At 39.1% G+C, this 144,179-nt stretch overlaps 2 protein-coding genes across 6 annotated transcripts; both read left to right on the top strand.

Annotated features, from left to right (window-relative positions):
- Nucleotides 1-16,874: 16,874 nt before the first annotated feature.
- On the top strand, nt 16,875-71,265 carry RFX7 (regulatory factor X7). 2 transcript variants are annotated; one of them, XM_042804085.1, is made up of 9 exons: nt 16,875-17,250; nt 39,941-39,974; nt 48,168-48,250; nt 49,072-49,194; nt 56,301-56,417; nt 59,085-59,169; nt 59,849-60,056; nt 62,658-62,953; nt 63,921-71,265. In XM_042804085.1, exons 1-9 carry the CDS (start codon nt 17,105-17,107, stop codon nt 67,233-67,235), a joined length of 4,407 nt encoding a protein of 1,468 aa, XP_042660019.1. In that variant the 5' UTR covers nt 16,875-17,104; the 3' UTR covers nt 67,236-71,265. The 2 variants fall into 2 exon arrangements, with proteins under 2 accessions (XP_042660019.1, XP_032855115.2); XM_032999224.2 differs by lacking the exons at nt 16,875-17,250; nt 39,941-39,974 and adding an exon at nt 46,860-46,914.
- Nucleotides 71,266-81,442: 10,177 nt separating this feature from the next.
- On the top strand, nt 81,443-143,655 carry NEDD4 (NEDD4 E3 ubiquitin protein ligase). 4 transcript variants are annotated; one of them, XM_042804094.1, is made up of 29 exons: nt 81,443-81,543; nt 95,209-95,282; nt 96,904-96,982; nt 98,155-98,193; nt 98,637-98,690; nt 118,370-118,420; nt 121,190-121,251; nt 123,222-123,324; nt 124,228-124,397; nt 125,005-125,122; nt 125,252-125,419; nt 126,022-126,087; nt 126,734-126,853; nt 127,293-127,499; nt 128,654-128,731; nt 128,969-129,023; nt 129,106-129,164; nt 130,105-130,170; nt 132,395-132,624; nt 133,230-133,351; nt 133,450-133,520; nt 135,683-135,778; nt 136,762-136,835; nt 136,979-137,039; nt 137,613-137,672; nt 137,776-137,883; nt 138,483-138,579; nt 141,818-141,890; nt 141,968-143,655. In XM_042804094.1, the coding sequence occupies exons 1-29, from the start codon at nt 81,499-81,501 to the stop codon at nt 142,068-142,070; spliced, it is 2,709 nt and encodes a 902-aa protein (XP_042660028.1). In that variant the 5' UTR covers nt 81,443-81,498; the 3' UTR covers nt 142,071-143,655. The 4 variants fall into 4 exon arrangements, with proteins under 4 accessions (XP_042660028.1, XP_032855158.1, XP_042660029.1 ...); XM_032999267.2 differs by lacking the exons at nt 81,443-81,543; nt 95,209-95,282; nt 96,904-96,982; nt 98,155-98,193; nt 98,637-98,690 and adding an exon at nt 103,353-104,999; XM_042804095.1 differs by lacking the exons at nt 81,443-81,543; nt 95,209-95,282; nt 96,904-96,982; ... (1 more) ...; nt 98,637-98,690; nt 118,370-118,420 and adding an exon at nt 119,206-119,265.
- Nucleotides 143,656-144,179: the final 524 nt, after the last annotated feature.

Here is a 144,179-nt window from a genome sequence, read left to right as displayed (position 1 = left end):
TAGCACATCGGTTGTGAAGTTGTGAAGGAGCAATGAGCAGAGTTAGTGTAGGTTTGTCTGATGACTGTCTTTCAAATCAAGCACGTGGAAAGATGAAGAGAAGAAACCACTTAATCAGCACACAGTGTGAAATTAAGGACTAGAAAAATCCTTGTAACATATTGCCTGTGACAGAGGAAAAAAAGGTAATGGCAGTGAAAAATAAATTTCTTTTTATCTTCAAAGTCAGTACAGCATGAACAGCAATCATGCATCCTTTCCTTGTGCCACTCTGGCACCATGACTAAGTGCTGGCCTGTAGGTAGTAGAGAAACCACCTCCACTAAGGCTATGGTTTAATTTCCATGCAGCTTTTCTGACTGTGTTGCCATTAACCGTAAAACTGCACAAATGTTATGCCATGCCGTGTATAATTGTGTTTTTCCTTATGTGGTCAGCTGTCCAATGGGAAATTAAAATAAACTACCTCTTTTCTGGGCCACATTGAACAACCGCTGGATAAGCACCAACCACTGGTGTGTCTGAGCGTTCAGTGTTTTATAGAGCAGCGTCGAGGTTTGCGTCAGTGGAGTTTTACAAAGCTACCTATGTGACAGTGGCAGTTGTTGATCTGAGGGGCTATGCTGAAGAAAGCACTAGTTGTGTAAAACTGAAAACATATTTTTCCCAACTTGCATAATATTTTTGTAGATCTCATCTGAAAAATAATTGAGTTTTGTTGGAGATTTGTTCTAATGTTGGAACTCTGTTTCAGGAAAGTGGTTAAGCTCATATAGTGCTAAGCATGTGAGCTGTTATCTAACTACGTTGCTGAATCAGATTTCTAAATCTGTTTCATCTTCTTTTGAATGGAAATTGATACATCTTCTGAAATACTGCTCATGCTAATCAAAACGTATTTATTTTTCCAGAAAGACATGCTAGTTGAGTTAATATTTGCCTTTAAAGTTTGGTTTCTCCTGTCAGAGGGAATAGTTTAAATTGTGTCTAGGCTACAGTAGAACGAATTTCATAATGAGTACATAAGAGATGGGAGAAACATACCTAGCATTCCTGCTAGTAACATGAAGTGCCCCATTTTATTGTTTGATTTATGGGTATTCTGTACTGTTTGAGATTAATAAAATAAAAAAGATTTCTCCTTTTACTTTAAATCTTTTCCTAATGTTTCAATCCCTCAAAGTATTTATCCCTTAAATTAGTAACATAGTATGGAACCATACTGTCTCTTTCCAAGTTCTTTTAAAATTTACTTTTATACATGAGTTCAGCTCAAATTTTGAAAAAAGGGTTCATGTTTGCCCTTTCCAACCTGTACTCCTTCAGTTGCCTTACCTATTTTTCAAGTTTTTCTATTCTGCATATTATTTTTATGGCAGACCATGACTCAGAGACCACCTTTGGGTCTGATGCTGTGTAGTCTGGAGTCTTTGCAATGTGTATCGCAGTCATTGACAGACGGTAGACCTGAGTTCATTAACCCAGCTCTACACTTATGCTGTGATATTTGTGTCTAGGTGGCTTTAACCTTTTACTCTTAACATATCTCATTGTTGCAACCTCTGGTGCAGCTCTGTGAGAGTGCTAGTCTACAAACAGTTCATGCAACAACCAAGCTTTTGTGTTCTAGGTCAACTAGTATTCAGACATTAATCATAAAAGCAGACAAAATAGTGGCAGAAATGGTGAGAAATTATGCCCTTGGTTGAGGGAAAAAAACTGTAGAATGGAACCCATGTTTCATCTTCTCAAACCAGAGAGTGCTGACACTGCGAATCTGTTAGCACATGTGCACAGTTTGAAAATAACAGCTATCATGCCCAAATTTCTATGGCATCTATTCATAATAGTCTCTCTTTCTCAATAAAATGACAAGCTTTTGGTGCCCTTTCTGAATTTGTTTTCTGCTGAAAACTGTGTATCTTAAAACCTGGATGCAGCTGAACTCTCTGGCTATGGCTAATTCTTTTGTTTATTTGTTTGTAATTTGACCAAAGGATTACACTGACAGTTTCCCAGGATCCAAAACTGTATTTAATCTGTTTACAGAGCTGCATATGTTATATGAATGAGAAAGAAGGAAATGAAAGTGGCCATATCTACATCAGCTGGTAACTGTTCACAGAAAGCAGCAATTACTGTCTGTCCTTCTTCCCCAGGAAAGCTCTCCTGATTGCTTGACGTACCACATAACTACATGGTGCATGGACATGCAGCGTCGCCACCCAAAATATCAAAAAAGCATCAGAGAACAATAAAAACTAGTGCAGATGAGTAGAATAACAGGAATTATAATAATTCCTTCCTGAACATAACTGAAGGTAATTTCACTTGGAATTGTCAAACTGAGCTAAACTGGCAACTGAAGGAATGTGCACTTGTAATCAGTATCTGTACACTTGCAGTGAAGAAAAGACTCGTGCACGGCACACTCGGACAGTATCACCTCTTTCAGTGCACTCAGCCTGTATGGTACCCTGCATTTTTCATCTTTGCTTTTTTTGGTCACAGCTCACGCATCTGTGAATCATTCAGGGGGAAAGTTTGAGAGATGCTATGTGTCAGGTCAGTCCAGGTTCATTCACTGTATGTCCTTAGAAAGTCAGAAACACTGGTGTGTAAACAACGGGGGAGGGGAAGGGAAGGTTTAACAGGACAACCAGGGTTAATCTTTGCTTTCAGTACTGCATATAATTCGGTTTTCTGATTACACGCTAAACTACAGTTGTATTTAATTCAGTTATACAGACATAGCAGCCAACTAATATTCCTGCACTCTGTGTGTTGTGAAGGATGCACAGAGAAAACCTTTGTTATTTTTCTGTTGTTAAAGGAGCTGTTCAAGTTAAACCCTGTTCCTCTACACAGCAACAGCAAAGTGACTGACAGCATTAATTCAATCCAGAATGCTTGATAAATTGAGAGGGGTTGTTTACCTAGTGTATGAAAAAGTCTCTTGGGGATGGGTTTTATTGTGATCTGCATGGTCATCCATCTTCCTATACTGTCTGTGATCATGTTTGTAAGTAAAACATATACAGTAATTTAGCATTCAGATAATCCCACAGCTATAATCCAGACAGATTTAGCTCTAATTTCTCTAGGATTTCTATTATCTAGATTTAGCAGTGTGGTGTTGACTGGGTATTTGAAATGGCTGCAAATGATTTTGTCTGCAATAAACATATTTTGTTGTTTTCATAACTGAAGGTATGGATTCTTCCTGGCATTAGCCACATGTAAAAATATATCTTTGTGAGGACGGTGACTGCACAGCTGGAGGATGGTTTTAATGGATTCCAGCTATTTGACTACATACCACATAAGATCATACAATGGTTATATGAAAATCAGTGTAACATATCTGAAAGTACTAATAAGGGTAATATGAAGAATGCTCATCTCCACGCATCTATTTGAAAATGAACTGCTTCAATTTTAATAATGTTTTACGACAGTGTATTAGACATTATAATAATATAGAGCCTGGCTTTCTTACAGCACTTTTCATAAGTAGATCAGAGCTTTTATTGTTTTCAGTTTCCTCACACAGAACTTCTAGTCTTCCTTGCTCAGCAGTTTTGAGGAAAAGAGAGAGTCCAGGGGGAGAGAGAGCATCATTATCTGCATGAAATGAGGGGATATTAAATCCAAGTGCACTGGGTACCTTTCACAGCAGACTACCCTTTGTCATATGTTCCTCTGATTAATTGCAAATGTATTCAAGGGAGCAGAGCAGACACTGTAGAGAGGGTTCAAATATTCTTGTATCAAAAATGCCAGCCCTCCCACACTTGCTAGCATTGGTGGAGCTGCAGGAGTAAGAATGAATACTTATGTGGGAGATTTTTAGGAGGGAAGTGTAGTGTGGGGAAAATTGTAAAGCTGCTTCTTTTACTGGAATAGCTTGAGTGAGAGTGTCTGAATTGAGGCAAACTGCAGAGCAGGGCAGTGCATGCACTGTGCTCTGCCTAGTAATTGTGTTGCAAATTCACAAAGTACATTATTCATCCCCAGGCCAGATCTTCTGGGAAGAGGCTTGTGCACACTTGACAATAATTTGATGCTAAGATTATATCATCCATAAGTGTCTGAGAAATTCAAAATAAGCAAATTACTTGGAAATGTTTGGAGAATAAACTATTTGGAACCATTTATGGGATTTGGGATGCCTTGTGTCATGTTTTTGCTCCCTGAACTGGAGGATTAAGACACTGCTTCACTAGGTGAATTCACGTATGCTGACCCTGAAAGCACCTCCATCACGCTGTGTTCCAGATACCTTCTCTGACTGTGCAACATTGCCAGCCTCAATAACTGTAAAAATCTTGTGAGGGATTTTCAATGTGAAGAAAGAGAGAGGATGCTCATTTAATCAGTTGTGATAAAGCTGTTCCAGGTATAAAGTTTATTTGCTTAGTCCCCAGACTGCAGGTTTGCCAGAACAATGGGGGAAAAAAAAAAAGGCATGAATGAGAGACTTTTTTCCGTAACAGTCATGCTTCTGGGTAGAAACCTTCTGAAAGAAATATGCTGTGTCTTTGTGGCAGTACTTTTGGTTTCACACTTGCTCTGAATTATTCTTTGCAATAGTATAGCAATTGGGTTTCAGAAGCAGCAGCACTTACGCACTTGCAACGAAAAAGAAACAGTCAGAGCATTCACTCGCCTCGCTCCGATGCCCCTGCTAAATCAGTGGGCCTGCTCCTATTGCACTAAAAGCCTCCACTTCCAGTGTGAGAAATTGTATTTATGCTGAAATATCTATCAATATCCAAGTTTGATCCCCAGTAAGTCAGAACTATGAAGCTGTAATGTCAGTGAGATGGAAAAGCAATCTGATAGCTCTTAAACTGCTCTTTCTTCCAGACAGTGCCTGGGGCACCAGCTGTTGTAGCTGGGAGTTTTCAAGCCCCAATTCTCTTCTTTCTCAGAGGGATTTCCTTAGACCCCTAAAAAGTGGTATCAAAACACCACAGGTATGCAGAAGAGTTTAAAATGGACCTGACATAACTATGTCTTAGCTGCATCTTTATTTGAACAGAAGGATAAATCAATGTAATATTTTACAGTCAGTGTCTGAGGAAGTTGCAAATGTACCCACAGGCCTTGTCACTGCTGCACATAGCTGCGCAACTCATTAGTTGGAGTCTGGTTGCATGCTTTTTTTTTTTTTTTTTTTGTCTTTGTTGTTTGGTTTGTTGTTGTGTTTTGTTTTGTTTTTTTTTTTTCTCCTATTATATCCTGACCTCTCATTCAGCAATTATTTTGAATCATGCTGAGGACACTTATCCTCACTCCCTTTGAATTTTCACTTGCTAATGCAAATGCATCTCAAAATATCTTTCCAAGTTGTTAGATGAAGGACTTGATGATGCATACTGGGCTTAGTTGAAGTATCAAACCAGCAAAGAAAGACTAAGAAATGAAAGAGCACCATGTAAATATTGACAGATTGTTTTTATGACTGAGCTGATTATTTTTCATTAATTTGTCTATGCTTCAGAAAGGAAGGGAGGACATTTGAAAAGCAGTGTAGTATTTTTTACAACAGGCAACTGTGTGCTGTGATTGTAGAATTTTTTATTCAAGAAAACCCTCAAAATTAAAAAAATTCAGAACAAAATCCCCCAAAATATCTTACAAGTGAGGCAAGTCTGGTATGTTTAAAAGTAACATCAGTGTGTTCTATGTCTGCATCTATAATTTGAGATTAAATACACTGTGCATAAGGTTAAAAACATAATCTGTTCTAACCTAGGCATTTATGCAGTATATTGTTTCCTTTTTGACGGTTAAATTACTAGTAATAAAGCTCTGTATCTCTGCCATGACAGTGTTTGTCCTCTAACATGGTTGTGCAACTGCATCATCTGCTATAAGGTGCAGTAGTACAATGAGGGCAAAATCTGGGCCTGTAGCAATTAGTTAATCATTCTGTGTGCCATTAACAGAGCTGATATGTTTCTGCCTGCTCCCCTACTTCAGTGCTGGAGGAATAAAGGAACTCAAACTAGTCAATTGCTGCAATTCTGAAAACAGATTTTCTGTGCAAGAAGTTGCCATCTGCACAATCATCCTTTTCTTCTCTGAGTAGCAAACAGCCAGAAGGTACCGAGCCCTTTCTCTTAGTTGCAAAGGGAAGAATCTCAGACATGGTTTTAGCTGCTGGGTCCTGCTGTTTTTTTTTAACCCATTGAGGTATTTTCTGAAGATGCTCTTATTTCCATGCGCTTGGCTGGTGTTATGGTGACCATGAGTGAGTATATCAAGTTACTGGTATGGGAGTAGCACTGCCAGGAAGCCAGAGGGCATGTTCAGTGCAAACTGTTTTTAGAAGCCTAAATAGGCACAGCTCTAAGTTGGGTGCCTGCTATGTTAATAAAAGGACTAAACTTTACTTCTCCTATCTCCTGAATGTGGACAGAACACAGCCTGTATCTGAGAAAAAGCTTACTTCCGTGTCGGTGTCACACTTGGCTAATTGGCCCTTAGAGCGTTGTGTAAATAGGAATATTCTTAAATTGGTGTTAGACAGATTTTTGAGCTTGGGATTTGCTAGAATTTGTGGGGAGGACTTTTTAAATACTGAAAGGGGAGAAATTAGGAAAAGAAGCAGACAAATGCCCCATCCCCTGCAACATGGGAAATTTTAATGAAGAAAATGTGACCAACTCATTATAGGGGTTAAAGAGAAAATTAAGAGTAGAGGGAAAGCTGCCCCTACTTCTTTTCTGCCTGATGTTGAAAGAGATCTGTTCCTTGCTTCATGAAGGAAAGAATATTATCTGCCTTCAGGAAAATCAAGTCAGTAAGGTGACCTACTGATTTATTTATTTTATTCTTCTCATGGTGGTATAAAACATCCAGCTGCAAAGTGTGCTCGTTTGTAAACTGAGCTGCTCCACTAGAGGTTATTCAGATTAAAACTGCTGAAAAACTCTGAGCACCATCCCAAACAGTAAAGTCCAGGATTTTATTGATTATAATCCTCCCACTTTCCTCCTATACCTAGATGATATCAGTTGTAAAATGGCATCTTTTATATAAATTTCCATAATTTCCCACATAATATTTATTTTAAAACTTTTTAAATGCATTGCTCATCTCTTAGGTTCACTTAAAATAACAGAGGACATGAAGGGCTCTCTCAAACTGAAGTTTATGGCCTAGTCTGCTTTTCATTTGAATTGTTATAGAAATATTAGAAGGCTGATAGTATGGGAACAGCTGTTTCTTGGCTGTGTGTGGTATTGATTTGTATGAGTAGTGATATTGTAACTGTTCAACTAATTAGGACATTGATAAAGCATCTTGGTAAAGGATGCCATTCTTCTCCTGAACTGATTTGCTATTGTTTTTTTTTTGCTAGGTTGAGCATGCTAACCAAACATGTTGGTTAAAACCACAAAGATACCTGTGGGAACTGAGAAGACTATAGCCACCACTGCTGATTCATTCACTGCCACACTCATCTGACACGGGAACCACTACCCAGCCTTCCCCTCCCACCCCCGTCCACATGTTGTTATCTGCCCATGGACCGGGTTCCCTCAACAGCTCTCTGGCTTCATCCCCATCTCAGTGGTACTTTTCCTGATAGCCTAATTTTGTCTCTGAGCTAGATCCAGTGCCTAGATAGGATAAGTATAAGATTTCAGGCAGATGGATTATGAACAACATTTTCTTTTTGATGTTCTTGGCTCCAACCCCACAAAAGATTTCTCCAGCCCAATGGAATAAAATTGCGTCCTTCAGGCAGCTAAGCCAGTTGCCTTACTTTAGTATACAATGTAATTATCCTGTATATTCCATATAACAGGTATTCCACTCAGAGATTCTGGTTTGCACCTAAAATTTGGATGTGCTGCTGATTTCAGGACCACACATTGTGAACTCCCTTAAAGGCAGATGAAGGCATTAAGAATCTGGACCTATGTATAGTATCATAAATAAACAGTCTTTCATTTCTTACATTTCACCCTGACAAGAAAAAATAATGTCCATGCTCCACAGAGCTATATGGTGGTGAGGAAAACTCCCTGTGAAGTTATAAACCTATTCAGTGCAAATAGATAATATGTTTTTTTTTTCCTCCCAACTTGATTCAGATTATAAATGAATGAGATTTAGTCCACCAGTCCTTACTTTGTAATTCTGCAATCACATATTCATGCTGAGGAAGACCTTTCAGTGGGATTCTTTGCAGGATAGGTCTTTGCCAGCTATTGGAAATGGGATCATTGCAGAGATACTAACATTTTCCTGCTACTTATCAAATGTACCACAAATCTGCCTGGCATCTTTGTTAATTATTTAGAGTGTAGTAGACAAAGATAATATTCCTAGAATTATTATTGGAAGAATTTATGATGTATTATGAAGTGAAAGCGATTTTGTTATATGAGCAGTACTGGGAGGAACTGCCAGTGTGAAAACTCAAACTGGATTTGTGTGCATAATATTCTTGTCTCACAGGAAGTAGTGGGAGTAATATGTGAAAAAGAGTTGTTCACAAATCAGTATCCTTGGAAGCTCTCTAGATGACTTTTCCTGCACTTTGTGCTATTCTGCAAAACGAAAGATCCTTTTTCCTCTTCTAGAGCCTTTTTATGTCACAAACTGCACAAAAAGCCATGTGTGTAACAGCTCACACTGGTTCTTCAGCAAATCTGCAGAGTAGGATGAGTTACAAAACAAAGGTTCCAGTCTGTGATGGTGGTTACAACTACAGTTCTCAGTGCAAAATAATGTTAATCGTTAAAACAAAGGTATTCTTAAAATGGTCTCCATTATTAAAGACTGATTTATTTTTCTGCATTATAGTGGGATGAATACCAGACAAGCCTTTGCATTGCATTCATTCACAGCTTAACTGGAATCACGAACAGTTTTCATAATGAAGTCCAGAGCCTCCAAAAGATTTGTATTCCAAGTGTATGCATAGACTTTGTTGTTCCAGATTGTACTTCTTTCCCAAAGCATGCACTGACAAGCTCTTCAGTATGTTTATTACTGTATAACACTGTGAGCCAACTAGTATTTGTTACTTGATGCACATTAGGTCAATCCAGAGTTTCACAACAAGGTACGTTTTAAATGGGTTGTGCCTGAAGGGTACTATCCCTTATGGATCAGCTTAGTGGGGAGAAGAACCTGCATCTTGGTAAGGAAGTGCTGAGCTCCCACCTCTAGCCTCAGCGGAGAGCAAGTAGAGTGACAAGTCCTGTCCTTGTATTCTCCAAGCTCAACTGCTCTTGATTTGTACCTGGCCTTTTTCCAGGGCTCTGGGAGGGAGGAAATCCTCCTCATGTCCTGCCTCACTCCATATAGCTCCACTAAGGCCAACTGCAATTACTGGCATGTGTATTATGTTGAATAATTAAGTCTATGTAACATCATAAATACATGTGTATTATACCTAACTTATGTTCATAGAGCAAAGATGCATCCATAAATATATGTACCAGACTGCTCCATAGATAGAAGACAGATGGCATTTATTCTATATTAATTGATATCACATGTAGAATTTCCTCTCTTTTTAAATATCTTGAACACCCTTTTTTAGAATCTAAATGTAAGTATACAGATTCTTTTGGCTTTGACAGCTGACTGTTATATCTCCACTCAACATAGGTGGCCTTGGTTTTTTCTTATAAGTACTAACTTACCTTGTGTACCTTCAATCTAAATGTCATTGTTGTATTTCTCCTTTCTACTTAAATCAAGTTAATAAATTGATTTAATTGATTTAAAGATGGAGAGCAAACAATGGTGCTAACTCTCCTGAAATATGGAGAGTTAATAGGTCAAGTTTGACAGGATTTGGGTCTGCAGGTGTTGGCTTTGCTGGCCATTACCTTTTTTTATAGTTTGTTTTTCTTAGTCACTTTTAGAACAACATTACACAGAAGGCTGAAATGTGGCCATTGCTGAGATTTTACTGTTCAGTGTAACTTGTTCAGAAATACTGCTTGAGACATGTGGTCTTTGTCATTGTAGTCTTATGCTGGAACATTTCTGCCTTACAACCAGAGTCACACATAGATGTGGCTAAAACCAAAAAAGCAATGGCACTATCATGGATATTCAAACCCCATTGCTTTAAGGGACACTCTAAAGGAAACTAGGCCAAAAACTTGACCTATTTTAAAAGACATGGCAATCTGTTCATTTAAAAAATCATTCACACTTCATTGAGTCCTTCTCTCTCTCCTATACCATGAAAATATCATACAGTATTAAGGTTCAGAATTCTTCTATCTCTGTACAGTTTCCAGTACAAATATTGCAAGCTGAAGTCTCCAGTTTGACAATTTAATTTTTCTCCATCACTGATCTTGAGGAAGAAATCATCTTAAAAAATTAGCAAATGCATAAATTGAACTAATTAGGTGTAGCTAACTAAAATTGCTACATCACTGCACTTTTTCCCTAGCATTAGCCGCAGCGGACCCATTTGGCAACCAAAAGGTCTCAGGATCCATAAAGGATTTTTGCTTCTAGGGACTTCCATGTTTTGAATTTGAAAACCAGGAGCAGTGAGCCATATTTCTCAGTTATTTTGTTGTTTGAAATCTGGCTGTGAAACTCTATTTACTTTGTGTTGGACTGCTGCCAGAGGAGGCCTGGTTTTAGCAGATGGTCGCTGAGCGGAGGCCAGACGTTTCCTGCTGCGTCCTGACGAGGCACTGATAGCACCACTCCCAGGCACAGGCAGCGCGGCCTTCAGCAGCCACCAACGCTGGAGGTGCAGTGACTGCTGGCAGAAAGGTTGGGAAGAGTCCGTGAAGCAGCACTTGGGGCAAAAGCCTTCACGGACATCTTGATGTGGTTCTCAGAGGTGGTGGAGCTGCCGGCCAGAAGATGAGCAGTGGGAGGGCTGAAGTTTTGACCAAGAAGAATTTAAGTGTTAAAATCAGATGGACGTAAACCAGTAGTGATGAGATGTGATTGCTTTGATCTTTGACAGGACACCTTACTGTCTTGTCAAGGTTAGAGAGCTCATAGAAGAAAGACAAAATGGGAGGCTATGGCATCATACTGTGGTGTGGGTTTACCTGTCTGCTCTACAGGCATAATGTGCAGGTAGCATTTTCCTTTCCCCCCATTTCTGGGGGGCAACTTCTCTGAGAACACAAATCTTTAATGTGTCCTCAGGCTGGTGTCTGATCTTTCAAGACACTGCCTGCTCACAAGATGGGGAATCAAAGGGCAATGCCATAATCACAAGTACTTGTGTATCGCTGGATCACTGCCTTGCCAATTTGCATACAGGAGAACATGCAAACAAATTTCTCAGGAGGCTGCAGGACTTGGAAATCCTCCAGGATTCCTTCAGGCAGCATTAAGATTAAGGACATCCATAGTTTATCTGGCAATCCAGAGCCTGGACTAACATTGCTGAAATTCATGGTTCCTGTGCCATGTGGCTCTGCATTTGGGGATTTGGTGCTCTCCCATCCTCTGCTATCAGATACCTGGAGCTGCTGCATTACTGTATGAGGCTTTATTCGGGTCATGTTTTTGTGCAGGTGGCAAAGCCCCTGCAAACTGCATCTGGACCCCTCCTTGCACTCAAGCCATTCTGCAGCTAGGCAATGCTTTAAATGCTTGTGCCTTTCCAGTTTACTACTGGATCTCAAAAGGAAAAAAATCAAGGAAAGACTGAAATGTTGATTACTTTGTTACATGAAACTTGCATATATTTCTCTCTCCTTAACTTTGATTCTGTCAGAATCTCCCTAAAACTGAGCCTCTGGGTCAGCACAAGAGACAATTGACAAGATCAGTCAGATGCGTAGGGGTCTGACTGACAATATTTTTCCTCTAACTTCTACCTGCAGGAGCATCAAATATTCAACAACACTGAAAATGGAAGGATGTCTTTGCTTAAAACCTCATTCAGTCAAGTATCAAACTGTGATATTTCTTTCAGTGACAGCCCTTCCTTCCTACTCATCCGCCTTGTACATGACAGCCCAAATCACCACTTTCAAGACCCACTGTCCCCTTCTAAGTAGTTTTCTTAGGCTGTGGTAGTTTGTGCCTTTTTCTTCCTTACTGACTTTTTCCAGCCTGAAGACAAGCATGCAGTATATAGGAACACCATACTCATAACTTTTTCAAGCTCAGCAGCTGAGCCCATTTGACATTACATTGAGAGGAAGATTTATTGTTCTGTAAAGAGGAGGCAGTCTACAGAAATGTTTCAAACTATCCATATCATCAAAAAACCTGGATGGACCTTGGGAATTTAATCTGGTTATCATGACTTAGAGAATGCAAATGATCTGTGTATTACCCCAGCAAAACACCATATTCCTTGACTGACTGACCGTGGCAAGCTACAGCAGGGCTTCTGTGAGCCTGGGCCATAGCTGTCTTGCACCTGATGATCATCCACATCTGCACAGATGCATGCCCATTTCATTAGCACCTTAAAACTGCCTTGCAGAGATATAAATGACTAAATGTATGGCAAAGCAGAAAATTGGAGCTGTGGTTGCCTAAGAAAACTGTTTCCATTACTAGTCACAGTGATAGCTAATACTTTTTCTTTGCTGGAGAAGGACTTATGATCATGGGGCCTACCTCAGACTTCCCTAGCATTTTTTTTGATGTTCCCCATTATTTGCCAGGTTGCAACACTGCCCACCACACAACACTTGCACCCGCTCCAAACAGATGCTGCAAGACCCAGCAAAGCTTGGCAAACTTCTGGTCAAGCAGGCTCTCATTATAATTAAAATAGCCCCCCTTTCACTGCCAGGTTTGAACACAGCCCGGTTTCTCCTGTCAGTTGGTATGACATGAGTTTCAAGGTTTCCTAGGTAAACTGGCTACTTATTTTTTTAAATAATCAAAAACATAAAAGCTGAAGTATTCATTAAAATTGGTTAGGTGAATTACTAGTTATTGCGCTTTCATTTTACAGGTGCTACACATGAATGGAGATAACAAAACAAAGAGAACCAGAGGAAGATGTCTTGGGCATAGCTCAGGATACATGGAGACAGTCATCCCGAGGGAAGGAGAGTTGCAAAAAGGCATCAAAATGGAGTTCACTGAACCAGCATTTAAAGCTTTTGGAAAGTGTGTTTTTTTAGCAAGCCTTTAAAGTCAGACTCACAGAATATGTTTTAAGTTTGTCTTGAGGATAAAGATAGCAAGTTTTCATTATTTATCTGTCTCATACCTCAGGTTAGTCTCTGAGTGTGCAGGTCTCTGGCCCACAAGAGGTGGCAGATCCCTCTCTATTGACAGGAGAGCAGGAAAAGCGCCTTCCCCTCAGTGCTGGCTGCTAGCTGGAGAAAGCGCAGTGAGGCATTCCTCCTTGAAAGCATGAGACGCTGTATTCCCTGACTGTCAGAGACAATTCATAACAGGGAAGAAAAAGCAAAACAAAGCCACGCTAAAGTGGCTGAAGTAGAGAAAAACCTGGAAAATAGGTTAGACAGTATTTAAGTACAACCCTTCCCCGCAGAGAGGGCTCGTGTTAGATCCTAAGCGCCAGAAATGGAGGAAAAATAAACACAGCTTTTGGAATTAACCTGGCAAAATGGAGTTAGCTCCTGCCTGTCACAGGACTGCATGGTGGAGATTGTCTTCATACAGACAGCCGGCTCTTTCTTTCCCCAGAACAGCTCTTTCATTCTCTTCTGAAGATCATCCTCTAATGAATATATCGGTCTGGCGCAGCAGGCTTCCAGGGTTTTGAGTTAGAAAAGACAGGAATTTTAGCACTAATACAGCAACATCAGTTTCTGGACAAGAAAAATCTGTCTGCAAAAAGGGAGGGGAGGACAGAAAGCCCCCAGCCTATCTGCTCTGAGCTCAGCTGCTGCGCTCTTGAATAAAAACAGACATTTGGAAAATGGGAAAGAACAAGATCCCAGTTCAGCAGATACTGGTCAGGTTTCTGACATGCTTAAACTTCAACACATGCCTTCGTTTACAGTAACGGGACTTAAAATTAACTTGTTTGTATTACTTTTTGTGTGTTTTTTATATAGTGCTAACCAGAAGCTCAATCTCTGCATCACAGGAAGGTGTTCTGAGATATTAGATGCAAGAACTCCAGCAGATGGTTGTAGTGGCCCTCAGTGGATATTCCCTGGAGGTCTCCAGTCAGTCCAGGTTCATCTCTCAGCTGTTAAATAATTCCTTTCAGGGTCTTCAAGTTAATTTTGTCAGCACAAGGTCTTTGTTTACACAATTATTTTGGATCTGTTTGTTCTTTGCTTTGGTCGTATATAATCATGTAAACTGCATATAAGATGCCACCATTTTTTTCTTTCACCCATTTTGCACAGGTGCAGTGACGGTACGAAATGCAAGGCAAGTTCAGCTGGTTGTGTAGGAATCAGCTATAAAATGGTGTCTGTTTATGGCCCACCTACCACATAAAGGAAAAAACGTCTCACTTGGTGTTAAAACAGGTAACAAATCTGCACCAAACCCTGCACCCAGTCACACTGAGGGAACATGAGGAAAGCACTGAGGGGGAATTACTCCTAATATAAAAAAGGCTCTCGGAGAGCAGAGTGTGGGCCTCTCTGATGCAGCTATACACAACACAGCCCCATTTCTTTTAGGTATCATTCTGGGAAAGAATGTTAAATTCTTCTTTATGGTTAGGCCTGAGGAGGAAATCTCTTCTTTACACAAAATAGGAACCCAATCTCATTTTGGGCCTCTGTGCAATCTTATTTTGGGCCTACAACACAAACCCAGCGATAGAGACTGGCTTACAGTTGGAAGCTTCACATCAAAAAAGCACAGAAAAAAAAATAATTTTTTTTTTTTTTAGAAAAAGAGAATTGATGGTGAGATATAGAAGTACAGACATAGCTTTTGAGGCCCACTGATGGCTTCTACCACAAAAATACAACCTAGGAGTCTGGCCCACTTATTTAATCTCTTTGCCACTTTAATCACATTGTGCCCTAAAACACCTGGTGTGATTACAGCATGGTGGTGGCAGCCCTGGGGTGCCAGGCTGTGAGTGGGGCGGCAGATCGTGCAGAAGAGGTGTGACTAATATATTTTTCTTGGTCATACGATACCCATACATCTGTAGGTAAGTGTGATTACATTTTCACATGGCTGGGAATTAAATTCATGAGGAACTAAACAATAAATTTGTCTTCCAACTGCTGGTTTAGACTGAAAGCAACACTGAAATGATGTATATTGTTCCACTTTATTGTAATTGTCTATGATCCTGCAAAGATGAAGCACATCTGTTGAACTTTATTCTGATGTGTAGGCCCATCGATTTCAATCTGGGACTGATAAATACGCATTGGCCAGAACATTTTTACAGCTGGGATCCCCATGGGTTAAGCTCTGGCCAGGCATATGCCACAGGGTCCAACAAAAGATCTCAACAGAGGCAATTCTGGCTGTCTTGATACAATTGGTGTTAAGTGGAAATTGCCACAAAACTAGAAAATATCACCAAGGACATTCACCTTTGTCTTCCTGTGCTAGTTTACACGGATATTGATGTAGTTTTCTTGCAAAAAAAGCAGAGCAGTTAGAGATTTTAAATTCATTACTTTTCTGTTTACTTCTGATTACAATTTTTACTTATACTTTTCTCATTTTTGGATGCCCTTCAGAAATTTCCAATTCAAGTTAAAAAAAAAAATGCTTTTATTAAGAGGCAGGAACAAGAGAGCTTAGTTTCTGTGGTTCTGATAAGAGGTTTTATAAGGAGAAGAATATCACCATCATCATAGCCATTAACGTTCTGATTTTGGAGCAGTGGAAGCGTAAGTGAAGATTTATTTTTGAAAAGTCTCGCTTTGGTTGGTGACATAGTAATTTACAAATATTCATCTCCTAAATTTAGCAATGCCATGTTTCCATGTGTGTATTTACATTATTAGTTGTCTTTAGGCCCACATTTGCTGTGATCAGCATAGGCTAGGAAGTCACTTTGCCCTCCTGTACCACTATCAGAAAGGGTACCAGTGTGTCCATCTCCCTGCCAAGTGCTGTCCCAGTGGGCTGAGTATGAAAACTGTGAATTCCTGTTGGAACACTACCAGAATTGGAGTGATTGGGAAAACAGGGGCAGCACAGTGGCAGCTTGAGCCTTCTTTGCCCTTCACAGAAAACTGGGGGTAAAGGCCTGTGGTACTAATGGCACCACGGCCCCATTGATGTTCAGGGGACAGAGGAGAAGGCTGAGGGCAAGGGATGGCCTGGCCTGCCACAGCCCCATGTCGATGGCTGGCTTCTTCAGAGAGGTGTGAGGAAAATTTCTTATTTTTTATTTTTTCCTTCCCAAGCAATGGGCATTTCAGGAGCGCTGTCCTCATGGGAGGCAGGGGAAGGTGCAGGGAGCACCCCAAGAGGAGCAGGGCGGCGGTGGTGCAGCCAGCTGATGTAATGCTGCTGCCGCAGGAGCGGGCTTCACGTGTCTCCGGTGTGCAGCTATGCGCTCAGTGCATCCTATATAAATCATGCACATCTACGTGTATTATATACAGCTCTCCATCTATCAAAAACGGACACCGCACATATGTGTTGTTTTCGCCGCCGGCGCGCAGCGGGGGCCGCCCCCCGCAGAGCCGGGCCGCTCCGGCAGGAGCCCACCACCTCCCGCGGGGGCCCGTAGGCCCCGGCCCGGAGGTATCGAAGCGGCCGCCCGCCCCACCCAGCCCCGGCTCCGGCTCCGGCTCGCCGCCGCCGGCCGCGCCCCCGGCCCCGGCCCCCTCCCCGGCGGCGGCGGCGGCGCGGGGCGGCCCGTCTGCTCGGGCAGCGCCGAGCCTGCGCACTCGGCGCCCGGGCGGGCACGGCGGCCGCGGGGCGAGGAGCGGCGGCGGCGGCGGCGCGGGGCGGGCCGGGCCAGGTGCTGCGAGGCGGGGGAGCGCGGAGCGACCCTGCGCGGGGGTGGCGGCGGCGGCTGCCAGGCCGCCATGCGCCGTGCCGCGGGCCAGGCTCGCCATCCTGCGGCGTAGCGGCGGGACGCGGCTCGGCTTTCCGCCCGTGATGTCCCCCGGGCAACAGGGGAAGGCAACTCACTCGAGGGCTGCGGCAGAGGCCTAGTGCGGCCAGCGCCGCTCCGCGTCCCCGCCGCCGCGCCCCCATGGCCGAGGAGCAGCAGCCGGAGGGGCAGCCGCCGCGGCGGCTCGCCGGCACCCCTGCGCCCGCCGGGGCCCTGCCGGCCCTGGTGCCGGGGCTGCAGGGCGGCGAGGCCAGCGCGCTGCAGCACAAGATCCGCAGCTCCATCTGGTAAGGGCCAGGCCGCGCCGCCCGCGGCTGCTGCGCCCCGGGCCGGCGCTCGGGGACGCGAGTGGGGTGGGGTGGGGGGGTGTGGGGCGCTGCTCGGGTGCGGGGAGGGGGGGGGGGGGCGCGGCCCCTTTGTGCCGGGAAGCGCGGAGCTGCCTGCGCGACCCCCGCCCCTCCCTCCCCAGTCCCATGGGGCTGCGCCCCCAGACGCGCTCCGCGGGCGGCCGTGCGAAAAACACGCGTGGTCGTGGTCAGGTGTGCCGGTTAGGCGGACGGGAGGCTCGTGGCTGTTGCCGCGCCTGGTGCTTGTTATTTTCCAGTAACGAGGCGGCAGCCGCCCGTGTGCCGGGGGCGGGTGAGCGGTGCTGCCTGCTCGCGTTCAGCGATAATGGGGATTGCGGAGCGGCTCTGCTCGGGTGGATGGGTACAATCTCACCTGCCGAAGGCATTTTAATTAGTCGGCATTTTATACGGGCCTCTGCTTTTACGTCCGTTTTTTTTTAACGTTTACATGAGACCCCCAGCACAGAGTGTTGATGCAGCAGGGAATGCAGAGCGTTGCAGTAAGGGTGCATTTTCCCAGCCTCCCTGTGAACCTCTCTTCTGAGTTTCCAGTCTGGCAATTGAAATGCAATTTTGGCTGAAAGTTACAATGATGGTTTGCAAGCTCCTGTACAGGAATCCAGTTTCTTTTGTGTTTGTGGTTTTTTTTTTTTTTTTTTTTTTTTCCCCTAAAAATTAAAACAATGTTCATAGGTAACCAACATTTTACTTAAGAACGTTTATTTTGTGTGTATTTGGTGGGGGAAAAAGATAAATTGAGTTTATCTTGCCCTGCAAATAAAATATCCTGTTTTTTAAAAAAATAATCTGCAGGAGGCTGTCACCAGCAGCATTTATATTTTGTATATGTTTTATAAAGCTGCTTTTGACTGAGGGGGCTGATAAAGTATTGTGAAAGTTGGGAGTTGTAAATATAGTTTACTCATCATCTATATTGTTTTCTTTTATATATACACACACCATATATATCTTTCTATATATGTACTCATACTAATAAAACCATACTGAGCTAGCTTACATGTTACATCATACTATAGTTAGATTTTATGGTGTGAATTGATATAGTTGGAAAAGAATCAAAATATAATTTTATCTCCAGATTCTTTTATTGTATGGCATACTGAAATTGTTTATTATTTGGTTGTTGGTTGTTTATTTTTAAAATTTAAACAGTAAATAATAATTCATTGTCCTCAATCTACACTTGCTACCTTTTGTTTTTCTCTGCAATATGATCTAGAGAAGGAATACGAACTGCAAAATTTGCTGTCTGTTTAGATCATGAAATCTTCACAGTCCTAATTTATTACGTTATTTAGTGATGGCCTTTTTATATTCTCTTTCAGTGAAAGTGCTGTTTGGAAATGAGCCTCAGAGAGCATGTTTACTTTGCATTCAGATTAGGTATCATGTCCAAGTTAAAGACAAAATGGCTACTAAGTAAAACCTCTGTTTTTATTATGAGTTTTCAAGGAAAAAGAGTGCATATGTTAGCCTTTTAAATGAAGGCTGCTTATTTGATTCAGGTAAACTTGATGAATAGCCTGAGCCCACATTTGGTACAAAGGAATGCAGCGTTTTGCCCAGCGTAGGTGGCTCCTGGTGCCAAGTGCCTGTGACCAGCAGAGGCTTTGCCTTTTGCTGCACCTTGCAGCCCTGTCTCCTGGTACTTCCACAGGCGTTCCCTACTTCTGCGTGAGTGTTCCTCCTGGCTACCTGCTCCTGTGCTGGGTTGGGACTTCCCTGCTGCTCTGTGGCAGTATCCATTCCCTGCGGGTTATACTGTTGAAATGCAGTATTTGAAGATAAGGTTATTTTTTATAAGAAAACCTTCTTTTTGATATCTTCAGATCTTTTGTCTGGGACTACTATAGACTCCGTGTTTCTGTACTGAGATCAAGCAGCCTCCTTTGAGGCTGGAGTTTAATGTTAATTTGCACCTTCATCTAGATGTGGTGGTTGTTTTTGAGCAGTGAGGATGAGAAGCATTGCCAGGGACGTCGTGCACGCTGCACTTGGAGTAAACAGTGGAAAGTCTCCTGTAGTTGCAGTCTCAGATCGGCTGTTCTGTTCAGTGGTTGCTGTGTGCTGGTGATGGATAAACAGTGGGAGAGGTTGTGGAAAGCTGCTTGTGAAAATGGCAGTGCTCTGTTGTTAACAACTAGGTGTAACGTGCAGAAGAGAGCTTCCTCTTTTCTGCCTTCCCTCCTTTTCCTCCTCTCTTCCCCTGCCGTGCCAGATGTGTGTGCTGGCAGGTTGGTGTGTTCAATTCCTCCTTTGCTTCCTAGAGGTTTAGCACATCTAGATTAGTACTCTTCTGTATTGTTCTCCCACTGCCTCTGTTCTCCTATATGTTTGTGCATAGTGGATAGATGGTTTTAGTTGGTTGTGTTTTTTTTTTGTTTTGTTTTGTTTTTTTTTTTTAAAAGGATTTCAGTCTTTAAATTGTATTGGCAATGAAAATAGTAGTATAGTAAAATATAGCAGCTACTGAAATACTGGACTTGAGGATCACAAACAAGTCTGTGCTTGTCCTTCCACTGTACAAATATAAATATAGTGTGTGATGTAGGCCTCGAGTGCGACAATGAGTTATTCATTATCTCAACTCATACTTAATGTATTCTGTTTATTAAATTAAAATGTAGTTTAACAAAAGTAGCTCAAGTAATTGTGAACATGTGGAGTCTCTTGAAATGAAACAATAGGTTAGGTCCTGCGGGTTAAAATTGCAGGCATGGTCAACGTATGTACTGAAAACATAAAAATGTTCTTGCTAGGAGTCCAGTCTGGGTGGGTTGGTTTGTTTGTGGTGTTTTTTTTTTGTTTGTTTGTTTTTTTTTGTTTTGTTTTGTTTGTTTTGTTTTGTTTCATTTAAAGTGACCATAAATTTGGATGGAGGAGAGGAAGAGAAGTTACTTAGCTGTGTTTAAAAACAAATCAGGAAGTATTTATTTGCATTACATCACATACAGGTATTTAACTGCTGTTTGGTTACAATAAGTAAAGTTCATCACTGTCTAACTGTACTTTTTTCCTGTCTGTCCCACTTGAACACATCCAGCAAAGTGGTGTCTGGTTTTGTTTTTGTTGTGTATGTGAGTTGCTGAGGCATTGAATATGTCTTATGGTGTCGATGAAATGGGTAGAAATATTAGATGTCTTTCCCATTGATGGATTATAAGTCTAGACGGGGAGAACTTGTCTTTGGGAGCCCCGCCTGGCTGATTAGTGTCAGGTTGGACGGGTTTGTAAATTGCCCTGGTCTTCACTGGACACTGGGCCTTAATTTGCCTGTTTTTATTTCCCTTTAGATTCATTAAAGCTTTCATATTTATTAATAGCTCTTTGCCCAGACATTAGAGCCCAATGTGGGAAAACCAAGGTGGGAAAACCTCCCTAGTCAGCTGTCTGAGCATATAGACTAATGGGGTTTCATTTATTTTCTTTGGGTGAGGGTACTGTATTACCAAATGTGTGTTATTTGTGTATGTTTCTGTAGCCAAACATATGGTGGTGAAGATAGAGTCTGATCAATATTACATTAAGTTGCCAAAGAATATCCTATAGCTGAAGACAGCCAGCGATGTATGGATGTAAGAGCAGTGTGGCAGAAGGATTGAGATGCGGAGGTGGCTGAGGGAGTAAGGCGGTGGTTGAGGGTCTGCTCTCACTGATGTGAAAGAAAAAGACCAACTCTTTTAGACTATTTAATCCTTCTGCTCACTGTATTAATCTAAAATCCAGTCTGTAGCTGTGATCATTGAAGGAACGGATGGGTTTGTTTTCTTGTTCACTGTTGCGAATAACTGGTGATGATTCTTCAATTCGTACTTGTTTACTGTTGTAAATAGTAATTTGGTGCTTGCATCTGTGCACGAGTTGGCCCCAGCTTCTTTCACCTTGCCTGCATCTCAGCTCTTTTTGTCCTAAAGGCATCTGTTAGGATTTGAATGTAATAATTCTGCTTGAGATATTAATTTCTCTCCTCCCCCTCCCCAATATCTCACATGTAAACGAAGCTGAGGACCAGGCAGTGTGCAGTGGCAAACACAAAGCATTGCTTTTGCAGCAATTTCAGTTGGATGTGTGTGTGGGTTTCAGATCCATAATTTTTGTCCTCAAATTGCTCTTCTAGCTAGAAGTTGTATTGGAAAACCACATGACCTAGGACAGGCAGGGCCAAAATTATACGTCCTAAGGCCCAGTTAGTCTCATGTTGAAGGGGGAGTAGGAGGTGAATTGTGCCCTTGTTAGTTTTAGGCTCTTGATATTGTGCTAGAAAACCAGATTAGCTGATTGCGATATTTTCTACCTTTGATTTTATTTGATTTCAATATTTTCTAATCCTTGGAAGGCTCCGTTCTGTCTTACGACTGCTGTCATTCCTGTTCCCTCCTGTAGTTGCATCCATCACTCCTCATTAGGCATTGTCAGTAAGTGTGGATCATCACTTTGCTGTTGGCAGAGCAAATGTTCTGCAATTTGGGAAATGCCATTGAGATTTTTCGTAATAGGAATTGCTACTTATTTGTATGATTAGGTCAGCAGGAAAAAATGATTGACAGTCTTGATATTTTTAATAAAATACCTGGCAATGAAGAGGGAAGCTCAAGCGGTATGTGTTTCAGGCTCTTGGCAAATACAGGTACAAACACCTTTTTGGTAGTTATCTTCTGCAGTTGAAATTCCTGTAACACCCTTTATATATTTTTTTTTTTTAAATACAGATTTCTTAAGTCAAGTTGGATTAATCTTTAGACCAATGAATCTGTATTTATGCTTTTTCAATTTTCTGTAGCTCAGGAGAGGGAGACAGAGAATAAGAGCAGAAAACCCCCTGAAACCAAAACACCTCTATATTTTGTTAAATGGTCTGTCAGAATTGAGTGGAGAACTTAAAATTTCTTGTAACTGATTACAGACCCTGGTGATTCAGTGCCCCTAGCCCAAAGTGCACCAGCCTTCATTTCCGCCTTTGTCCTGGTTAATTCATTGTTGGAGGTAGGAAATAAAACTTACGGTTCTTCAATAAAAGATTACTGACTATTGTGAGGAGGAGCTAATAGTTATCACTGACAGGTGTACAGGCTGCACTCAAATCACTGAATATATATAACATCAGAAGTGTGTTTACCTTCTTTGAAAAAGTACTTTGAGCTCCTCATCTAAGAGATGCTGTGTAAAACTGCAAAAATTTCTTGTCACTAACCCAGTTTTCCCTGGCTGTATGGTTCCATTGTTTACAGGTGATGGTGAGACTTGCCTGTCTGGAATGCATTTCCTGATATGGTCAGATACATAGGAAAAAATTGAGATGTGGACCATATTTTAGTATAGTTCTTGATTATTTCAGGGAAGATCAGCCTTCCTTGGACAAAGCATTTAGCAGAATGTCATTCTCCATCACACTCTGCTTCCCCAAACAGATAGGAACAGAAAGTGGAATTTATTTCATTTGACTCTATCTATTTCTGTACACGTTGGTCAAGAAAGCTCCCTTATAGCTGTTGTGGAGAAAAATGCACTTCTGAGTTGAGGGCCATCTCCTAGGGAAGATGTTTTCATAAAACAATCCATCTGATCACTCAATGTGCCTATTTCTCTTTGACTGTAAACAAATTTTAAACTGTGTGCCAGGGTGTAACCATCTGTGGTGCAGATCTCTTCAAGTGGGCAAAATAAATCCTACACCATTTGTCACTTTTTTCAACTCAACTTCTTTTCCTGGAGGATGGCCATTCCATCCCCTCTGTGGGTTGTTTTGGAGATCTTCTATTCCCTTGAACGAGGTCCAGGTATACCCTTTATTGCTACACATTCCTGTATGGAGGAAACCCTTCTTTTGAGAGGAACCCCCCTGGAAGCATTCCTTCTCACCAAAGTGGCTTAAAAAAAAGCATTTACTATACTCTGCTGAAACGCATCCGCTTGCTATTGGGAAAGCCTTCCTTCATGCTGCAGACTGCCGGGAGTAGGCAGGTCAGTGGCACGCAGCAGTCAGTGCCAGATCGGCGTGGGAGGAGAAACAACTTTCCAAAACGGGGCATGGCCACCATGGTGGTGGAGTTTCTAGGTCAGCAGGTGTGGAAGCCAATTTGGTCTGCAGGCATTTTTACAAGGTTAGAAAATAAACCTGAATAAAATGAATGCTGACCTTTATGTAACCTTTTGAGAACGGCGTTGAGGTTTTATTGAATATCCTGGCTCCAAGTTGGATGGAATAGCTTTGCAGAAAAAAGATCTTTGTAAATCTGCTTTTAGGAAGAGTGGATTTTTCAGTCTTGCTCGTGGGTTTTGTTTGTCTTTGTTTCTTGAAACAATAGGATCTAATAAAGTATATGGAGGAAAACAATGTTCAAGTGATATAAAAGATTTGGCTAAGTTTTACTGCTGTTCATTTAAAATGCATAGGAGTACATTAAATTGTTGACTTCACAGCATCAAACATATGCAATTCCTTGTTTCATAAACATTTTACTCTCCACTGCCGGAGTTCCCCTTGTTGAAGCAAGTCAGATGGTGTGACATTGTGATTCAGAGCAGCATTTCTAATGAGTTCTTCATAAGCACAGATTTGCAGGACTGTCATATCAGGCCTCCATAGCTGGGTTGCTTGCCATTTGGGGCAGTTCTGTTTGATTTGCATGTGTCTGTATACCACTGGTGAGTAGGAATCCAAATATCTATCTGAAATTTGGATTTCAGATTTTCATCCTCAGGTTTTCTGGATGCCATCTAAATTCATCGGAAATAACACTGTAACTGGGTGAGATCACAGTACTGCTCAGGTTTAGGTGATCAGGTTTATACCGAAGCACTGATTAATCTTTTAATTAATTGAGGCTTGGGGTGGTTTTGTTAGTCTTTGTATGTGTACGTGCGCCTGTGTGTGTAGTTTTGAAAGCAGGGGTTGAACTTAATGTTTTTATACAGAACCCATAACTTATGTATGTTGCCTTCTCTTGTTACACCACTCTGCTGCTTGCCAAACAGAAGTATTTGGAGACGGTCCAGAGCTGCAAAATTCAGATCAGGATCCAAATTTGGATTTTTGGTTCAAGCCTTTCTAATATAACAAAGCCTCATATATAAATGAGGAACTCCTTATCTTTAAACTGCAAAGAGGAAATAGAGGTAGCTTTCTGGCTTGCCTCTGGAGCAGTCTAGGTAGAACGCTGGACTCTTATGTTTGAAAAGTTATCAGGAGATTCAAAAGGTAAATTGAATAGATGAAAATGCAGTGCTCTGTCACCCAGAAAGAGCCCAACCAGAAGGCCAGCACAAATTGGTACTTTCAAGCCAGTGAGAAGAACCCCCTAAATACATCTAAAAATTCTGAAAGCACTGAGCTGTTTTGTTGTGTTCCTGCAGATCTTTGGGAGTTTTGAGGATTTGGTTTTGTTTGTTCTAATGGAGTTAGGCAGTATCTCAAATTTAATGCTTTCTTGATTTAATGGAAAAAGGATTATCTGTCATCAAGTAGGATGCTTGTTATCGGCTGATGTGCCATCAACAGGCTTTCAGTAAACTGCCAAGTGTTTTCTGTTGTTGAATGTTTAATCATTAAGACAGTGGAAAAAAACATTAAAAACTTCCTGAATATTTTCCCTGTTGCTTGTTTTGAATGGCTTGTGGTTACTGCATGACATTGTACCAGTCAAAGGGTGGGGAGGCTGCGTTTTGCTGCAGGCAGAGCCAGGGATGGGGATGGTCTCTGTGTGTGGGACCTGCACCCTGGGGGTCCTGGTGGGTGGCAGACCTGCCAGGCTCTCCTTTTGGACCTGCACCCAATGAGTGGTCTAGTCTGTATCTGTTTGTTCCTCAGGCTATGTGAGCTGTTACATTTTTCTAACTGTAACCTCTGAACACACCACATGGTGTAGTGCGTGGTGGTTGCAGAGGTAGGGGATATGTCTGCAGACGTGGGTTTCTTGGGGTGTACCTAATCTCCTCCAGTGTGACAGGTCCTGCTTAGCTTTCCCCTGGAGGTGCCTTGGGATGGCATCATTTACCGATTGTCAGGTACTTCAAGTTTGGGAAGAAAATCTTGTTCCTGGGAAGAATTAATTTATTAAATGAGGCATATTTGTATCTCCCCCCGAGAGGAGATTTGTGGTTAAATGTCAAGATCTGTGATTTGTGCCTGTCTTTTTTGATGGATGGTCTCATAGGCATGGAGGCAATCTGTATTTCTTAGTCAGAGATTTCCTAAGTGCCATTATAAGGTTGTTGGGATTCCTGCCAGTGAAAAAGTTGGATTGCGCTGGACAGCAGGAATTACAGTTCATTATGTTGCCTATAAAGCAGTGAATTAAATTGTTTTTAAAGCTGTCAGCAATACAAACAGGCTGTTGGAATTTTCTCTTGGTACAAGGTTGCCTGGAAGTGTCTGCCTCTAGCATCCCTCGGACAAACAAGAATTAGCTTGTGAGCAAGTTGTGTTGGATAGTGTTGTGGGCAGTTTGTTCCGCTGCATTTTCCTCACCACCTTCTTGCCCTTGTTTAGAAAATACTTGGAGTAGTCTTTGTCACTTCAATGAAAAGTTTCTCTGGAAGAACATGCAGGTGGCAGATGCCATCCATGTCCCTGCTTGTGCCCTTGAGGGAGGCTCCCTTGCAGGACTGGTACCTTGCTGAAGTGAGCTGTGCTTGTTGGTACTTAAGCAGCATCATCTGCCTACAGCTACCATCTCCCACGTTAAGCTCAGATTCAGATGCTTTGTGCTTCTCAGCGTTTCTCAGTGAGGTAAACGACTGCTGCATGAGGATAGGAAAGTTGGTAGCTGCGGGTGAGGTGCCTGTGAGGCCTGCTGGCTGGTGTTCAGCCTTTGCCTGAAAGCTGTAGCGCCTTTTGCTGTGATGGGACTGTCTGAAGCAAAGGCTAAAAATCATTTTGAAATAGTCTTGCAGTAGTCAGAAACTGTGCCACAGGAACCTTTTATCCAAGCTCTGACAAAGTATGGTATTTCTTTCATTAAGGGTATAGAAAAACTTTGCCTATTTTCTTTATGGTTTGATTTTTTTTTTTTAAATATATTAAGCCTGTTAGCATTGTAAATGCTGAGCTGTTGGGGCCTACAGTTGCTATTAGTGGTCGTGTAAACTAAATAAATTAGTTGATATTTAAAAGGCAGTTGAATTACTGGCGGTAATCACAAGCTGCACACCTGGAACCACAGTTTGCTGAAGAGCTAAGCCAGCTTTTGGCTCCAGGAGCCTGCTCTGCAGAATTACCTTCATTATGTTTGATTCCAGTGGTATAGTTCAACGATTAACTCATTAAAAAGTTGAGAAATGAATTGGCAGCTGAGAGAAAAGTTATTTCCCTCTTCCATTCAACAAGTGAATGAAGTAGGATTGACAGATCTAGTTTTTAAAATAGGGAAAGGGATATTTTGAACAGAAACTATAAGTTGTATTTAACAACTAGAAATAGCTTAGAGTCAAATAAAAAAATCCCAAGTAATCAACAAATGTGCTGAAGATATAAGAAAAAGCAGTTTGTTTTTGTTGTTGTTTTTTGTTTGTTTGTTTTCTTTTTACAGCTGTTTGGAAATGCTGGTTTGTGTTTGTTTATTTACATTAGGCAAAAGTTTGTCTAAATGCAATTATAGTGAAATTTCAGTTAAAAATTAATCTTGTAAATTATCATTTTATCATGCAAAAAATGCTAAAATGCTGACCCTGAAGATTTGGTAACCTATATAATTAAGTCACTAATTGATGAAGATATTCAAGCAACTATCTCTTATTGATTACTTCTGAGTAGAAGCTAGGTGTCTGATTACCCTGTAGATATATACTTGAAAGTACACTATGATTAATCAATTTTCCTGGTTAATAATGGCTTAAAAAATAGTAATACTCTTGATCTTTCAGGCTGATAATAAAAATAAGGCACAAGATATTTTTTTTGTTCTGTTTAGTACCAATAAGTTTAAGCAGTCCCCATTTAGCTTTCTTTGCACGTATTCCCATGGGCTGCATCTTTTTCTTACTAAAAGCTTACTTCTCTTGGAGGGATTAAGAACATGAGTTTAATGTGCTGTAATGGTTTGTATGTTCAAGTTGGTGAAACCTGTAGCTTAATTGAAAAACAGAATTTAGATTGCCTGTACAGTGGCTCCTGTGTGGAAGCTCTCTCTGTGAACACTTAGACACATATGTATGTACTGGGATGTTGTCTGTCAATAGCTCCAGGTGTTCAGGGTGAAAATATTTATAATGGGTGTTTGCAGTGGAGAACCTAGTAATTCTTGTTTGTCACTTCACAGTGATTCTTATCACTTCAGAAAGGTTCTTAGTTACCACTGAATACTTTAAATATCAGTAGCTTTGTGGCAAATTAGGCCCAGTGTAGGATCAGGAGATATCTCAAGTGTGTTGCATTCTTCTGGAAGAGATGGTCCTTCCTAAATTCCTCAAACTCAGAAAGGTGAGCTGCAGTTTTGGCTTGATGAGTTCAGCAGCTTAGTAAGGGAGTGGCAAAGCAGCATATAGTTCACCTTGAAAATTGAAATCAGACTGTGTTAATAATCAGGAAAAGACGTTTTCATTCCCTTAATGCAGACATCTATTCTCCCACTGGCATGTTTACGCATGATGTGGTTCACAGGAATGAAAATCCAGACTGATCAATTCTGTAGTGCTCTTAGACAATGTCTCCTTCTGGAAGGACGCATCAGACAAGTAATTGTAGGTAACATTAGTGTGAGTCTTTTACAGAAGCAAAGTTCAGTAAATTGTTAGATGATGAAAGATGTTAGCCAGTTACGTGCTGCAGCCTACAGGTGAATTTCAACAGTGCGGTTATCTTAGTGAATATTGCTTTACTAGCTTTCTATCTACATCTGTCCTAAATCTAATTCTCTGGTGCTATGATTTTTGGAAAGTCAGAAATATAATGCAGCTTTTCTGCAATCTGTTCCAGATTTAATCAAGGACAGCCTTTTCTGTTTCAGACTATTTTACTAAGTTGTGGTGTAACTTTGCAGTTCCCTGGCGTGTATGAAATGGGCATATTATGAATAACTAATTCATGCAGGTGCTTGGCATATCGTCTTGATAGGGTGCTAAATTCAGTGACCTGTGTGGCTGTGGCTTCAGTGTTTTGTACTAGGACAGATCACATGCCCTCTGCTTTGTTTTTAAAATAAAACCATGACAATATGAAAACCTTAAAAATAGATATCAGAATGCTTATGGACAGTGCCATGCCTGCAAAGCAGGTAAGTTACTCGAGAAGAAAATGGCCAAGTTCTCAGTTTTTTGGGTCCAATCCCCCACTTGCCTACAGAAGTAGGATGAGGTGACAGAGCCAGGCATAGCACAGTCTGCCTTCAGTGAACTGGCTGCGTACATTGTCTTCTGCTCTGAGAAGACAGAGTACTGAACCCTAAAGTTGTGGGGTGTTAAGTACTGGTCAGATGCCTGCTGTTTGTAATTTCCATTCATAAATTAGAATTTAGAGGAAATAAATAATCTGATAGACTTGCTTGTTCATTCATCACAGCTGCAGAGGCAGCCTGGTAGTGGGTGGAGTGAAGGTGACTGAGTGAATGATGCTCATCTGCCCTACGCTTGTAGTTTATGCGATGCTGACAGCAGAGTTGTCTGTTCTGGCTGCTGTGGAGGCAGGCCTGTGTGTGTACAAGCCTGATGGATGCCTGAGCCCAAGAGCTAGTAAATGTAATCTTGGGTTAGAGCAAGCGGTCCTGCAGTGCAGGATCATCAAAGATGCTCATTTGACACAGTTAAGCTACCACCTAGGAGTGAGTGCAGTTTTGTTCAAACCCAGCTTTGTAGGGGCACACTGAAATAGATGCATGCAGGTACGAACTTCCGCGACTAACTTAATTAAATTTTGTACAGCTTTAATTTTAAGCAAGTGCACCTTACAGGTTTAGACAAGCTCTTGATTCTGCAAGTAAACTAAAGTTCACTTGAGTTGCAGGCTAGGGGAACTCAAACTTTCCAAACTAAATCCTTTGGAAGTGGAGTAGCATGCGCTTGTAACTTTTCTGAAGATTCTAGTTTAGGGATTAAAACCAATTTAAAATATGCCATTAAGATTTTTTTTTTTTTTCCCCAGAAACAGAGAGCAGAAAACTGATGGGTTATACTGCTTTAGTATTCAGTGAACTGACCTTTGAGGTAGGCAAGAGGCTACTGGATACTTGCAGCTTTTTAACTGTAGAGATCAGACAGTGTCTGTGCCTGGCATGGGTCAAAGCCAGTAAGCAGAGGTGACTGAGAAGAGCCTCAGGGTGCAGGTGCAAGTCTGAAGGATGGAGGCCTGAAAGAACCTGTGGCAGCTGAGCAAGGAGGAGGAATTTTGTGAGATGGGAGGTTGTATGGCTGTCACCATCAGGCAGCAGTGCCATGTTCATCCTGCATACATTCAGCTTATGAATTTTCACCTCTATAAAAAGTCACTAATGGGTGTAGGGTTACAGGATATGCCGATGAACAGTGTGGCACAGGTCAGGGAGAGAAGTTAGCTTTCCTGTGGTGGTGAAGCCATGCCCATTTAGAATGAAAGAAATGACCATTTTAGTTAGGCAAATGCTTGGAGAGTGCTTAAAGATACTCAGGGCATTACTCAGCACAGGGAAACCTAAGAGGTTGCGTGGATTGCATTCCCTGGGAGTTACCAAGGTCAGAACTCGGGTACAGGTTCCTCAAGTGGAAAAAAGGGTGCAGAGGAGCTGTGTGGGGGACAGCCATGAGAGGAAAGGGAGCAAGGATGGGGAATTCAGACATCCAGAGACTGGGACAGAAGCAGAGGTAATAGGATTTTGCAAGCAGTATTGGGAGGAGAGGGTTAGATAGAAGCTGGATTTGTTTGCAGGAAGACAGGCTGCTGCCTATGGGTGAGCTGTTCAATGTGGAGGGGAGAGATGGATGTCTGCGGCATAGAGAAGGGACAAAGCATGTGTTGGGGAAGCCTTGTGGGTTAAGCAGAAGCTCCCAGTGCAGCATCTGTGAAGGGCTCACCATCCCCACTGCAGCCCTTGAAATGCTTTTGTGTTTCCTAGTGTGTGCCAGGCCCCAGGTAGCACTGAGATGGTAGTATGGTGTGAATGCTGGGGCTCCTTTCCAGGCTGACAGCAGGACGCCTACAGCTGTTGGCCCTGCAGGTTTTGGAGAGGGGATGGCTCCATGGGATGTCTGAGTACTGGTTTGTTTTGGTGGGACTTGAGCAGCATGTGGGGCTCAGTGCTGGGCTTGACCGTGCTGGAGGGTTTGGTCCACTCTGCATGCTGGAGCTTGCTCATGGTAAAGCCTCAAAAGCGCTTGGATAGGACAGGGTTATGGCACTGCTAACCAGATGATACCTCCCTGGGTACCAAATGAATAGGGTAAGGAAGAAGTACAACCAGTAGCAAACCTGTTTGTTAAGAGAAAGTAACAGGGATAGCTGTGGGTCATGGAAGTGTCAAAGGAAATAATGAGAAATAATGAAGAAACAACACGCTTTTTATCAGCAGGCTTGTCTGCCATCCAGACACCTGCACCAGTGCTGGGAAATGCATATGGTAGGAAAGCATTGCTGTAGAGCTGCTAAGACTGGAAGCTTTTATATTGGATTCAGATGAGCTTTGTGTAACTATGTACTATAAATATAGCTCTATACAGATTTGTACATATGGGGATGTGTATTAAATGTAAGCAGAATGTAGAACCATTCCTATTTTCTTGTGCATATGAGTACTGTTTCATGTTGCTGTCAGCCATTTGTAGCCACTGTTTTTCAAGGGAAAGACAGCACAAGACCAGGTCTGTGCCCCGTGGCATGCTGTGATGTGCAGCGAGGCACTGTTATCGTCCTCCTCCTTGTCTTGGCTCTGCAGACATGGAAGTGAAACCATTTTGTGCATGTATGTTTTGCTGGTGTGCTTTTTTTTTGCCCCTATTTTTTTTTTTTTTCTAAGTGCTTCTAAGGAGTGTCATCCCTTGGGTTTCACTAGGCATCATTTCTTAGAACTGCGTGGGACAAAGGCTTGAGGAAAATCTCATCATACTTTATAGCATCTCCATTTCAGACCCCTTAGAAATATTAGCCTTAAGCAATAATGTTGTGATTAGGCTTCTGCTGACTATGGCTGAAAATACCACAGCAAATCTTTTAGCTATCTATGGACAGAATTCAGAAGCAGTCAAAGACTGGTTTGTTTTTTCATAATTAGTTTTAAAACCAGGAGCCTTTGTTGTGAAATATGTGAACTGCTGTGATAGAACATTTGCCCTTTAGCCGCAAACCTGCCTATTTGGCGACTGTATCCATTCTTTCCGCTTTTAGTGTGACATACTTTAAGTTAAGTTTCTACTTTTGAGCAGTCTTTTTTCATGTTGCTTTCTCGAGATCACCCTGTGCTTTTTCCGTTTAGCCTTTCTAGGCAGTTGATCCTTGCAGACTGATCTTAGAACAATGCCCTGCAGTGCCTCATGTAAATTGTTAGTAATAAATATAGGATGTATCTCCTCTGAAATCATACTACATTTCCACATAATGTACAGAGGGCATCGCATCCTTGGAATAGAGAGTCCTGGCTGAATATAACAATACACACTGATTTTAATTCAGAGCAGTGCTGAAAGAACTAGGGTGAGAGCTGTGTAAAAGCATTTTCTTTGTCTCTTCTAAGAGTTCATTAAAGTAACTTGTGGCAAAATACTGTATTCATATAAATGTAAAAAAACCCCTAGGAACTTCAATGACTGCCTTGTTGCTGGAATAGAGCACCTGGCAATGTATGGTTGTTGCAAGTTCTTCCCAGTTATTTTAAGGATTGTGAAACAAGCCTTTAATGTTGAATGCAGCTAAATTTCTTCAGAAAGCTAAAAGATGTTTATAGACCTAAATTTTAGACGTAGGTATTAGTGTGCTGGCTAATTATTTCTTGGCAGTTCGTTACAATGCGCTACATTTGAGACTTGGGTGTTTCATTAGCAGCCTTATCTGCTGCCTTTGTTCAGCTGTTTGTATAGTTGACATTATTTAATACTCATAAAATCATCATAGTGTCAGAAATGGTGAAGGGATTAAATTTTTATCATATATGAAATATTTTAATTGCATTTATTTTAGTAACAAGTGTTGAAGTCATGTGTTTGACCAATTTTAACCTGCACTATCTTAAAATCTTGTGGCATGCTGAACTACTTTTTTCATCACTGTGATGCAGCATTGCTCCTTGAGTCTGATGGAAAACCGGTCTGGCTTATTCTCTTCAGCGAGTGGAAGGAGGTAGATTAAGTTACAGGGAAGATGAAATGGTTACAGCTCGCCCTTGTTGCACTCTCTTACTGGCTTGCTGTGCTTGTTTCTTCCTTATTTTGCTGAGAATAGTGGTTTGACTTAGATTGAGGAGGAGTCTGCCTTCAAGCTGAAAGAGCCAATATTTAGAAATTGGTGGATACTTGCTTTATTTACTTTTTGAGGCCTGAGAGTTGGATGCTTTTCCATATTTCCAGTGGACACAACTCCAGTAATTTTTATCCTTTAGGGAAATATACTTCATGTGCTTCCAAGGTACAATGATGGTCCCTCTGGTTTTTATCTGGAGTAAGAATATATCTACATTAGAATATTGGAAGATTTAATTTGTCTCATATTAAATGTTTTGCTTCTCTTTGCTTGTGTTTGTGCTAGGTTCAAGTGCCTTGTCTCTGAGGCATGATATTGGATTATCCCCAGGGGGGAGAGAGGTGCAGGCAGGGAGAGAGCCCCTAGGTGGCATCAGAAGCCACCTGATTTTTGGCTCCTGCATGCCAGGGGTGAGAGGTGCTGATGGGAGGGGAGTCCTGCGCTCTGGGCTGCCAGGGTTGTCTTGGGGATGTGCCTGGCTTGGGTGTGCTTTCCTTTCTTTGTGCTAGCAAAAGCTCTTACTCCATTAGCTGAGCAGTATATATAGTTGTCATTTAGCTAATTCAAACATGTTTCAACCTTTTGCGGCTCTGCTTTCTAAATATTTAATTGAAATGCTTTTACAGCCATTTTACTTCTTTATCAATGTGAGCCAAGCCAGACAATGTAACATGGCATATGTTAAGATGTTAATTGAGTAGCAGCACACATAGGCGGCTGTTTCATAATTTTCTCCTTAGATGATCCTTGGCTCCAGTTTAACATTTCTTTGTGCTTCTGAATGGAAGGTTATATACAGATATATTTAGAGCTGTTAGACTAAGAAAGAGAAGCATTAATTCAGCAAGATTAAGGATTAAAGGCTGAATCCTGCAGGCACCGCTGGGACACAGTGCTTGTCATGGTAAGGGTGTGATAATAGTACCTTTCTGATTGTACCACTTACTGTAATAGGGTTGGTAATCCTTTTATTGAGTGGTTCCTCACAGCATGCAGAGTAAATAGATTTTTTTTTTTTTTTTTTTTTTTAAAGTCACCTGATGTTGACAGTGTCATGGAAGATAGATTGAAATTTTACAAAAAGATGTCTGGTCAGTTTAAAAATGGCCCTCTCTATTTTAGCATGGCTTTCAGAAAGCTGACTGTGCCAAAATAGTCACTCTTGTTATTTACTAGTGGAGTCTAACTTGGGTTTCTTGGGAGTTAACTGGGTTTTTGCAAGAAGCAGAGAGGCAGCAGGACACTGCACAGGAAAAAGAGCTCCTCGGTGCTATCAGCACCCAAATACCTCCCGTGCCTGGGAGTTAATAGGCCTGGCAAATGCTGCTTGTGTGGTATTGCTTCCTATAGAAGCAGCCTTTCAAGACTACCTGTAGACCCTGTTGTTAAATAGTTTGACAAACAACCTTCAGAGATTGTATGGAGGAATGACTGATGCAGTGGGAGATGAAGGTTTGTCAGACCTGAGGAATTTTTAAAACGCCAAAACAATTTTTCCTTGGCTGACAGCTCTAACCGCTGTCTTGGGTACCCTTTTCATACAGAAGACTTGTTTTCAGATATCTGATTAAAAATATTGGGGCAGAAGTGTGTTGCCAAACAGCATTAGGATTGTATGTGTGGGCTATGAGTGGAGCCGTTGGGAGGGTTTCCAGTGGCCCTGAATAGCCCCTGCTCCTGGTCCTCTGCCGGAGCTGGGCTGAGTTGTTGCTGGTTTTGTGCTGAACTCTCAAGAGAAAAAACTTAGAGGCTTTTTGGTTTGGTTTTATTTTTCTCCTTCTGCAAAGGAAGCTTATTTTAGAACTTTATAAGCCTCCTCTTTGTTAGTTGTCTGAGAGGGTAGATGCTTTACTGTCTGTGATAGTAACTAGTTAACAGTGCTGATGATAAGTAACTATACACTGGGTTTTTCCTTTCCAGTTGCAACTTTTCTTACTGAGTTCTGTATATGCTGTAATAATGTAACATAATGCATGAGTACTGGAAACTGGGAGCCCTGCAATGGGGAACCCTTGCTATCCAGTCAGGAGTTGTATCCTGTCTTCGTGATGTATGGCATAGCTATTAGCAGCGATGGAAAGTGGTTCATTTTCATAAATTACATTAGGGTTTGGCAGAAATACTGTTTTCCTTAGGCTGTCCAAAATGTACCAAACATACCAAACCCGGCTACAGAGGCTGTTTTCAGGAGGGCGTTCCATTTTTCTGCAAATATTTGCAGTCTTGGGTTGAAGGGAATACAGAGTATCTGTGGCAACTTCGCTGGTGGCTTGATACTTAAAATGAAGAAATCACTCTGGGCTTTCTGGGTTTCACCACCTAATCAAACCATTATGATATTGTGCACAATAAATTGTGGCTCCACTTGTCCCCTGAATTTTGCTGAACTGGACTTGTTGCTCTTATTGACATCTTCACCCATTTGAGGGTTGAGTCCACTGCTAGTGCCTGAAGGATGAGAACTGTGTCCCGTGTGATTTTGTGGCTGGGAGGTGCCCTGCCTGAGCAGAACTGCAGTGTCCCAGAGGTGCTGCTGTCCCACTCCTGCCGGGGACACACCTGCAAGCCCCTTCACCAGCATCCTTCTCCTCTGCACAGTGTGTCCCAGGACAGGAGTTGTGCTGCAGCGGGTGGGTGTCCTGCATGTGCACGTGCTCCCCCAACATTTGTTGCGCTGCCAGCTTTCATAGGGAGTGAGGGATCTGCAGGTGGAAAGCTGGTTAGTTTCAGTGGCTATGCAGGCTTTGCGAAGGCTTAGAGTTAACTAGGCAGTAGCTAATAAGTTCAAGGGGTTTGGTTTTGGTTTTGTTTTGTTTTTTTCACCCCTCCCAACCACCTTCTTTCTGGTCTCACAGGCACAAGGCTTCTCATATCCCTTGTGGTTATATGGCTTCTACTATTTGCAGCATTAAGGAAATACTCTGTGTGCTCAGAGGAACTGAATTCTGCCACCTCTTGTAATATGATAGTCCTATATTGTTCAGCTACCTATTCCTGAAAGTAAAGTATTGCTTAATTAGAGGAAGTTTGGCAGTATCTGGTTTATGCAACTTTGAAAAAAATAACATCTCCTTGCCTTCTCCGCTTGCTTTTTTCTCTCCACCTCTCCCTTAGTGCAAAGTAAACCCAGCTGCACACCTGGGGAGAGAACACACTCCTCATTCTGTCCATGCCAAGTCAGGGCTGTTAAACGCGGCTGTTTTGAGTAGAAATACATAAATAGGTCAGGGAAAGTAGACATGCATACTTTGGCATAAGATAGAAGAGCAGTTTGAGGAAATGCTTCAGTCTGATTTCCCCACTCCCCATCCTCCCCAAGATACTTTCAGGAGTTTGTCAACGTGGCTTCAGCATTTAGGAGCTTAAATTACTGCAGCCTTTGAAAGTTACCTTCAAGATTCTCTCAAAGGTCTTGGGCCTAAAGGTTAAGTCAAAAGCTGTGGCTGTTAAGATGGGCTGGAGACTTTCTAGTAAGGCTTTCCACTGCAGACTCAGAGCAGCCAACATGCATTCCCTGGGAGGAGGACGTAGGACTGGAGGTCTCCATGATACACTGCAGCTTTTGCAGGGAGCCACCCTGCTATGCTTTGCTAAACCATAGGCTAATAACCCCCTTTTCTTGGATGTTTTACTAGATAGTAGAGGCCAGGCTCTTGTTTTTGTGTGGCTGATGGTAGTTCTTCAGAGGTGAGCATGTTGATCCAGACTGGTGGTGTTTGGGGCAGAGCTGACATTTTTGAGGAGCATTGCTGTAGACAGTAGAACAGGACTTTCAATCTGCATGGTGGTATCCACTGAGTAAAAGTTTCATCATTGGTGATAGTGTCAGTGATTTTTTTTAAAATATTTTTTTGTTAATTTTTGATACATAGTTTTATATTCCCAGGTTCTTGTGGTGGGTCAGTATCTTGTGCAAGCTGGTAAATCCAAGGCAGCTGTAAAAGCAGCCACCTTTGTTATCACTTGTAAGAGACAGCTATGACCAGAATCAGAAAAGGTACCTTCTTGTTCTGGATGAAAACGCTTGAAGTAGCCTGAATTAAGTTTTAGATCAAGTAAGTGTATTATTTTAACTTCAGGGAAACCATCAGCATGAAGAGCTACGGAAGAGAGTAATGTTAGCTGGGCTTCTAGGTGGGGGGTGAGTCATAGTGAGCCCCCAGGAGCAGCTCTCCAGGAGGAGCAATGCTGGCTGTTGGCTTACTGTATGGTTTCTAAGTTTAGTTTTCTAATGAGCTCAGGTCCCTAATAGATTCAAACGGTTATTTTCATTAGTGAGAACATCTATCACTCCCGCTGGTCTCCTGCAGCTGTTCCTAGACATGTAGAAAAGCATGTGGGTAGCAGCCTCCAAACATTAGAAATGGCTCTTTGTAGGGCCTGATTCAGCCTTGCTCTTGGTGTTTCTGGTTGCAGTTACTGTAATTGCAGTAATTAGGTAAAGGCTGTATCTGACAGACAGAAGCAGACTTATTTATTTGCAAATGACATTTCAGCTTTCAAAATATGTCTCCTTAGTGAGGGGAAGAAGGGTGAAATAAACAGAAGTGGCAAATATATTGTAACTGGGATGGCTGTTCCTTTGCCACCTTTGTCACTTGTCCTTTTATCTCCTGATGCAATGGAGATGTGTCCTGCAGCATCACCAGACGGGGCCTTTCTGTGCAGTGTTCAGGACCATGAGAAGGTCACTGTCCTAGCACCTTCCCAGGCAAAAGGATGGTTCCTCAGGGTTGAAGTTGCTTGACCTCAACATGGATCAACTCCACTGGAGGGTAAATAAGAAGCATTTATGTCATTAGGTACAGGCTTTATAGAATCAGGCTATGTTAACCTGTGCCCTGGTTAGGATGAAAGAAGCCTCAGCTTACTACTAACGATTTTAGTGATGCCCTCCCAGTATACTATGGAGCAGGAGATGGGAAAAAATTACTGTTGACATAGACATCATGCTTATCCCTGTTGAAGCCGTAGGACCTCTGACCTTTAAAATGTCACAACATCTGCTTGCAGATTGGAGGACATGAACTTGGCTATCCTTTTTGTGCCACCGGTTGATGAAAAGGAAACATAGAGAAACTGTATTTGCTGGCCTTATTATTGCTCTTCTGCTGCAGCTTCTCAGCACTGTTGATTGGTGCTGTAGGAGCAGAGGTCACAACTGGAAGAGCCTGAACTAAATTTGAGAGTTTACATTTACTGACTCAGACTGATATTTGGGGATGAAAGGACAGCTTTAGGGATCTCCTGCCCAGCTGCCTCCTGGCAACTTGCCTCTTTCTCTTTGCAAGAAGAAAATATTAATGCAAATGGTCATGCTTATGTACAGTTTGGCAGAACCTAGCAGGATGGTAAACAGTGCTAGCTGAAGCATGTTCTCCTGGAAAGCAAGTCTGTAGAGTAGAGGCTGTATTTGGACTGAATTTGATCTGCCTCTACCCTGCATCCCCTAATCTTTCATGCTTCTTTTCTGCATTAAGCTGTCAAGTGAAGCCGTAGAAAAGGTTTAGGTATAAAAAGGGGCACATATGCCTGAGCCCTGTTGTCTGCTGCCGCAAGTGCTGTTTTATAGGAGAGGCTGTGGATCTGTAGCAACACAGGAATTGTGAGACCCTGGTAGGAGCAGGAGGTGGTGTCCAGGGTACAGGAGGTGCTGCTGGAGCAGCCGTCTGTCAGCATGCCTCGGTCAGCTTTGGGTCAGATGCAGTGATAACTTTTAGCAGCAGCATCAGGTTTCCATGCTTGCTGTCCTTTGACTTTTCTAGTAAGGTGGTGGTTTTTGAAGAGTGAGATGACCCTTCTTCAGTTACCACAGTAGATGTGAGCATCTTTCCTAAGGCAAGGAAAAGCTCCCATTTTACTGTCCTTAGCATTCCCTGTTCTCACAAATCTGCAGCAGCTCTGCTTTACATTCTTCTTGATGTTCCTTAGTGTCCACTGTCCTCATTGTCTTCTCCATCACAAAGTCAGCTGAAGTGGATGTCTGTGGACTTCTGTGTCTGTGTCCACTTCTGTGGACTTGTCATATATTCTTCCCTGTTTAATTTTTTTATTGTATTCTGTTGCTGTAGCATATGCAGTTCTTGTATGGGAAGGGGCATCAGTAGTAGCAGCTCCTATGGAACAGATTTTTAGACCATCTGATTTCAAAATGAGGTGTTCTAACAATCAGGACAACCAAGCTCCTGCCTTTTGAAGCATCTGATGCAACAGTAGATGTTGGTTCAGTAGCTTTGGTTCCTGTCACCACCAGACACTAGAGCTGTTTGTTTTGCCTGTTTATTACTTACAATTTTAGTATACCTTGCTTGGTATACAGATACCTTACTTGGTCTTTCTTTGTATGTACAGGTGGCACCTGTACAAAAGTGAAGTAACTGGAAATGAGATGTTTTATTGTGCCAACAGTAGATTGAATTGTGTTTTTTTTTCTACTAGGAAAATAATTACTCCCTGAACTCCAAAAGACATTGTTTAGTGCTTGTTCAGTAGGTGTCCAGCAGTAAAGACTATTGTTTTTTGCATGTTAAAGCTCCTGCTCCTATTCAGTGCAATGATAAAATGCCTTTAACTAATGCAGTCAGACTGAGCATGTGAAATACAGCACCCTTAAACACAAAAGCTGCTTATGGGTGTGTTTATATGAAGTATAATAAGTTCCATACTGTTTGCACTCCTTGGCACATGTACTGAGGTCATTTATGGCATACTTTAATTCAGTCCCCACCCAATGTCATCTTAGTAAGCCAGCAGGGAAGTAGTGAGACTAACATGGAAAACTCTTGAGTCGCTACTGGGATACCAGTTGTCTGCTTTGTAGAAGCTCTTTGGAAAGCTAGAAATAAATGCCTTGAAGTGATGGGATTTAATGAAGCGTGGGGAGGGAGGAAGTGTTAATTGTGTTTACAGATGAACAAGTAAAATGCATCTGAATTGCAGAAGAGCTTACAATAGAAGTAGTGACATCCATTCTGGCTGCTTTGCTACTTGGGATACTAGTTCCCAGTTGCAATGATATTTCATTAAAAAAAAATACAGTTCCTACACAAAAGAGCAAAACAGCAAGAATTCTAACAAATGTTGTTTGAGGTGAGTTTCTACAAAAAAATAGCCGGGCTCCCATAGACTAGCAAGGTATTTCAGAGCAGGAGGTTAAGCTTGTAGTACAGTGTTAGAAATTCTAATATGTAATATTTTTGTTGTTGCTCTTTAGATTAATTCAAGATTTCTGTTCTCTCTTTCTTTCCTCGTGTCTAGCAAAACTGTACAATCTAAAGTGGACTGCATTTTGGTAAGTACAACTCCCAGAATGCTTCTTAATATTTAATAAACTGCAAGACCGAAATAGATGGCGCTGGAGACTGACAGCTATTACGAAGTCTTTCCTTAGCAGTTCTTCAAGGCACTAACACTAAATGTGATCAAAATTAGTTCCCATTGCCAAAAAAATGTATGCTGTGGGTTTGGTGTTTATTTTCTGTGGAAGTATTGACCTCACATTGCCAGCAGCAAGTGGCCATGATTGCCACTTGTGGAACTGTCGGTATAGATACACACAGAAAGATGACTTACTGCTTTTGTAAGCATGATTTTATTAAATGCAAGATTATATATTGCACAGATCAAAGTATGCAAGAAGCTAATTGTGCCTTTGCTCTTTAGACCTTTAATAACAGTGATGATTGCTTTTGTTGTTGTTTTCTTGCAATAGTTAATTCATGGCCGGTACTACATTTTAAGGAAGGAACTAGATTGAACTGCATGCTTGCACAAAACCTGGCAAACTAATGTCCTGGTCTGTGAAAATCTTGTAGGTGTCATAATTATCAGATTTTTGTTTAGTTTTTTTTTTTTTTTAAAATCTTGCTAACCTCAAAAGTTATACACCATCTCAGATACCTTCCCAGAAATGTGCAACATTACAGGTCCTGTTAGCTCTGCTGTACTACTTAGGACACAGATATATATATAATTTTCTGAAGAAGAAAAACCCTTGAAATGCATAAACATTATCTTCCTGTGTACATTAAAATAACAGGATCTAGACAGTGATAAGAGATTATTTCTGGGAAGCAAACATCTAGCACTAACTCAGAAAGACGTTTTATTTGTTTGTTTTTGATAGTGAGCAAGTTGTGAGTTTCTTTAAATCAGAGTCTGAATTCATAAATCTTAAGACTGGAAGGGACTGTTTATTCTGACTTTCTACCTTTGTCATTTCATCCAGAAGTACCAGTGGGTAAGATAAAAAGATGACATAGACAACCATCTGGATACAAGCAAATATAATCAGTTCAGCTGTATGGCTGATCTAAATAAGAATACTCCTTAAAGTCTCATTATCAAAGGCTAATTCAGATGGCACCGAACTCTTTCCTTAAAATGTTGTCTTAATTCATGTGATAAGACATTTAAAGTAAGCTGTGTTGTTATATTGCAAACAAACTTTGGACCCAGTTTTGCCTATGCCTAAACTTTTTTGGATGTGTCCAACTAATAGCAATGTAAAATATAATTTTTGTCCACTTCATTCCTCATTGACATTTGTGGACACAAAGCAGGTGTCTTTAAGATTTTAATTTTTTTTGTATGTGAGTCTTCTTCAGTGGCAAAAGGGCAAATTGCAAAATTACACTTGTAAAACTCCTTCAACACCAGGTTTTTCTGTGGCAAAAAATGGGAAGTGGGGTAGGTGTTCCTAGGTAGCGTCAGAGAGGAAGTAAATAAGTAGGAGGTAACCAGTTGTCACCTTGGAAATCCATTTTAAGAAAATGGAATTACACTAGAACTGTTCTTGCATTAAATTCTACAGATTTGCAGACCTGAAATACTGAGATAGGGATTATTAGTTTGTATGAGCTCATTCATTTGTGTAGGTCTCATCCATTGGCTGGACAAGTTATTTTGTTCTTGGATGCAAAGCAGTCTTCATAGCTTGACTTGGAACAGAGCAGCAGTGTCCTGATGGTCTAATTTTCTGTTCCTGATTCCTCCTTGTCTGTCCTGCTCATCAGTTCAGAGGAGTACTGTCAACAGTGGGAAGGCCACTCTAGCTTAGGAAAGGTAGATCTAATGCTCTTCAGGTAGTTTAAAAAAGAAAAATCCAAGATCAGAATAGTTTCAGGAAATAGAAATTAAGCTGAACTGTGGCAAAATGGTTTCTGCATTTTTATATGTTTTTGGAAAGCCGTGAGCTGCAAGACAGAATCTAAAAGTATGTTAAACTAAAAGACCATGACTATATAGCTCTAACTAACTTGCTTGGAGCTTCCTTGCAGCCCCGTCCAGCTCTGTTCTGCAGAAGGTAGATGAGGGAGTTGCCTTTTTGGTGGAATGTGTATGGGTTTGTCAGAGTAGTCCTGTGATTGGGGTACCAGCAGCCTGCAGAGAGTCCAACTGCAAGCTTATGGGCAGGTCAGAACGTTTCCTTTAAGTGCACGTTTCTGCATGTTTAATTCAGATAGAAAACTTTTCAGGGCCTTTGAATCAGTCTCATGAAGCATAAAGGGACAATGTCTGTCCCTTGTCTCCCTTCTTACTGTAGGGAGGAGATTTGGGACTAGCTTTCAGTTATATTGGCAGTGATGACTTAAAGCATTTAAACTTGATCAGTTTGCTAGCAATCTTAAAAGAAAAATTACCAGTAGAGAAAAACCAGACTACATTTGTTGCCATTTGTGTTAGTGCACTGTGGCTGTGACTGGTGCTACCAGAGCGGCACACAAATGCTCTAGCACATAGACTGCCTAGTTCAACACAGGATAGCAAGCAAGAGAGAAATAGGAGGAAGAAACAGAGGTGGTGGCAATAGGCTTTGTTGTGGGAGTAGCTAACAGCAGAGGGCTGTGGGAAACTGCTAGTATAGGGGTTCTGGGACTGGAATTACTCATACAAGAGACCAGTTATCTGCCTTTTACTTGTTACACTGCACCACTTAAATTCTGACATGCTGACAGTTTCTGGAGGATAGTAAGAAAATCATTGTATGCTGTGCAATCCAAAAAAGATAATTAGCAAGAATTGTGCTGCAAATAGACATTAAAAATTCATTATAACATCTTTTTATCTGTAGTAAACATGTCTAGCAGTACATTCTCTTATGACTTTGCTTGTTACATTTGTTGCCACATACTAAGTGAACTCTTGAACCTGATTTTTAAAATGGTGTGCTCCATATAGTCTCTCAACAAGAAGGTTAAGGTTTCTTTCCTTAGCTGCTTGAAAAGAGGTCAGTGCTGGTAAAAGGGTGCTGGATCAGTGGCCAAGAAAACCAAAGGTGCTGATGGCCGAAGCCGTTACAGTGTGGGCAGCAGCAGGTATAGGGTATGTTGAAGCACTTGGTCGTGCTTTGGAGAAGGTAGTAGCTTGTCACTTGTCTTTTTGGCCCTATAGGAGAGAGGCAGAAGCTCTGTGAAGCACTGGCAGCTGTGCTTGGACACTGTCAGTGCAAAGCTGCCGTGTGTTTTTAGGGCTTGTTTGGAATATTTAGCACCTGAAATATGCTTCAGCCTCTGTTCAGATAAAGCATATCAAATATATTTATTGGCAGCTTTTTAGAATAGTGGGGTTTGTTTCAAGTATTAACTATTTTTTCTTGATCATATTTCCAACAAACCATCTGACCTTGAGCAAATTATTTAACCTTTGCTTCTTGTTTCTCTGTTCACAAAGTGGGGAGATGATTGCTTGACTACTTTGCTATTCTTAGTCTGGTTGTTAAATAATAGATGTTTGTTCTGCTGAAGTATGACAAGTTTTAGAACCAGTCTGCCAGTAGGTGCAAGTTACATTGCCATTCACATAGCCTTTTTTACTTTGATTAAAGTATAGTTATCTATAAATACTCAGAATGTGGAAAGGAATATTAAGATCAGTCCATGCTCTCTAAAATAGTAGTCTTGCAAAAAGCTTGCAGCAGTGCCCCTGGCCTTCAGCTCCTCTTCACCAGAACTTGAGGACAGAAATAACCTGTTATTCTGTCTTCAGTGTGGAAATATGAAATTAGTTCAAATTTGAATGCGTTTTTTCACTGTGTTCGTTACAGAAGTTGTAACTCTGCTAATTGTTCCTTAGTATATTCTTCCTCTATTTTATTAAAAATTTGGCATGACAAAATATTTTCTTCTTTAAAATAATTGAGAGAAAGCACATTCCCTGGAGTTTTCCATGGTGTAATCCCTTTTGACAACTTTAGGATGAAACTTCACTAATGTTTGTGACCTGACAGTAGATCAGCAGTCAGAGAAAGCCATGTAGAGAGAACCAATCCACCAAGGTCATGAAATCTAAAACAGTATTCTGTGATTCTGGAGACCTGCGTTCAAATCTCTAGGTTCTCTGGTTCAAGCAGGAACATGAATAAACTATTTCCTGTAGCACAGATTAATTCCTAACCACATTCTGTGTTGAACTGATCTTTGTCTTTTTGTACTGCAGAAAGTTTCATTGTCTCTCAGAATGGAACCAGATGTCAAAACCTGTTATTTTAATTAAAAAAAAAAAAAAAAAAGCCCACAACATTTTGACCACCTTGATTTATTTCACAGCTATTATTTGCTCAAATACCTGTTAGAATGGAAAAGAAAGTTGCATCTGTTCCTAAGAGATCCTTGTTCTGTGTCTGCCTTAGGCAGCAAAAGGACAGATTCATTTGGAGCAGGTCTATGTGGCCACTGATAACACAGATATAAATGGATCTCCGGTTTAATTTGTTTGGTACATACGTTGTGCATATCTCTGTTAACTGTCAAAAATACCAGAGATCTCTGCTTCTTTATGTGTTACTGAAAGTCTGCTTAGCTGTGACTTGAGGTTACTAATTCTTTGTCCTCGGTTTTTCTGTTTCCAAATATAAGATCACTCAGATATTTTGTGTATTTGATATATTTTTGGCTAAATTGAAGCCAAGTTGTGAAAATAAATATGAATACTGCTTGCTTCCCGTCTTCACTGCATCCTCCTTTATTTAATGTGATTCCAATTACAGGAGATAAATATAACATGTGAAGACCAAGAGTAACAGAGATGGTACTTTGTGATGGCTTTACACCTCAGTCCTGCAAGCACTTTAGTATGCTTATGCATTTTTCTAATGAAGCTTCAATACAGTCTATAAATAGCCTTTGGAGAATTAGACAGTCTTTATCTGATTTGATAGAACCAGTCAATCAAGGTCAGGAAACTTCAAGAAAAATTTTTACTTAGATCCTTTTAACTAGTGGAAAAGGATTCCCCAGACATTTTACATTCTATATGGGTTTTCAAACTACTGTAGTGTAAGCATTAATGGGCTACACAAAGGGGAATTTGTCCAAGTTGATGCCAGCACTGCAGTCTTCCTCTCAATGCTGTGACTCTTTTCCTCTCTACTGATGTATTTTTCCACACTATCGACCTGTTTGGGGGTGGTGGTGGTGGAAGGAAAAATTTATAGTGTATTTTGTGTTCTTGTTTCTTTTAATTAGTTTTCATATACATCAAACTTAGCACAAAGAAGAACTCAGAATGAATGAATCTTTCTTCTTGGTCAGTAGGCCAGCTGAAATGTTCCTCTACTTCCCAAATTTTTCTCTAATTGTATAAAGAAATTTGAAAGTTCTGATACTGTGAACAGCTGCAGTAACAGTTATTACTGAATTTACCAGATGTTTAGCACTGAGAATTTGTGGATGTCGGCTGAGGTTGAAGAAGAGACTGTATTTATTAAGGTTGTAAACCAAGTTTTGAGAGTTTTAGAAATGTTTAGAGAAAACAGCCTAAACATAATGTTTAACAAATTTTTCAACTCAGTAAAACATGATGTTTCCTGAATCTGCTTGCCCTGACTGTCACACTCCGTCTCTCCACGGCCACTTCTTCAGTTTTAAGATTATTTTCTCTAAATAGATTCAGTCTCATCTAACAAGCTTAGGTTTATCTAATTATCATCCAGGTAAGATTACCTCTGTGGACAGCCTGTGACTCCTGGCTGTGTTAACTCTCCTGTTTCAAGGAGGTCCTGCCTCCATGGAGCTTCCCCGAAGCCATCTCTTAAAGCTGGAGGAGTTGTGCAGGAAGTGCTGTCTGGGGTCAAGTGTGGAGAGGAGTGGGTTTTGAGTGAAAACTATGAGATAACATCACTGTCCAGCTGCTTCTGCTGAGGATGTGAGAAAGCCATAATCTTCAGATGCCTCAGCTCTAGGGATGCAATTTTGCTGATGAGTGTCACTGGCTCGCTTGCATCCTTTGGAAAAGGCTTTGCTTACATAATCCCAGTCAATTTTTTTTCTCTACACATATATCATTGCATTTTTTGAATTCTTTTTAATATTTTTATTTGTTTAATTAGGGCATTTGATGGACGGGGCCTGTGTAGCAGAGCCTCCATGGCTCAGTTAGGGCCGTTCCATTCAGCCCCTTCCTTCTGCCAGGATACAGCAGAAGTTGCTTTGACTTCAGTGGGCGCTGAGACTACTCCAGTATTTTTTGGTGAAAAGTTTAATGTTCCTTTTAAAACCTCACCATTTATGTTACACTCTGGCATGTTACATGTGGCAGTGAGAGGTTGTCTTCCACCTCAGTGTCAGAGTCAGCGGGGCTGTTTTTGTTTTGCCACATTGATTAGTGTTTACCATCCAGGGTAATCTCACCTGAATTGCATCCTTTGGTGTGCTGCTTTGGCATTTGCCATTTAAAACAAAAAGCAGATAAGTTCCTTGAAGAAAAGGAGATCTAACAAAGAAGTGCAAATTTTCCTGCAGTTGTTAAATTTCTATCTTTTTGTAAATAAATGATAATTCTCTGTAAATTCTTTCTTTGAAAAGCATTGAACTTTTCAGTAATGGATTTGTTAAAGGAAAACCTAGCAGTCCAAATGCTGTGATTTATGCAGGAAGGGAAGAACAGAGAATTTTACAAAATGCACTCATTAAGAAATACCTCTCCGAATATTTAGTGATCTGAGCACGACTGCTGTGTAAGCTGCTGTAGAGCCATGCAGAAATTGGTGTCAGCAAATTTTAGGTGTTTGTCAATGGAAAAAAAAAAAACAACCTAAATGTTGTGGTTTGCTGCATCTTATAGAAGCAACAAATCCAGTGTCTGTTACCTGGCTGCTGCTGGAAGTGTTTCTCTTGGCTCTGAGAACGTCTGTCACATGGCTGGTAGCCCGGTTCTGTGGAGCAGTTTTGGAGGGGGTTCAGATGGTGGGGATTAACAAGCGCCCGCGCTCTCCCAGCGCCCTTCCCCGGACGGTATGTCCTGCCGGCCCTTGCCCAGAGTCTGGGGTCAGGGGGATCGGTGCGTTGGGTGCAAAGCCAGTGGAGGGGAGATGGGAGCCTGCCTCTCTCTAGTACTGCTGTTAATTTTTGCCAGCTGAAGCAAGGTGGATCTGCAGATGACTGGGGCAGGTAGGGAGCCCCAGTTTGAAGTGAAGATTAGGTGTTTAGTTTCTCCGGTCTCTATTTTTCTCATTGCTGAAGTGAACAGCCAGGTCTCACTACCTGTTAGCCCTGCTCTCTTCCTTTCTCTTCCTTTTGGAAAATGCTACATTGGCAGTAAGATGCCAGTACAGGAAGAGAAAATGAACTGTAATCCAAAAGCTGTTTTCTGACTTAACAAGGGATAATGTGAGTCTTTTGACTCTACTGATTGGTGCACCACCTTATGCATTGCTTCTGCAGTGTCTTCCTGAAGAAGAGCCTGTTTGCTCCTTGCTGCATGGCTTTGTCCTGTTGCTGAGCAGGGCTGAGCAAGTTACCACAACTGATTTTCCTAGAATTTCTAAGTCCATGTAGCTGGTTTCAGGTGGCCAACAGCTAGTCTGTATGAAGGAATCACTGTTTACATACACCAGGTAAAACTCCTGCCTGTGTCTGATCCTCAGCTGGTATCCTCTGGAGGAGGAGTCCGATATTAGTGAGATTCATGTTAACTGAATGGCTTGTCTTCAGTACCTGCTCAATAACTCTGATTTCCAGAGGAAACAAAAAGAAACCCCATATGTATATAGATAGATTTTAAAATTCCTTAATTGAAGTCTGTGATGCTTAACTATTAATATATAGTGGATCACAGTATTAGATCTGACATCCTGCGTTGTGTTACAGCACTGCTGTTTTTTGATGCTGCATTCTCAGAGATGCTTCATGTGTGCTCACAAAAGATAAAGTTCTCCTGTTACATGTCAGGTTACAGAAGTGATCTGTTACTGACATTTTCCAGATTCTCCTTTTGTTGCATGTGAATTTTGTTATGGTGACAATTGCTTTCTAGTGTGTGAAGGTATGCAAATAATAAAAAAGAAAATAATGTTTCTAGCCCCAGAGTGCTCAGTCACATTCTTTCACATAAGTAAACATTTTCTTGTTGAAATTTATATTATTTAGGAATATACTGTAGGATGACAGTTTTCAGCTGTCAAGCTCAACTCTTACTGTTTGCTTTTTCTCCCCCTGCCTCTCCCCCCCCCCCTTTTTTTTTTAACCAAAACACCTTTGTTATCTAGCAAGAAGTTGAGAAGTTTACAGACCTAGAGAAACTCTACCTCTACCTTCAGCTGCCTTCGGGTCCCAACAATGGAGACAAAAGGTATGTGTATGAGTATATAAACGTGAGCGGCTAGTACTGAAAACTTACTTAACTTCCTGTGGCACTTATCTGCTGAGGAGCCATTCACATGACTGTTTGGTAGCAGAAGCAGTCTATTAAACATTAAGGACTCTTCTTTTCCTGGAGATTTTTTTTTTCCTAAACTTTGGAATCTTTAGTACATGAATAGCTTGTAAATATAAACCTCCTAAAATGCAGGAGTCATCGGAGAAAGTGTTTTGCACCCTAAATGTAATCATTCCTTCGTATCTTATGTAGGAAGTGATAATATAGAAATACAAATGTGATGGTGGAGGAAAGAAGGAACTAGTGGTATTTCTGGTAACATTTGTTTGACTAGAGGAAGGTCTAGAAAACCAACCTGCAGATCACAACATCACAGAATTACTATATGTTCCCAGTAGGATGGTTACAGGCAGGCAGGTGCCTACAGGAAGCACTCTGAGCATCTGCTGGGAGAGTTGGTTGTTTCCAAAGGGCAGCTGGCAAACCAAGTCAGTCAGAAGCTTAGAGGTGGTCAGTAAGGAACAAGTTTAAGATAGGAGGTAGGTGAACTCTCATCCATCACTGTCTACTTGAAGCTGTGTTTCAGTCAAGAACTGGAGTGTGGAGTATCTATTAATCTGTGGATTAAAGAGGAAGATAACTGCTGCCCACTCCTCAAGGAATAGCTAAATGTGTGAGGTACCAGCCCTTGTTGTTTCTAGTGTCTCCACCTGTGTAGGCAGATAATTAAGTCTTGTAACTGAGGAGGAGCTGTGGAGCAAAGTCTTTATTGACACTGCTTCTTCTTTCACTAGCGATCAGATCTCCATGTCATCCAGCCGTGCCCAGCAGATGCACGCCTTCTCGTGGATACGGAACACCTTGGAAGAGCACCCTGAGACATCCCTTCCCAAGCAGGAGGTTTATGATGAATACAAGTGAGTGCTCCCAAACTGGATCCATACATATGGCTTCAGTGAGTGTAGGTAGCTCTGTGACACTGGCTCTACAGGTACTCCACTGATGTACATGTGCAAGCGCATATAGCATAACAAGGTCTTATATACTGACGTACCTGAGAACGTACTAGCTACAGTGAGGCAAGCTGTATTCGTTATTTATGCCATGGAAAATAAGACTGTGATAAGATATATGCTGAAGGAAAGGTACAAGTATTTGTTAACAAGTAAATATCTGTATGAATATTGGTTTTGTTTTGTGGACAGAGCAGCACAGGTAAAAAGCACCAGTTACTATTTTATAGTACCTTTTGGTCTGCCTGTGTATGTGTACATATATGACTGCCTTAATAAGGATGAGGGGTTGAATGGTTCCTCCTGGAAATACAGCTGTTTTGCACATAAGATCTAGCCAATCACACCTTTCTTTCCAGAATAAAGCATAAATATTGGACCTTCCTGCAGCAAACCTGGTTTCTACAGAGGCACAATATATCTGAATATGTATGAAACCAGTAACCAAGGCCACTGAGTCTGTGCTGTCAAGTCTCAAAGCTACCATGTAACGAGAAAGTGATTAGAAGCAAGGGAGAGGGAGCTGGCTGACGGAAGTTGGATTTGAATTCATTTACAGAACATTCCCCACCGAGGGGGTGGAAATAATCATCCTCAGCCCAGTTGCCTGAAGATGAATAACAGATTTATGATCTAGTATGAATATTTCCATAATCTGAACGATTACAGTAATTTGCAATGAGCTGAATCCCTTCACCTCCTAAGTGCCTACAGGATTCAGCCCATAGTAATTGTTATTGCAGGATTGCCTTCCAGGAATACCTCCTTTTAATTAACACTCCGGTCAAGTTTTTTACTCTGACTGAGCTGAAACATGATGGCATTTGCTTGCCTGGGGTTGATAAACATGCACACACCTATTTCTGAAATCTCGCCATCGACTGGAGCGGTGACGCAGGCTGGAAGTATAGCCAATGGCACAGACGTGCTCGAGTGGCCAATCCCCGAGCAGCAGCCGCTCGCGCAGACACAGCAACAGCGGCAGCTGCTGTGCAGGAGAGAGATGGAAGCGTTATTCTTAAATATATTTCTTATTAAATAATTTATGGCCTGCTTCAGCAACAAATCTGCTTGGCTTCCATGCTGTGCCAAGCTGCAGATGCCCGGAAAAATCATCATCTACAGATTGTGGAGTGTGAAATTTGGATGGCTTTTGTATGTAGCTGCATCAAGTATTTGTGTATTGTATTTTTTTTCCTAACAAAATAAGGGTGGTAAGCAAATATTCAGAAAAATATCAAATGTTTGGAATCTGTTCTCCTTTGAAAGCATCTGTTCTGTTTCTAAAACATTCAGTTTCTTTGGATATTTTCATGAGTTATTCTTACACACCAAAGGAAAAGTAGTCTTGGAGTGGGAGGTGGGGAAGAGGCATAAAAATAGAAGAGAGAGTTAGTTTTGATAAGTCATTTTGCTTTACCTAAGGGTGTTAAGACCTCTCAAAACTCAGTTCTGTCATATTAACAAGTTAGCGTTTCTCTCCTCTGTGTGCAAAGATAGATGTTGCATGAGCTCAGTGAGCAACCTTATGCACTCTGCATGTATAAATCAAAGTTACAAGGCTTCAGAAGAGTGCCGCATCATACCAGCATCTCAATTCCTGCTGTAAATTTTGTTCAAAATAAATCTTGCAAGACTACTGGGCTTCTGTATCACCCTTCATGTGTTTTTTTTTTTTCTATGAAGAGGGAAAGACAGAAGCTTGTACTCCACACAGGTCCATCATTGGCAAGTGTTAATAGCGTTTCCAGCTCTTCTACGTTTCAGTAGCCTCTTCTTGCTGAGCTTATTCAACACAGTGACTCTTTCTGTTTTCTTACTCTTCTATTTAATTGCGAGTTCATGTTTCTAACTGGATAGAAGCGAATGGATTCATCTCCCTTCTGAAAGGGATAAAATAAATGAAAAATGCATCATAATATAAGGCAGTAGCACTTGGGAAGGTTGAGAGCTTGCAGCTGAGTTTCAGAAAGGAGGTAGATGAGAGCTAGTTTACCTCTCTTGGTGCTGTGATGCTGCTTGCCCTGACAGAATACATTGGCCTGTAAGAAGCTGTGTTCTGTTGGGTACATGGTTCTTCTGCCAGCTTCCTCTGGGAGTTATGGCTGAATACAGTCTGTAAAATACTATGGTAACCCATGCAGAGCTGCCTCACATGTTACCTAGCCTGCAGAGAATGGATTCTGCTTCCCATCAAATCCTTTCAATGTTTTCTTGCACCAGTTTTACTTGGGTATCTTCTCCCTATTAGTAAACATCCTTCTGGAGGAAGCCAGCTGTAGATTTAGCTCAGTTTAGAGAATTAGGATTTCTAGTCTAAGTGCAGTCTTGCAGTACTTATGCAGACAAAATCCCTATTTGCCCACGAAATAATTTGTTGAGCCTTCAGTAAATACTTGGGCCCTCTTATCCTGCTTCTACTCCGGTGACGCAAGGAAGGAAAGTCATTCATATTTAAGTTTGGTGCCCTGAAGATTCACTTGATATGCTTAATATGGTTTAGGAGGTCTTTGAGTCATCCCGTATCTCTTTCCTTTAGACTGTGTATCATTAATCCTTGCTTTACTGGCTGCTGGATCACTTGATAGACTATGTGCACTAAGTGTTAAGAATGTTAACCAACAAGTTAAAAAAATATTCAGAAGCTAACACAGAAGAGGGCAGTAAGTGTAGGAATAGCATGCCTGTTCAGCAAAGACACAAGATACATACTAATCTTGTTTCATAGCATTTAACCAATGTTTCTATATAAAACGCCCGGATAGGAACAGGATGGGACCTGTTGTGTTGCCAAGTCCAGTTCTCTGCCATAAGCAGCTACCTATGTATTCCCTTTAAAAGCAGATCAGTTGTTTCCCACCTCTGCTGCTGCTCTTGGGAGTGTGACCTGCAATTTAATTTCTCTAATGGCTTTCAGACATCTGGTTTCTATCCTACCTGATTTTTAGGACTCATTTCTGTGCCAGCATCAGCTTAGTGAGAGCCTACGTCTTCCTATGTTTGTTTGCTCTAACCCATTTCCGGAGACCACTTTGTTTGCTGGTTTGGATAAGCCAAGATCTTTGTTTTGTTTCATGCAGTAGGTTTTTTATCATTTGCTATTCATAATGGTTTTTCAGCCCAGGAAGCTGTGTAACCTGGGCTGCATAGACTGACTGTCCTCATTGGCTTTTTGGTTAATCTTTTTTGTGATTTAATTCAGGTGCATTCCCAGCATATTTTGAGTCTTGAGTAGGTTTAATTCTTGCCAATTAAAAAAAAAAAAAAAAAAAAAAAGTCCTTTTCTCCTTATCATGATGGGGAACACTAAACAAAGGAACTTAAGGAACCTCATGGCCACTGTCGTTCCTGTCTCTGTGTAGACCTTCCCTCCCCCATCTGTTTCCCACCCACCCTTCAAATAAGGAAAACATCTCCTAGGTTCAGAGATTGTGCCAAGAGTGCAAGTACTGGAAAGAAGAGCTTCAGGGAAGAGACTCCTGGTATGTGTTGTCAAGTCAATGAGAGACCACAGATGGACATGGAGGGTTCTCTGCCGAGCCAGGAGGAGGAGGGGTCATATGGGATGATCTGTCTGAAATCTGAAATTACATGATAATAGCTCAGAAATCACAAGCTTGCAGGAGCTGCCAGTATGAATATGAGGGGACCATGTAACTGCATGTTTTGCTGCTAGCAAGTAGTTGTCTTGAAACAGATGTGCTAGACTTGAGGAATGAATTTTTTTTTTCCCCTTTTTTATGTATTTATTTTCTCTTAGGGAGGGAATAATTTTGACTTTAGAGTCAATTGATTGGTAGGTTCCTAATCCTGTTTTGCTGGGTTATTTTTTTTATTTTGTTTTGCTGACATTGTTGAGTTTCAGTCAAAGATACTGCTGACTATGGCAGAGAATTTCAGAGAGCCCTCCTTTGCATGCTAGTTGAGACTTAAAAGTCCTGTAATAAGCATCAGTAAGCGACAAAGACCTTTTAGGAATTTCCAGAGTAAAGTTAAAATCCATTGGAGCCTGGCAAGATATAAGAGGGAAAAAAAAAAAACAGATCTATCTATTACGTGGAACGTGGTGTCTGATTCCTAAGAAAGTGCAATGAGGCAGGAGAAGTATTCTGTTGTATTAACTTCAGAGGGACATATCCAGATTCTGTGGCTGACATGCATTGAAATTAAGTATGTTGGTATGTAAATTAGATAAAAACCTTCATGTCCCATGCAGAAACTAGACTAATGCCTGACTATATAGCAGGTTGTAGGCAGCATCTCCTGGTTTGGACAGTGTCCCAGTAACTGGGAGAAGTGGATGTATACAGGCTCTAGAAGGAAATGTCAGAACCAAATAGCGTAAAACTTACTGTTTATCATCATTAAGGTCATTACATTTGTGGTGGCACTTTCCAAGTAAAGCGTACCTACATACAGCCAAGGTAAAAGCAGCAGATACTTCCTGTGTAATAACTAGTATTTTTACAGAGAAAATAAATGGAGTGGAAGTATATCAAGAAATATCTACTGCTTTCTATAGAGCTACAGTTTTCAGAGAAGACATTTTGACTGGCCTACTTGGATGTAAATGCCGTTGCTGGTAGTTACTTTTCTAGGCGATGCTGGGAATTAAACATCTGTTTCAGGAGTGCTGCTCTTCCTTTTATTTGTCTGTTTGTCTTAGCAGAGATTTGTTTGCATGTATGTACCTGATTCGAGTAGAAGGCAATGTGGTTGTTGTGGTTTGAGCCTGGTTGGCAGCCAACCACCACGCAGCCACTCTCTCTCCCTTCTCTTCCAGTAATAAGAAGGGACAGAGAGCCGGGCTTGGGGTTCGAGACAGGACTGGGATGGGGAAAAAATTCCCTCTTTATGGTCACGAGCAAAAGGCAGACTCGTTAGGGGAAGAAAAAAAAGAGCATACATTTATTACAGACACTAACAACATCTAACAGAGTAGGACAGTGAGAAGCATTGCCATATCTTGAGAAAACCTTCCCCCCCACCCCTCCCTTCTTCTCGGGCTCAGCTCTGCTCCCGATATCTCTACCTCTTCCCCCCAGCGTCGCAGGGGGCAGGGAATGGGGGGTGCAGTCAGTGCTGCTGCTGCTTCCATCTTCAGTGGGGGGAACTTACGGAACCTCTTCCCCCCGCTCCATTGTGGTCCCCCTCTCACAGGAGACAGTCCTCCACAAACTTTCTCCAGCGTGAGTCCCTCCCACGGGCTGCAACGTGTCCTTACACTGCTCCGGCGTGGGTCACCAACTTTCTCCAACTGGATTCCCTCCACAGCTGCAGCCCTTCCTGAGCTGCTCCGGCGTGGGACTCCCCCACATGCTGCAATCCTCGCAGCACTGAATTACAGCAGCGGGGCTACCTTTTCCCATGAGACCCCGGCCTTCTTCGGGCACAGCACCTTGATCATCCAGGCGAAAAAACACAGGCCATAAATCAGTGTCTGCTCCACTGTAGATCTTCATGGGTGGCAGGGGGGCCGCCCTGCCGTACCACAGGATACAGGGTGGTCTCTGCTCCGGCACACCTCCCCCATCCTTTCTTCCTCCGTTCCTCCACTGACCTTGGTGTTCATGCAGCTGCAACAACTCCTTCTCACAAGTCCCACTGCTTGTCACAATGTCCCTTCTTAAATATGTTACTGCAGAGGTGGAGCTGACTTGGAGCTGGGGGAGCTTCGAGAAGCTTCTCACAGGGGGCTGCCCTTATAGCCCCCTCCCCTGCTACCAAAAAACCCCATCACTCACTCAAACCCAGGACAGTGGTATATGAAGTGAGTGTTCTGCTTTCCTGCTGGTGCCCATACAGGGTTGTGTACAGTCATGATCATGTTTTCAGAGGCAGATTGGTTTTGTGTGTTTCTGATAGGACTTCTCAAGGAAAGGAGATCATGGCTATCTGTTGCTGACTGAATCTGAATAAGAATGCTCAAACATTTTGGGCACATTAACGTCTGTGAAATACCATGAGGCTCTTGAACACAATGCAATATGTCATTCATATCTTTCTGCAGCCTTATGCACTGGCTGTATAGGTAAACCTTCCAGAGCAGTTCCCGGTTTCCTACTCTGCTTTTACATGTTTGGGATTTTCCAGAACATTCACATTTTGCAGCAAAATCAGTGATTCTTGTTCTCTGCCTCAAGAAGGATTTTTTAAAAATATCTCAGATGTTGAAACTTCTGAATAGATGCTGAAACAAAATGCCTTTTTCTGTTTTTGAGAACTGAAAACAGATAACAGTGCCCATTTTACTGGGATGAGTAAACTTAGCATTATAATTACCTTTTGTTGCTTTCTTCCACTATATCATCGGGTTGTATATGCAGTCACATGAAGATCTACATTTGCAGAGACAGGTGAAATCTCTATTATTTTAGGACTGTTAGTGAATATAAGGATGTCTATAATTAAGCAGCGGTACAGTGGTAAAAGGACTAGGTCCTCAGTACATGTTTATGTTACACCTATAAAAGTGAAGCTGGCTCCCTGGGAAGGTATGTTGTATTAAATTCAGTTCTGTTAAGCTGTATTAAATTGAAGTTGTGCAGGCAGAATCTTTCTGTAGATACTGACAAATCTCTTACCTACTGCTTTTCAGATATTCCTTCAGGACTTCAGGCCTTACCACACTCAAGCTACATTTCTGGGTAGAACAATGTTTCTGCTTTTATTATGTCCTGAAATAAGTGAATTGAAACTTATGCTTCAAACTAAGTTGTGGAGTAAATCTTAACTGTGCTCTGGATAATGCCACTACTTGTTATGTCTCCATATGACTTGTCTTTGAACTCAGTAGAGAACAAGGCATAAACCTATGGTATTAATAGCTCTGTTTATGCATTTTTAATGCATTCAATTCGTTGTGGATAGCTTCATTAATGTTAAATGTGGTTCTAAATATGGATGGATATAAGTGTCTTCTTTTGAAAACCTTTGATGGACTCCAGCATGCAGGCTGGCCTCTTGTATTAACTTTGATTCCATTCACGCTTTCTTTCTTTTTGTTGCAGGAGCTATTGTGACAATCTTGGCTACCACCCATTAAGTGCTGCTGACTTTGGAAAGATCATGAAAAATGTCTTTCCAAATATGAAAGCCCGTCGTCTAGGCACAAGAGGAAAATCAAAATATCCTTTGCTAGAACTTTTCTCAGTAATTTCTTCTGCCCTTGCCTGGAGAACATCTGTCATTATGGCTTAACTACCAGCTAAATGTAGGAGTAATGTTAAATAAAAAATGCAGACACTTTCCCAACATTCTTTAAAAGTTATTAATTGCAATAGTGTTAGGTTGCAAGATATAACTTCAGAAACACATACTTAAATTTAGGTTCTGATGCTTAGTTGTTACAGCAACGAGGAATCAAATAAGCTGTATCATTTAGTGCAAAGGGAGATATTGGAATAAAGTAACTTGCTTTATATATGTGCAGTAAGTAATATTTCTTGATAGTACAGTTCAGAATTACCAGAACATTTCTTGCTTTTATATTATACTTGTGCACACCAGTAATTTAAAAGTTAGTTGTAAAGCCAAAGATCTGTCTTAAGCTATACAATGGATATTTCATAAAACTGCCTATCTTCAACCGTTAGCATTGCTTGAAAGAGAAAAGGGAACTGGGAATTTGTCACAAAAGCTGACTTCGGACTTGGAAGGCATGATCTGAGCCTTGTCCTGCCGTTAGAAGGGGAGACAGCTTCCTTCACTGCATAGTGCAGACCTCCTGAGATAGGAAAGACAGTTCAGAGCAAGAGCTTCTAGGATGGAGAGCACTGTTTCTCTCTCTTGACTGCAGTGCCTTCTTCCCTGTGCCTGAAGTTGGAATCCGCCTCCTTCCCTGTGTTAGAGAAATAGTCCATCCCAGAGGGCATACAAAAACACTACCCCATATAATTGTAACTTAATACAAACCTTCAAGTACTTTAAAAACTGCTGTTATTGTAGTCTAACTGGACATAATTGTTACCGGCAGAACTATACACAGTTAGATCTTGAGACAGATTAGTTTATCAATTAGTAGGCAGCCACTGTGAAGAATTCAGGGTAAATGCTGTGCAAAAGAGTGTGCGCATACCACTGGTGGTTCTGTGGCTTCAGTGTAGGGGCAAGAAGCTCTGATAGGAAGGAAATGCAGTAATCAAATCTAGAGGCTACAAGGATGTGAACTTTCCCCAGGCTTTTCTGAGACTGAGCTACAGTTTGTCTAGTCTTTAACGTGCTAAGGTGTTCCATTAAAAAACAAAAACTGTTAGTGATTTTCAAAGTAGTTTTTTCATCAGCAAGAATTTTGTCTTTTCCAAGTTGAGAATTGCACCTTCCATTGGGAATCTGTAGAAACCATTGTGAAGTAGTGTAATACCTGCTGCATTCCCCAGGATCAACTCTTCCTTCATTCTAATGTGCTGGGTGGGCAAAGCCACTGTAGGAAGCAAGGGAGGGATGGCATTAAAAGGCATCAAGATGCTTGTAGGTTCTAATTAAAAACCACTCAAAAGAACTAGCAGTAATGATACGGACACGCTGTAATACTGGCCTTTGCCAAGGTCTCACTTGAAGCATGCACTTAGAGAGAATTAAATGCTAGCGGGCAGCCCAGAGTTATTTCTCTTCCATACAGGAAAAAAATCTTCAATGTAGTAGTAAATGGAGAAATTACATGTCAATTAAATTGTTTTGTAAAATACAGTGTTGAATTACCTAGCAGTGGAGTCCAAAACTTAGTAGTGATGTTCTGCATAGAGCTAGAGAAGTTTTGAGGAAGGAATCAGATGATGTAATTGTAGCTTGACCCAGGGCATTTCTTCCAGTTCTGTTTCCTAAGTTTCTAATTCAGAATGGTTAAAGTGTGACCTTATCTTACACTTACCTTAATACCTAGCCTCCTTATATTTATTTTACTGTGATTATGCTCCGTCCAGGTTAATGGAAGAAGATGTAAACTCCGTGGTCTAGGAGAGAGAGATACAGACATATTTACAGAATGTGAACAATTAGTGATCTTGAAAAGGATTTGTGTGTTACAGAGAGGTGACACTGTATGTGAACTCCCATAGTAATGCCATGGAGAGGAAAAAAGGCTGGTTTGATTTTTAGACCAATAAACAAGTGAGTAATGGAGGGAGTATATTTTTGTGTACAGATTTGATGAGGTAACGGCAAGAATAAATCTGGGTATTTGTGCCCCTATTTTTACAGAAGAATTATCATGGGTGGGGAGAGAGCCACAAAAATTGTGTGAAATCTTAAGAAGAAATGTCCTCATCAGTCACTTTATCTTGCCATGGGGAATTTCATCACTCTGTGGAAGTCCCTTGGGAGAAGGAAATGTCATGAAATTAGCAGGAAGAGGTAAAAAAAGAACAACTCATAATTAAGTAAAACCTAAATTTGGGAACACATTTTTTAATAGTGATTAACTTTTGGAAAGGCATTTTTCATCTCGCTTTAGGCCTGGTTTAGGAAGGGAACTTAGTCCAAACTTATTTTAATGATCTAAATATTGAGCAGCTAATTGAAACTATTTGGTGTGGTTCTTTGAAGTCATCAAATGAAATTAATCATGCCCATCATCACTTGCTCCTCTGCATAGATGGAGAAGCAAAATGACCTGCCCAAGAACACAACCATTTATGGGCTCTTGATTCTGGCTGGTTAGGAGACTGACAGTAATTCTTAGCTCTGTTGTTGAGTTTGCTTATAAAACTTATGAAAGGTGTCAGAGGAATTAGTGCCTTTCCTTCCAATACCCCAACTAACAAGCAGAGACGATTTAGACCTTAATTCTTGTTCACATATTGCTACAGTGGACTGAGGAAGAAGGCTTTTGTTCATATGCCAACACTGCCCAACCTCGACTTTCATAAAACTGGAGATGGGGTATGATATATACTTGCTTATTTATTATATATATTTCTGAAAATTAACATTTATTATGTTGTTTTTCTCTCTGTAGTTTTCAAAACAAACCGAAGATCTGTGTAGTTTTTAAGATTTTCCTTTATAATACTTATGTTCTGAATCACTGTTTGATGTTTTTCTGTAAAGTTCAGAACGAATTGCAATGCTATTAAAACAAATAATTTAGGAGGTGAAGCAGACTTTCACAGTGTTGCCACTCACAAGCTATATGTTTTTAAGTCTGATTCTGTTTTAGTTTTACTGTATATATTTAAACAAAAAAATAAATGCTAGGGAAGAGGAAAGAAGCAGTGAAAGAAGCAGTTCCAGGGTAACAGTGGCTGCTGAGCTGACAGGACTCTGGACACAGGGAGCATCATTTGTTGGTGGTCCAGATATTAGGATTCTCTCTGTGTTTTTATTCCAGAAATGTCAGCTCCATATAATGCCTTTGGAAACAACCAGTAGATTAACATTAAGACATTTCATTTTGAATTATACTGATGTTGTGATCTCATTCTCCCAATTTAATGAAAAACTGTGAACATACTGCTCAACTTGTGTGTTTCTGATCATCATTTGCTCTCTACTTTTGTTTTCCTGCCTTAATGACCATTAATTATTAAAGTAACTTTCCTCCTTTGTTTGTTTATTTTAGTTGGATGGGGCAGAGCCGTCTGGGCAGCTGCAAAGTGCTGATGAGGAAGTAGTCTCTGCAGCCTGCCGGCTTGTTTGTGAATGGGCCCAGAAAGTGCTGAGCCAGCCTTTTGATACAGTCCTGGAATTGGCTCGTTTCCTTGTAAAAAGTCACTATATCGGTACCAAGTCAATGGCAGCTTTAACAGTAATGGCAGGGGCACCAGCAGGTAATGAAATAACTTAATGCTGAATTGATTAAATAGGGGGTCTCTTTTTTAAAGAGCAATAACATCTTGGTTTGAGGAAGCACTTCAGGGCAAATTTTAAACACTGACTCTCAGCACTGAGCATGCATTTATGTGATTTTAGTCCATATTGCTGCAAACTACTTTTCTTGCTGGTAGTCTAGGTAACGAGATCTGAAAATAAGCAGTGTTCTCAAGTTTAGTTTGTGATTTTCCCATTTCTTCTGATGAGGACCCTGCTCTTTGAAAGCACTTCAGGGCATGTGAGTAATTGTGCTGAATTTATATACTTCGCTGAGGAGTTTGGTGCCGGTACGGTGCTGGCTTGTAGACAGACTGCTGGTGTAGCTATGTTTCTGTCTTATAACTTGTCCTAATTTGGAAACGGTTGTCTGTCTTAATTTTCTCTCCAGAGCAGATTTTCTTACGGGCATTTCTGGTATGTCAGATGCAGATTTTCCTGAGATGTTTGATCAGTGTCAGGTAGTACAAGCACGTCAGCTGCTGCAATTATTGATCACATTAGAAATAAGGGCATGAGGAGCATTGAGGGGGACAGGAGAGGCTTCTTTGGTGGCAGTTGTGTGACTGAGATTACAACACGTGATTTCAAATCTTCATTAAAGATGGAGGTAAAGAGAAGAGTTGTTTTGTATTTTGCTACATCAGGTGAATTCCTGTTCTGTTCAGTCTCTGGGAAAGCTTACATTCAATGTGGATGTTTGTACATCTACTTTTGTGTTCTTTGTTTCCCTCTTCGTGCTTAAAATCAGTCACTTAATACAGTGGTTTTCTGCAGCTTTGGATGAAGTAAATTACAGAATTGAAGGATGTGGAGGGAAGTGCAGGTGCATAACGTGGACCCCCGTGAATTCCCTCTGGGAACTTTTGCCTGGGCCTGTCAAGCAGAATGTGTTTGGATCAAGGCAAATCTCTTGACTTGAGATATGAAATTTCAGATGGAAACTGGTGGTCAGGGCTCTAGGTTGGGGTGATCCCCTTCTGGATCATGTTCTTTCTCCTACCAGCTCACTTTCCTTTATTGCAAGTTGAAAGTGATGGTGACAGTAGCATGTTTTGCTGCCTGTATACTCCTTTTTTACCTGTCGTTGCTTGGCTTCATTGGTTCTGCTTGTTGTGCTGCCAGAAGGAATGCTAGGTGTATGTGTAGCTCTTCAACTCACATAGCTTCTTTCCCTTTCTTCCTTCAAGAGAAGATGATTTCCTTCAAGGAAAAGGGCAGTTATTTCCAGCGCGTGCCTCTGTGGCTTGGATAGTCATTTCAGGAGAGGTTCTTTCTAGAACAGCAAATAAAATATTCCCATTCCTGTTTATCACAAGGAGCTACAGTGTCTCTGTGCGTTCACTGAGGAAGAAGCAAACTTTTACCCTCAAAAAAATTTGTTGAGTTTTTTTTCTCATAAATGTTACTTGCTTTCAGTACTCAGCCCACATAGATGAACTGTTTTCTAGTAATTGCAGTATATTTGGGTATTTCACTGCTCTGTGAAGGAATTGTGGAAGTGGAGACATGTTGTAGTGTTCAAGCTCTCATGGTACTCAGGCTGCTGCTGAGAAGGTGAGCTTCCAGACCACAGTTCCTAAGCATGTACTGGGTATCTAAACCAAATACTTGCCCTAAAATGGTGTCAATTAATTTATAATTAAGAGTTGTTTTAAAAACTGCGGAACCCATGAAGTGTAAATGAAATGGTGTTAAGGCATTTTTAGAAGAGCAGTCCAGCAGGGTTATTTGGTTGCTGAGAGTGCATGCTAATCCTCTTGACTGTTAATAAACAAAAAATCATAAATGTGATGTGTTTTTGTAAGGGAAATCGGTGCCAGCTGCACAGATGAGACTAACTCCCTGTTGTTCTCCCTGGAAGCACCACCTGCGATGAGCAAAGACATTATCTCTAGAAAAAATGTTCTCTCTTTCTAATTTCCATAGTTCTTTCACCTTTTCTTTCTTTTTTTGTTTTTTCCCTAGCCGCTTCTCTTCTTTGCCTTCTTTCACCATTATCTCTGATTCCACACAGGTTGTGATCCATTCTGATATTAGATGCATTGTGTTTAATGCTTGGCCATTAGATAATATTATCTGCTTAGAGCGCTCCTCTGTGACACAAACACACAGCTTTCTAGAAAGATTCTTCATTTTTAAAGCTGCCTTAGACAATTATAACAAAACAAAACCACAGTAGATGATGAATTTTAAAGGTTCATCTAAAACATACCCACTGCCCTCTACTGTCAGTTAAATGAAATGCATTGTTCTTTCAGATTTTGCTGACACAGAAGTTGCAATTTGGGATTATTAGAAACAAGGTACCAGTACACTGTATTTTAGCAGTTAATGCCCAGCTTGTCTAACACATAGAGGCTTTGCCACAAATGTGGAAATAAACTGCAACACTGAATAGATTTGAGCATGAAGTGGATGGGAGCACCTCATGGACGAGGGGGTTCCCAGAGTGGTTACAGAGATGTCTGCCGTATGTTCTGTATGGTTAGATACAGAAGTGGCACTACAGCAGACAGGGTATGTGTGGTTACAATTCATTCTTCTTCTCATGTATTCAGGAATAAAAGGGATCCCCCAGCCCTCAGCTTTTATACCTACTGCTGAAAGTAATTCCTTTCAACCGCAAGTGAAAACTTTGCCATCTCCTGTTGATGCCAAGCAGCAGCTGCAGCGCAAGATCCAGAAGAAGCAGCAAGAACAGAAACTGCAGTCTCCTTTGCCAGGAGAGTCTCCAGCAAAGAAAACAGAAGGCACCACAACCAACGGCGTGACCAGTATATCTAATGGAAGTCCTGCAATTCTGTCTCCTCCACCTATTGGCATTGTTGTGGCAGCTGTCCCCAGCCCGATACCGGTAATGTTCTCCAGCAATTCTCCAGAAAAAAACACCTTATGAAAGGGTTGTAAATTGGTAGTAACTAAGCAGCGGTGTGGTGTCAGTGGGATAGAAAAATGGTTTCTGTTCAAAGACTTGGGTCCCTTTCTGCTTTTCTGTCCCAATGACTGTGTTATACCACGTGAATTACAGGATCGATACAGAGGCAGCAGAATTCTGATCACATAGCAAAAGCCAAGTTCATCTTTGAAGCTGTTGACAGCGGGATTTCAGCTAGCAATAATTAAGGTTATATGTGGGAATAATTGCCCTTGAGATGAAGCTTAACTGGATGAAAATGTTGATGCCAGTCATGTGGGTCGCTGAGCTCCTAATATGGAATCTAAATTGCCTTTCGTTGGCCTGGCACATTTAGTGACAACAATAATTTTATTTTTGCATGAATGTCTGTAGTATGGAATACCTTTGTCTGTCAGCCATACAAAACTGGACTGGGGCAGGGGTGAAAAGTTACTTGTTTTTAAGATGCTTGCTATGTTGTTGATTTCAATAGGTAAGCCAATTTTTCTGCTTGATAGTGGATTTGTATTTAAGTAGCTTTTGAAACCTTAACCATGAGCAGTGTTTTGAGCACATCCTCTCCTCTTTAACCTTTGTATGTCTGTCTTATTGTTCCATGTGGTGAAGGATTGTGGGAGAATGACCCTTTCACTAGCAGACGAGCAGACTAGTATGTAGACCAGTGCTTCATGCCTTAAAAATTGAGGCCACATACCTGTCTAGCAATCCTTGGGCAGACAAATAGAAGTGAAGTTGTCTTGTTTATAGTCAGAGAGTTTGTTTTGTTTAAAACTAACATTCACTAGCTTTAGTGTATTGAGCTGTGTTGTCCTTCACCTTTGAAATGCCTAGGGATGAGGTGGTCTGTGGGCTTCGGGGACTTCAGTGCTTCATCGCCACACCTTTTCTTTTTCTCTCTCTACAGGTGCCAAGGACCAGGCAGTTGGTGACATCTCCAAGCCCTATGGGATCATCTGATAGCAAGGTCCTGCCGCTCAATGTTCAGGTGGTCACTCAGCACATGCAATCAGTCAAGCAGTCACCAAAGACTCCCCAGAACGTTCCCGCCAGCCCAGTTGGTGACCGCTCTGCCCGGCATCGCTACCCGCAGATCTTACCGAAGCCAGCAAATACCAGTGCTCTCACCATCCGCTCTCCCACGACAGTGCTCTTTACTAGTAGCCCAATCAAGACTGTTGTGCCTGCTCCACATGTGAATTCCTTAAACGTGGTTAAAATGACAGCAATATCTCTTGCCCCGAGCAGCAGTAGTGTGCCCGTCAGGCAGACGCCTTCAGTTAGCAGTAGTGCAGGAGCAGTGGAAGAAGGGAGGACTGGTCCACAGATCAAAAATGGATCTGTTGTTTCACTTCAGTCTCCAGGATCCAAGCCTAGCACTGTTGTAGCTGCACCTGCAGTCAAGATCAAAATGGAACCAGAAGCATTGCTGGATGAGAACTCAGTACAGGGCCAAGAGAGCTCTGATGTGTCTAAATCCATGAAGGCTACCCCTGATCTGCCTCCTGCTCAACTAATTAATTTTGAGGTTGCAACCTTGAAGGTTTCAGCTGATGATGTTGTGGAGGCAAAACCAGTTAAGGGCTGTGATCGGGGAGCTGAAGAAGCAGGGACCAAATATAAAACACGGTCTAACGAGATCACACCAGTTTCTTCAGCAGGCAATAATGAAAGCACTCTAAAGCTCTCAGTTGCCAGTCAAAACTTGTCCAGCACCAGCATCGGTTCACCTCCTACTGGTGAGTCTACAAGTAAAGACAAAACATGCACTAAAAGTCCAAGAAAGCGACAACCTTCTACACTTCAGGATTCCCAGGTACCGCCTGTAAAGAAACCACTGGTGGAGCAGCTTTCAGCTGGTAATGCTGCAGAGGGTCAAAAAGCAAACAGTGTTAAGAAGTCTCCGAAGGCTGGAGCGTTAGTTAACAGTGACAGTACAGCAACGCTTGCTCAAGTTCCCAGCAAGGTGCATGTGAAGGTACCTGTACCTTCTGCAGCTGCAACAAGCTTGGCAACAGACCTTACCTTGAGCACCAGTTTAAATACCAGTGATTCTACTTTAGGACAGCAGCTTGCATCAGCATCATCTCCAGATATACAAGTAAAATTGGAAGGAAACATGTTTATCATAGAAAATGATTCAAAATCTGATGGCAGCTTTAACCCAAATACGTGGCACCATATCACCAAAACCTCTGACTTTGCATCTGTGAATTGTGAACAGCAGCAAGATATCAGTGTTATGACTATTGCAGGGCACTCTGGCTCTAGTGACTTACAGGAATCGGCATGGGAGCCAGTGCACTGCGAGGGTATACAGCAGGATGCATACAGCCAGCAGTTACAGAGCCAGATCCAGGACTCCTCCTTGGGTCAAATGCAAGCACAGTCTTCAAATCAGTTACCTCTGCAGTCTGAGCTGAAAGAGTTTGAACATACAGTCCCTCAGTCAAACGAAAACTTCTTTTCATTCGATGATGACCTTACTCAGGACAGCATTGTGGAGGAGCTGGTGCTCATGGAGGAGCAAATGTCAATGAATAATTCCCATCCTTATGGTGGTTGTCTAGGAATGGCACTTCAGAGTCAGACCGCAGCTCAAGGAGCTCCCGTGTCATCTCATCCGAGCAGCGCACACTTTTACCATTCGATCCATAACAACAGCACTCCGATTCACACTCCCACCCCCACCCCCACCCCGACTCCCACCCCCACTCCAACTCCAACACCCACCTCCGAAATGATCGCTGCATCTCAGAACATGTCCCGAGAGAGCCCTTGTTCGAGGCTGGCTCAGACAACTCCCGTAGACAGTGCTCTAGGAAGCAGCCGGCATACTCCCATCGGCACGCCGCATTCAAACTGCAGCAGCAGTGTCCCTCCAAGTCCTGTGGAATGCCGAAACCCGTTTGCATTCACTCCCATCAGCTCCAGTATGGCTTACCACGATGCCAGCATTATATCAAGCAGCCCCGTAAAGCCAATGCAGCGGCCTATGGCTACCCATCCCGACAAAACCAAGCTTGAGTGGATGAATAATGGCTACAGTGGTGTTAGCAACTCATCGGTTGCAAACCATGGCATCCTTACAAGCTATCAGGAGCTGGTGGAAGACCGCTTCAGGAAACCTCATGCTTTTGCCGTTCCTGGCCAGTCGTACCAGTCTCAGCCGCGCCACCATGATACTCACTTTGGTCGCGTGACTCCTGTTTCACCTGTGCAGCACCAGGCAGCCCCTGTCAGCAGCACCACCAAGCAAGAGGGCTTTGCTGTTCCTGCTCCTTTGGACAACAAAGGAACCGGTTCCTCCCTCAACAACAGTCTGAGATGCCGCAGCGTGAGCCCTGCTGTCCATCGCCAGCGAAATCTCAGTGGAAGCACTGTTTACCCTGTTTCAAATATACCGCGCTCTAACTTGACACCTTTTGGAAGTCCAGTGACTCCTGAAGTTCACAATGTATTTGCTAATATCCATGCAGACACCAGTGCCAATAATATAGCGCAAAGAAGCCAGTCAGTCCCGTTGACTGTGATGATGCAGACGGCCTTCCCGTCTCTTCAGAAACAAACAAACACTAAAAAAATAACCAATGTGTTGTTAAACAAACTGGATTCTGATAGTGATGATGCAGTGAGAGGTTTGGGAATGAACAACATGCCCTCAAATTACACAGCCAGGATGAATCTTACTCAGATTTTAGAGACATCCACCACTTTTCCTAGTGCCAACCCGCAAAATATGATCAATTCCAGCACTTCAGTTTATGAATTCCAAACACCAAATTACCTCACAAAAAACAGCAGCACCGATCAGATCAGTTTTTCTTCTGGAGATAACCAAGCACAATCAGACATCGGAGAGCAGCAATTAGATTTTAGCAGCACTGTAAAAGACCTTTTAGAGGAGGACAGTCTGCCAACAAACCAGCAGCTGGTGAATCAGGTGGCATCAGATCTCAATAACGTTGCATCTGTCTTTTCCAGCGACATCAGGTTGTCTTCCGAGCTCTCAGGCAGCATTAATGATCTGAACACTTTAGACACAAATCTACTGTTTGATCCAGGTCGTCAGCAGGGACAAGATGATGATGCTACACTGGAGGAATTAAAAAATGACCCCTTGTTTCAACAAATCTGCAATGAATCCATTAACTCAATGACTACATCAGGTTTTGAGTGGATGGAGAGTAAGGATCATCCTGCTGTTGAAATGTTGGGTTAATCTTGTTTTATAATATGTATGTAGCACACTGTATCTAAAAGACAGACGTATTGTATTTGTCTTAATGGAAGTGCCTCCCGCAGCAGAAACACTTGCTATGTATTGTGGCATTTTTTAAAAAGTTTGCTGTACCTGTTGCTCATTCTTCAGCAGGGAAAAGGCAGTCTTACCAATTTTAAACAAATCTCTGAAGGTGATGGGCTAGCAAAGAGCCAGTATTAAAATTTGAATTTTATAGTGTTTCCCATTCAACTTTTCTTACTGTAGCAAATAAAGAAGTGTTTAATAGCCAGCCAGCAATGACAGCTATGGTTGAGGCTTTGGGAGGGTTTTAAGTTGAGCTCATTAGTAGGCTTTCCATGCTTTTTATTATTGTTACTTCTTAGTAAATGATCCTTACTGACCTTTGTCGTTCAGGTCTGAAATGCAGGGTGCCTGCAGGTAAGTGGGTGGTGGGGAGCGGGTACGGGTGGACTGGGTGACGTGCAGGTGCCTGATCAGTGTGTAGCTGCCCTGAGCACTGCTCAGTGGTGAACTGTGGGAGACCTCTGGAGCACTGGTGCCATTGACATCTCTAGTAAAATGCAGAGATAGGAAAAACTAACAGGAATGATCAAGGAGAAAAAAAGATGCACTAAATTTTTTATTTAAGAGAAATAAATCTATGTAGTTATTTTATCCATTAATATTCATGACATACTTGATATTTTAGTTCTCACTTCGATGTTTTTATATTAGATAAAATTCATGTGAAAAGATTTTGAGCACTGAGATTTAATCTAGGCATAACACCCTATTTTAAAGTGATAGGTACTGTTTAATTATTTATCAATGCTAGAGAGGGAATGTGATAGTTCGTTCCCTCCCCCCCCTCTTATTTTTTTTTAAATAAAGGAGCTGCTGGAGCTCATTAAAATACTATTTTTAAAGATTCGGGTTTTTTAGTTTGCTCTTTCCTAACCTAGTGGAGGGTGTAGGAAGATGATCTTTTCTCTGTATTTCAGTAGGTTGAGCCTTTCTGTCTTTCTTGCTCGCTCTCTTTCTCTCAAACAAAAGATGATTAAAATATTAGAAAATGTGGTTGGTCTAAAAATATTTCATATAGAGCCATAATACTGCCAGGCACTTTACAGATACACAATAAGACGTGATCTTTCTTTTGGTAAAACTTCTTTTAAAGTACTTACTGTTTTAGAAGCCTGAATTCCGTTTTCATAAGTGATTTGGCAGGACTGGTGAATCTAATTTGTTTTAGAAGTCCTCAGCTGCCTCTCTGGAAAATGAGATTTAGACTTCTGCCTCACTAGTTCACTTAAACCAAAAAAGACCTGTTGTTTTATCAGCGTGGCATGGATCTCTCTGATGGTCAAAAGAGAGAGGTACTTAACTGGCCATGGCACTGATGCTACAAAGAGGACTTGCAGAGGCAAGCTTTTACAAAAGAAGTGGTGCACTGAAGATGCTAGGATACCATCCCTTAAGCTTAGTGTAAAATTGATTATTTCTTCTGTGAACTGACACAAAAGAGAAAACAGAGCAGAAAACATTTTCCTGTCTTGCATTACTTCTTTGAATGAGTGGTCATGAATTTATGACAGTAAGTCCCCCTAGATTTACTTAAGGGGAAGATGCTCAGATTTTTTGAGTGATTAGTGGTTTTTTTGTTTAAGTGTCTTGGTGCTCTTCTGTTTCTTCAGTTTTTGCTAGTGACTTGAGATCTCAGTACTGGTCATTTTTTTTGGCAGTGCTGATTCAACTTGTGCTGCTGCATTGGCACTTGAGGTGCTGGTGTGCCACGGCTTCTCCTGCTCTTGCCCCAACTCATCACCGGTCTGTGGCCTCTTCTGCAGGGACAAACAGTTGTGCCAAGCTGTAGCACCTTACGGGGGCCTGATTTCACTGTGCTTGCATCAGAAGTTTTGCTGCTTTGTCAGGAACAAACTTGGAGAGTTCAGATCCCTCCTTGAAGCACATGGATGTGCGATAGTTTGGTTTGCTTTGTTTAAGACCAAGTGATCCTTTTGGGATTTGTAAAGGAAGTGGAGAGAAGACTGAAAACTGCATCGTAGCCTTGTTACCTTGCCAGGTGTCTGTCAGTAAGGCTTGAACCATTTTTCTTGTAGACTCAAGTTGCTGAAGGCAGGTTTTGAGTTCTGTACCTGCCTGCGGCCTTTTTGCCAGAGATGTGCTGAACGTCCTCTTACCCTGTTTGACTTCACTGGGTCTGAGAGATACTCAGCACCTCTCTCTTTTTTTTTTTTTTTTTTTTTCCCCCTGACCCTGTGTGAAGTGCCAGCACTACTGTGACTCAGTGAAAGCTACCCTCCAATGGAGAGTGATTGGGGAGGACGCGAGCGCTGGCACTGTGGGGAGAAGCCGCACGTGTGCTGCAGCAGCCTGTGCCTTTGCATGACGTGCTGGCCTCACCTCCAGGTCGCAAACACCGAGACTGAGGTGAGCTTGAGGGAAATAAGATTTTGCCTAACTCCACTAGTTTTTTAAGAACGTTTCTCAGAAAAAAAGTAGATTTAAAGCTGATGCATTCTAAATTATGCAGCCGTCACCAAAGGTTTTTAAAAGTGCGTTTAAAATTATTTTTAAATACAAACATTACATTGGACCTAACGTGACTTAATTAGCAGAAATATTCTATAATCAGTGGATTTAAAGCAAATATATGTTTAATTTAAGAAGTGTTTAAATTCATTGAGAATTGTTTCAAGTAAAATCCAAGGCACAGGCACAGCTTTGTACATTGGTATGTATTATTTTAGAAGTGTTTGTGTGTTGGTGTTATATTTGATAATGTTAGGTCCCTGTACTTAGTGCTAGTTAGTTCTTTACTATACATTGAGACAGAGCACTACTGCACACCAAAGTATGCAATACCCAAAGGAAAATTCTGTGATTCTAACAAATGGAAGCCTGTCTGTGTCAGATACTCCAAAACTAAGAATTTGAGACAGTTCTGACCCCTTGTTTACATTATTGGCTTCCTACTAACATAAGAAATAAATTATTTTGATAGCAGCTTTTGCGAAAGTACACAAACTAGTGAATTTGTACCCTGTGTACAGTATTGCAGCAAACACTTTAAATTTCGTTGGTTGGTTAGTCCAGCAAACTTTCTGGATTCATATATTGCACTAAAATTCTGTTGAACCTGTGGCAGGCACATTCCTTAGGATAAATGCAACAAATACGGCCCACAGATTAAAAAAAAGGCAAAACAAAAAAAAAAAACTTTTTAATGTGTTTCATTATTAAAAGGCAAAATGTCATTAAAAGTGACAGGTGAAATTGTCTTATGTAGCAATGTGCATTGATCTCAATGAGATATTTCTATTTCTTATTCTCTTACATGAGAATATTACAGCAGGAAAAATTAAGTTTAGTTTGCTTCACCATGTTAATACATGATCACAGAACGTGCATGAGTGTTAATGACTTAATCTTGTACAGTACTAGATATATTCCTGTAACCACTTTTATTTTTTTTATTCTTTTGCTGTATTGAAACTGGTTCAGTGTTAACCAGGTGAGCATAGTTATTCACAAGTTATTTACTTTTTTATGTTAACTAATTCAGCTTAGTTATTGTTGAATATGTTCCTTTCTTGGATTATTTTTTATTGTTCTGGTGTTAAAAATAATTTTTGCATCGTTTTATCATGATAAGAATTCATGAAGTAAATAATTTGCAAATAATTGCAATAAGCACTGACTTATGAACTGAAAAGAAGGAAAGTTTCTTGTGCAGTGCATCTGAGGTTCATATAATAGTCTTGTACTATACTGTGCTTTATTTACTGCACCATAAGGAAAGAAAAATCCCTGTTCCACGTTTTCATTTAGTGCAGGAAATCCAATTTCTCCCCTCTTCCCCAGTGTTTTTGTTGTCTGTTGTACTGCTGAAACTACAGTAGTTGAATATTGCAGTAGCATTTCAGTTATTTTTTTTATTGAAAGTGCTCAAAAATTGTTTTTTAAATGTTTTCAAAAACAATAAAAACATTTTATATTAAAATGACTTCTGAAGTTTTTTCTTCACATGGAAAATGTGTATTAAGGCTGACCTAAAATACAGAGCTTTCCAGTTTGTTCGAAGACAGATCATAGCTGCCCAGCTGCACCTACTTGCTGCAGTTGCTGAGTCCAGTTACACACTTAAAGCTGAGCGTGCAGGTGAATCTTCCGAGCTGGGATGCCTTGGCCAGTCGGTGCTCTTCGAGTGATCCCTTGAGAGAAGTTAGTGGTAATGGGCTTCTGACCATTTACTTTATATTCCATTTCTGCAGGTATCCCTGTTAGGTGGAAAGTACTCGTGTAGTGATGCTATTTCATCTGGGGGATAAAAACAGCTGCAGGTTACATTTGAACCTGACAGTTCAAATTTGCCATCAAACATTAATATTTTGGCCAAGGCTGTGTACTTCAGAATGTGGTGGTGATAGTTGTGCTGGTTAGAGCCGTTGTCACCTGCGGCTCCTGCGCTGCACTCATCCTGGTGTGGGTGCTGGTCAGAGTGTTTGTTTTGTGTCTGGGTGGCAGCTCTTGCTGCTGGGGCATACAGCATCCCATTGCTGGTATAGCCAGCCATGGTGGCAGTGCTTCGCTGCTTTTGCTGTTTGATACTAGTAAAACACTCTTAAAAGATAATGTTATGGTGCAGCTTGGCTTGCTGCCATAAAGGGGAAAATACTCTGTTTTGATCTATGGAGTCCTTTATTTGGATTTTGAAGTTGCATGTAAACCCAGCAGTGTTCTTAGCACAGTACATGAACACGAGGGAAAAGTATTGCCACAGAGTAGAAAGTAGCTGTGAGAAATTACTCAGGTTTCCATGCCAAAAAGACAGTGCTGGTTAACAGACTCCTTCCTGGGCTATGTAGATGCTGAGATGAGCTGGCAGGTGGCAAGATTTGATGGTGGCACAAAATCACTTAGGTTTGTCAACAAAGAAGAAGAATCACCAGGGAGACACAAATGAGACAACATGAATGAAGGAGCATCAGCAAGATTAATTTTAACATGATATTGGAGAGAATGCTATTAATATATCTTACTGGATTCTAAATTAACATGCTCTAAAAAGAGTTCTCAATGAACAATTCAGACACACTTTCTATATACTCCACAGTCATAAAGAATGCAAATTAAAAATTCCTAAGGAACAAGGAACAAGATGGAATATAATGTAGGAAATAGAGGGCTATTTTAGAAATTGATAGTTTATCTGTAGTAATAATGGGTTTTAATTGGAACCTCTCAGCTGTAGACGGGAAAGAATTGGTCTTTATGGTAATAAAAAGGGTCCTAAGAGCAAACAAATCTGTGACTGAATGGAAGTGGCCTAACAGGAAAGACTTCAGAAGGTGGTGATGTCAGAACCGAATGCATGATCAAAGTAACTACCTCGAAATGTTGAAGCCATGAGTTTTGTAGGTTTCAAAAAGACTAAATGTTTGTGTGTTTAATAAAGATGTCCTAAGTAAATTCCAAACACATGCTTAGAAATGTTTTTACATCTCCAGAAATACAAATCTGCATGTTTGAATGCAGCCAGTGTTCTGGTAAACAAAATTCACCCCCTAGGGTCATAAGGATTGCTGTGTCAGATTAGCCAGTGGTTCATGTAGTCTATACAGTCTCTCTGGCAACTGGTAACTGCAATCTTCTCCAGAGAAAGAAGCCTTGCATTATTAGGTGGTTGCAGAATAAGTTGCCTCTGCAAAAGCTGCTCTCCTGGACACAAGAGCTAGAAGCTCAATCTGAACCAAACGCATTAGAGCCAAGGGGAATGGACTAGGTGACCTGTGGAGCTCCCTTCCAACCTCACTTTGTCAGCATGTGCATCAAGGCTGGAGGGTTGAGGAAACCTAACTGGATCTGGCTGTAGCATGGCTGCTCTCACTCAGGTAAAGTTTAAGCATAGTATTTGATGATCATCAAATTCGTTTGACAGCAAACTTTCAATTACCTAGGCCTCCTCTGATGCACAAATCAGAGATAAACAATGCTTGCATTTTGTGGCCCTTCTCTTCCTCTTACAAATGGTGCAAGTTAAGCTTGGGTAAGGAGAGGAAATACAATAAAAATGTATAGTGAGGCTTACAAATTGTGGAGTAGCTCTGGAAAGTTATTGCAAACTTAAAAAATGAGCCGTGACATGATGGTACATTTGTTTCTGAGTGATGCTTATAAGGGAATGCTATAAAGCTTGCGAATTTAGTGGTTTGTGTAAAACTTTTAATCTGGATAGTGTTTCTAATAGTTACCTGTAATCTCCCAGACCAGAAGACCATTATGCATCAAGGAGTTAGTGTTTCACATAACAGTTAAAAATTAACCTGGAAATGCCCAGGCCTGTGCTGTGCTGTGCTGTCCCTGTGCTGTGCTTATCCCCTGGCTGCGGGGTCAACTCGGCCAGGAGCCTGCAGGCAGCTCCCACTCAGTGCTGGAAATTACTCCACCTCTGTGTCCTTGTTTTTATCTGAAAGTGCAGCAAGAAATTCTCATGTGAACATCCTTACTTCTTGACAGTAGAAATGATGAACAGAGTTGTTTTCTTGTAAGAAAATCCTGTAATAGCTCCAGTAACCAAAATGGGGTGATCCTTCCATGGGCAGGATCCGCATGTGGATCTGAGGCCCCTTCAATGCTGCATAGCTCAGAGATCAGAAGGAATGTAAGACCATCTATACTGTCCTCTCTTTCTTTTTAGTGCTAGCTCCAGCAAATGGCATTTTAAGCAATACTTTGCAGAATCTGAGTGCCTTTGTTACTGCTATCATAACAAACCAGCACCGCCGAGGGCATAATTAACATTACCTAATAAAATTGCAAATCTTTTAGTCTCTTTTGCTTTTTCTGCTCAACCTCTTAAAAAAAGAAAAAATGATAGAAACTAAGCAAGGCAAGATCAATTAAGTCAAAAGTGAATTGAGGACGTGGAGAAATTTGCTTAGAAAACATACAGTGCTAAAATGATGGCAGTTTGATTCTGCAGATTGCACTGTTCAAATACCCAAAACAGAAGACCACCTTGATATAATGCAAAATATATATAACCAAGTGATTTTCATTCTTGATAGATCATAAAATTACTGGTAAGTGCTTTGAATATGTAGGAGATACCCTACTAGTGATGTAAATATTTGAGATGTGTTGGTTTGGAACATTTGCATATCTATTCTCCAGCGGCTTTGTCGTGGCTCCTCCTGACTCTGTTCTTCCTGGGCCTGCCTACTAGTTTTCTATATCTGGTAATGCCCCAGCTCTGCAATCATTGAAAATGTCCATTTTTGTCCCTGTGGCTCATCTTCCCTCTGTTGTCAGCTTCCTTTTAATAAGCTGCTTTTATACGGATGATGATAAGTTATGTATCTTTGGAACTTTGCCTACCCACACTACCTAATTAGATGATGCCTAAAAGAATCAAATCTGGATCTCAAACTGGTGTTTCAAATAATGTTAGCCGTATGGTACTGATCTGGAGCATAGTCTATTACATATGGGGGGGGAGTTTGACAGAAATGTTAAAATTGTACTTGAAAAATTGGTCCAAGGATGGAAATGAGTCTCAGGAGCTTGTGAGAAGGTTCCATTTTAACCTACCTACACATACAAGTTGCCATTTTTGGTAGAAATATTCTTGTACCTTAAGGATAGGAAAAAGGAGAGGCATAGGCAATTGAAAATATATCTCCATTTATTCAGGAGTTGGTAGCCTCATGTCCAGTTATTAACTTGGTGCTAGTGGATTTTTGTGAAGATTAAATTGAACAGGGTGTTACCTGGCTGCTGCTGGGGCTGAGTCCATCTGTAGCCTCAGGTTTTCTGAGCACCATATGGAAGAGGGTGGCTAGTAGGAATCATGAGAAGTGGTTCCTGCTGCCTTCCTCAGATAGCTGACCTACCCACTGCTAAAAATCTGTGCTTCTCCACATGCTTAGTTTAGAGAGCTATTGGGGTCCCTCTTCTCAAATATTCTTCTATGGTTTTTAGTATGGACAGGAAAACACAGCTGTATAACTATATTACATCATAAACTAACTGATTAGGACTCACTCATCTCCTTTCTCTATCAAAAATACCCTTGAGTGTTCAATCTGCCCGCTCGGTATCAGTATTTCAACAGGACACTTGTTCCAAGGGCTGTGATAATCAGTTCCCAGAGTGATCAAGTCCAATTCCTCCTTGCTCTGAGACAAGAAGAGGCATTTTGAAACGTGCTGTTTAAAAAGCTGTGTATAAGCAATGATTATTTCTGATGGGAACAAAATGCTATTTGATTCTATTTCAAACTGCTTTGAAAATCAGAACGATCTCTCCTGCTACATACGTATAGATGAGAGGGGAGATGAAGTGCCTGTGTCCAACAGGCCCCGCTCAGAGGTTCTTGTGCCAACGGCATAACTCAGATCTATTCTGACAAGGATTACTTGTGGAAGGCAAAATTAATGCTGGGGCTTAATATGGCACTCTCTGCAAGAGCAAAATAGGAGATCTCAGTGCTTACTAATAAGGAATTGCTGAAGACCTGTTATGCTGCCTATAAGTTTAGAATTATTTTGCTGCTTGAGGAATTATCTGAAGTTTCATTTTTTTATAAATAGCATTTACAAAAGGAAGCTATGTAATACAGGAGATTTGCATTTCCACTTGTTTGGCAGAGTTAATCTCATTAATAGGTATTCTTTTACAGCATGCACAAAGCCCTACATCCTTGTCAGTTATCCTGTTTCTTAGGAGTACTTTCTTGTGGGATTTACTTTCTATGCCAGCCAGACCTGAAAATGTGTGGATGCTTCTTGGATGGTGTGCTATTATGTCTAGTTTGGTCTTATCAGTAATTAATTCCCAGTGACAACACTTTCAAATTCATTGGAAGCCAGTCACTGGACCAAGGACAACACATTGAAAATCTGTGTACTCAAAATTAATTGAACACTAAAAAAACCTCAGAAGTAATTAAAACCGACTTAAGACGGCAGTTGCATCCTATTCCCATTTTCCTATTAGAATAAGGGAAAAGCGCTCTGAGAAGGAGGATCTTGTATAAAAATGAGAGGTGTGAAGGCAGAAGTGCACAAGTGTTGTTAAGTCACAAGCCAACTCAGAGCAGTACCTTCCTCTGGTTTAGCAAAGTTCTAGGCACTGTCAAAGAGTGCACAGCACATATTCATACACATATGGATAATGATAATCTCAAGGCATTTAAAGAATAAAAGCCAAAAACCACCATCCCTGGAAAGATTTTACTTCTGTAACATTGTGATGGGTTGAGTTGTTAGCAGAAATATCCACAATGACTGTGTTAACCATGGGATCGTTGGTGGTGAGTTGAGCTGGGAACAGCGTGACAGCAGTTGACTGGAGCTCAGCATCTCTGGGTTTCTGTTCTGGCAGCTCTCCTCCCCCTCAAGATGAAAATAAGCAGAGAAAGATAACATCTGAGTGGTGGTGATTCAGTTGAGTGTTTACCACTTCATTCAAATGCATATGCAAAAATGAGTGTGACTTTCCACCTCCACCACAGTTGCTCTTCTTACTATGCAGGTTTGCTCATCAAACCAAAGAGATTTCCGAAAGAAATTGCTTGTAAACTGTTATACTAGTCACAGAAATTAGGAAAAACGTTTCTTAAATTTTTCCCCCTTTGAGAGCTGGAGATCTCGGCCGCTTTCCTGGGGGACAGGGATCTCTGAGAGAGGGATAGAGGTAGCTGGCCCAGGGTCAGGTGTTAGTGCCTTGGGAACACTGACCCACACTTCGAGAGCAGTGTTAAATTTTATCTACAGGCTATCCTGAAAACAGCTACTTGAGTGGAGAATTTCTGGTTCGCATCTGGTCTGTCCCTGGGTGGTGGTCACGCCTTGCTGTCAGCCCGCAGGGGCAAGGAAAGCTGCAAGGTTTGTGAGAGCTGGAGGCAGTAGTGGCTTGGCAGCAGGCAATGCAGAAAGCAACACGTGTCCAGAGGATATGATGCTTTTAAGGGATATAATAAAAGTTGAAGAAAACATAATGAGTGACTTCGGAGATCTGAGAAAGAAAAGGAACAGTAAAGGGGCTGTGAAAAACCTGAGCATGAACTAACGGTAGTCTAGTTGCCATACGATGCAGAGACGAGTCAGTCTGGGGTGACTTTTACCAGCAGAATGTAAACTTTCATCTTCATATCAATTTTGCAGCTTCTTGTCGTGGTGTTTGAAATCTAGTATTAAGTGTCAGGATCTAGCACGTATTTGCACATAACTGCAGAGCCAAGAAGAGTGTTCAATCTTGGGCTCTTAGCTATGTCTTTGGCATTAGCCTCATTAGTGAGTCATTACCGTGGTAGTAGAGATATTGAGATTACTAGGCTATCAATAAGCATTTACTTCTCTTAGTCATAGCAATGACTCACTAGCAATATATATTTTTTTTCTATTAATTCCCTTTTGTAAGTAGTTTTCCACTTGCCTGCCACTGTGACATTGTGGGTGGTTCATCATAACATTTTCTATTGTATGACTCAGTAGAACAAAAGACAATAAGACAGAAATCTTTTTGTGTCATTTGCATTCATATTTTTTGTTTGATTACAGTTAAAAGGACTTCTGATTCCTTTGGTTTAACGGAAGAGCAGTGAAGATAATTTATCCAATTTGATTTAAAATCCTCTGTAGCAAAAGTGTATCCTATATTTAATAAGATAAAGTATACTTTGATGTCACTTGATGTGCTAGCTTTTTTAACTTAACCATTACTGTAGTTTATATTCTTAAGATAAAGATTATTTTTTTATGATAACCCTTCAGATTTCTGAAACAAATCTCCTTTTTCCACATTATTTCCTTCCTTAAGAACAAACACAGCTTTGTTTTTTTTAAAGCAGTTCAGTATTATAGTGTATGAATTCTCTTCAGCTTATAAAACATTTATGATAAAGAAAGATGCAAACTGAATATTGTAAATGTGTATAAAATTCAGACCACAAATTTGGTCTATGACGCTGAATGCCATCATCTAAGAGATGGAAAATATTTTTAACGTTTGTAATTTTTCCATCTTTTGTGGTACTGAAGGTTAATTTACATGGCAAGAGAAGTCTAACTTCTTTGTTAACAGATGAGAACTCACAACTGGGATGGAGTAATGAGATAAAATATTAATATGTTTTTAATGGTCTTGATATACATTAAAGTGTTCCATTACACTCAGATGATCCAAATGCAGGTTATTCTCTGCAACTGAAAATCAATTGTTTGCAGAAAGAGGAAGAGCTCTCTTCCACAATTAGTCTGTAATTGCATAAGACCATAAAATATTAAATGCTGGAGATATATATTTTATATAAGAACCGATTGCTTGTTAACAAACAGATTGTGGTTTATTTCCCCTTGGTTTTAAGTAAAATAATACTTTAATTTAAAATTCTTCTATTTTGAGTGAACTGCTAGGTGTTTTGCTGGAATATTGAAGATAACTCTTGATCCCACTAAAATTACACATAGACCTTATTTTAGCATATGGATGCCTCTGGGTAACAAAGCCAGAAACACGAAGCTTGTTCACAGCAGGCTATATACTGATGGATTTGGGATTTGACTGTAACTCCTTTTCTGGACAATCAGTGGTCTTTCCGCACAAAAATCTTATTTGGGGCTATTGAGATCTTATTTGGGGCTACATTACATTCTGCTACTTAAAAAATGTAATACAACATATTGAGTATGCTAATGCCCTGTTATAAATTTCTAAATGGCATTATTTCAAATTTCAGAGTTATTGAAACAACATGTTACTCAGTATTTAATGAGTTTTGATGTCTTTCAAAAAAGCCCAATAAGTAATGTGCTAATAAAATATTCACAAACCTTTGTTAAACAGGACTTCAGGATGCTTGAGAGTGCTGCTTCTCATAGTCTTCTAGTGTACAGAAAAGCTGAAACAGAGGAAAAACAGATGAGCTGAGTTCAGGCAAAGGACAGTAATGTTGTAGTAGAAGAATTATAGGGAGAAATAAACCAGTATCTTTTATTAGACTAACCAATAGAATTTTGAAAAACAAAAACAAAGCAAAACAAAAACCACACCAAAAAACAACATAAGCTTTTGGGGGTCTGATGCTTTCTGTCTGACCTGTTTTGTACACTCTAGCAGAGTCTAAGAGGCAGCACTGCACAACCATGTATTCACACTCAACAGCCACAAACCCACATGCTTTTCTAGCAAGTTGTAAGAACAATTTACTAATCAACATTAAGCTCAATCACAGAAACAAGTGCTTCACAAAGTAACTGGACCTGGAAATTGTGCCTGCTCTAACTTAGGTTTTCCTTGCTTGGCTGTCACCCAGGAACCTCCCACTTAAATTTTGATAAACTTGTGCTGGGAGAGTGCCGTAGGGAAGCCTGCGTGATGGGAACTGGAGAGAAACATTAGATGTCCAGAGGCTCAACCCAGAAACAGAAGGGGGCTGTTTCTTTTGAGTTATCCAAAGGCTTATCCAGGTCTTTTTTCTAAACTTAGCTGATCTAATAAAAGACATTATTTCCCAATGTAAATCTACCTGGTCATATTCATAGATAATGACTATGAAGACACTTGCCTGACTGGTACTTTGTCTGTTTCTCAAACTCTCACCTGATTTTTCAGAGGTAATACCCTGCATTTATTTGGGCACATGCACAAACTGATGTTGCTGTTGAGATTGCCTTTCCTTGGAGCCTCCTGCTAGCTCTGGGAGGAGATCACAAGTGTGTGTGATTAATGGGCACAGGTTCACCTGAGCCCTGCTGTGGAAGCATTAGTTATCTGGGTGTTTTATGGTCTGCTTAGGGCACAGTCCAAAGAGCTGAGCCTGGGTCTGTGTGTGTTTTAGAAAGAGTTTCTCATCGGATGATGAGAGAAGTAGGTCACCCAGGTTGTGAGGGGCCAGACTGGACAAGCTGAAAGATGACAAAAGACCTTGGTTCCCTGCCAGTCCAGGTGCTGCTACATTTGTTCATTGTTAGTAACACTATTTGCCACGTATTCATCCTAAAATGAAGGTACTGTCTCTGCGCTTGCAGGCTGTGCAGTGCCTGGAGGGGTTTGGCTCAGGCTTGTAGGACGGCTTATGGCTGCAAAGCTCAGACTAAAACACCGTGCTTTATTTATAGTTATTTCAGCACAGCTCTTCCTGTTGTCCTCTGCCAGCTGGGAAGGCCAGCGGACAGGGTGAGACTCCTGAGTGATTTACAGGCAGCTGTTGAAGGCAGCATGAGTTCAAGCCATTTACAAAACCAGCATGGAACCAGGTCCTTCCAACCCCAGTGTAGGTGACGGTTGGGAAGCACCACTGAATGGCGATTAGAGAATGACCTCAAGTGTTCAGCCGAAATGTTGTCGAGATCCCTTATTCACCTGTTGCTATACTGCTTGTAAGGTTGAATGGGAGGTGATGGCGGGGGGGAGGAAGGGAGGCTGATTTTTCTTTTGAGAAACTGGAAAGCCTTTACAACATTGTTGCTTTGATTTCAGACAACGCTTTTGCAGTTTATCCTTTTCTCTCCTCTGGCATTCTCCCTGCTTGAGTGTTATGTCAGGTCAGCTCCTTCCACTGTGGGAACTTCCTTCCTCCTCCGAACACCCTGGAAGGCAGCACTACCTTGTCCTGTCAGGCAAGGTCCTTTCTGCGCATTGATGTCTTCCTTTCAGTTTTCCCCAAATTTTTGCAATTCCAGAAAATTCCCTGGATGTGAGGGGTTTAGGTGAGAGCTCCTACAGCTTGTGCCTGGCCCTCAGAGAAGCGGAAAAGACCGTGACGATGTAAACCACAGTGGCAATTTTTAAAAAAACAGTTTTATTCGCCCCCTGAGGTAGCTAAGGGGTGCCCCCGGAGCAAGTCCCTCTGCCCCCCCCTGGGGCGGACGGCGCTCCCTAAGCGCTGTGGGGCTGAGGGAGGCGTGCGCGCCGCGCGCCCTCTCGGGCTGCCCGCGCCGCGCGTGTCTCCAGGCGGGGCGCCGGAGAGGCAGCCAATGGGAAGGCGCTCCCGCCTCCCGGGTGGGCGGTGGCGCGTGCTATTGCACCAATCAGATGAGGCGGGGGGTGGGGAAAGAAAGGGGGCGGGGGGCGCGCACCCGCGCTCGCCGTGCTTGGGGGGGCGGGCAGGTGGTGCGCGCGGCGGGCTGTGGGCGGGGATGTGGGCGGGCCCGTGGGCGGGGCGGTGGCGGGCCGCGCGGCGGGGCGGCGGCGGCGGGTAAACACGGCGGCGGGGAGCGCGCGCTGCGCGGCCATGGCGGCTTCTCCGGTGGAAGTGTTCGGGCTGCCGGGAGAGGAGGTGAGGCCTGGGACCGCCCCCCCCGCCCTCTTCCCGCGCTTCCCGCTTCCTTTATTCGTGGAGCGCGGGCGTTGGCTTCTCCGCGGGGTCGGGTCGGGCGGGTCTCCCCTCAGGGCCGGGGTTTCCTGCGGGCCCACCGCGGTCTGGCGTGGGGGAGCGGGACTGAGGGGCAGGGCGGGGCGGGGTGAGGTGAGATGGGGGCCCCGGCGGGCCCGCCTGGGTGCGGGGCAGCGCCGAGCCGGCACCCTGGTGTCAGGGCCCCTCCACAGCGGCTGCTGAGTCGCCCCGGCGGAAAGCTGGCGGCTGCCGTGTCTCCTAGCACCGGCATCCTTGTCTCTAGGCTGCTTTTTGAAAGCTGTGCGAGCCTCCCTCTATAGATGGAGAAATTTGCGTGCGTTGGGCAACTTCCTCGTGCCGGAGCTAGATGGCTGAAGCGGGATTTCTTCTCCCCTCCCGCTCCCTCCCCCAGCACTGAAGAATAAAGTCTTTGTTTCAGGCATTGTTACGGACAGTATTTGAATCACTGAAGCGGTGCGTGGATTTAAATTGTACAAAAGGAAGTTTGGGGCCTGAGCGATGGTGCTTTTCTCTGCATTACTGTCAGAGTACGAAATCTTGCGTGCGTTTCCGTGTTTTTTTTTTTTTTTTTTTCAATAAACTCGAGGTTAACTGAAAGTGACTTTTACAGCGATTTTTTTCACGAGGCGTTGGTTCCTGAGCACGTGGAACTTTGGGAGGTGGCTGGTACTGATGTACCTGGTACTGCACTTCAGCAGTAGACAGATGGGGTGGGCTTTTGCATCGTAACTGTGGTTTGTGCATAGGGCATAATATTGATGGAATAGTTAACTTTATCAAGAAAAAACAGAAGGTCGCTGTTTTTTTAATTGCAGGTGCAGGAAGACTAAAAGCTATATCCATCTGGAGGCTGTTTGGTGACCTGTGTGAAATGTCAGTAATGTTGTCTTTAGGCCAACAGGATATTTTACCAAGACTGTCTTTGATCAGTGCTTTTTGTGTCCAGGCAGTGAGGATTTCTGTGTCAGTGCACACTTGTTACATCGTTATCAGGAATTCACTTGATTCAAATTATGAAATATTCCTAGTCTGTTAGCATAGCTCTCTTTGTCAAGTTCTGCTTTATTTCCGGAGAAATAACTATAAATCTCTCAAATGATTTTTTTTTTCCCCCTTTATTTTAATATTTGAATTGCATAGGAGTTTTAAGAAAGTTAGCACAGCATGCTGCATCTAGTTGGACTAAAACATTCCATGCCTCAGGCTCTCTATTTTAACTTTATTAAACCTATTTTAACTTTATTAAACTTTAGATGTTTCTTAGCCTCCCTTGCTATGGGGAAAATATTTTGAAATCTGGTCAAAATTGAACAATTCTGATCTTCTCTCCATCCTTTCGAACATGAACATGCTCCCTTTGGAACAACTGGGAGAAAGGGGAGAAAGTGTGATTATGTAACAAATCTATTGGATCCAATTTTTTCCATAATTCAAAAGCTTAGTGAAACTTTTTCATGTTACAAATGTGAAAAATGCAGTTTGTTTATGATCAGAGGCTTTGATATTCAGTTGGTGCTTATTGATTCACATGTAAAGAACTCGGTCAGTTCATAGTTTTCATGTGTGATTCTGCATGCACAAATGACAAAACAAATGATCTTAGGGTTATAGGAAAACTGCTGCCAGCTGCTTTTGTTAGGGTACTAGAATGGAAACTAGAATTCTGCATCTAGACTGCCTTTTTTTGTCTTACCAGAGTTTAAATCTGGAAGTTTGCATACGCAGAATCACAGCAAAAACACAAACTCAGAAACCCAAATCATATTGAAAGTAGCATCAAGGAGTTTTCTGTAAAAGCCTCCCGTGCCCTCGTTTTACAGGCTGTCGTAGTTTATATCTGCATACTGCTGCTTCCCCAGGGCTGCTCTGTGACCCATTCTACAAGATGGATTTGTCTGGTAAAAGAAAGCGCAACGTCTTTTTACTTGTTGCAGCTATTCCCTATGATGATGTGGTAAATATAATAACTGTAAAAAAATGGTAAGTAAAATAATGAAGGAAGGTGAGGAGAAGTTGGTCTCATTGTTGAGGCAGTTGAATGCAGTATTAGAGAGTGGATTTTTTTTCTCCCTTTCTTCTCCCTTCCCCTCGTTATGCATTTATTCCAGATTTCTTGGTTGATGGTGTATTACTCACTTGGATTTAATAAAGGATTGCTGATACGGTGTTGCTGACACAAATAAAATGATGAAGAAGCTGGGATGAAGAGGAAGTTGTAGCTGAGGTTATTGTATATGCTGTATTTAGGTGTCTGGATTTCAGTGCCTGACCCTAGCAGATGTAGTTGTCCTTAATTTTTCTGGTTCACTTTTTCTTCTGTAACATGGAGATGGTATCTTTTGGTCACCTATAGGACTTATGACTCAGTTGGATATTGAGATAATGAGCACTAGAAAAGTCAGTGGGGAAAACTAATAATTTCGTATTCAGAGCAGGGTCTTAGCAGTGTGTGGAAAAGGAAGTCTGGGGTCACATGCTGAAAAAATGAAGACAGGAGAAAATACAAAGTAGTAGTTTGTGAGCAATACCAATTTTGTTTACTTGGGTGTCTGTCTCAAAGCAGTTTATGATTCTATCATCAGAAGTTCTAATGGGATGAATATGCAGTAACAGGCTAAATTGAATATAATATAGGAACAGTATTAGACTAAGCTGAATGCTAATCACGTTTCTAAATTCTTTTTTTAATGTGAATTATTTTACTTTGCAGGATAGTATATAGCAAAAAGTCAGATGAACAGATTATACATCTTGCTACAGTTGATCTCAGTGTAGAAAAATGAAGAGATCTAATAATACTTTTAAAGATTACTTTTTGTCCTCTAATTAACTTATTGTAAAGGGGAAAGAAATGCTTTAAAGTATACTTCCGGCCTTCAGGTCAGGCTTTCTCTCACAGTGTTCTTTGCCTCAGGTTGCTTAAAAAAATAATTTGGAAGCATTAAATGCTGTAGATGTTGTTTTGACCTGTGAGGTGGGTAACGGTGCCTGTTGTTGCATACTTGGGATACATCTACCTTTGAATATAGTTGCAAGTGTTGGTTCAGATCTGCAGGAGTGGACTGACACAGCTGCTGCTACTTTTCTTTGTCATAGGAGTGGTGACTTTGCTGGTGCTCCTAAATGTGCTTGTTGAGGTGGAGTGTCCATAGCTACAGGGTTTTTGGCTTGAGGGACTTTCTAATGCAAAACTTTAAGGTTGCTAAAACTTGGATTTCTTAAATTAAGCACTTTGATCAAGCATTTTCTGACACTGAGCAATTCACTTCCAGTTGCGGTATTTTTGTGACAGTTGACTGCACTACTAAATACAACATTTTCTAATGGTAATTGTGAAATGATCTTTTGAAGACTGAAGGAAGAATCGCTGGTATCCCACCTAATGCTCTGTTATTTCTTTGGTTACAGAAGGAATTATGTTTTTCAGGGGGTTTCTGGGTTAAAAAATATTGTTGGTAAAGAACTGTCCAGAACAACAATGTATTTATTTCTGTTTTCTATTAAAATACCTGCTTGCAATGTAGGGCTTTGGAATGGCGTTTAATAAAATGATACCACTTCTCTATATACATTTATTTTAATGGTCAGTTTAACTTAAAAATTTCTATATATCAGAGTTCTTACATTCCCAGCCTGAATTAAGGACGTTTTTATTTTGCTTGGCTCTTCTTATATTGCCTAAATAACATGACACGTTAGCTAGCATTTTTGATCCGTTGTGTCTATTATGTTTGATCCGTTTCAGGGATCTAGCTAGTAGTGGGAACTTCTCACAGGCAAAAATACACTTCCCACTTGTGTGCATTTGCCATTTCAGGTTTCTCAGTCTCTTGAGAGCTGTCCTATGTAGAACAACTGTTCCTGTTTTCTGCAGGTCACATAAGATTTATCAGAAGCATATGGTATTTCATTCTGGAAAGCTTTAGGTATACTTTTATATTTCTTTAGGATATACTACTGGAATAGGTCGTTTATGGTTATTTAGCTTGCTGCTGGTGAACTGTGTGTCTTGAATACATAGTTTGTCTTCTCTACTTCTGCACACCTTACTCTACAACCCTTCTCATATTGCTGCATTTTGGAGATGATGCTGAAGACCAGAAATCTTTCAGACATTACTTTGGAGGCCAGCTTGGACTAATCTCCCTCTGGATTCCTTCCCATGAAAATATTAATTTTCTTTGGCTCATTTGTGCCTGAGCTTGGGGCAGCCCAGTGCTTCTGTTCCTGTTAAAACCCTATGGCCTCCCCAGCACTTCTGTACCAGGTATCTGCTCCATCTGACTCTGTTATATGGGGCACTCAAATAAGAAAAAAAAATAGACATACACGCCTATGTTTCAGAAATGCTTTGAATTTATTATAGGCTGTGAAGGACTTACTCATTGCAAGGCATGATCTGGAATTCAGTGTATCTGGAATAGTTTAGACACTTGTAGCAATGGTGATGCTTGCTGGTTTGGGGTTTTGGGAGGTTTTTTGTTTTTGTTTCGAGATGGTTTGGTTTTGGTTTGTTTTTTAGTTTGTTTTGTTCTTCGTTTAAACAGCAGTATAATTTGTGTAGATCTGATGATTTCAAGAAGCTATCTTATTTACCTGGATTTGTTTTGTTTTGTTTTTTAAAGCCTTTCTTTCACACTGAACTAACAAACACTGTGACTGTTGCAGATACTGGGTTGCACATATTGAAAAGTGGTTTGGTAGTGGTTGTTTTTTTGGTTTGGGGTTTTTGTTTTGGGTTTTTTTGGTAAGTAAAATTCTGTTGACAAAGGGATAACTATTAGCAGATGCTTGTCTTCTTGAATCTTTTCCTTAATTTGCAGTTGAATGGAGGTGTTAAATATAATTTGTAGTAGTAGCCAGCATTTCTTGAAGGATGAGACTTGCTCATATATGAACACAAAATACTTCTGTGGTACAATTAATGTTTAAGTTCTTAAGTTAGTAAGACTGGACTGTAACTGACAGGTGGAAGTTAATGGCTTTCATTACGTTTTCAAGATTGATTAATGTAGTTCTAGAATAGGAATCTTTCTGAATCTAAAACTTGCTTCACTTACTTTGAATTTCTTAAAAGAAAAATGGTTCAGTTCTGCTGTTTGCCACAGAAGGGGAAGAGAGTGCTCTCTGGGTTGTGAATGAATGGTCTCCTCACTTTCTGTCTCCTGGTGAAACAAACTGGTGATGCTAACAGAACTTACTATTGCTTAGAGGTCACCTAACATACATGTACGTCTCATGTGCACGATCTGAATATTGCAGGAACTACTTTCGTTCAGCTAAGGCTCACTATTCTGTGGGAAATTTTTTCTTTCAGGTATGTTCTAACAATAACTTCACTGGCCTGCTCTTTATGCTGTCAACTTTGTATCTATTTCCTGCTGGAATTGCTCAAGCTGATTATAGCATATATAAGTGCTCTTAGCTAGCCTGATCTTAGAATTATGAGTTTTTTGTTTGAGATCTAAAAAACTTTATTTAAAATTATTAATACCCCCTTCTCTATAATATATGAGGAAGGTATATTGTTAAATGTTATTTTTAATGTTAGACAGGTGGAGAATGTCAGTATGTTTTGGACTGCTTAAGAGAAAACATTCTTTGCTAACCTCAGTGTAGGTAATGGAAGATCCAAATCCTTAATTATTCAGACTTTGAAAGGTTTCTTTGAGATGAAAAGACTGATTATTGCTCCAGTAGATGCCATTAAGGAATATGTTTTTTGTTGTGAAGCACTCAAACATAACTTTTATGGTCACTAATGATCTCAAGGTAAAAAAACAAACTTAATGCAATTTGAAATAAGTAGAGTGCTCTTGAATGGGAGATACAGACTAAGAAACTTGCTAAGATATAGGGGTTTTAATTTACAGAAACACAGCAGTGTCATCTACTAAAATTGGCAGATGCAAGAAGCTATCTATTAAACTGGAATATATAGTCACTTTAGCTGTAAGTAATCTTTCAGCATCATTTCCGAGCTGCTCCTAGGCTTCAGAGCCTTTTATGTGATCATGTCTTTCTTTAATCAGTGATTTGTGCTTGAAATACAAGCTACTAGTAGGGTAAAGCTGGGTACCTTGGGTAAAGTGTCTCAGATTTGAGGAGCGTGCTATAAAAGAAACTATACATTCATGGTGTGTGTCTTATGCTAGTACTTATTCTTGACTGGGGTCTTGGCTTTAGTGCACTTCTATCCATGCAAGTGTCTTAACTTTTCTTGCTGTTTATAGCTATTCCTTAACGAAGTCAGCAGTCTGTGTAGATGTCCACTGCAGAACACTCTATAATAGTTGATATTTTTTTTTTTTCTTCTCATCTACTGATTTTCTGGACCTCAGTACATAGGATGGAAGGGATCCCTCTCCATGGGAAGTAGAACATGTTCAGCCCATTGAACATACCTTTCTTTTTATGATCTTTCACTGGCCCAGACTGTTTACTGGTTTCAGTTTTGAACTTCCAAACTATTGGTATGTTTATTTCAGCTTCCCTTATCTGCAGATATGCAAATCTGAATTTTCTGTTCTCTTTTTATCTGTGCACTATATGTAGACATGATACAAGCTGAAGAAAGCCTTAATATAAAATTCCAGGTATTACCAGAATCTTAAAAGGTGATGTTGCTGTACTGTTTTATTGTAATATCCTTTGATGTTCTTTTTTTGGCTTGCTTTAGTGGTAGTTGATTCTTGACCCATCTAGCTGGAACAAAAGAATAACAGGATGCTATTGCCTAGAGCAGTTGTTTACTACAAAGTGTCCTCTCTGTTAGACTACTCAGACATTTTTATATTGGCTTCTTCAAATCAAGCTGTCTCTTCCAGCAGATACTATCATTTTATGTTTCACAGTAGATTAGCCACCTGGTTTTGGTGTTTCCTTACATGCTGTCTCAATCATTTCTGTATAAGTATATTGAAAAAGCAAAACCAAAACTTGCTTCAAAGATAAAAATATGAAAGCCAATAAAATTAATTTTCCAATGTTAATCAAATATGTGCTCTGAAGGACCCTTCTAATTAAAAAACTTTCTCTTCTCTTGCTATACAATTATTTTAATTTATCTGAATTTTTTATGTATCTTACACATGCCAGATTGCTTTTTCTGTATGATAGTTGTTTATCTGAGTCTGACTCCAGTAAGTCACCTGCTGAAGGCTTGGGATATGTCAGGAATCATTGTTCAACCTGAGAAACGGATTGCAACTTGCTGAGAACCCTGTAAAATTGTTTGAAGTGTTTACATTAACAACAGAGAGGCGCCTTTATAGCGACTGAATTAGATAATAATGTGGTAAATGTTTTGTCTTACTACTTCAAGCGAAGGAGAACTGTTTAGTTCAATACTTTCATAGTTCAGTTATTGGATGTTGCCGACACTAATGACTGGCAAAGATAAATGCTTCTTGCTGATGTAATGTTATAGTGTTTCAATGCACAAAATGAAAATTTTTTAGCTTTTTTTCTCCTCCCTCTCCTGACTCGGGTATAGGCAGCAGCTAAAACTTGCAAGGTGTTGAGTTACAGCTCTTAGTTGTTGTGAATCTTATCACATTTAGATTGCGTATGAAATATTTTATCATTTACAGTCTGTGGAACTGGCAATGCACATTGACAGCGTACACATACATCCATATGTACACATGTATGTGCACACGCTCACAGACTGGAGTGTACCTTCAGGAACTCGGATGAGGATCGCATTTGATTGTTCTATGGTTTGTTTAGGGTGTTGTACTATAATCATCACCACGTCACCTTTTCTTAATTTGTCCCTTCTTTCTCACCCTTTCTTTCTGCATATGCCTTCTGTCTTCTGCTCTGTCTTGGACTTCCACAGCTAAAGTAGGAGATACTCTCCCAGTATTATTTTCCTACCATGTGAATTTGGGAAGGATGGGGGTGAGAGTGGACAGTGATAATACTTGTCATTTGTAGTAATTGACTATAAACAGCTGTAACCCAGGCAAGACCATTCTATACTGGTAAAGTTGAGAGCAAGCTTTAAACTCCTTAAAAGCTTGAAATTTCTTTCCAAAGGCTGTTTTCTTGCCCAAAATGAACAGTTTAAGAACTTTTCACCTTAATATGTAGTCACTGAATCTAGGTAGATTCATAGTGACTTTTGTGGAAATGAAATGCCATCCACTTCTGGAAGTGCTACTTAATTAGTTTGATTCTTTCTTTGCTCTGTAGATGATGTCCTGGTTGCAGCAGGGATAGAGTTAATTTTCTTCCTTGTAGCTGATACAGTGCTGTGTTTAGGATTCAGTGTGAGAATAAGGTTGATAACACACTGATGTTTTAGTTGTTGCTAAATAGTGCTTATCCTAATTTAAGAATTTTTCAGTTTCCCATGGTCTGTTAGCAAGCAGATGCACAAGAAGCTGGGAGGGGGCATGGCCAGCACAGTTGACCTGAAGCAGCCAAAGGGCTATTCCATACCATGGAAGGTCAGGTTCAGTGTATAAACTGGGGGGAGTTGGCTGGCAGTGGGGAATTGCTGCTCGGGCATCGGGCAGTGGGTGATGAGCAACTGCATTGTGCATCACTCATATTTTCTTGGGTTTTATTTCTCTCTTTTTGTTATATCACTTTTCATTAGTGTAATTATTTTCTTACTGTTGTTGTTGTTATACTTTAGTTATTAAACTGTTCTTATCTCAACCCACAATTTTTTTTCTCATTCTCTTCCTCATCCCACTGGGAGGGGTGAGGAGTCAGCAAGCGGCTGTGTGGTGCTTAGTTGCTGGCTGGGGTTAAACCACAACAGTAGAGAACACATTTTAGAACTATTTTAATATGCATACATGAAAAGGATTTCTGTGTTATGATCACATATCAAAGTATCACAGGCTGACAGGCATTGCCTTTAAAGCTCTAAGTTATTGATTGTCTACATATCAGCTCAGAAACCTATTTCATCATCTTGTTACATACAATCTGTTAGTAAATAGATTCATTGTTAGAGATTATGAAAATGGCATGTGTTAGCAGACCCAGATATTTTGACCAGTTGATCTTGAACATGTACTTTAGAATATACTAATATGATTAACAATAGAATAATGATAAAACCTTGAAGGTCATAATAAGATAACTAACTTGCCAATTCAGCTCTGCAAGAGATGATTTGTCTGACTTAATCAGACTAAGAATTTTTGGACAGTTTAGTCTCTGTAATATGTGGTAGCCTTATCTCCCCCACATATGCCATCTCTCAGCTTTAAAAATATTATATAATGCCTAAAAATAATTTATCCTTGAGTTTGTTAGGAGCAGACTAACTGATATAAAGACTCTGTGTCATTTGGACTTCGTTTGTGTGCAGCCACTCCCTGAAAGATTCAGTAGTTTAACAAATACTTCTTTTCCCACACTGCTTTTACCTGATTCATGTTGAGGTACTTGTATTCTCAGAGGGAACAGCTTAACAGTTCACAGTAATAACGGTGAAATGATCTGCTTGTATTTTGTATATGATGCTGTGTTGTGGGCCATTGTTGTGTTCCCTTCCCGCCTTCTTCCTCCAGCCTTTAAAGTGCCTGTCAGTCAAATGTTGTCAAAAGAAGCTGAACACCCTTGCTCTGTCTGTACAAACAACCCCTATACAACTCTGTGCCCAGATCTGCTGCCTTTGATGGGATGTTGTGCGTGCATGTCTCGCAGAAGTGCATGTCTGTGTTAGAGCAGATTGGTATTAGGGCATTAAACCTGTAAGACTCCTAGTGTGTTCAAACCAGCAGTGAATACTCTGTCTCTTCACCTGTACAGACAGAATAAATTCAGACTGACCCCTGCAAGTTAATGTCAAGACTGCAAAAGCGTGGATAGGCATTTATGGACAGGAAGAGACTCTTGGGGAGATAAATTGGTCTGAGAGAACAGTTTCCTATACAAGCTACAGTGCTGCTAGACATAGTTGGTGTGTTCCTGGTTACTGACTAGGTGCCTGTCTCTATGCCACCAGAACTACTTGAAGCACTGCAGTAGTGGAAGAGAGTAGCAAGGTAAGCTTGAGAGTGTCTACAGCCAATGTAGAAGTACAGGCTGAAGCCTGTGTGTTTCTTGGACCGCGAAAATGCTCTCAGGTTGCAGCTGCCTGTTGATCTACAGAAGCAGTTACTGATCCACCATTTCTTGTATGTGTGGCTATGAAGGTGACAAATAAGAATCTTCCTGAGCAAGTTGAATGAAGAAGAAAAGGCTCAAAATTGCCTTTGAAATCTTGAAATTTTGGTTTTGAACCTATTCCCCGTGGATGCAGAATCAAGTATGTGATGCTTTGTCTCTGTGGAGCTTGCATTGCCTAATTTTTGGCTTCATGATGTTAGTTTCAAACAGTCCTGGAACTCTTTGGTTGTTGCTTTCTGAGATCAGTGTGTTAGGGGCAGCTTTTGTGAGCTGTAGCAGCAGTTCCTTAGCAATTCTGCCTGTTATCAGTGTGTGGGGAGAAAAGGTCATATGGTTGCAGTGCAGACTGGTATCCTGTCAGCAGGCCTCTCTGCCTTTCAGGATGTGTGGTGTTGTAGCATAATGGGTCCTTCCAGCATCAGGCACTTCTGACTGCATTTGGATCAAGCTGTCTGAATTTCTCCTGATCTACTTTGTGCACTAGTGTGACCAGAGAATGGAGAACCTAATCTCTTGTGATTAAGTCTTGCCCTTGCACATTAGCATGTGTTTTTTTCCTGAAGTTTCTAGTCTGTATAGCTTGGAAAAGGAAGAAGTGGACCTTTCAGTATCACCTGTCAGTTTAATAAATGCACAGAAAGGTGTATGGTGAGTTTTTGGAGGGTAAGAGTGGTTAGTGGAATACGTTAAAGTCAAAAGGGAGATCTGTGGGGAAGATTGTTAATCAAGAAGGATATTTTTACATGGCGGTTCATAAGCAGATGTCAACTTTCTTAGTTGTTCTGCTGGGCTAACTAAAATCCTGTAGCTGTCCTAATTTGGCACCAGCCCCAAAGAAATAATACTCAGCAAGGCATGTTTAAATCAACCTTCAGCATGTCAGCCTCAAGTTTGTGACTTCTAGTTTCCTGAGGTCGTGTACACATCAACTTGTCTTTCTGTAAAATAGCATTCAGATAAATTCAGATCTCATTTTATGGTACAAGTAAACAAACCATGTGATTAAACCAACTTAAATCTGAGGAATGTGGATCCTCTTTCTGTGATCTCCATGTGGACTGTGTTCATGCCCTGTTAAGCCTGACTCTGAGATGCCTATGCCCCAAAGCATCTAATTGTCTTTACTTTGCTCATGCTTGAATAACAGAGAAAAGCTTTTGGTCTAAGCAATTAAATACAGATGCAAGAAAATGTATTTGTCTTTTAGGGCAGTCTATCCTATGCCAAGATCTGCTCGTGGACTTTTTCTGAGAAGGACAGCGTGAGATTGTTTCTCAGGCTGGATTCTGTCAGTGGGGTCCCATGGGCTATGACTGAGGAACCCTCTTCTTTTTGGGAGAGGGTAGTGGTGCACTGAGTGAAGTGCAGAAGCACTCGGTGAGAAATGCACACATGATGCTCTTCCGCTTGAGTGGTCTCCAAAACTCACTGATGTTGAATGTCACTGAAGCCAAGTAATTGATAGAAGATAAATTGGATGCTGTTTTGGAAGGTAAGACCAGGGTGAATATTTTAGTATATTTGTGATACAAAAAAATTTTAACAAATGGCTCTTCTTAATTTGATGCCAACATAGTTTTGTACATACTTAAATCTGGTCAGTTCTGTTGCTGTCATAAAATGTATTGGTAATGTTATGTGCCTTAAAGCCTGGTCATGACCAGGAATTTTGAAAGCTTAAGACACCTACTAGTGGTCAGTGCTGGGTGAGGTTGGTTGTTAGAGCTTTTCTGAACGATTACATTTCCTAGTAGAAGACAATTTTCTTTGAGGTGAAGGTAGGAGATGGATTTATGATTTGGCTGGAGTTGTCTTGGCCAGTTGACTGTTTTGTCAGTAAGTGGATGTTGTAGGTGTTCATCTCAGTCCCTTGGCAATCACCTCTAGCTATAGAGGGTGGGAGGAACTTGCTGATTTTTTTTTTTTTCTTAATTTTATTCTTTGGTGGTTTGTTTTCAGTTTTACCTTGTTAGCCAGTAGTCTCTGCCTCAGGATTAGCATGCTGTTCTCTGTTACCTTTATGAACCCCTCCAAATGGTATTGGTTACAGAGTCCAGCCCTGTGGTTATATAGGAGACCAATGATAAAGCAGACTTTCTGAGTGCTTCCTACAAGTCTCCTTTTGAAAGCACATGTGGAATTCAGGAAGGCCCCAGGGGCAACATCTGCTGCTTCAACCATTGCTCCTTGTATCCATTTAACTCTTTGATCACCTAGATTGGATCAGCTTTCCTCACAAGTGTCTCTGACCAGCCGTTGCCTACAAATAGTCCTTCATCTGCAAAGCTTTTTGCTTTCCAGAAAAACAGTACTCATTTGTCTTTTTCCTCTGACATGGTTGCAGCTGTTGGGATTTTTTTTCCCTTCTTGAATTCAGTGACTTACAAGATGAGCCATGTAAGACTGCACAGCTATATTAATTAACAGGAGATAACTTGTATCACTCCTGTGAATCTGTAATTTGAATAATGTGTAACTGAAATACTTTTTTGGTTTTTAAAAGTTTAATTTTAGAAATCCCAGTATCTTGAGCATGGCCCCTCTGTGCTGTAAAATAAAAATAGATGCAAGAATTCTTTATTCTTGCCTTTTTCTAGAGTTCTTCACTGCTTTCTTAATCTGTTCTGATAAATTTGATACCCTTTTCATTCCCCCCCAGGAAATAAATTTATGACCAGAGTCTATTTTCCACCCTCTGATGAATTCAAGATACCATTAGGTGAAAACTTGCTCTGACCATATACCTTTGAGTGTTTAATGCAACACACTTGAATGGCTAGCGAGATGTAAATGGCAACCTGTTCCTTGTGTCCTAACTGGTCATGCCCATGTACGCCAAAAATTGTTATGCTGTTCAGAGCATGTTCTCACAGAGGTCCTTGCCTACTCTGTAGAAAAGATGGCCAGAAATTGCCTGCTGAGAAACACAGGAACAGCGCATGGAAACTGCTCCCAGATGCTTGTCTTGCTGTGAGGGGCTGGGAGCTGTAGAAGTCACTGGGCTGTATGAATTGTGGTAAGGGCAAGCTGCGATTGCCACTGCCCTAAGGGATGATCTTCATGTGTGTGTGCTATGCAGTTTGTGCATACTGCGTCCAATTTGATACAAGTGTATTTCAGGGCTTGTTGGGGGAAAGTGGTGACTACTGCTGCTGGAACAATTTGGGATTTGGGAAGGAAGGCTGGCAGGAACAGCTGTATGCTAGGTTAACAATCTTGTCCTGTGGGATTAAGCACCCTAACTCAAAATGAAATCCCACTCCTTTTAGGATGCTGAGAAACAAAATAAAATAAAAAAAAACCCCTGTTGTATTGACTTAGTTTTTTTGATTCTGTGTCTACCATCATATGTGGATACGATGGTGATAAGACTTTGAAAGGGGTAAAGGTGGAATAAATTTGTTACTGAAACTTGAATATGCATCTTAAATATCTTATTTTGCATTTTAGGAGAACACGCGTATTGTCAGGGTGAAGGTTATAGCTGGAATTGGCCTGGCCAAGAAGGATATCTTAGGAGCCAGGTAAGAATATATGTTGTTAAAGTATTAAGGGACAGCTGCTTCTTTATTTTCTTTTCAACAGCTGCTTAGATCTTCGTAAATGCTGCTGTGCCTCTTTCAAAAAAAATCAGAATGGTTTTAACTGGTAACATTATAAAATGATCAGAGACTACATAAACATGTAGATACTTGTTTTCTTGCCCAAGAGACACTTGGACAGATCTTATGCATTGGCAAACAGTGTGTGTGAAGGTTTAATTCTCTGCATGGTAAAACAATTCTGCCATGGAGGACAGATACATGTATATATTTTACTTAAGGTAGACTGCAGTTAAAATAAAAAGAGTTTAGTTATAATCAAAATTGTTCATTCCAAGTCTTTAAAGCACAGATGAGACACAACACTAAACACTGGTAGCAGCAAGACTATTTCAACTCAGATTATATGCAGAGGAGCAGTATCCACCAATTCTATAGATATGATAAACCCATACTAGTGGCTACAGGCTCTGGATATGTACAAATTTAAAAGTTAACGATATGTATAAGGGAAGAAACAGTCAAAGTGGCTTAACATTTACCACAGGAAAGATCAGACTTTTGAACTGGTAATTGAAGGGCTTTGTAGGATCTTGTTGAATTGGCAAGTGGCAGCACGTAGCTTGTGCTAAAGCTACTTTTTCTTTTGCTCTGTGTGCAGAGGGTCTAGAAGAGTACTGGTAAGTTTAGTCCTAGTTCTGCTGTTAGCTGCTTTGGCATATGTAGAGGAATGCTGGTACTTTAGCACTAGTAAAATTGTTACATGTGATGTCAGTTTAACATTAGCAAAATTTCTCTTGTGATACTCGTTTTCCTTAAAGCCAGACAGTCGCTCTTCACTTTTTTTCATGTGCAATTTTTTTACTTTAAATAAAAATAGGTCAGCCTTTCTCATCATAACATAAATATGTGAAAACCATATGCTCTTTTGCCATATGCCAGACAGTCTTGGTCATCTTTTGTGACTACTCTGAGCAATTGAATGCCTTGGTCTTGTTGATGAAAAGTGATATTCATATAATCTGTTGTTTACTGTACCATAGGAAGGAAAAAAATAAGGTCTGAGACAGTAGGCCATTTTAAGCAACCATATTAGGACACCTTCATTAACAGGAAAATTCAGGTTAAACTTGAACTCTGTGAAACAGATAAAGCACTTAATAAAAATGCCATGTCTAAGGAAGTACCTCCAGTTCCAAGTGTTTTAAATTGTTAAAAACAAGAAAATTAATACTTCAGGCTTTTTAAATCACAACTGATTGTTTTCATGTATGTTTTGTTGCAATGCATGAGGATTTAGTGAATGTGTTCTCATGAAATAAGAACTGCGAAAGAGGAGAGAGACTCAAATTGTAGTGATATATGAAATATGAAATGGCATAGCTAATATGGTCATAATCAGTACCAATGTTTAGATTAGTTTTATTTATAAAACTATCTAGAAACTGATTATAAATACAAATGTGTATGGTGTTCATAAAGTAATTGTAACTCCTAGTTTCATAGCTCCTATTATTTTAAGCCTTTTAAAATTCAACTGCTAATAATGCTGACAAAGAAGGATATATAGCAACATGCTTATCTCTTTGTTTCCCCCTCCCAGTGACCCTTATGTGAAAGTGACAGTCTATGATCCAGTGAATGGAGTCCTTACAAGTGTTCAGACAAAAACTGTTAAAAAGGTTAGCTGTCTTATCTTTGTGGGTGTCATGGTTTTGTTTGTTTGTTGTTTTTTTTTTTTTTGATCAGACACTAAAGGAAAAATTAATATTACAAGAAATATGAAAATTAATGTCACTTGAGTGAACAGACATGGGGAAAGTAATGTTCCATAACCTACTCTGTTTCTCTGTTCGTGGCATTATTTTGGTATTTTCTCTTCAGTAATTTTAGCGAAAGGTAGAGAAACACTAAGGAATATAAGGTGAATACTGATTCAAAACTACTTCATTCATGGAAATACTGGATTGTTCTGATTTTCTGAGATCATTAATGATATAAGAATCTCTCTTCCTTGCTGTACAAGCTTACACTCCTTATTGCTATACAACTTTTATCTTTTTTATGTTTGAAATACAAATGCAATTTGTTGTATTTCAACAGCAAACTGCACAGTTCACCTGAATCATGGTATTACTCATTTCTCTAGAATACCTGCTGGAAAAAGTCAGTACTGGTAGCTTATGTTAGATCAACTAAAAATGAAAAATCGTATATGTGAGAGGGAAAGTACTCTTCAAAATCATTGTTCTCAGATAGTTGGTGTGATTTAAGTTATGAAATCACTCATGCATTTTCCCTTCATGTAGATAATTGTTAGTTTAGCTATGATGAGAGTTCAGAGTATCTCTAGTATTTTTAAAAATAGCTACAATTAAAAGATGTGTTTAGTTGAGCAGGTTATATTGTGTTTGTCCCACTTGTGCTTGGTCTGTCTAGATTATGTTGTTGAGAGATTTGGCATTTGCTAAGAGTTCATAATCTCAGGATTAATACATGTTTGCGTGTAAACAATGTGGATAGTGGACTGAGGAGAAGACAGCGATTATTACTGAAGACATACCATCAATTAACTGATTTCGACTGTATAATGACCCCTTCTCTGCATCCGTGGCATTAGCCAAAATCTGAAAATACATGCATAAATTATCTGAATTTTTCACTGTATTAAGCAGTATAAGACTCCTATGACTTTTACCTGCAGTAGCAAGGTTAGAGTTTTTGTACTTTCTTAAGTGGATTGTTACATGGGGTAAAACATCAAAAAAGACACCAGTATAGAATTGTCACTATAACCAATGCTGTCTTCCTTTTCTTTCTTTTTTTTTTTTTTTTTCCCCTGCCCCACATATAGTCCTTAAACCCAAAGTGGAATGAAGAATTCTTATTCAGAGTAAGTGTTTTTTACTGCCTTATTACCTATGTTGGATATTATATTAGCACATTAGGAAAAATGTTTTTTCAGTACTTCAGCTTCAGAAATACATCTATAATTAATGTTCAAAAATGGTTCACAAACTGCTTTCCTTAGAAATACATTTGTTAACATTTTTATTTGTGCCAGAGTTAAATTTTCAGTCTTGATGTTACCTTCTTTATTCCATGAATGTTTAAAAACATGAACATGCATTTAAAACCAGTTTGGGATAATACCAGTCTTGGCTTGTTGGTTCCAGTAGAAAATGTGTTACATAGTGAAATGACAGCAAGGTGTAGATTTCCTATTTAATTTAGGTTTTATGCATTTCTTTCCTCCTGCATAAACAGAGATTTTGCTGAAAACAAATGCTGGAATTCAGCATATATTTTAACTGTTAACATATTTATTTTTCCTAGGTTAATCCTCAGAAACACAGACTCCTTTTTGAAGTATTTGATGAAAACCGTTTGGTAGGTCCTTTTGTGTTAATATTGCAGTGTATTAAAGACACGAATGAAAGTAAGTTCATCTGGATTCAACATGGATTAAAAAACCCACACCAAACAACCTTAACTTCTATAAGAAAACATAAAGCTAAAGACAGACCTGATCAGTTTATGTATCTGACAGTACCGTGCTTTGTGATGCTTTCTATTCTTAACTTCTAATGTGCTTTAACTCATAAAAGCATTGTTCTTTTATAGTGCTTTTCAAATAATATGGCCAAATTCTTTGGTGATATTGAAAGCTCTGTACTGAATGTTTATTTTTCCCACAAAGTCATGTTGACAATGTAGGTATCTCTGTACACTGTGAGAATCTCTGTGTGAGGAGTAGCATGAAAGAAAGCATGTGTGCATTTTCTTTGGAGATCTTAGCAAGTTGGACAGTGGATTGTGATCTTCTAGATAGGTATAACTCTCTGAGTGGTAGGTCATAAGTAAGATAGGTATAACTTGTGCATTTGTTTTCTAAGTGAAGTCAAAACTCCTCTGACTATGCTATAATTTTACATAGGAAGATATCTACTTACCTATCTGTCTGTAAGTTTTATTGTAAATGCGTAAGGCTGGTAGCAGTGTGATCATGACACTTGGATCCTAGGGCCACTTCACATACATTCCTTATCACTGGAATATATGCCTTTTCCTTCTGCAATGGTTGGAAACTCATAGGAGGGATTGAGCACTCTTTAGTTTGTATTCCAAACATAGTTTCATTCTGATAGCCATTATAAAGGTTCTCTTTGTGCTTGAATAGTGTGCTGGCTATGAAAAACTTACTTTTTCCAATTGCTTTCTGCGTATATTCAGTAATCCATTGTAACTTTTATAGAGAAGCTACTCTGCTAAGGTTGGGAAGAGTGGCAATGTATGTAAATAAAAGTACAAACTATCTAGAATAATTAGATTTAAGAAGAGGCTTGTTTCTTGGTTATAGGCATTACATAGTCCCCAAACAATTTACTTGTTGACTGATGGTATTACCTGTCCCAAGTATTTAAAATATGATGTCTTTTTATTTTTTTTAAAAGCAACTTTAAATTTGTGGTTTACATGGCAGGCTGAACATCTGAGCATCCTAAAAAATCATATTTATCTCAACATGATGTTATGAGCTACAGTGTATTCTTCATGAGGTCAAAGTACCTTGTCCATTAGTCACTGGAACATTACTGCCACCCCCTGGAAGCCAGGAGGCATGATTAGAAAATCAGATTCCTCATTCTTTTGAGAGAAGGCCAATGCATTTTTTTGTGGTTTCCACCAAGAGAATTCCTTAGCATTATTTCTCTAATCTAGAGTAGATAAGTTGCTTGATCTGTTTGCTTTTGAGAGAGGAACCAGTAAAACGTTTTATTGGCATCAACTTGGAAATGGTGCTTTGTTTCCTCTGTACAATTATATTTAGAGATCAAAGCATCATGACTTCACCAGTCACTGTATAGTTGTACAATAACCCCAGTATTTTTCATCTTTTCCATCTCATTTGGTGAATGGAAAAGGCTATCCTCCCTATTTCTCTTCAGCTTGCTCTCAGGAACACTAAGTTTCTATCCCAGATGTCTTGAGCTGCTTTAAGTCAAATTGTTACCTTAGCTGGGATTGTTGTTTAGCATTGACAAGCTCCCCAGTCAAATGTCAGAAATCATAGGTGGCTTGCACTCTTTCACTAGGATGCGCAGCTGTGATCAGAAGGTGTTTCACCTGCCATTATGTTAATGAGCTTCACTCTTAATCAGCCTTCCTTTCTTCTACCTATTGCATCACTGTTTATACTCTAGACATGAGCAAGCTGATAAAACTGAAATTCTCTTGTATTTGTGAAACTATCTTCCCAATGGATAATTTTCTTTATAAAAATTTATCCCAAGTGCTTTTATTCCCTATAACTTTTTGGAGATGAAGCCTGAAATCTCTGTTTTTTGTTCTTAAGAAGTGTTGCTTTCTTGAAAACCTGGTTCAGAACTTACCTTCTTCAATGTTAGGCTTGAATTCAGTGTCCTGCTGCATTGGTTATATCACCAAAAATTGCAGTTTTAAAATCTTTCTGTAATAGTTTTCAAAATTTTTCAAAGATCACCTGTCTTGATTTAGTGCTCCCTTACCAAATCCTAGTTTGTTCTCCTGTCTTGTTGCAAGCCATTAGTAGGAGAAAGGGCTTGAACAGTTTGTGGAATCCTCAATTAGGGTTGTCTTTAAAAAAACATTAGAAAAATTGGTCAGCAAGGATAATGAGATCACATATGAGATGAACCAGTGAAGGGACTAGATGCCTTTTTGCTATCTCTTCCTATCTTACAATCTTGTCACAATTATGTACATTTCAAAAGAAGTGCCAGAATCTGTGTTGATACTGAAGAAGTCAATCATGTTAAGATATGAATTCAGCTGTTGGCACTTTTTAGAAAATACTATTTTTAATTGATTTTTTGCCAACTCTAACTCAGCAAGATAGAATTTTGCTTTTTAAAAGCCATTTTATGTTGATTAAGGAAGCTATAGTTGGCTGGCTATACTTACACAGTTATAGCTAAGGAAGAGTGACATTTGAGAAATTTCAGTTAAACCTTAAGCTTAAGTTACCAAATTATGTCAGCTTATTTTTTTAGAGATTTCTTTAGTAAAACTGGAAAAACATTTCACATAATCCATTGAGGGAGAAAGCGTTGCTTTCTTTTACTAAAAGCAGTATTTCTAATAAAGTGGCTGCAATTTGTTATGTATCACACCAACACGTTAAAATTGTGCTACTAACAAAATTCTTGTTGGGGTGAAAAGGAGCTTTTAAGAAATGCGTTTTTTACTCTTCACTTGCCTATCTTAGGGTGAGTTTTGTTGTTTGTTTGTTTTTTTCCTTTTTTTTTTTTTTATATATTGCTTGAAGTTCAATTGTAATACTTTGAACCTGTGACCAAAAGAATCTTTTATGGTATTTTCCTTTCCTCTTCTCCCCCTATCCCAGTCCCTCTCCAACATACAACATTAGAAGAAGTCCAGTTGATAAATCATAACAAAATAAATGAACTATTGTATTTGTTGGCATTTATGAATAAGTTAGTATTCATTTACTGCTGCATTCTAATTGTGTAATTCAGGTAACAGAGGTTAAGTAAGCCCTGGAGTATAGTTAGAAAACAAATTTGTTGCTTGCAAACAGGGTACTATGAATGTGATTCCCTTTTTTGGGAAAGAGGTATAAATGTTAATTTTACTGCCTACTTGCTTAAAATACAGTAAAGGTTAAATAAATATGGAGCAGAAAAAAAATCCAGTAGTATGACCTATAAAAATATAAATGGCCTAGTGTTCTCCTCTGTTTGCACTTTTTCAGCAGCACTAAGTAATTTCATGTTAGTGTGGTGGCATTGAGTACTGCATCATATATGGCTTATGTATTCAAAAGTACATTCATAACCAAATGTTTGTTTAAAAAAAAAAAAAAACAAAAAAAAAAAAAAAACAAACAAAACACACAACAAAAAACTCCACTGAGCATCAAGATTTAAGATAGTCTTTTTACAAAAGTCCCACTAGGTGCCAGCAAAGGACCTTTTTAGATTATATGAGCCAGTGAAACATTTTGTAGGCATTCTCAATTCTATTACTGTTACAAGAGTTGACAGTATATTAACTTCTTGACATGCTGATCATTTTATTTAAAAAATAAAAATAATCAAAAAATAGTAATTAGCTATGAATGTATGAGACTGTATATAATTATACAGAATCGCGTTCTTCTGTAATTGTGTTTGGTAGTTGTATTTATCTCTGCATACGTAGGTCAGTGTTATAAATGTTGCCTAGTTGGTCATATATTTGCATGCTATATTGAACTCTAATGAATGTCTGCTTATTTTGAGCTTCCAGCAAACAAGATGAGGCAGTTCAGTTTGTAAGAATGGCATGTTTCTACCTTTAACAGCTGTTACTTGGAAAGATTAAAATATAAAATAAAAGGTTAACACAATAGGGTGAAAATAAATGCTAAATTATTAATCAGAAGAACTTTTTGTAGTTCTAATTCAGTTGCACTTAAGTGAAAATTATGAATTAATTGGCAGGAGAGGTTTCTACTATGTGCAAATCTGTAGAAAGTGTGATTGCTTAACAGTGTGTAGATTGCAAGATAATGCCAGATTTCTTTCAGGTTTTAAGGGGGAGGAGGCTTATTTCACTGGTTTATGCATAATTCAGACCTCAGCAGTTTGCTAGCATGGTTACTATTTGGAAATTCAATCCTAGACTTGATACTCAATTATATGGGACTTCATTCCTACCAACTTCCTGTAATTCTAAACCTATGGGTAAAAATATTAGTAGTCATACGCTGCTGAGGAAAGTACGGACACATTGACTCAGCTAGTGCAGCTGCAGCAGGAGTTGCTGTTTTAAACTTGGAAGCACTGGAAGTTTATTACTGTATTCATTTATACAAATTACAGAAGGTATAAATTGAAACAAGGTCAGTAGTCTGTGTCGGTGTGTTGCAGCGGAGGTCGCTGGAATGTAAGTGCTTTGTAAATGAATGCTTTCTGACTGCAAGCAATCAAAGACGGTCCAGAAACTGCAGTGCAACGAATGGCTGACTTATTTCAAGAGGTACAGTTCTTTTTTAACACTAGTATCTTGTAGAAATTAGGACAAAGACTGCAACTTTTATGGGATTTTACTGTTGTGATGTAATAGCTCTAGGTTCTGTGCAGCTGCCTGTATCCTTTCTGCTGAAGGATCTTTGTGGTTTTCATTTGCTAACATGCGTGGAAATGAGAACAAATGGCACGACGGTTAAGATTGCATTTTGCTACCCAAAGAAGCAACACAGATCCATTATCGGAAACCTCTGAAGATGTTCTGGATAGTGACAGTTGTATGTACTTCAAAAAATTGCAGAATTCTGCACCTAATTTTACACAAATGAAACGGACTCCTAGACAAGTTGCTTATGCACCTGTGATGCAACAAGTAATTAATCAAGAGGAAAACGCAACTGTTCCTTCATTGGAAGTAAAAAAGAGCACCTCACTGCACATTTCCTTGCAGTCTAGAAAGTATAGTGGATGTTTTCAGGCTGGTGATGCTGTAGTTACTGATGAAGACACTTCATTCATTGGTATCAGTAATGAAGGAAATTGTGGCGCTAGAATTGTGGTTGATCATCGATCTAATGATAATAGCCTGCTGAGCAATACTGCTCTGTGCAATGGCAGTTTTAGCAGTATTGCAGCCAGTGATAGTGGATCGTTCAGCAGTGCTGGCAGTGACTACGGGTCATGCGCAAGTACCACAAGCGATGGTGGTTCATATAGTAACAGTGTCTTCAGTGACAGTGGTAGTGGCACTCTTTCAACAAGTGATGGTACTTTCTGTAGAAGTGTTGTACATGGTGATTCTTCATACAGAAGCACTGCAAACAAATGTAATCCCTATAGGAACGACTCATCTCAGGAAACTTTGTGTAGAAGTAATACTACTTTTGACCAAGATGCTTTGTCAGTGAGGAAGAAAACTAAAATTCCACTGCGACGTTGCTCGTCACTGGTTATTTTCCCTAGCAGTCCTTCCAGCACTCCTCCAACTTCTCCAGTAAGCTCAGGTCAACTGCCAAATAGAGGTGCCTATCAAACATCCCATAAACTAATTATTTCTCCTAGTGAGCTGGCACAAAAAGAAGATCAAACCATTTCCACAGGATTCCTTTCAACAGCAGTCAATGGACTTCGACTATCTAAAACAATTTGCTCTTCTGGCGAAGTCAGAGACGTTCGACCGCTTTACTTGAATACATCAAGTCAACTTTCGAATAGTTCTGAGCAGGCAACTTGTGAAGAAGTATCCGATGGCTTCTCATGTATTTCAGTTCATCTCACTCAAAAAGCATTTGCATCAAGCAGTGAAATGGTTAATGGCTGTTGCAGTCCAGAGTTAAATCTGAACTCCAGTGCAAAATACCCTCATTTAAAACTGGCACGTAGCACATCTGCATGTTTACCTGCAAAAATAGATTCAGAATATCAGATTAATATAAATGAACTAGAAAGACCAAATGCACAGATGAGCAAAACCCACCATGTGTTGCAAAGAAGTGTTTCAGAAGGATCACGTCAAAGAGTTTCTTGCTGTTTATCCAGCCTTAAATACAAGTGTCATAGTGCAAGGACGTCTCAGTTGCACATACAGTTCAAACCTGGGAATGAAGGAAAACCAACTGGTGTTAAGAAAAGATACGGAACCTCTAAAAGGGAAATGTCTAGCACTTCTTTATGGAGGCCCCATAAGGTGAGTGTTCTGGTTTATAGACAAGTTTGACAGTATTTTACAGCTGAAATTTAAACTGGAAAATAGTAAAATTTACAACCAAGACTTAAATGCAACAATTTCAGAATTTCCTGATGGTGTCAAACTGTCACAATTAGGAAGTTAATTTTTATATTATCTGTAACATTTAGGTTTTAGATGTGTTTCTTAGAACATGGTATATACAGTAGTATAGGTGAATAGGTTTTGCAGTGAAATACCTGTATTTAATATAATATAAACAGTAATTTCCTGTTTACATTAGCTCAAAGGTATTTTCTTCTATAGTTATCTAGACATGGGAATTACTTAAACTGCAGATGAAGTTTTGTAGCTTTAAATACATAACTTCTCAGTAAATTAATAGTAATTACTAAAATTGTTTGCATATAAAATGGGATAAAATGAGATTACTGTAGAGTCTCTTGAGTTCCTTTCATATGGACTTTAGTTTACAGAACAGTTTGCTGTATGTAGAATTAAAGATAAGTAATATTTGAGCAGAAACTGTAAATACCATTTGTTTCTGTATACACCCTGAACCACAGGAATTTTCAGTTTCCTTTCCTTTTTTTTTTTTCTTTTTCTTCTTCCTTCAACCACTACTTCAGCCTGAGCAGTACACTGTAACTTAATACCTCTCCCAACAACATTGCTGTTCAAATTACAGTACTTGGGTCTAGAAGGCTTACATTAAATATATTTTTTTTTTGGTAACGAAACTCACATCCAACTAAACTGCGGTAGTGTGTTTGCTCTTACTAACTCTTAAGGTGGCTTATCTTGCTAGTAAGGCATAAGCCATATGAAATGTGGATTTTAAGACTTTTTTAAATAACATTGTAAAGACTTTTGAATGATCTGATTATTATCTAATATATATTAGTTTTAGTTGTGAATGCTGATAAAAGTGCAACAATTGATGTTTACCAAAACTATTTTAAGATCTCATTCTCTATGACATGACACTACTACCATTTAGCTAACATGCTTGTTTAAGCAAAAGGTTTTATGCCGAAGATCTATAGTTATGAGAGTCCCTTTCTAGACAGCTAATATAATTACCTTGAAGGTATTAGCCTGTAACTTTCAGTCTGTTGTTGCCCTTAGATTAGTGTCTGATGATTCTACACTTAATGACTTTGGAGTTTTATATTGCTTTTTGGTTAAAAAGAGCGAAGAAAAATATACTTTCTTTCTTGTAAAACTGTGGTCTATGTTTAAGCTTCATTATAAAACTCACAGTGGATCACAGATAATCACTATGCATATTTTTTTGTGATTCTTTATCCCAAAATCAAACTGTAAAGTTAGTGGTAAATTCCATAATAAGCACAGATTATGATACGTTTTAACTAGTCTGGATCTAGTTATTTTTAAAAAGTATATTGTAAAAAGAAAAACATGGTGAGTCATGCACTTCAAGTACATTTCTTGTCAACTTGCACTGCTAGCTTCTGTGATTAACAGCAGTTGATATGTAAGATATTTTATATTTCAATAATGAGTGAATTTTAATCAATTTAATTTATTTAGAATCCAGGTTCAGGAATAGATTGTTAGCAAACATTTCCAGAGAACCTCATAGGACACTGGACTGACAATAGTTTTTTTTAATAGTCCCTGCGGAGTGGTGTTTACAGTGGATTGACATAAAATCTAAGGAGACTTAACTTTTTAAAGCACTTGATAGCATACTTCTGTGGTAGTTGAGCATTTTCACTGTGTTAATGTGGCAGCATGTTTTAAGTTTCCTGAATTCTTAAGATTTCATCTTCTGACTAGAAGATGAGAGAGACAAGTTTAAAAATAAAAAATAGAAAAAAAGTTTGAATCACAAATTTTTGTAGTGATTTTGTACTTTTCATGTATTTGCAAATTTTTAGGTTTGTGCCATGTCTATGTACAAATTAAAAAGACCTCTGACATCAGAAAATTGGCCACTAAAGTTTTTATAGCAGTGTGTTTGTTTCAGATTGCTTTGTGCAACAACAGGCACAGGAGCCTTTCAGTCCTGAAATGGTCCTTTCAGTCTTTATGTAAAATCAGGTTTTATAGAATATCCTATAAAGCATGTTATAAAAAAAATTTAAAAGCTTCCCCTACCAAACCAAGCAAAATCCATAGTTGACTTCATAGCAGTTCAATAATTCACTGGAATAAAATAGATAAATACTATTATATTTGCTATTGCAGTTTGTGACAAATCTAATAGATTCTATGGCAGTCATTTAATTATATAGTCCAGTTAATTAACATGGTGTATTGTAACTCATTTAAAAATAAACAACTCCCAAAATATTTATCTTGACTCCAGTTAGTCTGGCCTAGTATATTGATATGCTGAGTCTGGGTTCAAATTTAACAAGTTGATACTGGAGTAGCATTTAGTAATGTCAGCTATCTGTACAGAGCAGTCATGAAATCAAATCACTGCTTTGGTCAGAGACTCCAGAGTCTGAAGCTGCAAAAGGTCTATGCATTCTTTTCTTACATGCCTAGCTACTAGCCTTCAGCCAGCTCGTATCAGATTTCCTGCTTTCTATAATCAACAGCTTGTTAAAGGCTAACTTTAAAAAAAAAAAAAAAAATCAAAACACTATTTCTGTGACAACTGGCCTTGGATTACTTTTAATTAAACTTAAAAATGTGGAATGGTGATGGCCCACATATCACTGTTGAGCTTTATGGGAAACATTGAATAGGTTCTGCAGTAGATAGTGGAATTTAATTTATGTGAAGCAGGAGGAAGACGTAGTCCATGGTTGCAGTGTTGAAGGTTGTCCTTGACTTTGTATTTATGTTTTTAATGTTTTTTTTTCAATGCACCTATCTCTTAGTGTAGGAGTAAATCTGCAACTAAAGCACTTTGGCATCACAGGTGTGAATTGGGAGACTAGGATTGAGGGAACAGTTTACATGTCATCTTAAATATGCAAACTTTAAGAGGTACAGAGGAAGGCAGAAGCAGTGACTGCAGTTCCACTTCTTGTAGATCGTAAACAAACTCTAAAAAAAAAAAAGCTATGTTAATCCCTTCCACAAGTATAATATTATGCTGACATCCCTGTTGACATTAGCCATTTATTCCCCGTCAGTATCACTGCTGATTCAATGTGAATATTATAAATGTATTTGCAAATCTGTTTCAGCAACTGTATAACTTTAAAATAATTTTTTATACCACTAAGGGAATTGTTGTGTTGTCCTATTGTTTAAAAGTAATTTTACTCTAGTTCTTTTTTCTAGTGAATGAAATAGACATTTTGAAGCAAAAATCTTCCAAGTGGTATAAAATAACCAAAACATTTTTCTACTGTCAAATTTGTGTGAAGAAAACCTTTAGCGTAAACTCTTGAGCTTTTTTCACCAGGTTCTGGAACTCTGCCTTTTGTATTTGTAAAAGGAGATGATATTTGATTCTTTCAGTACTAAATGTAAGTTTTAGACAAACAGTAATTTGAGGGGGCTGTGTGTGAGGATGTCTCTCTTCACTAACTTACTTCACAGCTGATCTGAACATACTGAGGGGACCAGAACCTGTGCATGTAAAATCTTGATTGCTTTGGTAAATGCTGAACCACAAGTTAACACTGAATAACCTGAAGTTGTCTTCTCTCTTACATCCTCTTTAAGTATAGAGCTTCTGTCTTAGCAGAACTCTTCCATAGGAGATAATGGTCCAACCAGGGAGAAGGGCCAAGAGAAGGCAATGACAGCTGTGATTTTTCTATAGCCATCTTTATCTTTGCATGTTGAGCAACTGGCTGCACAGGTATCGGTGCTCCAGATGTGTGCAAAGAAGTGAGGTAGGAAAGAGGCAGGTGAAGCAAAATATTATAGAGGCAATGCAAGGCAAAGCACAAATTGATACCTCTCTATACTGTTGTGCTACGATAACCTCATCACCTAATAATAATTTTCATATTGTTAAGTATTGCATATCTTGAAGGGTCACATTACAGGACTATTTGTGGCATATTGCTGTGTCATGGTATATCAGTTCAGTTGTGGAGAACTGGGCTTGAAACAAAGGTGGTGTGTTTGTGAGGAATCATGGTGACAACCACATTAAACTTAAATCCCATAACACTATTTATGTTGTCTCAGACAAATTCTAGAAGTTAAAGTATGCATCAAAGGGAGGACAGTGGAAATTATCTGTTAATCACAATGATTAACAATTTATAATTAGTTGTAAGTGATCTACTTTCAGCCTTTATATAACAATGACCTGTAGTGCTTTCATAGCTTGTACTGATTTCTTGCTTAAATGCAGAGTTTTGTTACAGCTGCTTCTTCATCTTTCTTAGTGCCTTTGGCTTTTGATTAGTGATGATCTTCAGGAGGGAAAATGATTACACACAAAAAATGTGATAAACCTTGCAGCCAAGACTGGCTGTGAACGGTTGTTACATGGAAGCATTAGCAAAGGAAGCAATCAGTTAATATTATTTGGTATCAGCTCCATCCCTAAAATACTTCTTTGCTACTTTTAGCAAGTTGTATTTGGCAACAGTGAACCATATGTAACACGCAAAACATGATCATGCTGTAAGGAACAGTATCTGGGCTGCTCTAGTACTTTGTAGTCATCAGGAAACGCTACAGGTACACATTAAGGAGTTTTATCTGATTGTGCTCTGCACAAATTATGATTAACCTCATTCGGTTTATAGTCTGCAGCTGAACTGAAATTGGGTAGGTTTCTTGTGCCAACAAAAGGGGAAACTAAAACTGCACAACCATGCAGAGCAGAGCTCCTGAAATAGCTTATATAAATATTTAATTATCCAGCCTTCAGGTTGATTCATGTCCTTTTAATCTATCATGAGAGATTGGGAAGAATTGATGGTGTGGCTTCTTTAATATAGCCACAAGCTATAGTTATTCTGCATCTTAAGACTTAGTAGTCATTTAAGAATGTCTTAAAGTAAAAGTTATTCCCAAGGCAAGATAGAGACACTCCCTTTACGCTTGACTAGCCAAGTAACTTCCAGGCTTTCAGATATGAGACCATGATCATTGCTATATTTTTTATTTTTCTTTCTTTTTTTTTTTTTTTTTGAATGGTACATCCTCTTTGCTTTCTGTGAGAAATTAGATCAACACTTGGGTTAAACAAAAACACTTCTTGGAAAATGTTATGGTGATGTAGAAATCATAGTCTTTATAAGCATTATTCATAAGTCAGAGCCCTTAACAAAACTGATAGTACCTACATTCTTGCAAGAATTATCAAGAAGCTCAGCTATAAAATGGTTGAAATAACAACTGTATAGTATTTTAATCTTTTAGATTCTCTTACTGAAGGAGGATGGTAAGTAGTATGCCGATATTTTCAAATGTCCAAAATGGGAATGACAGGCTACTGTAACAGCCTGAGCTGGAAGAAAGAGTACAAGGTTAGAATTAGTAGATGTATATAACATTTTGTGTTTACAAGGAGGGAGACTGAGCACTGCTTTCATAAAATGTTTTGTCTTACAAATCAAACTAAGCAATGACATGCAAAGATGAGTGAGCTAGTTAATGCAGGACACTGAGCTTTTCAAAATATTTGACAAGAACCCTTAGCAGAAGTTCTGAAAAATACTCTCAATATATGAGTGCAGAAAAAAGCTTCCTCACTGATAACAACTAATTAAAAGATAAGAAACAAAAATGAGAATTAAATTGTCACCTCCGAAGTTGCAGAAAAATCTCTTGATAGTTAGTGACTAGGCAGTAGAATGGACAATTTGAAAACCAGTGTTGATAAATACCAAATACCGCACACACAGGAAAAACAGCTAATGATGCATGCGTAGTAATGGTCTCCCATACTGGTCAGGAAATAGTTCATGTAATGGTGAACTCACTGAAAATGTCAGCTCAAATCTTGTTGACAGTTGGAAGGCAAATAGAATGTTAAGATTTATTAGGAAAGGAATAAACTAACAAAATTTAAAACATTTTTATAGAGTTGTACAAATCCACATATGTGCATGACACATATTTCTGGTCGTCCTTTTTCAGGAAGCATGTATAACAGAACTGGAAAAATAGCAAGAAGGGTCATAAGATTGGGATAAATTTTATGTGAGGAGACACTAAGTAGACCAAGGGCTTTTCAACTTCTTTTGGGGAAAAGAAAGAAGTGGTATAAAGGGAGTTTTATAAAACTATAGTTCAGGAGAGGTGAATTTAAACAGAGAATCCACTCATATAAAAAAAATACATTCTCTTCTATGTTGCTGAACTCACTGTTGCAAGATGTTGTACATACCAAAAGTAGAAATGGGTTTCAAGGAGGGGTTGGATAAGTTGAAGAAAGGTCCATCAGAGGGTGGTATGTTCTCAATATGTATTTTAACGTCAGGATCAAAAAGTCTGTGACCACTTACTCATTAGAAACTAGGGGATATATAAGAGGAAGTACTATTCTTAACTGCTGCTTGTATTATTTCCTTAAGCATCTGTTCTTGGCCATTACTAGGGAAAGGATACAAAGCTATGCAGAGTATTAATCTGACTACTAGGCTCTTTGGTGCCTCCTCAGCCCTTGCAGCCACCTAGGATTAAATGGTAGAAATGCTCTTTCAAGTTCTCCCCTCATCCTGGGCTGAGTGTGTTCTGTGTTCCATCATGTGTTTTCTCGTCTTCCAGAAGTGGATGGATTTCACAGGTTGAGCAAGCAAGCAAAACTAACTGGCCTTTTCTGGCGAGTCATTTGATTATGACTGACTTTCATCCTTGTCTGAAGGGGACTGCCCTGCATTTCTGTTAAGTGTCTCTGTTTCAAGTGAACTTTCTTCCTCACTCCCTGTGACAAACAGAACATGGTGATTTGGGAGCACAGCCAGCAAAATGTTTGTATCTCACTTTAGTGTTAGTTTATGGATCTACAATCATCTCTGTTTCAAGAGAGTACGTAACTTTTTTTACTTCCATGGCAGTTTACATTAAACTGAAAAGTCCACAGATAGATGCAATTATTGTTTGAGACCTTGGGCTGGTTTCAGCTGTATCAACTGTAACATAAGCAAACAGAATTTAAGAAGGACATCAGCAAGTTCCTGGCTGAAATTACATACAAACTTGAATTGGAGTCATTGAAGTTAGGGTGCATTAAAATGCAGATGGGACACTTCAGCTACTCAGTAAGAATGTGGGAAGAAACAGAACTGGATTCTTTTAGACCTAGATGATTTCTTTGGCTATCTGTGATTTTTCTAGCATAAGGGAGAAGGCCTTGTTCAGTAATGTGAAAGCACAAGGGCTTTTTGAGTAAAAAGGTTTCCAGAATTTGTTATGAACATTACTTATTTTTTAATATAGTTTCTACCTTCGTCAGTTGTTTTATTAAGCATTGTTTCTGGTAAGTTTGATTTGGGACAAATATTTAGCTTATAAAGAATAAATCTGAAGTGGTTAACATCTGGCAAATTATAGGCCAATAAAACCCATCTCTAATGTGGGAAGTGTAATGTAACTTTTAAGAAATATTGAGCTTATCTGAAATAAATTATAATATTGCTTTTGTTGTAATTGTGAGTGGATTATTTGTGTTGTAGTTACCTTATGTCATAGAAGTTGAGGTATCCAAGGTCAGTTCATGCAGACTGATTTTGGACAGACAGGGTTTATCACTTGAGCATAACATAGTTTAACACAAACCAGTAAGTTCTGCTGTAGCCGGGTCATCTGTCTACATTTAACTGGCAGCAGTAGATTTAGCCTTGGAGCTGGGAGAGGTCAATGGGTAGGGCTTGGGACTTGTTCAGCTCAGCAGAGGCTGAGGACTAATGCACAGTGCAGAAGAGCTTGGAAAACTGCAGTGTGGGCGGCAGTGGCTGCTAGCTGTGAGCTGGTACAAAGGCACAGGGAATTCCTGAGCTGATGTTGAAGTTGAATTTGGATCAACAGTAGCTGAGAACAGTAGACTTAAGAATGCTTTTGAAAACTGCTGGACTACTTTTGAAGTAGGCCAAGGCCATTCAGCCTGCATCCAGCCCTGCTGTAGGTCTGTGCTCACAGAAATTTCTTAGAAGGCGTAAGTTACTTGTATAGCCTGGGCTGACTGTTCAAGATTATATTTAAGGCTGGAAAAAGCAGCTTCCAGGCTCAACCTGATTTTGTGCATCTATGTGACACACTACTGGACCTAAAGAACTTCCCAGGAGTGAGACCATGATGCAGAGATGCTCCAGTTGCCTGTCTGCCTTTTGGAGGCAAATAGTTTGATTTTTTTGAAATATTTAATTTAATTTTATTTTAAATTCTGTTTTCTCTTGCTCTGAATAACAAAAAGTTGACTGTGTATTGTATCCTTTGACTGAATGTATTAATTAATTAGCTAGTGTGGTTAACATCTGTCATATCTGGTTTATCTGTTTCTCATTTCAGGGAGCAAATTGCATGTGCAGTTTTAATGTTTGGTAGAGTGTTAAATTTTTTGAGTGTTTTAAGCTTTATAGTGTTAATTAGTGAAGGTAAAAGTACACCTGGAATTGTTACTGCAAGAGTTTGTTTTTCAAACTTTATTTGAAGTCTTAAGATTTGGCACGAAACCTTCCACAAATACATGCAAAAGTTTTACGTTTTTGTGCTCCTCTGAGGTTAACTGACTCGATGTCAGAAATGGCTTGTTGAAATAATACCTAATTAAATAATTGGTACTGTTATCTGATTTTTTTTTTGAGTGTCAACTGGTGTAACATGGAGGCCAAATCTGCATTTGCGCTTGACTTTTCATAAAATGTAATAATCCCGCTTTTTATATGGTAGTTTATTTGGCACATCTGCCCATAAAGCCAAAGGAGCTCAAATTCCTGATGAATAAAATATACGCATTAATAATTTTGACATGTTCCCTATTTATGTCGTGTTTAGGTATGCTTCAGTTATATTAGATGACTTCTTGTCGTCCTGTGGCCTATGTGAAAATGAGTTCTCATATGCAATTAAAAAAAAAATGCTTTCTGAAATTGCTTTGTTAATGAATTTATAGGCAGAAGTTCTCAAAGTAGCAAACATTGAGTGGAGTAAGATATGAATGTTATAAAATAACTGTAGACTAAGAATGTTTAAAGAAGCTATCTATAAGATTCTGGTTCTATATAAAAAATGTAAGCTATAAATGGAGAAGGAGATGACACTTTTGCTCTGGTTCTTTTAGAGAAGCAGTTCTCTGAAGATATCTTTGGAAGCAAGGGAGAATTAGTGAAAATAATTTCAGTGTCATTTCTAAATGCTATCTGTTAAACAGATGGTAAAACTGCTGAGGCATGTTATGCTGATACCTTGCTGTTGAAGCAGCCAGCAGGGGTGAAGGTCCTGCAGAAACATATGCTGCATAATAATCATTGATCTAAAAGTATGTATTTTCCCTATTTTGAAAATGGTGATAGTTTCTTATGCCTCAGTATCATAGGTAGTTCATCAGAGATGCCAATTGAAAAGGAATGCCTGTATGTTATTAAAAAAACCCCTCACCATCTACCTCTCTCCCCTAAAAATACAGGAGACTGTAATGAGTTCCATGCAACAAACTGTTTATTGCTTTACAAGATAGAGAAAACATTACTTTTAGAATACATGAATTTGGTAAGATCTTCACATCATAATTGAATTTTGATATTTTGAAACTGTTATTTTACTATGAGGAATAGCATATGCTGGCAGTATTTTATGGAAGAAAGAGCTCACTTTTCTCGATTTACAGTTCAAGAGAACCAAATAATATACTCAGCGCAGCATGAAAAGAAAAATACTCGAAGCTGCTAGTGTAGCTCAGGAAAGTTTGTTATGATTTGGCTTTTTTTTATCCTCATCAAGCTTGTAACTAACATAGATGTTTGGGTGTGTAAGCAAGAAGAATGTTGGCTTTATAAGGGATCTGTTGAGCTCTTGTCTTAAGCTGCGATAATATCACTGTTTGTTTTTTCAGTTTGAATTGATACTTTATAGTCCCTCCAATAAAAGCTGTATGCTTTCTCATTTTGTCATACAGCTGTAGATTTCTGTGCAAAGACCAGCTTAGGCACAATTAGCTGTCTGCTTAGTCAGAAAAAGACTGGGAATATATGTAGCTTCTAATTAATGCACTAACACCAACAAAAATTAGTCACAAAAGCTGGTAGAGAAAATACCTGTTATTTCAACACCCTGGTCTTATACAAGAGCTGTTTCAAAAGGCACTGTGGTGAATCCAGCAGTTAAGAAGGGCGTTAAATTCAGTTAACTGTCTTCAAACCTGATAAATTACAGGTAATGTTCTTAGTACTCCTGTTAAGTGTATGACTCAGATAAGCATGTCTGTTTAAAATGTAGTTGCATATGGTTTCTGATGGGAATTGCAGAAAAATATCCCAAATCTTAGCTGTTAAGGCTTATTAACTATATGTATTCATAAAATAGATGAAAATGAGTTTTGGACTGGGTTATCTCCTTTTAGTGCTTCTCTTTGAGCACTTGCTCTGGCATTGCACTAGAGTTCTTTAAATGTATTGTGTACAGCAGCTGTGTGTTCTCACATGTTTTTAATAACTTTCTATAGACTAAACCAATGAATCAGTAAAATAAAAGGCCTTTTTGTTAGTACTACATCATTAATTGAGGTTTATGCACTTATAGTTTGGCAAACAGAAAGTTTGAGTTCTCTGGCTGTTAAGAAATAAAAGTTGACAAGAACAACTGACCCATTTGTCTTGAAAAAACTGGGATGCTTGCTCTCATGAAACAGAGATCAAATTCAGTTCAAAATTCAGATCAAACACAGTTTCAAATTCATCAGCTTTTAATTGTTAATGTGTGCGATGTCTGTTTCAAAGGGCCTTTGACACTTCTTTGAAGGCATTTAGTCAGCTTGTCTTAGTGAGGCACATTGCTAAAGAGCATTCCTGCTATCTGATCTATGTATTACTTGTTTGGAGGTCAACAAAAATCTCCACTGGAGGATTTTACTCTCTGGCTGGAGGAGAAAATACTGCTAAAGGTTGGTTATCAAGGCTAGCTCTACTAAAAATAGCAGGACAGACAGCAAAATAATTAAGTGAATAACAGGAGCCTGTACTAAAATAATACTGGTAACAAACATAATGTTCTGAGGTTTTCTAAAATACAGCAGACTTTTGTCCCACATTCCAGTAATTTATTTGAAAGGCATGCTCCACTTGAGGATTGCCAAGAACTTTACAAATACTAAGCCTTTTAACATGGTATGTGCTGTGCCATTTTAAAAAGAACCTCATAGGCAAAAATGATAGCTATGTTTTTCCAGAAGCTTGTGGTCTATAATAATACAGAAAGTTTTCCTTCAGTAGTTCAGGGAAGCTTCAGACTTTTCAGGTATGAAAACCTGTTGTAGCTTTCTATCTCAATCAAGTTTGTGAACTGAAAAGGTGCGTGTTTTGGTTTTATTTCCACCACCCCACCCCCCCAATCTGAATATAAGGCATACACACTATAAATTAAATTGAAAGTTATGTATCTCTAGATTTCTAAGATGTTATCATCTATGACAAGCTCTACAGTCTAGTTGTGCTTTTTGGAGGTATAAAAATTAGAGCTTATAGAAATGTGAGGCACTGGCTCTCCATATACATACACAGTTTAAAGATGAAACGGACAAACTTGAGACAACAGAGCTAAAGAAAAGTGGTACTGGAATTACTAAGGGAGAAATAAATACTTAAAAAAATACCTATAGCCTTTAGTGTCAGAGTGGTTTGAATGGAGAATGCTGTCGATAGGACAAAAAAAAAATTAGTAGCCCGGAGTTTTAATACTGCAAAACATTGGCACTGAAAATAAAAAATATAGTCATGCTAAAAGAAAGGTGAAACACACAGCTTTGTCCCAAGGTAGAGTGAATAAATGTCAGTGAGATGCAGAGCCTTATAGTGGAAAGTTTAATGGAAGAAGACCATCAAATCCTTGGGTGATGAGTTTGAATAAAAGCTTGTGGTACACCAACAGATTTAGGAAGGAATAGGCACCAAATCTTTTGTTAGCTCGAAAAATCAGTAAGACTAGAAATCCAGAGGCTGCCTACACAACACTGTTGAAAACTTTCAGTTCCTTGCTCTGTCCGTGTGAAAAAGTGTAGTCTTGTTATAGTGTAGATTTTTGAAAAATGCCATAGGCGGCTTATACATACCTTTTTAAAATTTCAAGCCCTCTTGATTTAGCACACTGACTGTGTGCTAAAAATCTTCATATTAAATGGCTCCTATAATACATTTTCCTGCTTTTGTGGAGGTTTGCAAAGGCTTTCAAGTTGCAAATGAATTTGAAACAACTCAGCATATGCTCCAGTAATCCAGTAAGAAGTCAAGTAAAGTACTTTGACTGTCGGCAGTGGTTATTGGCAAACACTTGAAATTACCCACATAAATTATTAAAATCTTAATTTCTTTTGACAAGCAAAAATTGATGATCGAAAGTAAGCTGTACAATGATACCATGTGTTGTCAGTCCCTCCCAAGGTACTACAGTGTACGCTGGAGGGAATCAGGCTCCAGAGTTGCTGCATTCGTAGTCTGGTTGCAGTCAGACAGTCCAGACATCCAAGTCAGGGCAGAATCTTTCAGATTTTAGTTGTTAAAACAAAACTTTGCAATGCGTGTAGGCAAATGGTATTTTTTCATAGCTATAACAAACTTTAGCATATTTTCAGATATCAACAGGGATGTTGGGCATGGGTAAGGGAGATGCTAAACTTGAAGCTCCTGGTGCCGTGCTTGGGACTGCTGGAATTGCTGGAACTTCCAAAGCACCTAGCACAGATAAAACTTATTTTTGCTTTGTCTTATTTTTGACAGCAGCTATATTATTTTGAAAAGAAAGAAATGTTTATATATTCCTATTTTGAACATCTGCCTAGGCTTACAGAAATTGTCAGGCACTCCTAGGAGGAAGGTCTTTCTGTGTTAATTTGTAATAAATGTTTAGCTGCTTAAGCACATACCAAGACAATTATTTTACTGAAAAAACTAAGGGAAAACTGTCTTTACTCTTTGCCCTTTAGGACGCTGTTTCTACTGGAAATGCTGACATCTTTGTCCTGATGCTGAACAAGTCTCTCCTATTTGATTAGTGTTATATGATTTATATGATTTTAAAAAACAATTTCCACCCCAGCTCCCTCAAACTTCATTTAGGTTGAGGAAGGCAGAATGGTCCAAGGCTGTGAATGTTGGCTCAATCAGAACTTGTTCTGTACAGAACGAGTTTAATGTTTGTAATTTAAAAATGTCTTCAAATTCTTAGAAAGCATTAGTATGCTATCAGGGCTTTGGAATAATGTTTTTAAAACACTTTGCAACTTTAAGCTTTCTGTGTTTTTTGTTTGTTTTTATTTTCTGTAGACTCGAGATGATTTTCTTGGGCAAGTGGATATTCCTCTTTATCAGTTACCGGTTTGTATTTTTTGTTTGTTATTGTTCTAAGACTGAAAGGCAAAACTGATTGATTCTGTATGCAACTGTGTTAGTCATTTAAGGAAGCTAACCATACTGATAATATAAATTATTAAATTCTTCTGCTCTGTGGGGTTTTTGTTTTGGTTTTCTTTTGTGGATTTGTTAAGGGTTTTTTAGTGTTGATATTTATTTTAAAATGTAGGTCACCTTGTGTTTAGATATTGGTTTCTGCTGCTATGAGAGTTAGGAGTGCTTTTAGCCTTTTCAAGAATAAAAATGCAAGGTTTGAAACAGGCTTAAAGACCAGAAGAAGTTGTAACTATTGTCATATTTCTTAAAATGCTTTAAAGTGTACAAATTTAATTTTAATATTCCTTATTTCCATAAACAGATACAGAAGAGGGTAAGTGGGAAATTGAGCTAGTATTGCTTTGTACATATTTTTTTATTTTTTTATTTTAGTTTTCACATTCCTTTTGCAAAGCACACTTAATTTTAAAAAAATATCCCCAAGAACACTGAAGTAAGCAAGCGTTTTCATTTTCTTCTGAGGTCTCAAAACATTAGCAAATACATATTTATCAGCAGCTGTTTTAAAGACAGGATAACAACCGCGGCAAAACCTTTCCAAGAGCAGTTGTTCTTTTATTCTAGTAAGAACCATGTCAGGAGTAGTTACAGACATGTGAAGTTTTCCCACTCTAATTGGGATGCAAGATCACACTAACTCCTATCCCTCAGTCAGATGTATTGGAAAGGCTGGCCATAATGTCCCTTTGGAGAAGACTGTCTGTGTTCTTACTTCCCATTAGTAAGCTGGACAGCAGTATGTGGAGACGTGGGTGCATTTTCTTTCTTCTTTTTTTGGGGGGGTTACAGAGCCTCACTTGAATATTTTCATGACTATTTTCTTCCTCAAATGTCAACTTTTTCCTATCTCCTCTTTGTCTCCGTCTCCTTGGTCCCTTGTTCTTAATTACTTGGTCTTGCCATCTATACCCATTGTACTTGATTGGCCCAAGTATTGGTGGATTTTTTGGAAGGTCTTTCATTTATGTAAGTAAATATATCTTTGATAGATATAATTGGTTTATAAATTCTTCATTACACGCAGTATTGGTTTTGCTTGATATTGTGCAAATGCAGACTGTTCATAACTAAAAATAGCTGCTAATCAAGGAGATATAAAAAGACAAATCATCTGCAAGGTAGTATAGTTGGCAGATAAAAATTGTCTTTCCAAAACCAAAATTTATTAGTCCAAATGTAATCTAACATTGTTTAGAAGACAACTGTTGTTTCTGGAAAGTCAGAAAAATAATTGTAAAACTTAGATTAAGAAGATAATATTTTTCTTTTTCTCTTCTGATATATTTCTACTGTGTGTGTTTTGGTAGAAATAATGTAATGTTGGTGAGGGGAACCGCAAAATGGCACAAAACTAAAACCCAAGCTTAATTCCACTTTAATTTCAAAGCACTATTTACCATACTTGTAAGATAATTAAGTTTATAAGTATAGAACCTGATCCTGCCGATAACACCAATGTAACATATATCATTACAGAATTGAAGATCAGCGTTTTAATTCAGAGAGGGTGGAACACTTCAATTTGAATGTCGTATTTCTAAATTGTAGTAAGAGCTTACACTGAAAAGTCTGAAATACAAGAAAGCATTTTTCTTTCTGAGATTTGGTGTAATAGTTATCACATTCAGTAAAATTTACTCTTAGGACTTCATAAAAAAGCTCAATAGTTCCAAATAAAATTCTAAAATCTCTAACTTAATATTGTCTAACCTTTAGATTCTGGACTTTTTTTTGTTTTCTTTCCTATCAAATGTTGACACACATTAGATATTTTTTTTTTTAAATACTATGATGGAAATAGTTCAGCCTTTGAGGATTGCAGCATGTTCCATTGTTCTTAATTAAAAAGCCTACAAATATAGCAATTGCAAGTTTCTCCTCATATTATACAGTACTTCTTGAAATGGTTAAAATGTACTGATTAATGAGAGCCTAGAGTTACTCCCCAGAATTTACAAACATCTGGGGAAGAAACAAAAAACAAACAAAACTCTTAAAAAAAGAGATTTACAGACATTCGTAAACACACGGTATTGATAAAAATAAAATGTTTTTGTAAGAATTGCAGAACTTCAGATGGTTTGTAAGTATTTACATTCACCAGAAAAAGAAATATTTTTGTTTTCTTTAATGGTCCCTCATTTATATTTCTCTACCTGTACCTGGAATGTATATTTATAAAATTTTGTCTGTTTATCTCTGTGCTTCTTTTTGCTGAGCAACTGAATTTTTGTGAATTGAAACAGAGATATTCTTATAATGGATTCTTCTGTGATTATTTATTATCCCCAAGTCCTAAAACTAGAACTGATTATTTATTTATGTTCTGCATAAAAAATAATTGAAAAATACTAAGTGAGGAAAAAGAGTTATGATAGATCTTTTAAATGGGGGAATTGATAATCTGTTTCTTGATTTCAGGCTAAGTTTTTTTCTGTGCTTTAGAAACTGTAATATATGTACATGCTGAAAGGCTATTTTTATTTTTCTTGAACTGAGGAATTAACCTTATTACTAAGATTAAAGCTGGAATTGCTATTACTGTACCTAAACCTATAATTTAAATCTTAAAATGCTATATGGCCTGTAAAGAAACTTAGTGTAAATTTCTGACCATTTTCCTTAACTTCAAGAGTTTGATACAGATTTTTCTTGAAAATATTTTTCTTATTCCAGACAGAAAATCCAAGTATGGAGAGACCATATACATTTAAGGATTTTGTTCTTCATCCCAGAAGGTTAGTAAATGCCACATAAAAATTCCAGCCTTCATTTTTGAATAAACTTGTACATATGCAAATATTGTTTAAATTTTTATGTTTTCATCAAAGAAGTTTGAGCATCTATCGAGTAGGATATTTGTCGTTCTACTAAAAAGTCAGCATTTAAGTACTTACAGATTATTTGTTAAGAATAGACCATACTTGTAGATTATTTGTTAAGAATAAACCATTTTTCTTCAGGCCATGATATAATTCACATTATAACTTCATCAGAACAATTTACTGTTTCGCTAAACAAGTGACCCGTGGTATGCCATAACTCATTTATCCCTTTTCAACTCAGAATTGTTTCCTGCCTTCTTCTCTTGTTTGCCTGCTTCATGCAAGCAGTTTCATATGACCTTAGTTATAAACATAGCAAAACTTAAACTACAAAGCTGCTTAACATTTAGGAAAGCCTGTATTAAAAAAAAACAAGGGATTTTTAAAATATAGGCAACACTTTGACACAGATATTACTGTTACATGTTTCATGTTTGTTTTTAAAACGTAGATTCTTAACCTAAATCTGAGCAGTTTTAGCAACTTTTATTAGAAATAAAATACATAAAATGCATGTCAATATTTGTCAGATAATAGTTTCCCATTTGGAAATAACATCAGAATGTGTGGGATCTGTAGGTCTTTCCCAGCCATATTGGTAGCAGAAGTATTTTTTTTTAAGTATTTTACACTGCTTGATTTTTAGCTGATCAGTGGTTTTAACAGAGTTAATGACTGTCAAGTTTCGTTTTGATCTATTTTTCTGAATTTAACATTTCCTATCCTATAAATGAATGAAGAATAATATTAATTGTCTCTACAGAAATTTAACTTTAACTGTTGTTTGTTAGTTAAGGATCTGACCTCTTCTTGTGTCTACCACATGAATTTGGCAATGCTTTGTATTAACAGATACTGCCACAGGTTCAGGCACTTTTCTGTCTTGAAATCTTACTGTAACTTTTAGATGCTTTAGTATTGTTAATGCATGTTCTTCAATTTTGCTCATATTTGCATTTGCGATTTGCGTAGATGTGAATGTTAATAAGGTTACTACCTTCCTGATACCTCAAGCTGAGTAAGAATTGTTAGCGTGTTAATACTCTGAAATGAATTGCCTTAACTATTGTATTACAAGGATAGTAGGCTACTTACTCTTTCAAAAGGGTATGGGTTTCTCTGAGACCAAAATATGATCTGAATGAACATGTTTATAATTCAACATGAAATGTTTTTAATGAATATCAGGAAATCTAATTTTCTGCATGGCAAAAAAAACCCAAAAAGCAAAGCATTAGACCTTAGTGGTGTGCAGGGTTTGGGGTTTTTTTCTTTATTTTAATAAGATGATATGTAGGTATCCAACTGACTCACTAGTGATATTTTCAGGACTCTTCTTTTCTTTATACCGATAGTAAAACTGATGAGATAATTTGACAGATTTCTTTACCAGGTAAAAATGTTAAATAAAATCAATATGGGGAAATCCTATTGCAGGCTTCTAATGATGCACTGAGCTAAATAAAGAGAGGCTAATGCTGAGTAAATAAGCTGTAACTTAAAGTTTTAGGAAAAGGAGGTCCTGTAGGTTGAAATAATGCTTGATAGATTGTCTGCACGCAGTCTCAGATTATTATAATTATATGAATTGAATTCCCATTATTCTTTCTTGTTCTCTATTGTTATGTGTTGGATACCGGGGAAGTTTTCAGAAGAGTGGGTTGAAAAGAAAGGTTTCCAGTTGTGGTGCACAATGTCAAGGCGTATTCAGAAGTCTAAAAACTCAGTACCATTAGAAAATTGCATTAATTTAAATTACAAAAAGCCAAGTTTGTGTTGAGAAACGTAAGAATAATCCTCTAGCTGTGCTTTTTAAGCTATTTTATTTCTAGGTAAAAATTTCATGAGTGCAAAATAAGAATACTTTATTTTCTCTTCTGCAGCCATAAATCAAGAGTTAAAGGCCACCTTAGATTAAAAATGACTTACTTACCTAAAAGCAATGGATCTGAAGAAGAAACCACTGAACAGGCTGAAGAATTAGAGGTGGGAAAGGATATGTTGCTGAAAAACCTCACAAATGTCTTGAACTATTAAGGGTGGTTATGGTAAAAAAAAATCTTACGAATCACTAAGCTATTTATAAATACTGTTTTTGAAACAAACAAGTTAAAAGTGATTGCTTGTATCATACATAAAAGTTGTAAGTCTGTATAAAAATTCTGGAGCAGTTTTTCTAACTGAAGGAGTGGCTTTGTCAGTATATCTGAAAAAGAAAATATATTTTAGGCTTTTGGTTTTGTTCTGGTACTGACTTGCCATATGTCTGTGTAAAACTTTTCTTGGTTTAGAATTAATGGAAGTATCATTGCCCGGTATTTTTACTGTTGTTCAATGTTGTTTGACCCCAGCCAGCCAGACACTGACATCTTGCTGGTCTTAGAATTTAAAATCCCTCCAATTTATAGGGTTATTTTGATCTTAACTACTTTATATTTGTAATCTTGTGTAAGCATATCCAATTTAGATCAATGGATTATTTTTTCAAGACTTAAACAACTCTAATTAGCATTACTGCCTTTGCTGTGATTAAATTTTGTTACTAAATTGTGTGCTTGTCTGACTAGTACATTTGCAGCATATGTATGAAATGAAATTTATTTATTTTATTTTATCTATTTATTTATTTATCTATTCTATGAATGCTCTTTATTTTCCTGGCATAAACTTTTCATGCTAATATGTTTAAGGAACTTAAGTGAAAAATAAGATTTCTGCATGCATAATTTGTCCTATAATTTTTTGAGAAATATGCACAATAAAACCCAGAGCCAATCTTACTGGTTTAAGATGTAGTGGAACTGTACCTTAAAAGGGGGATGGTTTAGTAAATTGAGATACTTATTCAACTGTAGCAATATTAAGAGTAGTTAATATTCTATCTCTTAGCCTGGGTGGATTATATTGGACCAACCAGATGCCACTAGCCAGCCACAACAGCAGCAGCAGGAATCTCCTCCGCTGCCTTCAGGCTGGGAAGAGAGGCAAGACATCCTCGGCAGGACCTACTATGTCAATCATGAATTCAGAAGAACACAGTGGAAAAGACCAACTGCTCAGTATGTCTTTTGGCCTGAAAATTTAAGTCTTATGTTAACTAGTGTAACTAGTACGTTCTAATTATATTGAAAGCAAGGAGAACTAGAAAGTGAACAGCTTGAGAATTAGTGGAAAGCTGTCCATAGCTTAACCTTCAAGCCCATGTGTAATGGTTACTGGCTAGGGGTCATTTTAACTGCACAGGGCTCTTCCTGTTCTCTGGACGTATGTATTCAAATAGAAAATGGTTGCAATTGTAAGAGATAATAACTATAGTAATGGAAAGGAAATGACTTTCTATCTCTAAGCCTGGTTCCTCCTTCCCAGCAGGGACTGCATTAAATTATTTACCTTGGGTTTTTTTTCCCTTAGCATATGAATTACAGAAATAATACCTGGAATGCTATTTCGTTCCTTAGTTTAACTTACATTGCATGTTAACATGAATGCTTATTGGTTTTAAACAGTTTACATTAATTTCTATAGATCATGATTGTTTATTTTTCTTCTGCCAAAATGACTATAATGTATGTTTTTGCTGTTAGCCTAGCTTGCTGTTGAAAGATAAAATACGCTACTGTATGCTGACTCCCCCCAACCCCCTCCACCTCCCACCATCCCCAATAGGGACAACGAAGCTGTGGCAGATATTGGTAGTGTGCAGTTGGAGGCCCAGCACGCGTTCACTCATCGGCGGCAGATATCAGAGGATACAGAAAATGTAGACAACAGAGATTCCCCAGAGGTAAAAACAATCTCTAAATGTTTCTAAAAAGTTACTTGCGTTTCAGTCTAGTCAAAAACCTTGTCTTAACTATTTGTAATTTGGATCTACTTTTCTAAAATGTTTTTTTTCTTTATTTTCTTTTTAAAGAGTTGGGAAATTATAACTGAAGACGAGGCAACAATGTATAGCAATCAGAACCTTCCAATACCTCTCTCACAGAGTAATTGTGATATACAGACCTATCTTGCAGAAGAATTGAATACCAGACTTACTACCTCTGGAAGTTCAGCTACTGGCCAGTCAGCAGCCTACACTGTAAATTATTTTTCTTATTTTTCTAATGTAGAGAAATATGTATAATATTTTGCATAAAATGTTACTGCCGATAGTTCCATAAATACCTCCTATTAACAGTTATATTATTAATTCCATCTCAGACTGTGAAATCCAAGGATTGAATTATTCTCAAACTGAATGTCTCAGTTTCTCGTATCTTGTAATTTTTAATTTAACACGACTTTTCAAATAGTAGATTATCTCTAATATGTCACAGGCTTTAATCTACTGAGAAGATAATGCAGTAAATTCTATTCTGTAAATTCAATTGTAATGTAACTGTTTGCAACTAACTGTTCTGTGTGCCAAAACATCTATTGTTAGGGTTTTCAGAACTTTCTCAAGCCTTTGTATTATTCTGTTTTTGGGTTATAATAGACACTGTGAATTTAATGTTTTTATCAGTGTTAAAATAGGAGTTTCAAAAATATTACATTAAATTGACATTTCAAAACAAATAAGACACATTGTTCAAGATGAAAACTGCAACAGTTTAAAGTAGGTAACCACTGTTGACTGTTTGCTGCCATCCTTAAAGCTGCAATAATAGCTAATATGTCATGCCTCTTCACTACTTCAAGAACCATTCCAGCAGAAGAGATAGTCTGCAAACATACAGAGTTGAAGAGCAGCCTGCACATCCAGTGGTACGTCTTTTTCGAAAAAAACCCATAGGCTTGTGTAGCAGAGATGCTGGAGGATTTTCTTCATGTAAAACTTTTAACTATGTATTATGTGCTGACGTTTTAAATGAGATTTGGCCTTCTGCTTCTGGCAGCTGTTCTGATAAAATTGCAATTATAAGTCTGGCAAGGTTGGAGTTCAGTTAGAGCATGAAAGCTTTACAACTTAGTGGATATGGTTTAATATTAGTTTAATGCTGGCAGAAGGAAGTAGTCTTCCCATGAAGATATGAGTTTGGTTTTCACATTGTTTGCTTTATAATTAAAAGTTGTACTACCATCCTTGCATTATGTTTTCACGATGACACTGCAGAGTATGAGGTCATAGTCAGAAGTACTAGGCTGGATCAGCCATGCCTAAACCACATATATAAATGAATTCTTATAGATGATGAGCTTCGAATATAAAAAAAAAAAAAAAAAAAAAGTTTTGTCACTTCCTACTGTTCAGTAAGGACTTAATACTGCTTTTCTATTTTAGCCAGTTTGTGAAAATCCTGAACCTTCTGGGTTATAGTTTTGTTGTTTTTAATTTGACAGATAAAAACCTTTTCACAGTCTGTTCCATAGTTTTCCTAACAGTTTTTCTTCTGTTATCACTAATATTTAGTTACTGCCTACTTCATCTGGATTACCCCCAGGCTGGGAAGAACGACAAGATGAAAAAGGGAGGTCATACTATATAGATCACAATTCTAGAACCACTACCTGGATAAAGCCAGTTGTACAGGTACTGTCTGTCTTCTGATTTATTAATGTTTTTTTATTCGTTTAATCTTTTCAACATCTCACCTAATAGAAGTAAAGCTTAGAGATGTCTTTGAAATAAAACATGCCAAAGGCATAAACTGGTAAAGCACGACATAAAATATCTCAGAGAATGCAAGAAGAGTTAGGAACAGTAGTATTTATGGCAAGTCACTCTACTATCAGTGTATCAAGGAAGCCTTCTGGAGAGTGATAGCTGAGAAGCCTGAAAGACTTCTTTTAACCTTGGCAGCATAATCAGTGATTGTTAGTCCGTGTTGTTGATATTAGACTAAACAAATCTATGTGCTGTCTGGCACTTGCTTTATGAAACTGCTTTCATGAGACAAAAATACAGGTTAATAGAAAAAATATATTGCTCTACAGGGCTTTGATTTGATTTTTTTTGTCATTTACCATAGACTGCTATGGAAACAGGTCAGTTTTCAGCTGCACAAAGTATTTCTATAGGAAGACAACCACAAGCAACATCAAGTGATTCATCACAACAGTCTTCTCAGCAGCAGCCTGAAATGGAACAAGGATTTCTCCCTAAAGGCTGGGAAGTCCGACATGCACCCAATGGGAGACCATTCTTTATTGACCACAATACCAAAACTACAACATGGGTAACGGAAAACTGCTCTCATGGAATGAAATTCTAGTACCTTTCAAGTCAAAGCTTTGCTGCTTTTAGCAAGCTTCTATAGATTGCTTTAGTGCCAAGATAGCTGTGTCATGTCTGTTAAGGAACATAAAAAAATAGGGAAAATGTAATAAAAAAGCAAAGTCATTTAAAATATCTACCATGAGTAGAACACTATGAATTTTACAAACCGTATCAGGACTTGGAAGTTTAGCTTGGAAGGAGGAAAATACTGATGTATATATGAATCTGCTTCACAGATGTAAAGCATCTCCTAAATGACAGTTCTGTCATAACTGTGAAACTGTGGTAGTTGACATGTGCTAGCAACAGAAATCAGCTTTGTAAACTTACCTTCAACAGGAAATCCATTATCTTGAATTTATGATGTGGTACAGTGCACAACACATTTTTTGAAATGTTTCAGACAGCAGGCCAGGTGCAGCTACTGTGGGTGAGGGAGTTGTACAGCTACAGTTCCAGAGTGGCACTGCACACTACTAGGCAGTGATAATAGGTGGATTTAAGCATTTAAGGAGTAGGTCAGTGCTACTGTCAGGTGAAAGAGAATTAGAGAAATGCATGAAATTAATTGTAAATGAAGATTACTTTTTTCAGGATTATGTAAAGATCTCATTTAACACAAACACCTTCCCCCTACACCACAAAAATACCCAAAACAAACAAACAAAAAAAACAACAAACAAACAAAAAACCCCACAAAAAAACAAATCCAAAACCAAAAAAAAAAAAAACAAACCAAAACAAAACAAAACAAAAAACAAACCAAAACAAAACACCAGAAAACCCAACCACCAAACCCAAAAAGTATAAGGTGTGCCAGAAACCATGTGGAAAGATTAACTTGACTCAATTACACTAAAACTGAGTTGAATGAGGGAGATACATAGAGATATATATATGTGTGTGTGTGTGTGTATATAAATAACGTGAGAGGTCATTAGATGATGAGCTCTTGGAGGACTGAGAATCTCCAAGGAACTACCTGGCTGCAGAATATGCAACAATTATCTAATTGGTACTAGGCATATTCTTTACACAATCATTAATAAAGAGCAAAAAATTAAAGCAAAACAACAAAAGGATTTTAACATGCTGCTTGTTTTGTTTTCAAAGGAAGATCCAAGACTGAAAATTTCTGCTCATCCAAGGAGAAAGACTTCCCTAGATCCAATAGACCTGGGCCCGTTACCAGTAAGTAAACCATTTTATACTTGTTTTGCAGATATACTTAAATTAGATACTTAAATTGGCATTATCAAAACTTGCACATGAGAAAATGCAGCTTAATTTTAATACAAAAAGTACTATATTTTGTATTCTAGCGCTGAGAATACATAAGGGGGGGAATGCCCCCAACTGCAGATCATATCGAGTTCTGTGCAAGATACGAGATCAGAAATTTATATTAAAAGTGTCTCCTTCTTACAGCCAGGGTGGGAAGAGAGAACTCACACAGATGGAAGAATATTCTTCATAAACCACAGTATGTACAATGTAGTTATTCTCCCCCATTCATTTCTGAACATAATCTAAGTTAATTAAATTAATTAAGAAATATCTTGCAGATACAAAGAGAACACAATGGGAGGATCCTCGACTGCAGAATGTGGCGATAACCGGACCAGTAAGCTTTCCTTATGTAGCTTTACATATTTTTCAAGAATATTGTTATTAGAATCCAAACAAACTCGTCACCTATCAGTTAGTCTAGAAGATGAAACTTCCAGGGTGTTTGAACAAGACATTTTTATTTCTGTTTAAAGACTGTTTAGAAAACTTTCTGTGGAAATGGTCTTTAAATGCCAGACAGAAGAATCAGTTCCTAGAGTATTACTTTCCTTATAGACAGAGGGAGGATATGAAACTACTTATTTTTCATCCACAGTGTCCCAAATAAAACCAATTCAATTTGTGAAGTAAACTTGAAAAAAAGAGGAGAAAAAAAAAAAAAAGTTTTGAAAGGAATTAATTTCCAACTGAAAAATAATTATCTAGCCTTGATACTTAATCTGCAGTGCAAAATTACCAGGACTAATTGCAAAGATGGTACACATTATAATTATAGATCGGTTTTAGTGTTCAGCTGGTATGTGTTTATTAATAGCCTACATATGTAAACAACCTTCTCTGTTCATGGAAAATAGAGGTGTTTGTAGCCAGGTCTCTCATGATACAGCAAGGAAAGACTATGCGTTATGTAAGTCACCAAAGGCATTTTGGTCACTTTGATCTGGGCCAGTCACTGATCTCAGTCAGTCACAACAGCTAGTAGTGAAGTACAGGATAAATTCTATGGAACTGATCAGAACAAATGATCTGAACAACAAAGTATTTTTCATTTCAGATGTTCTGAACTGTATGTATATTGATAAATTGAAAGTCTCCCCTGATACTTAGTAAATCATGTATTCCTGTTTTCTGGGAATTTAAATGCATTGTCTGTGTTTCACAAGTATAGACTGCTTTATAATACATCAATTGTTAGAGTATCTCAATCACTTTTTCCTTTTTTTTCTTTTTTTTTCCCTTTTTTTTTTTCCTTTTTTTTTTTTTCTTTTCCCAAGGCTGTGCCTTATTCCAGAGACTATAAGAGGAAGTACGAGTTCTTCAGAAAGAAATTAAAGAAACAGGTTAGTAATCAGTAGGAATCCAGCAGAAGGTTAAGAAACTTATTCCCCTGAACAAAGGAGAGTTTAGGTTACAGTGGAAGGAAACTGATCTTTGTAACGTGCTCTGGGAAGGTAGGTTTACTGACTGATCACAAAAAACATTTGTGAAGAATCAACTTGGTAGCACTAGCGTTTAATCTAACAGTAGGGTTCATGACTATGCAGTGATGAGACTGCAAGAAATCTAATTGGAAAAGTAGAAATTCTAAAAGGTCAAAGAAGTTGTGAATGTGAAAGGCTGACAACAGAAAAGTTTGGAAATCACTGATCTAGCATATAATAGTTTTTGAAACTCAGAATATGGAAATAGAAGTTCTCAGAATAGAACAGATTTTAGACTGTCCAGATAGAAGTATGTGCCGTCACCTTGATCAGGATAGATGCCTGGTAATGGATTGTTATAGCCTTAAAATGTTAAGTTTATGAATCTCATATGCAAGTTCTATTTTGAAGTGGTAGCGCCAGATATATTTATAACGCATAGCATAGAAGACTGTAAATAGCATCTGGATGTCCAGATAACAATGAGTCTTTGCACAACTGCAATCGAATTTGGTATCCTTGTGAGATATTTTATATATATAGCAATAGCCTTTGAGTTTAGACCCATACTTCACCTTTTACCTGCCAAGTATGTCTCTGGCCTTTCTGAAATGTATGCATTTTGAGCTGACATGTAAATTGCACACAATTATATATGCACCTCATTTTTTGTTCCTAGTCAAACAAGCTTGGCATTTGTTCAGATGTTATTATCCTAATCTGAGAAGTGACAGACAGCTCAGCCACACAATATAATCATGGCAATTTAAGAATTAAATACAGGTGTAGATTTTAAAGCTTATATTACTATTGCATTTTAAGCATTCACAAATACCTAAATGACAGGTAGGGTAATGGATTGGTTTATGTTGAGATTTAATTATTGAATACTATTTTAATCAGCTAAGTTTGGTTTTAGTAGTTGATATTATTGCTTGAACTTTTTTTTCTGAGAAGTTCATTTGCAGCTAAAACCAGGAATTTTTTTTTTTTTTTTTTTTTTAGTTTAGGGATATTCACTGTTTTCTGAAATGATTAAAAAGACCTATATATCTCAGCCACCATGTAAATTAGAGATACAATATTGTACAGTATTTTTCTGTTTGGAAAATGACAAATAATGCACTTCCCCACCCAAGTAATTATATTTTGCTTGTAGTTTGGATCAAGCTGTTGCTGGATATAAATAGGTATTACATTCAAATGCAGCATTCTCTCTCTCTTTTTTTTTTTGGTGTGTGTGTGTGTGATATTTAGTATAGATTATTTAAGGAGTATAAGAAAATAAAAAGGAAGCATATCTGAACATGTGCTCTTCAGAGTAACTTATTCCTATATTTCTACTCAGTATGTGACTAGTTCTTTGGAATCTGAAATATATTGAGTTTCACTGCATCATCCTAATCTAGTCATAGAGCAACATGAGTTGAAATTTCCTGTTCTGAGTTTTGCAATTTTGCCTGAAGTAATTGCTGAAATAAACTGGCTGAGAACAAGTGAAATCAAGAAAATACGTTCTTCTCATGGTGATTTAATGATTCAGCAGAGTTTTACTCCTGGCTTATTTGGGGCTTACTCTGAAAGCTCAGCAGCAAATATGAACTCCTTGGATATTTTTACCTAAATATTTGCCAATATGATAGTAAATACAAACCCTGTGACTTGTTCCTGTTACTTCAAATTTGAAGTAGACTGATTTTTATTTTAATATTGTAGGAATACTTGTTTGTCATATATGTCTTAAGAGAATGGGACATGTAGCATTATAGTTAGAACATTGAACTAGAAGGTGAAGTCAGGTAAAATTGTTCCTTTTTTTTAAGCAAGCCTATAGTATGATGAATCTTCAGTGTTAAAAAAGATTCCATACCTTGCTACATGCAGAACAACGGAGCATATGCTGTTATTAGTAAGAACAAACTTTAACCATGTTTTCTTGGTATGAAATAGTATCTGAAACTCTCTGTGCTAATTGAAGTGTATGTAAATAGAGCCTCTCTTCAGTCATATTGTGTTATGTTTCCAGATTATTTAAGACAAGTATTTGTGTGCCATTCCTTGTTTGCAGAATTTGCTTACTCTACAAGACTAAAAGATGTTGGGTTTTGTTCTATTATTCTATGTTTTCATTTTTTTTTTTCAGAGTGATATTCCGAATAGATTTGAAATGAAAATTCATCGCACAACAATCCTTGAAGATTCTTATAGAAGAATTATAGCTGTAAAGAGAGCAGATTTCCTTAAAGCAAGACTTTGGATTGAATTTGATGGTGAAAAAGGTTTAGACTATGGAGGAGTGGCCAGGGAATGGTTCTTCCTTCTCTCTAAAGAAATGTTTAATCCTTATTATGGATTATTCGAATATTCAGCTACGTAAGTAATACAGGTCTGAAAGACATGAAGACTAGTTAGAGAAAACAGATCAATTGTATTTCTCATACATACTTTAAGAATGCCATTACTTCCTCACCCAAACTGTATTAGGAGGGTTTAGTTGTTAATAACTGCAATATTCTGCGCCTAGTTCTGTTTGACAGAAGAGAAATGTGGAGACAGCATTTTTTTTTTCAGCAGTTTAACATAAACCATGTCATCTTTGCATAGACAAGCATATGCTTGCAACCATCAACCACTTACAGAAGAGGCATTATTTAAAAAATAATGAGCAGGATGTTACTCTGACTACTTTAAAATTAATAGGAGTTAATCCCTTCTCTTTGGTATACCTCTAACTTACAAAGGTAGTTCATGGTGTTTCAAAACTTTTATTTCTGTTATGCTGATAGAATCTTCTATTGAGTATTGTTTAATATTAGATTAGTGATTTGTTAACCCAAATAAGATTATTTTTTTTGACTTCATGAGAAGTAATACCTGATTTAACCAGTGCTGTCTTTCAGATCTACCAGTGTGGGACTGTTGCAATAGTACAACACATTGTTTTTATTTCTGTTCCCTGTTCCCTCTCTCAACTTCAGAGATAACTATACTCTGCAGATCAATCCAAACTCTGGACTTTGCAATGAAGACCATCTCTCTTATTTCAAGTTTATAGGTCGTGTAGCCGGAATGGCTGTTTACCATGGCAAACTTTTGGATGGTTAGTATTTATTTTATGTAATATGATATTGAGATTAATATTGTGCATATTTTGAACTTTCTTACATACTGCTCAATTTTATTTGTTCTTCTTTAAAGCTTTTTTTATTCGTCCTTTTTACAAGATGATGCTCCAAAAACCAATAACACTTCATGATATGGAGTCTGTGGTATGTAATTTGCTTTATCATGTATGTTAGGATTTTATGTTCATATTTTTTATATGTACATATTTTTAATGACATTGTGAAGGTTTGAAAGTGGATGATTCAGAAAAATTTTGACTACATCTTTTATAAGTCTGTGTCATAGTTAGCTGGCAACTAAGCACCACACATCTGCTCATTTACTCCCCCTCCAATGGGATGGGGAAGAGAATCGGAAGAGTAAGAGTGAGAAAACTCGTGGGCTGACATAAAGACAATTTAATAGGTAAAGCAGAAGCTGCATGTGCAAGCAAAGCAAAACAAGGAATTCATTCACCCCTTCCCATGGGCAGGCAGGTGCTCAGCCATCTCCAGGACAGCCGGGCTCCATCACACTTAATGGTGACTTGAGAAGACAAATGCCATCACCCCAAGCATCCCCCCCTTCCACCTCCTTCCCCAGCTTTACGTGCTGATCATGCCGGCACCATGGTCTGGAACATCCCTTGGGCCAGTGGGGGTCAGCTGTCCCGGCTGTGTCCCCTCCCAGCCTCCTGTGCACCCCCAGCCCACTCGCTGGTGGGGAGGGCTGAGATGCAGAAAAGGCCTTGGCTCTGTGTAAGCACTGCTGGGCACTAACTAAACATTCCTGTGTTATCAACACTGTTTCCAGCACAAATCCAAAACATAGCCCCATACTAGCTACTGTGAAGAAAATTAACTCAGTCTCAGCCAAAACCAGCACAGTCTGTAGTTGTATATGAATTAAAGCTTACAGTGAAAATCAATAAGACCTAGGTTTTAAGTCTGTTAAGCTGTATTGAAAACTTGACTCTAAACTTTCTATGATGTTTTCTTAAAATATTTTCAGACACTGAAGTTCTTAAATGTGAAAATCTTTGGGATCTCTGTCTCAACCTCTTTTTTTAAATTAGTTTGCGTCTTTTGATTATTAAAAATAAATATATTCTTACCCTTTCATAGATGGAAAATATTAAGTGATACAGCATTACATTTTTAGAGGAAAACATGGTACTTATAATTTTCTTGTTCATTTGTTTCTCCAATAATGGTTCTTACCTAGAGCAGTCATGTCCAGAGTGATTTTTATTCAACCTCTTTAATCTATAACTGGTTTTGCTGTCCTGTGAGAATACAGAATGTAGTTCTTATCTGCTTCTGAGTAATAGATCTATGGAAGTATCCTGAATTTTTTTTTTTTTTTTTAGTACTGTAGAATCAGAGAATAGTTTGGGTTGGAAGGTACCTTAAAGATCATCTAGTTCCCAACCCCCCTGCCACAGACAGGGCCCCATTCCCCCAGCCCAGGTTGCTCCCAGCCCCGTCCAACCTGGCCTGGAACCCTCCCAGGGAGGGGGCAGCCACAGCTTCTCTGGGCACCCTGTGCCAGCGCCTCACCACCCTCACAGTGAAGAACTTCTTCCTTAGAACTAATCTGAATCTACCCTCTTCCAGTTCAAAACTGTTACCCCGCATCCTATCCCTACGCTCCCTGATAAAGAGTCCCTCCCCAGCTTTCCTGTACCCCCTGTAAGCACTGGCAGGCCACTATAAGGTCTCCCTGGAGCCTTCTCTTCTCCAGGCTGAACACTCCCCAGCTCTCTCAGCCTGGCCTCACAAGGGAGGTGCTCCAGCCCCAATCATTTTTGCCTTCCTCTGGACCTGCTTGAGCAGATCCACATCCTTCTTATACTGGGGTCCCCAGAGCTGACACAGCACTGCAGGGGGGTCTCGAGACCAGAACAGAGTGGGAGAATCCCTTCCCTCGACCTGCTGGTCACGCTTCTCTTGATGCAGCCCACAATACACTTGGCTTTATCTTCATTTTCATTTCCTTAGGCTCTTTGTAGTAATGCCTAACCATAAAGGGAAGATAAATACAGGATGAGAGACAGAGAAGAGTCCAAAAACACATTATTTCAGATAATGCTGTGACATCTTACCACCATTTTGCTATGTGAGAGATTTTGAGTCCTGAGATGTCAGAGTCTTCAGGTTTCAAATGTCTTTAAAGGTCTTCGTAGCTTTGTACAGTTGCACTACTTTCCAATCCAATACAGGATTATCGTAGGTAGCAGCATTCACTGGGCTGTAACAGAGCCTCTTGTAGCTTAAAAGGTGGCTACTATATTTTGTATTTACAATTTTGTCATTTTCTCTCTTAGGATAGTGAATATTACAATTCTCTGAGATGGATTCTTGAAAATGATCCAACAGAACTGGACCTCAGATTTATAGTTGATGAAGAACTTTTTGGTCAGGTTAGTATGTTTACATAAAGTAGAATAGACAAAACATGAAAGAAAACATTTGACTTGTGAAATTAGCTGATTTTATCTGTGTGGTATTAAGGAAAACCCTTAATTCATAGTCATGTTGGTTTCTTTGCTCAGCAGCTTCTTTTAGCTGGTATATGCTGATGCAGTGCTGTTAGCCTGTCTGTGATGTGATAAAGGACTTGGAAATAATCAGAGCTTTAAAAAACAGCTCGTGCTTTTTTTCTTAAATAATACTTGTATTGAGATGTATCTGTTGCTGTGAACCCAACTGAGATTAAGATAGCTATAGTCCCTTTACTTAATCTGGAGTAGAGTTTGGTTTTATGTGATTGGCTGGAAAGGATGAGCTCTTCTAGAAATGGTTGGAATCATAAATTTCACTGGGAGATACTAATAGGATTTTTTTCTCTAAGATGTACTAGAAAACTGTGGAATAAACCAATTTGGTTTGCTCTCCAAGATAAGTAATGTAGAAATGCCACAGGTCTTGATTAAAAATTCCCAATTACAGGTGCCAACTAGATCTAAGTAGCCTTTGTGGTCTTCTGTAACTAAAGTGATCCTAAGTAGGAGCATGAAAATGTACATCTGTAATTAACTGAAAATCAAGTATTTGTCTACTGGGGTTCTAGTAGTATAAAATTGTTCTGTGTTTTACCTTGAGATTTGGAAAAAAGGCTGGGTCATTGAATATGCAGATAGTGAAGTCCACATTATTGAGAACTTGTGTGCAAACTTAAGTGATGGGAGGCTGCCCCATTGCAGTCTGGCATCCGTCTGTAATACATTTTTTTAAAGCAAATAACCAAATTCTTATTTATTTAGCTGACCTGTGAAACTGGTTCTATTTCTCATAGATCTCAAATTCTGCAATCTTCAGGAGTTAACTAAATTACTTAATAACAACATGTGAATTCTGTTACATACATAATTAATTTAAGATCTATTCTGTGTATTACATTTAGACTCATCAACATGAACTGAAAAGTGGTGGATCAGAAATAATTGTCACCAACAAGAACAAGAGAGACTACATTCAGTAAGTAGCGGTCACTATGTGCAATTTATCTCATGGGATTTGCCCCCCTTGTAACAGGGGTTGTGTGTTGTATTAACAGAATGAAGTTGTTGCTTTGTATATAAATTGCTTTTATTTTACGTTTCTGTTTTGGTTTTTTACAGTCTTGTAATTCAGTGGAGATTTGTGAGCAGAGTACAGAAACAAATGGCAGCTTTTAAAGAGGTATAGTTTTATTTACAAAAGAAATTCTTCTAAGAATTTGTTGCATCTAATATTAAGACAAGCTTTTTTGGACATCCTGAAGACCCACAGATTATGTTGTTACAGGTATAAAAAAGGCAATAGTGTCAGCTCTGAATTATTTCAGACTTAATCTCTTTGATATATTTTTACTGAGGTGTTTAATTCATATTGAAAAATTTGCTTATTTCTCAATCTTGGCTGACAGCTTTATCTGTAGTGCAAACTACTTAATGAACTGCAGAAAATAAAATAAAATTAAATCAAACTAATTGAATTAAAATAAGCTAGCTGGTTTATCCTTACTTATATAAATTATATTACACATATGATATTCAGACTTGTATATTCATCATTCAGTATTGCACAATAAAGATGTGAGATAAGACAGAATTAAAAGTACTGTAATGAAACTGTGGACTGCTGGTGTCCAAGCATCTGTATTTGATATATTGCTTTGGCTCTGGTTATGAAAGCATCTAAATATCATTCTCAGTGAACAAATATGCTTCAAGAATGTTGACTAGATTTTAAAAACTTCCCTCATCTTTTTAGGGCTTTTTTGAACTAATACCGCAGGATCTGATTAAAATTTTTGATGAAAATGAACTAGAGGTAAGTGGATAATGGAAAACAAAACAAATTATGTTGAAACTTAATGTTACTGTTTTAAACTTTGGTGTATTGTTTGTTTTTGTTTTGTTTTTAATCTGTATAGTTACTAATGTGTGGACTGGGAGATGTGGATGTGACTGATTGGAAACTACATACAAAATACAAAAATGGCTACAACATAAACCATCAAGTAATACAGTGGTTCTGGAAGGTATCATGAAGTTCTAATATTTTTTTTTCCTTAAAACCTGTACAAAAGCTGCTGCCTCCCAGCTATGCTAGTTTATCGTGTGATTCATCAATAGGTAGGTAAATATTTGACCATTAAAACTCCTGAGAAAGATAGTAAAAAAACTTAAGATGAGATGCATGTTAAGAATGTAAATACACTACTGATACTTGCTTTTTCAAAAAAATCCATATCTGACCAGGGTTAAAAATATTTCTATGTAGGTTTTTTTGGCATGGTTGCAGTAAAGAGGTGTTAAACTCTTCTGTTTAATAAATTACAGGGGTTTGGCTGCTAGTTCATAACATCAGGAAACTTCAAAGAAAGTAGGGGCCAAATCTTCAAGGGAAGTATTTCAACAGCCTGCTAAGCCAGTAACTGTACTCTTGTTACAGTGCCATTAAAAAATTGTTGACTTCATTGCCTTTAGCAGTAGGCAGAGAAATATGCTATGTGTGTCCCTAAAAAAAAAAGCGTATATATAAGGGATAATGATTTAGAGATAGAAACATTTTGCATAAATTTCCTAGCTTAAAACCTTAATTTAAAAATAAGTCTTTAATTGTAATTATCATACATAGGCAGTCTTAATGATGGACTCTGAAAAGAGAATAAGATTACTTCAGTTTGTTACTGGCACATCACGCGTACCTATGAATGGTTTTGCTGAGCTGTATGGTGAGTACTTATGATTATATTCACACTTAAGTAACAGAGAACATGATGCCAACATTGTCATGATATTTGACTTCAAGCATAGGCACACTTGTTCAAATTTTGCTTTAAAAATTAATACATATTGGCAGTTATAAGAAGCAAAGTTAGAGTCAATTAGATCACACATGTTTCCCTGTTCTATAAATACTTCATTTCAATTCTGTATTAGAAAGTTTTTAAATGTATAGGACTCCTTGAATGTGGATTTTTAAAGTCCTAAAGAGCTGCAAAAATCCCTGTTTAACACGTGATTGAGTTTGAAGAAAATTCTCGGTAATCTGGGATCTGATTAGAAAAACATGCTGGCATCAGCAGTTAACTTCACATTCTCCCAAGTTTCCCAGCTGCTTTTATCTTCTTACAAGCCACAGTTGTACAGATACAATTCTTTGTAAGGATATACTCTAAAGAGGACCACTGAAATGACACAAGTTAAACATAATGCCAGAAGAGAAGTAGTGAACCTACAATGCAGAGACTGAAACAAGCAGATGGCAGTGGAGAGCAGACTACAATACCAAAACCAGAAAACCCACTGTGGAAAGACTGCGGGCAAGCGGATGGAACATCCCACAAAGGGTGGGGATGTTTTGCTTCTGGGAAGTCTGTTTTCAATTGCCATCAGCTATTATGTTTTCTGCTAGACTTCTTTATTAAGGCTAGAAGTGCTTGAGATCCAATGCAAATGACTGAATAGCCTAACTTGCATATTTGAATAAACATTTTCTTCTTTGTAAACAAGACAGTGATTTGTTTGTAAAACACTAGAACTGTGAACAAATACCACCCACCCTGTGTCACCATTTCTTCCTCTTCGTTTTCATCATAAATACTCAGTTGATTTTTCCCATTCCATCACTGAATGAGCTGTGAGTTCCAGTGGGAAGGACAGTGCCCTCAGTGGACTTGAGCCATGTGTCTGCTGTTGCACCTGAACCTTGGTACTGTTGGAGTTACAGCCCACGCTCAGCGCAGTGGAACCCAATCCGAACTATCTTGCCTTGGGATTTTTGTTTTATTTGTCTAAAAGCTCTACCATAAATAGAACTAAGGAATGATACAGGGAAGGAAACTGTTGATGCTCTTGGCTCCCTTCTGCCCAGGGATTTAGGATATCCTTGGGCAGTCTTCTGGCCAAGTTCCAGTTTCTGTAGTTCTATTCACTCATTAATGAGAAATTCAGTTAGCAGTTGTCTTGCACAGTGCTTTGTTTCTTACGGTTATTTCTGCGTTACTGTGGCCAGCATACCATCCTCACTAAAGCCCAGTAATGATCACAATCACTTTTCCAGTATCTGCTTGTATTTGAAAAACTGTAGGAGGTTCTTCAGTGCTCTGTGTTGGTACGTGACCCCGTGTGGTTGTTTCAACCTCCGGGCTGAAGCCCTAGAGCTGGCTTTCTAGTGGGAGGTCTCCCTCTTCTGGCCCAGAGAGGCATTTCTGCTCATAAAAGGAATGCTTAGTGTCCCAGGTGCATATCCACCCAAGTTTGAGAACTAGGACACTGAACAGACATGGCTTTCTTATTTCTTGTCTTTCCTCCCTTCACCTGGCTTTATCAGCCTCTAGTGAATTAACTGGATAGCTAAAATGCAAACTTATTCTTACCTAGTTATTGAAGGGGAGTTTTATCTTCTTGTCACATGGTATAATGCACTGTCAGTCATGGAGCTGCTTCTCTGTGTCATCCTTATTCCAGGTGTTCTTACTAGTTACCTTTTCTAACCAGCCTTTTGTGCTGACAAAACATGTTATCCAAAGAAGGAAATGAAGAGGAGGAGCTGGAAGTGTTTCCACAGCTACTGACATATGTGTCTCACTGATAATAATTTAGGATGAAGTGCTCAGTGTTTGCTCTTATCTGTCTAGTTCCTTTACTAGACTTTTATGAAGTATAGTTTCTGTGCGTTGATTGGTATTTCCTGCCTTTCTGTATAAGTTAGTAGTTGTGAAAGGGTTTTCTCCTCTTGTTTTATTTTCATGTTTGGGATGAATTGTCTTGAGTTTTTTGTTGTGTTTTTTTTTTTTTTTTTTTTTCTGTATATAAGTTGACTAACATCTTCCAAATCTACTTCTACAATGTGTATTATTACATGTTATCACAATATAACTTAATTGTATTATGAATATGTATATATTTCTTTTTTTCATGTCTCTGTAAAACCACAAATTACATCTTTTTGAATTGACCAAAAAAACCCCAACATTTTGGAGGAGTCATGAAAAAAAGGGAAGGTGTCTGCCTGCATTATAAAACCAAATTCATTTAATAGGTCTATGGGTACACTACACAGCACTTATACATCAGCTGTATTCGTAGATCCACCTGTTCTCATTACTACTGCTCATCTTTTAATCTGAAACATGTTTCACATCTTCCATTTCAGAAGCGGAGGGCTACATGATCATACTTGGGTAGCCATTTGCCTTGGAATACAATTCTCTAACTGTATTGATGGTCTCCTTGTAGAATAGTCAGAGAACACTCACCATCAAACATAATTTCCTGGTCTCTGACAAGATAGTGATTCTTTTTTTTTTTTTTCAACTAAACCATCTTCTCCAGCCATACACAAATGCTTTCAACAGCTTAAGGAAATGGCTCCAAAATGCCCTTTGCATCCACTTGACAGGAGTTGAGAGGTATAAGAAACTTGCTGTAAGACAGTTGCTGAAGGCATAGGCGTAGCTGGAGTTGCACTTGCTAACCAAAAAGTTCTGTAAGGTGCATCTGTAGATCCCTGGAGTACACATACGGTCACCATGTTTCAAAAAGTTCTCAGTTACTCTGTTCTGTTCTTGCATAGGTAAAGGTGGACACTGAATACTTTCTGCCAGGTTATATAACTTGGCACATTGTGATAAACATGTCTAAATTTTTACACACAGAATTTATACGGTATAAAACTGTGTTCTGCATAAAATTTTCAATGCTAACTGTGCTTATGCACTTAGGTCTTAAACTTTCAGGTTTAAGGTGTAAAAGTCTCTTGAAATTAAGATGCAGCAATAAATAATTAAAAATACAAGTGAATTGGGATTATTAATCATTATTGAGTACAGACTGTATTTGATTCATATAGATAGCTCCTACTAATGTCAGAATTGGATCACAAAAACCAAAGTATTTTATAATTTGAATTTCTAATAATAAAATAATCTCATAATAGGGTGAAAATTGATGTGGTCTTTTCTGCAGGTTCAAATGGACCACAGTTATTTACAGTTGAACAGTGGGGTACCCCTGAAAAACTGCCAAGAGCTCATACCTGGTGAGTATTTAATTTAGGTAAATTATGACCTTTAGTAAGAGTGATAAAATACTTAAGAGTTTTCCTCTGTTTTTCAGCTTTAATCGTTTGGATTTGCCTCCATACGACTCATTTGAAGATTTATGGGATAAACTTCTTCTAGCGATTGAAAATACTCAGGGTTTTGATGGGGTTGATTAAGACACAGACATAAATTATATCAGTTCAGTGCTGCAATTTCATTTTAAGGGTTTACAAACAAATTTGAATTTTCCAGGGACTACCATTGTATTTAGTCACATAGCTGTTGAATCTTCATAGTATCACTTGTAAAATCAGTAAGTATTAAAAATTCACTAACTTTTGAAAATGTATTTTGCCATTTCCACAGTTTTATGTACTTTGCTAATAACTACAATATACACATTGGATGGGCCAGTGCCAAGTAAGTCAAAAACTAAAACGTTTTTAAGCAGTTGCCTCTCCTGCAGTATCTGACAGACTGTCCTGCAGTAAACTACTGAAGTAAAACTGTGAAGAAATCTTTGCAGAAGGTGTAAATTTGAATTGCTGCTTTAAGAGGAACAACTGAAATTGTTTAAACTGTTTTTAAAAAAACAAAACAAAAACCAAACCACCAAATGTCATGTAATGCAATATTATAATCTGTGCTGCTTCAGGCTGTTTGCTACAGATCTGCCCAAAGCACCTTATAATTCAGCGTATTAGGTAAAACATTGGAAAGCATTTGTTTGCATTATCAGCCATCAGTTTGCAGAATATTGACTTGCTGACACTTTTTAATTGTTAGATTTTTGTTTCTAACTTGCTTTTGTTAAAGCTGTGTAACACCACCAGGATTTTTATATAAAACATACAAGCAGCATAATTCTGAATTGTAATGAGAAATTATATTAATTTTTTGTCTGAATTTGTATATTGTTGTTGGTTTATTGAGTGTTCACTTTTTTTGATAAATTTGTAGTTCAACGATGGATAATATTTTCAATTCAGCCTTTTGCAACAAATGAATCTTAAAGTGGAATTTGTATGGATATCACTCAGTATTAGTTACTGGTAGTTAGAGGCCTTTATCCATTCTTGCAGTATTGCACTACATAACAATAAAGAACATGTTTACAGGGTTTTTCTGGGCCAAATTCAGCAGTCTTATATGTGCAAACTTCTCTGAACTGCGTGGAGGTTATGCAGATGTAACTAGGTGCAGAATTTGGTTCTGTAATATGTTTACAGGTGATGCTAGTTTCTATAGCTGCATTTTTATATTTTTTTTTCTCCACTGTTAGTCTATAAACCAAATTTGTTAATACAGTATAACCAAAGTCATAACCAACAATGTGCAATTTATTGTACATCAACTTGTCATATAAATATTAGTTTGGTTTCCTTTGTAAATGTGGTTATTTTTTTGTATTAATGTTAACACTTTTTTTGAGCAAATGCTGGTTTAAATGATTAGCAAAGTTGGTTCTAAAAGAAAAAAAATTGTTTATATACCTGGTTTGCTCTAAATTTAACATTTTATTACCAATATGATCTGAGGAAATGACAGTACCTAGCTTTGGCCAGCAAATTTCTGTTTAGTCACAGTCTTTATAAATATGCAAGAAGGGAGTATAGCACATCTCTCTATAAAGATATGTAAATGATGTAACAAATGTAATGGGTCTTAAGGGATATTGAAAATCCCACTTTGTTTTATTCTTTGACTAGGTTGTTAGGGCTGAGCATATTACATGTAAATAAAGGTAACTTATACAAATTTCCCAAATCTATATGCAGTTTTGTAAAACATGAGTATCAGTAAATCTGTATAGATTTGAATGTAGCAGGTTTTGTTGCATACTTTAAAGTATAAAATAAGGATTCTGAGAGAAGTAAATAAAAGTTTATTCTAATAAATTGTGACTGAGTTCTTTTGAAGTGCAAATCAGTAGTCTTGAAATAGAAAGAATTCAGTAATTTCAGGATTCCTAGGCAGACTGGGGCAGCAGTTCCACCACAATACACTGCTACTTTTCTATAAGTGTTGTGGTGTAACAATGCTGTTTCCTAGTGTTATGCTCCCAAGACATGCAGTCTTTGAAAAATTAATACTGTGTTTTTATAGAAGCTCTAGGTTACTATGAGCCTTCACTGTATGGCCAGCCTAGAAATGATACATGGCAGACAGGCAACGATGGAGGCCCCACAGAAATGCCAGCTGACTGCTGCTGAGGGAGAGTCAGGCTCTTCTCTCCTCCTCTAGGAACACCCTTCTCAGCTAATAGACAGGCGTGCAGCCGACAT

The sequence above is a fragment of the Tyto alba genome, unplaced genomic scaffold, assembly GCF_018691265.1.
Source record: "Tyto alba isolate M040663 unplaced genomic scaffold, T.alba_DEE_v4.0 Super-Scaffold_41, whole genome shotgun sequence".
Classification (NCBI taxonomy): domain Eukaryota; kingdom Metazoa; phylum Chordata; class Aves; order Strigiformes; family Tytonidae; genus Tyto; species Tyto alba.
The sequence above is the reverse complement of the archived record's forward strand: the minus strand, read 5'-3'. Positions and strand labels throughout refer to the sequence as shown.

What these genes read in the sequence shown, in the direction of transcription:
- RFX7 (XM_042804085.1), top strand. Translation starts at nt 17,105, where the DNA reads ATGGCCGAGGAGCAGCAGCCGGAGGGGCAGCCGCCGCGGCGGCTCGCC. An exon ending in GGCACAAGAGGAAAATCAAA is followed by an intron (nt 56,418 to 59,084) that starts ATATCCTTTGCT and finishes ATTCTTGTTCAC; the next exon opens with ATATTGCTACAGTGGACTGA. An exon ending in TTCATAAAACTGGAGATGGG is followed by an intron (nt 59,170 to 59,848) that starts GTATGATATATA and finishes TGTTTATTTTAG; the next exon opens with TTGGATGGGGCAGAGCCGTC.
- NEDD4 (XM_032999267.2), top strand. Translation starts at nt 103,497, where the DNA reads ATGGCACGACGGTTAAGATTGCATTTTGCTACCCAAAGAAGCAACACA. An exon ending in TTCATGATATGGAGTCTGTG is followed by an intron (nt 133,521 to 135,682) that starts GTATGTAATTTG and finishes TTTCTCTCTTAG; the next exon opens with GATAGTGAATATTACAATTC. An exon ending in AACAAGAGAGACTACATTCA is followed by an intron (nt 136,836 to 136,978) that starts GTAAGTAGCGGT and finishes GGTTTTTTACAG; the next exon opens with TCTTGTAATTCAGTGGAGAT.